The 144,179-nt window shown below is 43.5% G+C and overlaps 3 protein-coding genes across 7 annotated transcripts in view; all 3 read left to right on the top strand.

Annotated features, from left to right (window-relative positions):
- Positions 1-1,315, top strand: part of PNISR (PNN interacting serine and arginine rich protein) — a 22,826-nt gene extending 21,511 nt beyond the window's left edge. For 4 of the 5 annotated variants that reach the window (XM_075862194.1, XM_075862195.1, XM_075862192.1 and 1 more), the window contains 2 exons: positions 1-784; positions 968-1,315. The exon at positions 1-784 is cut by the window's left edge and continues 243 nt beyond it. In XM_075862194.1, coding sequence (XP_075718309.1) covers positions 1-784; positions 968-998 — 815 coding nt within the window. In that variant the 3' untranslated portion in view covers positions 999-1,315. The other variant, XM_075862196.1, reaches the window with a different exon arrangement.
- Positions 1,316-12,793: 11,478 nt separating this feature from the next.
- Positions 12,794-24,341, top strand: COQ3 (coenzyme Q3, methyltransferase). The gene is made up of 7 exons (XM_075862191.1): positions 12,794-13,008; positions 14,916-14,994; positions 17,361-17,510; positions 18,246-18,345; positions 20,119-20,361; positions 21,397-21,556; positions 23,870-24,341. The coding sequence occupies exons 1-7, from the start codon at positions 12,924-12,926 to the stop codon at positions 24,055-24,057; spliced, it is 1,005 nt and encodes a 334-aa protein (XP_075718306.1). The 5' UTR covers positions 12,794-12,923; the 3' UTR covers positions 24,058-24,341.
- Positions 24,342-41,212: 16,871 nt separating this feature from the next.
- Positions 41,213-101,417, top strand: FAXC (failed axon connections homolog, metaxin like GST domain containing). The gene is made up of 6 exons (XM_075862189.1): positions 41,213-41,663; positions 57,141-57,276; positions 91,115-91,311; positions 92,237-92,454; positions 94,192-94,308; positions 100,232-101,417. Exons 1-6 carry the CDS (start codon positions 41,401-41,403, stop codon positions 100,519-100,521), a joined length of 1,221 nt encoding a protein of 406 aa, XP_075718304.1. The 5' UTR covers positions 41,213-41,400; the 3' UTR covers positions 100,522-101,417.
- The last annotated feature ends 42,762 nt before the right edge of the window (positions 101,418-144,179 follow it).

Below are 144,179 nucleotides of genomic sequence, written 5' to 3'. Positions count from 1 at the left end.
AGGAGCATAGCAGCAGCAGTAGTGTGTACAGCTCTAGTTCCTCAAGTAGTCCTAGTTCATCTCCCTCTTTACCCAAGAGGAAAAAGAGACGAAGTCATAGTATGTCACCACCGCGTAAAATGAGACGTAGCAGAAGTAGGAGTACAACACGCAAGAGTCAGAGGGAGAAGAGCAGAAGCAGGGAAAAAATTAGCGAACGGAGAAGGTCTAGTAAGAATAGTGTGGAGAGGGATTGGCGTAAAGATCGGAGCCACAGCAGAGAGAAAAGAGCAAGTTGTTCCAGAGACAGACATGGTCGTAGTAGAAGCAGAGAGAGGCGTAAAAGTGATGCTCATCGTCGGAGCTCTAGCAGGAACAGACCCAAGAATAAGGGCAATAGCCGAGAAAGGGAGAAGGCAAGGAGCAGAAGTGTTGAAGTGGATAGGAAGAGAAGGGAGTCCGAAAAGGACAGGAGAAAAGAAAAGCTAAAGAGGGAAGATAAATCTAAATCTACTATTCAAGAGGAGAAAATTAAAACTAGGAGAGAGAGTGAAAGGACATTCTCCCGCAGTGAGTCTTCCTCCTCAAAGATGTCTCGGCAGGATTCTAGGCAAGATGGTAAAAAGGGCTCGAACAAGGAAAGTAAGAAACGAGCCTATTCTAGTGGAAGAAGCAGTTCAGAATCTCCTGCTTACAAGGATAAAAAAGCTAAGAAATTGAAACGTAGCCGGTCACGCTCTATGGAGAAACCTCAAAGGTCTGGTAAGAAGGCAAGCCGCAAACACAAGTCTAAGACCCGATCAAGGTAGTACACTTTTTCAATCTATTGTTTAATATAATTAATGTGCATTTTCTTTAAAAGGGAGTGGGAAAGGGTATTGCTACATTTTTTATATTTTTTTTACAATTTTTTTTTTTCTATCAGTTTCCAAAAAGCTATCTTTGTAGTGTAATTTAAACTCATACTGTGCTTATTTTTGTTCCGCAGATCGTCGACACCTGTTCGCCGTAAACACTGATGGCTCACTGACCATGACATTCATTTTTTAAAAATTCCATGAGTTTTAAAGGCTTGTCTCATTCTAGAGGCACATTACGGCTACGTAGGTGTGAAAAATGTATTCTTTTTCCCTTTCCATTTCCTTACTTTTAAATATGTATATATCTTTTTTCCATTTTCTTGCTCCTGGAAGTAAAAGAAAATACTAAAACTACTTTGTATGGCATATTTTCAACAAATTAGGAATGGGTATTTTATTTTTAGCTGTAATGTTCTCAAAACAGTTAACTGTCCTGTAATATTAATAAAGCACTGTGCTTATTTTTTTTGTTAAAACCTTTCCATTACCGTTTTGCTCTACATAGAACAGTTTTACGCTTAATTCCTATAGAAGATGGTGATTATACCGCTAAAATGTGCAACTTCACTAAAAAGCTTTGAGGTGTTTTATGCATAGATAATGTAGGTTATTGCTTTAAATTGTGAACCACTGGTAAAAAAAACAAAATCCGTCTTCGGCTGGAATCCCTTATGAAGTTTTTGTGCCAAAGCCGTAAGTGAATAAAGAAAGAAAAAAAAGGTAAAGTACAAAGGAAAGACAGATTTGTCTTCTCTCTTGTATCCACTCCTGTGCTGGCTTAAAAAAACTGCTTCAAAAACTGCATGTGTGATTCCAGCCTTAGGCTGGGTTCACACGAGCACATTAACGTCCGTAATGGACGGACATATTTCAGGCGGAAGTCCCGGACCGAACTCAGTGCAGGGAGCCGGGCTCCTAGCATCATACTTATGTACGATGCTAGGAGTCCCTGCCTCTCCGTGGAACTACTGCCCCGTACTGAAAACATCATTACAGTACGGGACAGTTGTCCTGCAGAGAGGCAGGGACTCCTAACATCGTACATAACTATGATGCTAGGAGCCCGGCTCCCTGCACTAAGTTCGGTCCGGGACTTCCACCCGAAATACGTCCGTCCATTACGGACGTTAATGTGCTCGTGTGAACACGGCCTTAAGCCGGTTTTACATGAATTAGTATGTCCTCCACACGCGGTTCTGTTGAACAGAACTTAGACAACTATAGGACTCCAAGTCCGGTTCATTAGAACCACATACCAAGCCGGCCATATTACCACTGTGTGAAACAGGCCATCTAGTGTTTTATCACTACACTCTTACACCTTTTAGTGAATATGGGAAAAATACTTCAGCAAATTGTGCCCTGGAACCTCAATCGCTAGAATAGGGATCCGTGGCCCTCCTCAGGACGCCATGCCTCTTTGTTTTCTGACTGAGATCTGTCAATGTAATTTCCCATCAAATTTTTCACTTGACTGCAATGGAACTACATGTGCATTACGGTCTTATTGTAGTCATGGGGAAAGTCTGTGGACCTATTGGAGTCTGAAAAAACGGATGGCCCCTGATATGAATGGGGGGGGGGGGTATATGATATCTTTTTTTTTTTGTATATTCGAAGGCGGAACAGAAGATTGTGAAATATCTTGGTCACCGGGGGTGTAAAATGAGCAGACACTAATGGCAGTGAAAAGGTTAAGAATGCTTTGAAGCTCTTCTTAAAGAGGCTCTGTCACCACATTATAAGTGGCCTATATTGTACATGATGTGATCGGCGCTGTAATGTAGATTACAGCAGTGTTTTTTATTTAGAAAAATTATCATTTTTGACGGAGTTATGACCTATTTTAGCTTTATGCTAATGAGTTTCTCAATGGACAACTGGGCATGTTTTACTTTTTGACCAAGTGGGCGTTGTGGAGAGAAGTGTATGACGCTGACCAATCAGTGACCAATCAGCATCATACACTTCTCTCCATTCATTTACTCTGCAGATAGCGATATAGCTATATCGCTATGTGCAGCCACAAACACTAACGTTACTGCAGCGTCCTGACAATGAATACACATCACTACCAGCCAGGACGTGATGTGTATTCAGAATCCTGACCACTTCTGTAGCGTCTCTGTGAGACTACAGCACAGTGAGATCTCGCTGTAAATGACAGTTTACAGTGTAATCTCGCGAGACTACGCCTGCTACGCTGTAACATCACGTCCTGGCTGGTAGTGATGTATATTCATTGTCAGGACACGGCAGTAATGTTATAGTGTGTTTATGTGGCTGCACATAGCGCTCTAACTGTATCGCTATCTGCAGTGTAAATGAATGGAGAGAAGTGTATGACGCTGATTGGTCACTGATTGGTCAGCGTCATACACTCTTCTGTACAACGCCCACTTGGTCAAAAAGTAAAACACGCCCAGTTGTCCATTGAAAAACTCATTAGCATAAAGCTAATATAGGTCATAACTCTGTCAAAAATGATAATTTTTCTAAATAAAAAACACTACTGTAATCTACATTACAGCGCCAATCATATGTACAAGATAGGCCACTTATAATGTGGTGACAGAGCCTCTTTAATGAAAAAGTGAACATGATGGATACTGGCTATATTGCTAAAGCTTTGGGATGATTCATGCCAAACCTGTTCAGTCATAAGTTCCTATTGCCTACATCTATAGCATATGCGCCATAATCCTAAATATTATTCCTAACTGTACGTCAGACTAATACTAGACTATGCAGCTTGCATTCAATAAGTGGCAAAACTCCTGCAGGTACATGCTCTAGGTAAGCCTTTTTTTTTTTCCTGCAACGAAAAACACTACCACAAAACGTATGTAAAATGACTTTTTTTTTACATCTGTTTTAAAACGCTGAAAAGTAGTGTGTGTTAAAGAGGTGCCTAACAGCTAGAGAGAGAACTGATGTGATGTTTGTAAAGAGGGGAGAAATTGGATGATCTTCTGGGACACAAGAATTCCTTGTATATTACAATTTCATTGAGACAGAATAAGATCAAAGGAGATGAGGGTATTGACTGAGGAATTGCTGGAATTTTGTTACATTTTCTTGTATATTTTCTACATTAAGTGTTCTTTAAGTACTTTACTGCATACAAAACATAAATTGTACTGTCCCTTTATGGTTGTTTTAAACCAATAAAGAACTATTGAAAATAAGAATAAATACATTCAGTTCTGCTGCATTTGCAGCATTTTTTTTTTCACTTACTAAAATCTGCTTTTCTAGTTGTGATATATATACTGCAAATCTAGGCAAGAAAATCAAGAAATCAACCCAATGCTCCCTCAATCCTGATATTCCAGCCTAGAACATTGGGTACTCAAGCGGCATCCTGTGACGATGTTGCTATGAAGGTTACTGGAGATGATTTGGCTTCATTCTTTATTGTTATGCACCTGCCAGCAGTGGCCTCAATGGGCAGGACCCACTAATTTAGAGGGGCGTTCACACATTGTTGGCCATGAAATATTCGGGCAAGGCTTTATTTTAGCATTTATATTATAGCTGCACACCTGGACGCCTGTGGTTCAAGTAAACCAAACTTAGATCACCATAGAACACCAACAGTAAAAATGTGTCATTCCAAAAATGTCAATGTTTCCCTATGGAATGAAAAGTTGCAAGTGAGTAACAGTAATGCCTCAATTTTACCTTGACTCACAGGTGCCTCTGTGGAGCCTCAGCCTTTAAAAGGGTACCTATCGTTTCCATAGCGACATTTTGAGCAGTGGAGGAGTCTGTGTATGGAGCACCCCACGGATTGCTGAAACAAGGGGGCATTAGTGTCAACTCAGCATGATCTCCCTTCGGCTGTATACGGACCATACAGCCCTCTAGTCACATCTCGGAGAGCTGATCACAACAGATGGGGCGCAGTGCTCAGCTGCGCTCTTCTGCCATTGTTTTAGCAATTGGTGGGAGGCTCAGGACCTGTACCCTCACTGATCCAAACCTCTGACCTGTTGCTATTGTGTGTCGTGTTTTCTGAAACTATAGGTCCTGTGTTTTATAGGTAGACATTTTTATATAGTTGACTTTGCAAAGGTCCAACTGCTGATGAGTTTGTTTCCTGTAAAAAAACACCATGTAGACAAAAAAAGTCAATAGCTTGGTGAACATCAGCTGGCTCAGGGACTCCAGCACTGCTCCTAACGTCACTGTCCATATATGGACAGTGGAATCGGGAACAGTGCTGGAGTCCCCGGGCAGAGCACTAGCCAGCCCCTTGCAGTAATGCACTTGATAACACCCAGACACGAACGGCAGAGGAAGCAAGCCCTCAGTCACTTGGGGCTTTTTTGTCGCGTCATTTATATTACGAAAACTACAGGACTTCCGGCACCACTTTACCAGGTTTGAACTACACGATTTATGACAGTTAAAAATGAAAGTACATTAGTAAGTGACTCATTTTCACTTAATATAAATCCTAAGCAATTTTTGGTCCCCTGGATAATACCTTTTAAAAGGAAAAAAAAAGTGCCCCCAGGATACCTATGTACAGAAGGAACTCTGCCAAAAGTGCCATTACTAATCTGAGAAGGGCAGAATACAGGACATCTCACAGACCTGCACCTGCCTGCAGTGGAGCCCTAGCTTAAAGAGGCTCTGTCACCAGATTTTGCAACCCCTATCTGCTATTGCAGCAGATCGGCGCTGCAATGTAGATTACAGTAACGTTTTTATTTTTTAAAAACGAGCATTTTTGGCCAAGTTATGACCATTTTTGTAGTTATGCAAATGAGGCTTGCAAAAGTCCAAGTGGGTGTGTTTAAAAGTAAAAGTCCAAGTGGGCGTGTATTATGTGTGTACATCGGGGCGTTTTTAATACTTTTACTAGCTGGGAGTTCTGATGAGAAGTATCATCCACTTCTCTTCATAACGCCCAGCTTCTGGCAGTGCAGACACAGCCGTGTTCTCGAGAGATCACGCTGTGACGTCACTCACAGGTCCTGCATCGTGTCAGACGAGCGAGGACACATCGGCACCAGAGGCTACAGTTGATTCTGCAGCAGCATCGGCGTTAGCAGGTATGTCGATGTAGCTACTTACCTGCAAACGCTGATGCTGCTGCAGAATCAACTGTAGCCTCAGATCTGCACTGCCAGAAGCTGGGCGTTCTGAAGAGAAGTGGATGATACTTCTCATCAGAGCGCCGAGCTAGTAAAAGTATTAAAAACGCCCCGATGTACGCACATAATACACGCCCAGTTGGACTTTTACTTTTAAACACACCCACTTGGACTTTTGCAAGCCTCATTTGCATAACTACAAAAATGGTCATAACTTGGCCAAAAATGCTCGTTTTTTAAAAATAAAAACGTTACTGTAATCTACATTGCAGCGCCTATCTGCTGCAATAGCAGATAGGGGTTGCAAAATCTTGTGACAGAGCCTCTTTAATGGGTTTTTTTGGGTTGAAATTGATGAGTATAGACCGTCAATATCTGATCATTCAGCTCTTGGGAACCCCCCGCCGATCTTCTGTATTGAAGGGGTCGTGGCGTGGGCTGCTTTCCCTTGATTCCTTACGCTGCTTCATACTGTCAAACGCTAACACACTTGTAGCGGTGGTTCACATTATTAAAGCCTCCTCCTATTCACTTGACTGGAAGAAGGCTGTAATACTGTGAACCACTGCCACCAGTGTGTTTTAGTGGCACAAGTGCCGCAGCCCCTTCTCAACTGTCCTTAACGACACGCCAATTTTTATTTTTTCCTCCTAAAAGCTATAACTTTTTTAATTTTTTCGTTGACATAGCTGTATGTGGGCTTGTTTTTTTTGCGGGACATGTCGTTTTTCGTGGCACCATTTAATCTATCATAAAATTGTACTGGGAAGCTAAAAAAATAATAATTTGTTGGGGTAAAAACAGAATGCGCCATCTTTTGGTGTCATTTTTCCAACGTTCATTGTGTGGTAAAAAAAAAAATGTTCACTTTATTCTATGAGTTTATAAGATTATGGTGATACCAATTTATTTTTTTTCATATTTTACCACTTTTATAAATAAACTTTTTTTCGTCTGAGTAATGTGGAGGCTTATTTTTTGGGAGGCAGTCTGTAGTTTTAGTAGTACCATTTTGGGGTGCATATTACTTTTTTTTATCACTTTTTATTCAATTCTTTTTTTTTTTTTTAAACGTAATATATTTTTTCACTACTAAACGTAAATTATTTTTTTTTACACTTTTTATTAGTCTAACGATCGCTGGTACAAAACTGTCGTTTTTACAGGCTTCTGTTAAGCCCTGTCACAGGTAGGGCTTAACAGAGACGTAAACGTCCCGAAAAACGGCTGAAAAGTCGGAAGCAGAACGCCTCCAAACATCTGCCCATTGATTTCAATTGGAAAAACTGCCTTCTGTTCCGGCGGGGCATTTTTTTACGCGGCTTCTTTTCAAAACCACCGCATAAAAAAGCGGCTGCGAAAAAGTGCATGTCACTTCTTGAGCCGTTTTTTTCATAGACTATAGAAAAACGCGACTGATTAAAAAACGGCTGAAAATCAGGAGCTGCTTTCCCTTGAAAAAGGCTCCGTATTTTCGGGCGTTTTTTATTTTGTGTGCGCACATACCCTCACAGTCCGTAATTACTGAGATTTTTTACGCCCGTTTGTATGGGGCCTAACACAATCCCCACTAAAAACATTTATTCTCATTAAAAAAAATGCCACCAAATGGCTCTGCCAAGAGGTAGAAACTAGCCGAAGTATATTGTGTATGTTTTAAAGTATATGGAAACGTCTGATATCGGTTTTTTTATTTAATGTATTTTATTTTGGGAAATACATTAAATAATACACAATACATTTTTATTACAAATGTCGCTTAGTTTTAGAGATGCAGCTTCTGTGTATCCACTATACAAAGAAGCTGCATAACAACGCTGTAAGCCGGATCAGTCAGTGTGCTAGACTGACGGCTCGACTGAGAGTGGCTCTTGTATAGCTGACAGCATATCAGACCCGATGCAGCTTTCCTTTGGCTATGCCATCAATATAAGATTGGTTGGGGGTCCAACACCTGCACCCCCATGATCAGCTGATTGAAGGGACTGCAGCGCTCTGAGAACTGCATCACCATTCGGGTATGTGCACACGATAACTGCAATTACGTCTGAAATTACTGAGCTGTTTTCAGGAGAAAACAGCTCCTGAATTTCAGACTTAATTGCATGTACTTGTATTTTGCGGGGCGTCTTTTACAGATGTAATTTGGAGCTGTTCTTCATTGGAGTCAATGAAAAACTGCTCCAATTACGTCCCAAGAAGTGTCCTGCACTTCTTTTGACGAGGCTGTAATTTTACGCTCCGTCTTTTGGCAGCGACTCGTAAAATGACAGGTCGTCAGCACAGTACATCGTAAAGCCCATTGAAAGTAATGGGCAGATGTTTGTCGGCGTAATGGAGCCATTTTTTCAGACGTAATTTGAGGCGTAAAACGCCTCCATTACGTCTGAATATAGGTTGTGTGAACCCAGCCTTATTGTTTACCAGGTAATGGCTGTGCAAGGTATTGTAGCTCTGTCCCATTCACTTGAATGGGACTGAACTGCAATACCAGGCACAGCCCTACGAAATGTACGGCGCTTTGCCTGGTCAACAAAGGAGATGCAGCGCTTAACGGATAGGTCACCAACATCATAGACCCGGAAAACGCCTTTAATCCGTTAGTGACTGCCCATAGGCGTTTTTACGGCGGTCACTGATGGGCATTATTTTGATGCAGTCGCCTTTCTACGGCGCTTCATCAGAGAATAAAGCCGCGCCGCCAGAAGCAGTAAAAGCAGACCTGCTCTAGCGGGTGGGACCAAAATCAGCGTTGATCATGCCCGTTTTAACCACTCAGATGCGCCGGTCAATAGTGATCACCGCATCTCAGTGGTTTAAGAGGGAGAGCGCGCCCTCTCTCACCTCACCTGCGATGTGATCACGGGTGCGCCCATGGTATTTATGGTAGCCAGGGGCCTAAGAAAGGTTCCAAGCTCTGTCTTTAGAGAACACCTGCTAGCCCAGGCCAGAGGCATGGCCTAACAGATGCCTGTCTGTTTTACACTGGCAGGCAATAATACACTGCAATACAGAAGTATTGCAGTGTATTATAAAAGCAATCAAATGATCATATAATAAAGTCCCCTAAAAAAAAAACGTTTAATAAAGTTTATAATAAATAAAAATCCCAAGTAAAAAAAAAAAACTTAAAAACCCACTTTTTCCCCTTACAAAATGCTTTATTAAAAAACAACAAACAAGGTTACACATATTTGATATCACTGCGTCCGTAACGACCCCATCTTTAAAATGATTACGTGATTTACCCTGCACGGTGAACGCCGTAAAACAGAACATAAAAAACTGCCTGAATTGTTGTTTTCTGTGCATCCTGCCTTCAAAGAAATTTGATAAAAAGAGATCAAAAAGTTGTATCTACTCTAAAGTGGTACCAATAACTACTACAAGTCGTCCCCCAAAAAAAGCCCTCGTACAGCTGCGTCAGCAGAAAAATAAAAAGTTATGACTCTTGACCCCTTAACGCACCTTGACGTAAGTGCACGTCAAGGTGCAGAGGGAGAACGTGCTGAGCGTGTTCCATAAGTTGCGGGTTCTCCGCTGTGTATTACTGCTGACACCTGCCACGAGCAGCGATCACGCTGGTCCTGGCCGGTTAACCACTCAAATGCTGCTGTCAATCGTGACCACAGCATCTGAGGAGTTACAGAGAAGGGCACGGCCCCCTCTGACAGTTCATCGGCACCCTCACAATGCGATTTTGGGGTGCCAATTGTTGTCATGGGAGCCCAGGGGCCTAATGAAAGCCCCCAAGGCTGCCTACACGCTGCCTCTGTTAAGCCCTGCCTGTTGCTTAACAGAACCCTGTAAAAATGATAAAACACTATATACATTAGTATTGTACCAGTGATCCAACGATCGCTGGTTCAAGTCCCCTAGAGGGACAAATAGATTGTGTAAAAAAAAAAATGTTTTAGGCCTCATGCACACAACCGTAAAAACTCCCGTTATTACGGGTCGTAATTACGACCCGTAATAACGGGCTCATAGACTTCTATTGGCGACGGGTGCCTTCCCGTTTTCTCACGGGAAGGTGCCCGTGCCGTTGAAAAAGATAGAACATGTCCTATTTCAGGCCGTAATAACGGCACGGACAGTCCATAGAAGTCTATGGAGCTCTCGTAATGACGGGTGGCTACATGTGTGCACCCGTCATTACGGCAGCGTTGCTAAGCGACGTCAGTAAATAGTCACTGTCCAGGGAGCTGAAAAAGTTAACTGATCGGCAGTAACTCTTTCAGCACCCTGGACAGTGACTACCGATCAGTATAAACCTGTAAATAATAAAAGCCTTTCATACTTACCGACAACTTCCTGCTTCCTCCAGTCCGGTCTCCCGCCCGTTGCCTTGGTGACGCGTCCCTCTCGACATCCGGCCCGACGTCCTGGATGACGTTTCAGGCCATGTGACCGCTGCAGCCAATCACAGGTCAATCACAGGCTGCAGCGGTCACATGGACTGCCGCGTCATCCAGGGATGTCGGGCTGGATGTGAAGAGAGGGACGCGTCACCAAGACAACGGCCGGGTAAGTATGAATTTCTTTAACTTTTATTACAGAAAGGGCTGTCCCTTCTCTCTATCCTGCACTGATAGAGAGAAGGGGCTGCCGATTAGTGCAGTGCTATTTTGCCGCCAAAAACGTGCCCGTAAATATGGGTGGAATACGGGTGACACCGGACCCATATTTACGGGCACGGGTTCGTAAATACTGGTGCAAAACGGGTGGAATACGTGTGACACCGGACCCGTATTTACGGGTGGGAAAAAATACGGTCGTGTGCATGAGGCCTAAGTAGTGGAAAAAAAATTAAAGAAAATGTGATGTTCAAAAAATTCCTTTTCCAATTTTTCCTCTGAAGTAATGTCAAAAATGAAACAAAATTTGTATTGCTGTGTCCGTAAACGTCTGAACTATTACAATATAGCATTATTTAATGTGCACGGTGAATGCCGTAAAAATAAAAAATAAAGAAACCGCCAGCATCGCTCTTTTTTGGTCAACATAGCGGTGACATTTTATTTTTTTTTTTATATAGATCACATGTACCAAAAAAATAAAATGCTACCAATAAAAACCGGAGCTCGTGCCGCAAAAAAAATGAGTGCTCACACCGCTCAATCACATAAAAAAAGTTATGGCTTTCAGAATATGGAGACATTTTTTTTTTTTATATAATATAGTTTTTTTTTTTTTTATTTTTTTTTTCTTCTTTTCATTAAAAACATATTTAAATCTGGTATCGCTGTAATCGTATTGACCAGCAGAATAAAGTCAATTTGAAGTTTTTACTGCACGTGAAAGACGTAAAAACGAAATCCAAAAGAAAATGGAGGAATCAGATTTTCCCAATTCCACCCCACATAGAATTTTTTTTTTTTCATTCTCCCAGTAATTTTATGGTACTTTAAATGGTGCCAATAGAAACTACAACTCCCGCAAAAAAAACAAAACAAGCCCTCACACCGCTCTACTGACGGAAAAATAAAAACCGTTATGGCTCATAGAGTGTAAGGCTGGGTTCACACGACCATGTTACGTCCGTAATGTACAGAACGTATTTCGGCCGGAAGACCCGGACCGAACACAGTGCAGGGAGCCGGGCTCCTAGCATCATAGTTATGTACGACGCTAGGAGTCCCTGCCTCTCCGTGGAACTACTGTCCCATACTGAAAACATGATTACAGTACGGGACAGTTGTCTCGCAGCGAGGCAGGGACTCCTAGCGTCGTACATCACTATGATGCTAGGAGCCCGGCTCTCTGCACTGTGTTCGGTCCGGGTCTTCCGGCCGAAATACGTTCCGTACATTACAGACGTAACATGGTCATGTGAACCCAGCCTGAGGGGTTTAAATATGGCAAGAAAAATAAATCATTTTGAAAAAGTGTTTTTATTATGTAGAAGTTGTAAAACATTAAAAAAAAAAAGCTAAATAAATTTTGGTATCGCTGAAATCGTAATGACCTGCTGTATTTTGGACCATAAAACGAGGCTTTTCTGCTCCAGAATCCGCCTGAAAATAAGCTGTGTGAACATACCCAGAGGAACGTTCTGCCGCTGAAATATTGTTCTATTCATCTGAATTTCTGCAACAAATCTACCTTTTGAGAATATATTGAATCAGTACCACAATGCGCCCACTTTGTCAGAATGAGCTTCTGCAGCAGCTGAGGTATTGCAAGGAATAAGGTTCACCTCACTGTAAGGGTATGTGCACACACACTAATTACGTCCGTAATTGACGGACGTATTTCAGCCGCAAGTACCGGACCGAACACAGTGCAGGGAGCCGGGCTCCTAGCATCATACTTATGTACGATGCTAGGAGTCCCTGCCTCTCCGTGGAACTACTGTCCCGTACTGAAAACATGATTACAGTACGGGACAGTTGTCCTGCAGCGAGGCAGGGACTCCTAGCATCGTACATAAGTATGATGCTAGGAGCCCGGCTCCCTGCACGGTGTTCGGTCCGGGACTTGCGGCCGAAATACGTCCGTCAATTACGGACGTAATTAGTGTGTGTGCACATACCCTAAATTCTCAGTCACAAGGCGTTTCATGCCCACCGGAAAGCACAAGGCTGCAGGGGTACATTATCCTATCTGTTGCAAAACTACAACTCCCAGAATGCCCGGATAGTCCTCGCCGGGAGTTGTAGTTTTGCAACAGCTGGAGAGCTACAGGTTGGAGACCGCTGCCATATATCACCCTGTGGCGGTACATGACGCGTAGCATGGCTGAAAGGGCCTCATCTGGAACAGGAAGTCATCGTAGGAGCCGAGTACACTCCAAGCGGCGCCCATAGGAGCCCGCCCTACACTGGGCTGTGCACCCAGCTGGATGGCTACGATAAGCCCGTCCTGTCAATGGTTCCGGGGGAGTCACATGTTGTCGCGGCTTCCTCTGTCGTGAGGTCGACACTTCCGGAAGTTGTCGCCTACAAGTCCAGGCGGAACAGTCGCTGGAGTGAGCAGCATGTCGTCTGTGTGGAGCCGTGTGGGCGCTCTTCCCTGCCGGGTAGCCGTGCTTCACAGAGCCGGGCACAGGATATGTCGCTCAGGTAATGTCCGCGCTTAGGCTTTCAGTGTAAGTTGTGACCGAGACATTCAGCGACACTTGTCCAGCTGTTGGGACCGACTAGAGACATTTGGCATATTGATGGGATGCACCATAAATGTCTGAATATTGGATCCTGATCTGTTCCCAGAAGAGAGGATTATATGCCGTTTTTTTTTCTCTCAAAGACTGATCGTACCTCATGGACAGCGGATCTGAGCAGCATGTTCTATTCGCAGAGTTAATAGGACAAATGGCACAAATAAATATATGGGGAGGTTTATTAATAATACAAGCAGTGCGCCCGGTTAATGAATCCGGCGTAGGCTAAGATTGAAGTAGAGAAGTGCTGGAAAATGTTCCCGATAACTCAAATGGTATTGTTTGTAAATGTTATTAGACACACGGCACAATCATGTTTTGTGCCAATTGTCCTATGAGATCTCATGCACATGGCACGACTATGACCCCACTGCTAAATACTGTGGAGCTATAGACAATCCATGGAGCAGATCTACTAAGACTGACGGTTCATCTACCGGTTTTAGTCATCCGCCCCGCCGCCGTAAGATGTAACAGATTTATTAAGAGGAGCATGCGGCTTAATGAATCTGTTGCATCTTCCCACTGGCCGTGACCATTTTGTAATGGTGGGGGTAGGGAAACAGACAAGTGAGCCCTAATCTACCCACCACTCAGTCCCTGCCTACTTGCAACGACCCGCCCTAGGCGACGGGGTACAACTGGGCGACGGTCCCTACACTCAATAAGTGAACGACAGACAAACAGACAAGGGAACACAGAACCTAAGGGAAATGGGGCAGTTGCCCACGGCAACACCGTGAGCAACAAGAGTAGTAAACAAGCCGAGTCAAACCAGGAGAGTACGAGGTGCCAAACGCAGAGCAGGAGAGTAGTGAACAAGCCGGGTCAAACCAGGAGTGTACGAGGTACCAAACGCAGAGCAGGAGAGTAGTGAACAAGCCGAGTCAAACCAGGAGTGTACGAGGTACCAAACGCAGAGCAGGAGAGTAGTGAACAAGCCGAGTCAAACCAGGAGTGTACAAGGTACCAAACGCAGAGCAGGAGAGTAGTCAGTAAGCCAGGGTCAGTATGAAGCAGGGACAAATAGTACAAGAAGCTGCAGCAGGGCCAGGAAACCAAACGAGAAGAATCACAAGCAAAGGAGGAACAGGAAAGGCAGGTATAAATAGACATAGGGCGGGAGCTAGCTCCGTCTGGCCAGGCTGTGATAGGCTCTCCCACTCCTAAGCCTGCCATCCTGAGTGGTGGAAGATGGAGTCAGTCTCAGAGACATAGACTCAGGTGCAGACTGATTACCTATGGGCGTAGATACAGAAGCTGTGCCTGGCAGATCCTTTACACATTTTGTTTTTTAACTATCCAAAGGGGGGGATATTGGGGGTAGTCCGATAGGGGAGGCACTGGGCTCTACCTTGCTACGCCATACAGGAACTATGCCAGGAGCTGGCGTAGATTTCCACTATAAATTTGTTGGGCTGTTCCATTTGGGAAGGCACGCCCGGTTCCACAAAAGTGGCAGCGTAAGAAGACCAAAATTGCAACTTTTGGACCCTTTTGCGCCTTTTCTACGCTAGGAAGTTGGCGTGAAAAGGTTAATCAATTCTCCCCTATGTGTTGTCATATGATGCCTACTTGCAGCACTGTATTGCGGAGGTGTTCTTCCCTATACTGGTGGCATGTGTAGATATGTCACCCATTGTAGTATACAGGAGAAGGTGGTTGTCCGTCTTCATAGCTGGATAGTGTGTAATCTGCTAAGGCTTTCTTATGTATGGAGAAGTGGTTAAACATTTGAGACCAGCTTTGCCTGCTGTAAGTTTTCTTCAACATGCTGCTTTGTATTTAATATGTTGTTTTTGTTACTAGCCCTGTGCACGCCACCGACTGTTCATAAGGAATCCGAAACAAATGGCAGTATCAGCGCTGTACCTGGAGCCAGAAGAAAGTACGTTTTTGTTTTTGCTCTTATGTCTGTTGTTTGTGAAGTCCTGTATAAGGCCTGATTTACATGAGCGTGTGCGTTTTGCGCACACAAAAAACGCGGCGTTTTGCGTGCGCAGAAGGCACTTAACAGCTGCGTGTGTTATCAGTGTATGATGCGCGGCTGCGAGATTTTCTCGCAGCCGCCATCATTTTGACACTCCGTTTGGATGTTTGTAAACAGAAAAGCACGTGGTGCTTTTCTGTTTACATTCAGAGTTTGACATCTGTTGCGCGAACCACGCAGTTCGCACGGAAGTGCTTCCGTGCGACCTGCGTGGTTTTCACGCACCCATTGACTACAATGGGTGCGTGATGCGCGAACAGCGCACAAAGAAAGGACATGTCGTGAGTTTTACGCAACGCATTCGCGCTGCGCAAAACTCACGCACAGTCTGCACTGCCCCATAGCCTAAAATAGGTGCGTATGACAGGCGTGAAAAGCATGCGCGTATATTACGCTCGTGTAAATGATGCCTAAGTGTTATCCAGTCTTCGATATCAGGCTCAAACTAGATCCATGTACGAGCTCTTTGTGCCTCCCTTTAGTGTGACACTGCATTAGGCCACATGCACACAATGCGTAGTGTGTTCGGATTTTATACAGTACCAGCAAAGTAAATGATTCCAAGTAATCTCATCTACAAGTTTGTAAATTGACCTGCGGTGAAGATTTTAAAATTCGCAGCATGTCAATTTAGAATTCAGAATATTGTCAATATACAATTCAGAATTGTATCTGACAAGTTTCTAAAAAAGTTTAATAAAAGACGCACCAAAATCTGCTGCATAAAATCTGCACCTGTTTCCGCATCAAAATGTGAAATCCACACCTAAAAAGGGCATCACAAATGCAATGTTAAGTGCGGAGTTTACCTGCGGAATTACCTGCGTTTTTAATGCAGGTTTTCTGAATGTAGCCTTAGGCCTTATTCACACAGACATGTCCGTTTTTCACGCGCAAGAAATGCTGCGTTTTGCGCGCGCAAAAGGTCCGTGTGTCATCAGCATATGGTGCGCGGCTGCGTGATTTTCGCGCAGCCGGCATCATGATGACACTCTGGTTTTACTACTGTTGCGCGAATCATGTGCGGCACCCGGAAGTTCTTCGGTGTGCCGAGCGCGATTTGCACGCACCCATTGACTTCAATGGGTGCGTGCAGCGCGAAACACGGGCAATTATAGGTCATATCATGCGTTTCACGCAGCGCACGTACGCTGCGTGAAATTCACTGACCGTCCGAACGGCCCCATTCATTAACATAGGTCCGTGTGACGCACGTGAAAATCACGCGCGTAGCACGGACGTATAACACGTTTGTGTGAATAAGGTCTTAAGGAGATATACTCTAATTGAAACGATTGCCATCCGATGGAACATTCCCCAATTTTCTTCTCTTGAATTGTATATATATGAATCAAAGAGAATAAAGAATTCTGCATGCCTCCTTAAGAAATCATAGTCATATGGAGGAACAGGAGACTTCTATGGGTGATGTATTACGGCTGTGTACAACTTGGAACGTGTACGCTGTCATAATATGGCCATGTGCATGAGGCCTTGTCTAAATAAACTTATATTGTACCTATGATTCCATTTTTACTTTTTGGCATAAATCAGTAGTACATGTGAATGCATGCAAGTAATACAGTAAATAGAAGATAGGGAGGAGAGGGGATGCAGCTGCAATGTCTTTCCCGCTGTGTCACTGGAACTGCGTGTTGAGAGAGGAAGCAAACATCTGATTGGCTTAGAGTGTTGAGCGCCACACTAGCATCACACCAGCAAGATTCCCCCACTTAGCAGTCATGGAGCGAGAAAATATGCATTGCAAAAGTCCCAAACAGCACAGGTTCGACCCACAGGGGCAAATTTGCAGTTTCATTTTGTTGCTTCTTCAGTTGTCTATGCGCCGCTGAGTGAAATCAGATTTCCGCTATAATGTCTGAAGGTATCTGGCATAAATTATAGTTAATGCGTTGACTGCGGTGGCCCCACCCCCTTCTACTAAGTTCCACCCAATTTTAGAAAAGTGATCAATTCCCCCCATGATTTCTGGCTGCACTACATTTCATATACATCTGCAGCTGCCAGAAAAAGATTTGTGCTTCTCCGTAGCATAACTTTTCAGAAAACCTCTATAAAAACTCAGTGTGCACGTGGGTATACCGTAACAGCAGGTTTGTCACAAAGCATGGGCATGCTGCCGTAGTATTGGTATATATGGAATTAACCCTTTAATCGTTACTGCTTTATTTTCTGGTATTTTAATTGCCTGTCTATCAACATTTTTATCCTTTTAATTAAAAATTGTATTGACATTTGTACAGTTGCTGTTTTAAGCGGCGTTACAGTACCACACATACTGTTGATCCTATGGAGATGAAGAAATTTCAAGCATGGTCCGCAAAATGGTGGGATGAAGAAGGAGTATATTCTGCCCTCCATGCCATGAACGATATACGAGTGCCATTTATAAGGTATAAAATTGTAAACGTATGGGAAAATATCCAGTACTGTAAGTTGTAGTGAATTTGAGTTGTATTCTCGAATTCTGTGCATTAGCGTTTCGCGGATCTGTGTATAAAGAGCTAACACCCTCCAGTGAGAACTGGAAAGCTTTTCCCAAAACCTTCTTTCTTTCCTGGTCTCCTAGGACAATATCTGATCCCATCACAGGATCTAACTATACAGTTCGTATAATATGCTTGTGCGCATGATTTCAAACTTCAGTATATTCAAAAACTGGCATAGTCCTAAGCTGGCAATACACGTAACGTAGTTATTGGCAAAATGCTAGTTCAGCCAACAGCCATTCCCAAAAACCTGTCCAATAACATAGTTAGAATGGTCGAGCCAATGGTGAGAGGGAGACCAGCTAGTCTGACTCCCATGGCAGAACAAAATTGAATATTGAAATCCAACATTCCCGATCCTTGTTTCCTCGTAGAACTAACTTTGGGGGGAAGAGTCGAAATTGTCAGGAGATGCTGCTGTTTTTAGTGGGATGCTCCGATGTTAATCTAATGTGTATGGGCATTTTGAAGGTGACGACAAGGTCCTCTACCAGTCAGCCTGAACAGAGGCTTTCATAAATGATACTGATGTTCTTCATTCCTATCAAAATGACAGAACTATTGTTATTGTTCATAGATCTGATTGGACCATGGAGGTATGCATTACATGTAATTCTTCCCAATATGTTATGCCCGTAGAGACATTCTAATGAGCAAGCACCATGATCACAATGTTGGGAGGCCTCTGTCTGGCATCCGGCTACTCGATGTTGGCTGTGGTGGAGGACTGTTGTCTGAGGTAACCTAAAGCTATCATTGTCAACAACAAATCCGATTTCACTTACTGGTTCGATGATGGGAGCGAATGTTCAGTTGAAATATTAGGGGAAGGGGATATTTCCGATGGCTAATCTTCTGGTCTATCAGAAGTGCCAAGGTAGTTGTTTCTTCTATTCTTGTTAAAGGGGTTTTCTGAGGTTTTATTTTTTTTATCTATCCCTCCCTATCCTATCTATCCTATTTATGAAGAATAAAAGGGCACTCCAATTACAGTACACTGACCTGAACGCCACTGCATGTAAATGTAGCAGTCCTCAGAACCATACATGAATCCCCCCACCCTCCATCTACCTGTCTGCAATATATGGGACACCTATACATCGCACAGAGAGTTTTCCAGATTTACTAAGCAAATGCGCCAAAATTCTGACTAAAATTAAGCCAGAATTCTGGGGCACCTCTATAAACTATTCAACACATCTTTTGCAACTCCCCGGACAAGGGACGTGACTTGGTGGAAAAGGGATTGTGGCTTAAGATGTGCCAAATTGCACCAGAACTATGGCGCAAAAAAAGCCTAAACTAAGCCAACCAAGAGTGAGTATAGAGTTAGGCTGGGTTCACACTACCTATTTTCAGGCGTAAACGAGGCGTATTATGCCTCGATTTACGCCTGAAAATAGGGCTACAATACGTCGGCAAACATCTGCCCATTCATTTGAATGGGTTTGCCGACGTACTGTGCAGACGACCTGTCATTTACGCGTCGTCGTTTGACAGCTGTCAAACGACGACGCGTAAACTGACTGCCTCATCAAAGAGGTGCAGGACACTTCTTTCAGACGTAATTTGAGCCGTTCTTCATTGAACTCAATGAAGAGCAGCTCAAGATATACGAGCGTCACAGACGCCTCGTATACTACGAGGAGGAGCATTTACGTGTGAAACGAGGCAGCTGTTTTCTCATGAAAACAGTCTGTCTTTTCACACGTAAATGCCTGCTATCGTGTGCACATACCCTTAGACAGAAGTGTCTAAAGATGTCTAAATGTATCATTTAGCATGAGCTCCTGTGATAAATTTGGCTCATCTAGTCTAATTCTAACTTTGTGACACTGCCGTGGCGGGGACATCCTTTCTGTGCAAAGTACGAGTGTCCCGTACATTGTATAGACCGTGCGAGAAGGGGGCTGTGTACGGACCTCTATTCAGCTTAGTGGGCGCTGTAGGGATGGAAGGTGGGATGGTGTTTGTTTTTTTTAAAACATTAATAAGAGACCTACATATTAAAAAAAAAAAAAAAAAAAAAGCCCGGAAATCCCCTTTAAGAATAATATTCTGCTTGGGATCATGAGCTTTACCCGCAAGACAAGACTCTCTGTCTCTGGTCAAGCTACATGTCTTTATGTGTATTCTTGCTCCTGGATGGCCATTTCCTTGCAGGTCTAAGCAGTAGTTGCCAGCCCAGAAGGGGGCTATATGAGCAGGGCAAATTGTTCACTTCCAAGATTAGCATGTAGAGCTACACGCCCCATTGACAGTTGAGGGGGGGTATTTAAATATCAGGCGCCAAATATAACGGCACCGATACATAAACAACGGAGGAGGATAGGATAGAAATGTAAAGTGCCCCAGGATTGGTGCAGCCCTGCCTATTACATTCTGCACATGTATGAGCAGGTGAAAAGTTCTCTTTAAACATATTTGTTCTGTCCTATTACTGCCAGTATTTGGTGTTCAATACATTTAGCATTTTTATATGTATCTGTTTTTCCCATACAATCTCTTGAAGCCACTAGGCAGACTTGGTGCCACGGTCACTGGAATAGATCCTCTAGAAGATAACATTAGGACGGGAGAACTGCACAAATCGTTTGATCCTGTTCTAGACAAACGTGTCCAGTACAGAACTTGTTCCCTAGAAGATCTTGTGGAGCACAACATGGAGAGCTTTGATGCAGTTGTGGCCTCAGAAGTCGTAGAACATGTGAATGACGTAGAGGCTTTTATCCAAATCTGCTTTCAAGTACTGAAGGTAGTTGGCTTTATTTTACCATGGTTTGTGATGAAATGTTGTTTAATGTAATATTTGTGTGTGGAAAATGATCACATAAATGTTTGTCATTTACATAAATCTTGTGGGGCTTAGCATATGCCAGGACTCGCCAAATCCGAGGTACTGCATTGGTCGTGCTGTGTCTTTTCTATAATTCAGAAGCGCCGCGCGGGTAGATTTATAACGATAAAGGCGCAGAACATGGACAAGATGTCCATAACAACTAATCAGAATACAGCTTCTATTTTACAACCTGCCTTATAAAGACTCCACACTGAGCATGGTATATATAAACCGCTACCTGTGTTTTAGAACTTTGATCTGACAACCACTAGTGACAGACAGACTCGCTGCTTATGTCCTAGCCATCCCCATGCCCTATATGTACGGCGTTGTGCGGGAGCTACCTCCTACCAGCACCATAAATGCGGTGCACGTAGGGGGTTAAACCACTGCATCTCTCCCCCTTTGACCTCAATAAGGAAAAAACACTGCATAGAAAACTGCATGTAAAAACTGTGATCATGGATTTTAGGGTGTGTTCACGCCAGCGTTCCGTACGTGGGTTCCGTCAGACCTTTCAGTCAGGGGAACCCATAAATGGAAACCACAGCTTTCTGTTTGTATTACCATTGATTGCAATGGTAATGCTTCCGTTGCAAATGGTTTCTGTTTGACTGCGTTCTGTAAGGTTTCCGTTTTTTGGCGGAATCAATAGCACAGTCGACTATGTTTTTATTGAATTAGAACTTCTACAAGGACAATAGGTTTTGACTTCTACTATATCATTTGAGCTTGTTGTAATACTGCAGTCGTGTAGAGTCGGCTTTTACCACTGTATTAACCCTGTCCTTAACTTCTGACCGTCACATACCTGTTACTTTTCTTAGGTTATTACTCTACCTAATTTGAGTTTATGGCATTGAATATAGTCTAAAATATAACCCATAGCAAATGAATATGTTAATAATATTTGATATTGACAAGTCTTTCTTTAATTTTTTTTCCTGGAAGCCGGGTGGTTCACTTTTCATTACGACAATCAACAAAACCAATCTATCTTACCTTCTCGGAATACTGCTGGCTGAGAAGGTGATGTCTATCGTACCAGAAGGCACTCATGACTGGGACAAGTTTATTTCGCCTGTAGAGTTGGAGAGACTTCTTGAATCTAGTAAGTCATTTTGATAAAATGAATGCAGTTTGTGGAGAAGACAAGACTTCTAATACGGTCTAAACATAATGGTTATGGCAGTTTTCTATTGCATTACCTTCGAATTTTAAAGGGAATCTGACACAAAGTTCATTGTGTTCATGGTTTGGGCAGCATGATCTTGGTGCCAGGTTCCCTTTAAAATCATGGATCGCATGACTTAGTGACAGGTCCAATCGTGATCAAATGCTGCTGCATCTTAGAGAACACCTAGTTTTAACACTGACTTGTGACCAGTGTTCTCTGTTGGGCTCAGGAGAAGTGTCTGCTGTACAGCTTCACTTCTGGCTTCCTCTGCCCAGCTCCGTATGGTTGACAGGTCTCACTATACACATAAGGAAAGACTGAGGAGAGCTGTCCCAGCCTGGCACATAAGCCTATCCAGGAGCCCCAGTTTAAACTATATTTTCTTTAAAATGCAGCAGAATTGAACATGTCACTAAGTCATTCTGTGCACGGTTATGACAGTATGATCTAGTGACAGGTTTTCTTTAAAACTATTGTGCATATTTATTGGAGACTTTTTCAGGATTTGGCTTCTTTTAACCCTTAGTTCTTTAGCACCATATTTAGTGTAAATATTGAGATCAGGGGAAAGCAAGGAAACCTTTCCCAGAAAAAAAAGACTTTTTGAGGCTACGTTTTTGGCATATATTAGATGCATACTGTTGCATAAACATAAGCTTGTATTGTGCAAATATATGTTGTGTCCTTTTGTCATGCGTTTAACAAGGTCTTTGTTTTTTTTCTCGGGGCTGGGGTACTGAATGGTGCAGGGCACTACACTTTTCAGAAGTATAATAAAGGGGTGTAGGAATATATGTACCGTATCTTTCAGACTATAAGACGCAGTTTTTTTGCAAGAATAAATCTTGGTAAAATGTCTCCGTGTCTTATAGTCGGCAGTCAAGGGACCCTACAGCGCCAGGCCCCTTGACCTCTTCTTACTTAACCCCTTCCTGACCCATGATGTGCCAGCACATCATGGAGCGGGGAGGGGATGATGTTTGGAGCGGAGCGAGCTCACGCACTGTGCCCGCTCCATACACTGCAGGTGTCGGCTGTGTTTTGCAGCTGACTTGCTGCTCTAACGGCCAGGAACAGCGATGGAGCTGTTCCTGGTCGTTTAACTCATTAAATGCCACGGTCAATAGCGACCGTGGCATTTATAGGGGTCCTTCCATGAAGACATTTTTTGACATATCTACAGGATATGTCATAAATGTTATAAAGATGCGGGTCCCACCTCTGGGACCCGCACCTATCTCCAGAACGGGGCCCCTAAACCCTGTTCTATCTTATTCTGCTCCACTGTCTCTTGGCCACTTCCTGGTTAGGTGGTTGGGAGTTACAGAAACAGCCGAGTGCTCGCTGAGCTACGCTGTTTCTGTAACTACCATAGAAGTGAATGGGAGTTACGGAAACCGCGTAGCTACGCTGTTTCCGGAACTCGGTAGCTACGAAAACAGCATATGTGGTTGAGTTACGGAAACAGCGTAACTTGCTGAGCTACACTGTTTCTGTAACTCCCATAGAACTGAATAGTAGTTGCAGAAACAGCGTAGCATTCTAATGATCGCTGGTTCAAGTCCCCTAGGGGAACTAATAAAATGTGTAAAAAAAATAAATAAATAACACATTAGATACATTTTCAGGAGTGTAAAAAAATATTAAAAGTTAAAAAAAAAAAAACCTTTTCCCATTTTTCCCCAAGTTCAATGTAAAAATAAAAAAATTGGAATCTCTGCGTCTGTAAAAGTCAGAACTATTACAATATAGCTTTATTTGACTCACACGGTGAACGGCGTAAAAAAAGTAAAACCCCAGAATCATTGTTTTTTTGTCACCTTAGCGCTAAAAAGAATGAAATAAAAAGTGATAAAAAAAAATCGTATGTACTAAAAAATGGTGCCAATAAAAACTACAGCTCGTCCCGCAAAAAATAAGCCCCAACACCGCTCAAATGATGAACAAATATGAAAGTTATGGAATGTGGGAAAACAGAACATGTTTTTTTTTTAAACAAATAGTTTTTTCTTTGTAAAATGGGAAATTTTTTCCTATTTTCTGTTGTCTAAAACCTGGGTGCGTCTTATAGTCCGAAAAATACGGTATATAAGGGAAGTCAAAGGCACAAGGATTCAAACATATATGAGTATTAATCTCCACATTGTACATTTAGATCTTTCTGACTATGGAAAAAAAAAAGAAAATCAAAAGCCACTTCTCTTAAATAAATAAATGGATTTGATGGAGGTTTATATTTTTTTACAGATGGATTTGTGGTGGATATGCTGAAAGGCATGCTATACAACCCACTGATGGGCTCCTGGCATTGGTTTGACGACACAAGCATTAACTACGCTATTCATGCTGTCAAGATGGTCGCAAAAGAGCAGTCCACAGACATGGAATTTGAGAGAGACCAGGAGCCGTCCAAGACAGCTGAAGCCTCCATGTAAAAAGTGCACAGTCCGTGAACGGTGTCAACAAAATACATAGACTTCCGAATGTTGTCCTATATGGATTGATCTCTTGCTATCACCATAATGTAGAGGGTACTTCCCGTTCGCATAGGACTGTTCATTTCAGATGACCTTGTTCATTTTTGCAAACACACCTGTCTATTTTTGTCTATGGAATTTTGACATATATCTTTTATTATAAATGTGTGTATATATATCTCTGTATACGTATAGCTATATTTATTTATTTTAAGATAAAAAGAACGTGAGTGTGTCAGAAATTTTTTGATTTTATGTGTATGAAGTTTATTTAAGTAATCCGCATCATCAGGTATTGGTTAGCAAAAGGGTTATTCTCTACAGAAGATATAACGCAGAGCAGAATCTTATCAGACGGCTTCTTTATTTACAATAGATCAAGATGAACTACAGGGAACTGACTGTGGAACGATCACTGTATCTACTCTATGTTTTAAGTTTCTGTAAAAACAAATGTATACAGGCAAAATAGATCTGTAGCATATAAAAAATGTTTCTTGGAAGATATTCTGTATACAAAAAATAAACCAATATATATGGTATATGCAAAATAGATGCCAATATAGATCAATAACAATCTGCTAACATAAGAGTATTAATAGTAGATGTCTAAAGTGCACCAAAATGCAAAAACGTAAAAATAAATAGCGCTTTTGAAATGATATATCTATCCTAGTCCAGGCAATAAAACCATGTTCACCACAGGGCCCTTGTGGTATCCGTGATATCCACTAAATTCTGACTCTCACTAGGTTGATTAGTATTTAGTAGATAACCAAACTATAATTGATATTTCCACAAAATTGGTTAACATAGAATGCTTCCAGGTAACGGCTAGCGCATTCTAGCTTCTCACCCCTGTTTGAGAGCTGAAAAGTGGCCAGATGTGCTCTCGGTGTTTGGCCAACACAGTGCTCGAGGGTTAAATAGAGCAATCTGTATAGGTGCTATAGAGCAGTGTGGCATAGATGCGGCTGTAGCTTACAATCTTTGAAATACTCCCGCTTTGAGTCTCCCGCTCACTTTTGTTGTTAGGGTATGTGCACACGACCTCTTTTCAGGCGTAATGGAGGCGTTTTACGCTTCGAATTACGCCTGAAAAACGGCTCCAATAAGTCGGCAAACATCTGCCCATTGCCTGCAATGGGTCTTACGATGTTCTGTGCAGACGACCTGCCATTTTACGCCTCGCTGTCAAAATACGGCGCGTAAAATTACGGCCGCATCAAAGAAGTGCAGGACACTTCTTGGGACCTAATTGGAGCCGTTTTTCATTGACTCCGATGAAAACCAGCTCCAATTACGTCCATAAAAGACGCCGCGAAAAAAGCGTGCACTTCTAAAAACATCAAATTCAGGATCTGTTTTCTCCTGAAAACAGCTCCGTAATTTCAGACGTATTTGGCGTTGTCGTGTGCACATACCCTTAGATTTTGATTGCTCCACAGGGAAGTTTCGCGATAGAAGTTCCAGGCCGCTAGAACAGCTGAGCATGACGTAATAAAAATCTCATGATCAATGCTATATTTTTTTTATACATTTATTTGTATTTTTGCATGTTTTTTAGATTTTTATTGCTTCTGTGGAATATAGGAAAGTACCAGCGCACTCGTTGCCACAGCCAAGCACATAGTGAACTACCCTCCATCATATCTCTATCAAATTGATTGTCATCACTTTATGTCATCTATAGTATGTTCTTTATAAAGTAATGCAGGGGGTGCTATTGCATCCGCTGAACGGTGGTCAGACCGCATGCTTTGTATTGGAATTTGCGCATCTCACAGTCTCACTGGCTAAGAGCCACCACATAATAGCGCTCATGGTGGCACTTGTCTGCTGAAAGCAGCTGTGACCACAGATTCCAGATGCTATCTATACAAAGTCTATGTCCTACTGACAATCGTAAAATAACCCGTGTGCAAATTTTTTCAAAAACCTAATCAATCAATCAGACTATGCGATTCATTGGGTATGTTTTCTTAAAACCATTTTTGGCAGGTACTGCAGGGGGAGGAATTCTTAATAACTGGGTCACAGATCCACAGCCGCTTTCACCACTTAATATCACACATCGCTAATTGGGGATGAGATAAATGTGACGTTTGTGAATAATGTAGAGGATTCTTAACCATCAGACTGAAAGATGAGCTTCACCTTACACAGGTGGTTTTTGGTTTTTTTAAATATTGAAACATGTATTGCCCTTAAGGCCTGATTTACACGAGCGTGTGCGTTTTGCGCGCGCAAAAGGCACTTGACAGCTCCGTGTGTCATCCGTGTATGATGCGCGGCTGCGTGATTTACGCGCAGCCGCCATCATAGAGATGAGGCCAGTCGACGTCCGTCACTGTCCAGGGTGCTGAAAGAGCTAACTGATCGGCAGTAACTCTTTCAGCACCCTCGACAGTGAATGCCGATCAAAATATACACCAATCTGTGAATAAAAAAAATAGCAATTAGACCTACCGGTAATTGTATTTCCAGGAATCAATCATGACAGCACTACAGGAGGTTGCCCTCTTGACCTCTGTAGGGACAGGAAGACAGAGAGGTTAAAAGGCCCCTCCCACCACCCACTTGCCAGTGTTTTTCAATTACTACACCAGGATGGATGCAACCCTATTTTATTTCTAGGGATAATAACTGACATGTTAAATGCACAAATCAGAATTCAATAAGGGAGGGAATATAATGGTGCTGTCATGATTGATTCCTGGAAATACAATTACCGGTAGGTCTAATTGCTATTTTCCAGTACATCCCTCATGACAGCACTACAGGAGCAATACCAGATTATAATGCTCAGGGCGGGACTATGGATTGGAGGACTTTCCGTCCAAAACTTAAATCCGTATCGGACAGAACATCGAGCCTATAATGTTTGTAAAACGTATGATGGCTTGACCAAGTGGCAGCTTTGCAGATTTGGTCAATAGAGGCTTCTCTTCTTTCTGCCCAGGATGCCGAGACTGCCCTTGTTGAATGGGCTCTGATGCCTTGAGGGGCACATAGTCCTTGGGACTTGTAGGCTTCTTGTATGGTGGTTTTTACCCATCTCGCTAGAGAGCCTTTTGAGGCTTTCTTTCCTCTATTCTTTCCCCCGAATAGGACAAATAGATTTTTATCTTGTCTCCAGGAGGAGGTTCTATCCAGATACTGAAGAATTGTTCGCCTGACATCCAGGCAATGGAATTTTTCTTCTTGTTGGTCTTTTGGATCTGGATAAAAGGAAGGTAGAATTATTTCTTGTTCTCTATGGAAAGCGGTAGATACCTTTGGAATAAATGAGGGATCCAGCTTTAGGATGATCTTATCCTCTTGTACTTTTAGGTACGGTTCTATGATTAACAGAGATTGGATTTCTCCAATCCTTCTTGCTGAAGTAATAGCGACTAAGAATGCAGCTTTTAGAGTTAAAAAATGCATACTAATTTTGTCGAGCGGCTCAAAGGGGGGCTCACAAAGAGTCGTTAACACCACATTCAAATCCCAGGTAGGAACTGATTTCTTTAGGGAAGGTTTCAGTTTAGAGACCGCTTGGGTGAATCTTCTGATCCACCGATGTTCAGCCAGAGGAGTGTTAAAAAAATTACCTAAGGCTGAAATCTGTACCTTTAAGGTACTAGGGCTAAGTCCTTTTTTGAATCCCGATTGTAAAAAATCTAGGATTTTTGCAATGTTGGGAGAAAAGGGATCTGGTCCTGGGATTCCATGCCAGGAACAGAATTTCTTCCAAATCTTTTGATAGATTTTTGAGGTAACTTCTTTATGACTTGATAAGATAGTTGAAATTACCTCGTCTGACAGACCGTGGTTCCTCAAGATCTGCCTTTCAGGATCCAGGCTGACAATTTCAGAGTCTCTATTCCCTGGAAGAATAAGGGACCCTGGGAGAGAAGATTCTCCTTGACTGGGAGCATGATAGGATCTTCCAACGCTAGGTATTGTACGATTGGAAACCAACTTCTTTTCGGCCAATAGGGAAGAATAATGATGAGCTTTGTCAAATCTTCCTGGATTTTTCTTAATACCATTGGTATTAGAGGAAACGGAGGAAAGGCATAGGCCAGATCCATGTCCCAGTGTTGGGACAATGCATCTACTCCCAATGGGTTGTCTCTGAGATTTAGGGAGAAGAATGTCTCTACTTGAGTGTTTTTCCTCGTGGCAAACAGGTCTATTTGTGGATAACCCCAATTTCGGGTTAGGCAACGAAAGACTTCCTTGTTTAGGGACCATTCTCCTGGGTCTACTTTTTCCCGACTCAGGAAATCTGCCGATAGGTTCTCTGAGCCTTTTAGGTGGACTGCCGTGACTGATAGGACGTTTTCTTCTGCCCAACTGAAAATTTGTGCAGAGAGGCCCTGAAGAAGAGTGTGTCTTGTTCCCCCTTGATGGCGAAGAAAGGACACTGCTGTCGTGTTGTCCGATAAAATTCTTATATGCTTCCCTTTTATGGTGGGTGAAGCTCTTATAAGTGTCTCCCATACAGCTCTTAGTTCTTTGAAGTTTGAAGACATCATCTTCATTTGACCAGTCCATGTGCCCTGAAAGTGTTGGTCTTGGATTACTGACCCCCAGCCGTGTTTGCTGGCATCTGTGGTAATCACTACATAAGGAGAAGTTCTCCAGGGGACTCCCTTGTCTATGTTGTTTGTGCAGAGCCACCACAGGAGAGATGATTTCACAGTCTCGGAAATTTGCATTTTTAAATTCAGGGAGTTTTGTTTTCGATCCCACCGGGACAAGATCAGATTCTGTAAGGGTCTGGAGTGAAATTGGCTCCATGGAATAGATTGGATGCAAGATGTCATCATTCCCAACATCCGCATACATTCCCTTATGGAACAGGCGTCTTTCCCCCAAAATTTTCTTACTTCTGCCAGTAGGAGTATTTGTTTCTCTCTTGGGAGGAAGGAATGTTGAAGGGAGGAGTCTAGCAGTACTCCTAAGACCTTCTGTTTCTGGGGAGGAAGACTCGACTTCTGAAAGTTGATTATCCATCCCAATTTTTGTAGTAGGGAAAGAACCTGTGACTGATGACTGACTAAGATAGCAGGAGTATCTGCTGTCAACAAGAAGTCGTCTAGATATGGGATAATTACTATACCTTGACTTCTTATGAATGCCATGATCTCTGCCATAATTTTTGTAAAAATTCTGGGGGCGGAGGAAAGGCCGAAGGGGAGGCAGACAAACTGGAAGTGGAGAATGGAAGGACCGTCCTGAATTGCGAATCTATGGAATCTCTGGTACGCGGGGTGGATAGGAACGTGATAATACGCATCCTTTAAATCGATCGTACACATTGATGCCTCTTCCCTTATTAGAGGAATAGTCGATCTGATAGACTCCATCTTGAATTTCCGATAATTCACCCATTTGTTTAGGAACTTCAGGTTGATTATTGTCCTGTAGGAACCATCTGGTTTTTTGACCAAGAAGATTTTCGAATAGTGGCCCTTGCATATCTCGTTGTGGGGAACTGGGGAAATGGCTCTCAATCTGAGTAATTTCTGGACGTCCTGGATAAGTACCTGATGAAGATCTTTTGCTTGGTACTGGGTTATTAGGAATTTCTCTGGAGGAATGGAGGAAAATTCTATTTTGTATCCTTCTTCTATTATCTTTAGAACCCAGGGGTTCTGGGTTATTCTCGACCATTCGGGATAAAATTGTAGGAGTCTTCCCCCCACACTCTTGGCGTCATTGCTTTGAGGGCTGGAATGAATTATTTGGGTTAAGGAGATATCCTCGACCCCTTTTCCCTTTGGGGTAACTCCAGCGACCGGACTTCCCTTTCCCGCTGTAGTTCTGTGAAGTAGGATCCCTCTGTTGGCGAAATCTTCCAAATTGAGGGGGTTTTTTTGGTTTCTCTTCAGGAAACCCCTTTTTTCTATCTGTTGCACTCTCCAGTATGTTATCAAGGAGAGGACCGAACATCAGAGACCCTGTAAATGGGATAGAACACAACTTGTTTTTGGACTTAGTATCTCCTGACCACATTTTGAGCCATAATGCTCTTCTAGCAGCATTTGAGAGAGCCCCATTCCTGGCAGCAAATCTAATAGATTCTGCTGAAGCGTCTACCAAGAATCCGGTTGCCATTTTTAGTAACGGTAGAGATTCTAGTAGCTCTTGTCGTGATGTCTTCATCATCAGATGGGTCTCTAGCTGGTTTAGCCATATGAACATTGCTCTTGCTACTGATGTGGCCGCGATATTAGTTGAGATCAAGGCAGAGGAAGATTCCCACGCTCTTTTTAGTAGTCCGTCTGCCTTTCGGTCCATGGCGTCCCTCAACTGAGAGGAATCTTCAAAGGGGATTGCGGTTTTTTTAGCAACCCTGGCGACTGGGACATCTACTTTTGGGATTTCATCCCAAGGCTTAGTGTCCTCTGGATCAAAGAGAAGTCTGTTCTTAAAATCTCTTGAAATGAAGAGCCTTTTTTCTGAATCTTCCCATTCAGTTGTCACCATTCTTTTAAGATTTTCGTTTACCGGAAAAACCCTTGTTTTCTTTCCCGTTAGACCTCCAAACATCTCATCCTGGATGGTATGTGGTTGGTCCACTTCGGGAATATCCATAGTTTCCCGTATTGCTTGAATTAGGGTATCAGACATCTCGGAAGAGAAGAAAATTTTTTTCTCTTGAGTGGAAGAAGTTGAAGGTAAGAGTTCGTCTCTTTCTTCTAACTCATCTTCCGATAGGTAATAGCACTCCTGTTCAGAGTCCGACCCCTGAGAAGGAGGCCAATATTTTTGATCCACTTCAATCCGTGGTCTTTTTGCCCGGGAGTGTGAGGGAGTTTCTTGCGGAGGGGCGAGGGAGGCTACTGACTGACCCACTTCCTCACGAATCATAGTCCTAAGTTCGGACATGAACGTTGGTTGTTCCTCCTTTAGTATTTTGGCAATACAATCCTGACACAATTGTTTTTTATGGGACTCTGGCAATTTTTTTGCACAAGTCGCACATTTTTTAACCTTCTTTTTATCAGTTTGTCTCTGAGAGAAATCTTTTTCCTAGAGAAAACAGAAGGTAGGTAAAGTATGGTGTACATACATAAGGGGTCATACCCTTCCCCAAGGGTGAGACTCACGTGACCCTGGGACATATCTGGAGTTCCATCAGGACGAGGAAGTTCCATATCGCGACAGGTAACAGGCAATGCAATATGCAAACCACAAAAAATAAATCCAAGTTAGAGTTATCAGCTCTAACTACATACCTGTGCGTGTCCCTTTAAATGCGGGCGTTTTGAATTTCCCGCCTTCCAAGATGGCCGCGGACCGGAAGTAGCCCGACGTCATATCCGGTCGGCTATTCGTCCAGCGTGTACCTGGAGTGCAGCCGCCATAGCCGGCGCTAAGGCTTGCTATGCGGTGCAGCGAGGATCCCTGCCGGTGCGTCCATGCCTATGGAGCTGCAGGTCCCCGCCTGGTCCGCGGTCCGGCCGAAGCCTGCTTGGGAAACCCCAGCCCCCACACACTACCAGAACCCTGCCTAGGATTCCTCCGGTAGGTGTCTTAGGGAGGGAGCTAAGGGACCCGTCGTATGAGGGGTGTTAGCCTGGGCTTTAGGGGGAAGAGAAGGGGGAGTGCACGGACCCCCCGATCTTGCCCCCTGCCCGAGTTTTTTCCTGCACTAATACAGGAGCGACGCTCTCTGCTCCTGACCCTTGTGGGGACAGGAAGAACACTGGCAAGTGGGTGGTGGGAGGGGCCTTTTAACCTCTCTGTCTTCCTGTCCCTACAGAGGTCAAGAGGGCAACCTCCTGTAGTGCTGTCATGAGGGATGTACTGGAAAAGACGTTCATACTTACCATGAACTTCCTGCTTCCTCCAGTCCGGTCTCCCGGCCGTTGCCTTGGTGACGCGTCCCTCTCTTGTCATCCGGCCCCACCTCCCAGGATGACGCGGCAGTCCAAGTGACCGCTGCAGCCTGTGATTGGCTGCAGCCTGTGCTTGGCCTGTGATTGGCTGCAGCTGTCACTTGGACTGAATTGTAATCCTGGGAGGTCAGACTGGAGGAAGAACCCGGGAGTTCTCGGTAAGTTAGAACTTCTGTTTTTTTTTTTACACGTACATGTATATTGTGATCGGAAGTCACTGTCCATGGTGCTGAACCAGTTTAACTCTTTCAGCACCGTGGACAGTGACTGTCTCCCGACGTCGCGTACCGGAAAATTTTTTGCCGGGTTCGGTCAAAACGAGTTCGGCCGAACCCGGTGAAGTTCGGTGCGCTCATCTCTAATTTGACACTCCGTTTGGATGTTTGTAAACAGAAAAGCACGTGGTGCTTTTCTGTTTACATTCATCCTTTTGACAGCTCTTGCGCGAATCACGCAGTTCGCACGGAAGTGCTTCTGTGCGGCATGCGTGGTTTTCACGCACCCATTGACTTCAATGGGTGCGTGATGCGCGAAAAACGCACGATTATAGAACATGTCGTGAGTTTTACGCAACACACTCACGCTGCGCAAAATTCACGCATCGTCTAAACTGCCCCATAGAGTAATATAGGTGCGTGAAAAGCACGCGCGTCGCACGCGCGTATATTACGCTCGTGTAAATGAGGCCTAAGGGTGAGGGGCCTCTGGCTGTAAGTTGTTTGTGTGTGTGTGTGTATGTGTGTATATATATATATATATATATACACACACACACACACACACACACACACACACACACACACACACACACACACACACACACACACACACAAAGTGGCAGGTTTCCCCAAGCTTATAGGAAAAGCCAGCCTTGATAATGATTGCAATAGACTTTTATCATAGCAGTGTCTTGCCTAAAATTTTGGTAAACAAATATGACATCATATGGCAGTGGCTGAAAATGTACCTTCCGTTCTCACCCTCTGCCCAATTAAACCACATTTCCCCAAAACATTTTTGTTATGTGTTGTAGGGTCTGTAGTACTTTAAATGCTAACCCGCTGTATATTTGGCTACATGCACACATTGCTTAATTTGGTGCAGTAAATCCACATCAAAACCTCAAGTAAAAATTCGGCAACATGTAGTTGAGTTTACTTGAAATCTAATTTATTTTGCTGGTTCTGTATTACGCTGCAGATTTGCCGCAGGAAAATATGCATGGCAAATCCGCACGTAATACGCATCGTATGCTTTTGGCCTTAGGCAGCTGAAATATGGCGGTGTACGGGAACTGCATGTTTAGTGCTAAGAACCTGATCAGATCTCAGTTGGACAAAGGTTTTCTTGCTTTGTCCTAATGGAATCCGATCCTGATCTTAACACTAAGGCCTTATTCACACGAGCGTTAAAACAACGGACGTCACACGGACCTATGCAATTTAATCGGGCCATTCAGACATTCAGTGTTTTTCACGCACCGTGTGTCCGCTGCATGAAACTCCCTACATGTTCTATACTTGTGCATGTCACACAGAACTGCGACGCAGAAAAAACGCTGCATTTTTTACGTGCGCAAAACAGACACGGTCATGTGAATAAGGCCTAAATATGTAGTTCTTGCACACAGCCATATTATGGCGGTGTGAATGCAGCCTTCTAGGTATATGACTGCTTGACTGTATAGATCTACAACCAGTGCCTCTCCAGCTGTCGAACGAAGGACTAGCACAAGGCTGCAGTAGTTTTGATATGTCAGAACAGCTGGTGGCAGATGGCAGATCACTTATATCAATGTATAAGGCACACTCATTCCTATTTATGGGATCTTGTATTGGCACAATCTTTAGGGGTGTTTGCAACACTAAGAAATGGAGGTGCGCAAGACCTTCTGTAATGATTATATACATACCTCAGTCTCCCTCCCGCAATGTTTTCCCCTCTCCTTTGCCACTTTATCCTGTCCTGGGTCAAACACAGGCAAAGGACAAGTCGGTTGCGGGTTTGTAACTTTTCAGCATATGACGCATAGAAAAAACAATGTCCTGTCTGTTTTCTGTCCAGGAATCCTGTTCCTTCTTTTTGGCAAGGCGCCTGACTCATTTTTTTTACTGTTACTTTCTACCTCTTTAGAATTTGCCCTCTTCCTCACTGCCTGTAAGACTATATGCTATGCTACTGGATTTTTCTGCCACGCTCTTTACCTCATTTACAATCTGCCCATCAGAGGACTTACACCCCATGTATCTCTTCAATTGGGAGAGGGATCTGCGAACTCACGTCACTCCTGCCCAACAAACATGATCCATTTCCAGTAGGATTCAGGAAGCAGGATTTATGATACTGACTTGCTGGAACAGCGTCCACTCCATTGTCTTTTTCCACCTGTCTACCCTTTTTGTTGGTGATGTAGGATGTAACCGGGTACTAGCCTAGATGTTTTCTGGGAGTGTCCCAACTTGGCTGGAATCTGGTGCGTCACCTCAACATTTACGCATCACACCCTTCCTATGACACTGGATCGGTTTCTGCTATATCTGTGTGACATTTCCTTATCCTCCTGCAAGAAATCTATCCTACGTTACCAATTCAGCTAGTTCCTGCATGCCAGCCCTATGAAGACGAATGAACCCACCTACTATACATCTAAGCCTCTGCTCTTTCTGAGTATTGTTCATGTTTTTTTTTATTATACTGAAAATGTTTCGTTCTTATATAAAAGAATATATAAATTGTATACCCTAGTAGGGACAGACCATAAAAACAGCTCAAGGAAAAGATTCAATCATATCGCTGCACATTGTGGGGAAGAAGCTATAAATAATGTTTCATTGAAACTAAGATATGATATGACGGGACATTGGATTTTTTTTTCGTGAAATTTAACAGTTTTTTTTTCAAAATTCACTTTTTACAGTTTTAAACCTTTATTCAGCTCCTTACACAAGGATTGCTCACTGAATCTTCTCTTCCACCTTTTTGCTTCTTGGACATGTGGTCCGCTGTCATAGTAAGGTCAGGAAACTAGAACACTGTAGTAAAAAAACAAAGGGCAGCCTGGTTTTAGTGTGTTACAGCTATGGCACAGTGTGTGCCGCCTATTAGTCAGAACTGAATATACCCTTTAATTAATTTGGCAAATATTTTATAACCATTTCAAGACTTATTTTCATAGTAGAAATACATGTTTAGAAATAATATGTTTAGCACACAGAAAGGACATATAAATATAGTAAAGACCACTGAGGTTACACGTGGTTTGTTTAGGTCAATTCAGATCTGTTACATGGCACAGGAATAGATTTATTGACTAGATATTTCTGCTGTAATATGAGCTACATTTATACTGGCAAGGGCAAATAAAGACATATGATGAGCAGGCTGCCAAATATCCCTCATGGCACATTGCACGAGAAAGGAGACATGTAAAAATATATTATGAATGGGCTCTTTCATTGTAGTAACCAGTGAACTGAATGCTACAGCCACATTTAAGGTCGCTACATTAGTAGAGAAAAAGTACAATTTAATTTATTATTCTCAATGTTATTGGTGTGTTTAGTGTGCGGTTTACTGTCCCATGTATTTTGTACATGGTCTTCATCATAGTAGAGACGCAACATGCCAGCAAACGAGAAGCTGCAGGTTTTTATTTGCAGTAATGGTTGAGGGGAAGTCAGATGTAGACATCACTTGGATCATAGTTTTAACTTATTCTAGCGTTCATGTTTATGGAGAGGTCAGGGGAGAACAATTGTTACAGTTATCTTCTGTGTATGGCCAGCTTCATTTATAACTGTGTCTTAATGGAGCAAAAAAAAACAAAAACAGCAAATCACTAAAGAAAATAAATACTAGTATAAGCATTACCCTTTGGCAGTAACGCAAATATAATTTTTAAGCTCCACAGCGTATTGACTGAAACATGACATCACACTGCAAATTGCCCAGTACACATATCCCATTTACTGTAATTAGGCCATGGATCTATTCTCCTAAGTCTTGATGTGATAAAATAGTTTTAAGGCCTGGTTCACACTGCATCAGTATGTATGTAAGACATATGCACTTGGTGCATATGACGATCATGTCCATAGACCCTATGTTCCTAACAGATTCCAAAAGAGCGACCTTTTGGGATGTTGTACAACAGTATACCTTAACATTTCTTTTGTCCTGGATAGAAATATCCTTTCAACCTAAGGCTGGATTCACACGAGCATGTTCGGTCCGTAAAGGACGGAACGTTTTTTGGCCGCAAGTCCCGGACCGAATACACTGCAGGGAGCCGGGCTCCTAGCATCATAATTATGTACGACGCTAGGAGTCCCTGCCTCTCCGTGGAACTACTGTCCCGTACTGAAAACATGATTACAGTACGGGACAGTTGTCCCACAGCGAGGCAGGGACTCCTAGCGTCGTACATAACTATGATGCTAGGAGCCCGGCTCCCTGCAGTGTTCGGTCCGGGACTTGCGGCCGAAATGCTTTCCATCCTTTACGGACCGAACATGCTCGTGTGAATCCAGCCTAAGAGTGACCTTGGAATGGTACGTTAGTATATATTGCTCTCGGTGCATATCCTGAACGTGTCCATAGACCCCTATAAGCACGACAGATGCCAAGGGAGTGATCTTATGGGATGGTATACGTAGTTATACCTTTTCTTTCCCTGTATAGGAAAGCGCAGCCTACTTTGCATTTCTATACTAAAAATGATGAATTATATATTTTCCTAGTAATGAAAATTTTACGGTGGTTCTTTCTCTAAAACTAGTGCTTTTTTAGCACAGTCGTGATCCAGGGATTTATCATGATTGCCATATTTTGAGTCAAGAAGAGATTTCTTTCCACTTGGAAAAAGAGAAAATTTAAGCCTACTGTTTCATTGGGTTGTTTTGCCTTCCTATGTAGGATAATAGGTTGAACTAGATGGGCTTTGTTTTTTTGAGTTTTGAACTAGATGGGTTTCTCCAGGTCTGGAAGCTTAGGTGGTGACTGTGAATACAACCCCTAACCCTAATTCCATAAGGTGAGTGTAAGTGGGTGATGAGTAAGTACTGATTGACAGTCCTCTGTTGTGTTAGCTGTCCCCGCTGCATCTCCCTTCTATTTCTAACGGCTGTCCTCTTTAATTCTTCACCGTTTAGTTGGCAGGGAGGTGTGTGCTCCATATGCCAACCAGTACAGAATGTTCTTGTCGCTAACACCAAGAGGGGTAGGACAGAAAGAGGTTCCCGAGGCACTTGTCCTGTCCGTGTGTTGGGGAGCACACATGTGGCAGAGGCTGTGTGAAGAAGAGATATGCCAGTGACCAGTACCGGGCAGTGTATGCCCACAGTGTGCAAGAGCACTGAGGAATGTGATAAAGAAACATATAGCAATGCTCTGCCTCCAGGCCCCAAAACAAAATGAATCCTGCTGAGTACTGTAGTTCAAGACTTGTCTGTATTACAACTGTGGCTAGGGTGCTGAGGTGTGAAATATTGGGTAAGAGACTCTGTGGGGCAGATTTATTAAAACTGGAATTTCATACACCAGTCTTAACTAATTCACTGGAGCAAGATGCGACACATTTATTAAGAGGTGAACTTAATAAATGAGTTGCATTTTTCCAGCTGGCCGTGCGCCACAATTGTGGCATAACAACTGGACCCCATCCATCCTCCCATCACGTAAAATCAAATACATACTCCTGTGATGCCCCACTTCTCCCCGCCAGGTACCTTCCAGCTCCCTCTTGATGCCACATTTCACTCGGTAATGACGCCAGGCCGCGTGGGTACCTATGCGACGTAGCACTGTATTTTATGCACCACTGATGACGTTGAGTGCTGCGTGGCATAGGAACTGAAGCTTCCCGGCGTCAGTACCTTGAATAAGCCTTGGCATTAAGAGGGAGCTGGAGGGAACACGGTGGGGAGAAGAGAAGTGGTGAGGTATGCATAAATATATATATATTTATTTTTTGTCAAATTTGTCCAAAGGAGTAGGGGCGGTCAGATCGAGGGGGGCAAGCTACGAAACCCGGCATGGGCTTCTACCTTGCTACGCCTCACAGAATAAAATCAACGTCAGCTGGCTTAGGTTTTTGCTATAATCTACTATAGCTGTGTGTCCATCTGAAGTTTGGCCTAGTACACTGTTGCTCCCTACTCCTCTTCACCAAGAGTAAGTGACTATCTTCTGCCTGTATGTAACATCTCTTGGACTTTGTAAGCCAGTAGACTGTATAGGTATTTGAAAGCCTTTTCTTCCAGTTAAGGCTATTTTGTACTTTTAAGGGGCGGTCTATCTGTGAGGGCCGTAAAATTCTATGAATGTTTGAGTGTGGACTGCTGCTCTGTTACCTGTTGAACACCATCTTGAATCTTGATACCGCTCCTCATTACTGCCCCTTATTGCTCACATTTAGTTGACCTGGTCAGCTGCCAGTCATCTCCGATCAGCAGAGCTGGCCGTGAAAGGTAGACTAGTTGCTGCCGCAAGCTCATACAGAGTTGCGATAGTGACAGAGGCGTCCTTTGCACAGTTTGTGGTGCAGTTCGGACAACACTATCAGGTCAGAGTAAGCTGTGTGCTAGAGGGTGGCTCTTCGGTGATCCATGGCGGCACAAGAAAACCGCAGGTTTATATGCTGTGCATCCTCTGGCACAACCAGCTCACAGGGAACTCCCACAGTGGTCAAGATCCCCAAGCCGTAGTTGAAGACAGGTTATCGCATTTGCTGTTCAATACAGCTTTTCTGTGGTTCAAAAGCTGCCCATCCCAAGTTGTCCTTGAGTCTGGCTACCCTACTGTGACACCTCCAATCTTTAATAGAGCATAGAGCCAACTGGGACACTATAAGTGACTAAATATGGAGGTTGCAAGACATAACTACTATGGTAAAGGCAGGAAAGGACAAATTGCACTAGTTCTAAATGTTAGTCTTTTTTATTTATTTTTATTTCATTGGTACAAATTAGGACCCGTTCACGCCACGTTTGGTGTATGCGTCAGGCAAAAATTTATGTAGCCAATGTAATTGGTAAATTAGCATAACATAAATCATGTTAAACTGGTGCAATGCTGAGTGTAGAATGCAGCGGAACGAGCTGCAGTTTTCATTGGTACCATACGACTTTTTGATCACTTTTTCTTAAAAAAAATTTAGCGCTAAGATAACAGCGGTTCAGGTGGTTTAATTTTTTCTTTTGACGGACAGGGCCTTTTCAATTTTGTTTATTTTTACATTAGAGGAAAAATGGGCAAAGTTTATTTTTTTTTACTTTTAATATTTTTTTATTTTTTGTACACTATTGAGTACCTTCTTTAACTTATTTAAAGCATTTTATTAGCCCCCTAGGAGATTTAAACCAGCGATCGTGAGATCACTGGCCCAATGCACTGCAATACTAATGTATCGCAGTGTATTGTCATTTTTACACGCTCCTGTTAAGCCCTGCTAGAGGCAGCGTTTAACCGGCAGAAGAAAGAAGGCAGACCTGGTGGCATTTATTAAGCCCCAGGGCTGCAACGACAACCATCAGCTTACCACATATATACTTATACAGCTCCCATTCATTTAAATAGGAGCTCTATACATCGGTAAGGAGTGAGGTTCCCTTGTAAGTCTATGGCTTTGTAAAGAGAAGCAGGGGATTTGGAGCTCTGTTTCAGAAAAATAAAGATATATTGTAACATACACTGATCAGCCATACTTTTAAAACCACTGACAAATGATGTGAATAATATAGATTATCTAGTTACAATTGCATCTTGAAGGTGTAGGATATATTATACAGCAACTGAGCAGTCAGTTATTGAAGTTGATATGTTGGAAACAGGAAAAATGGGCAAGTGTAAAGATCTGACAGACCTTGACCAGTGCCACAATTTGATGTCTAGACACCTGTGTCATAGCATATCCAAAACGTCAGGTGTTGCAGAGTGTTCCCAGTATACAGTGGTCAGTACTTACCAAAAGTGGTCCAAGGAAGGACAAATGGTGACAAGGTCAAGGGTGCCCATGGCTTATTGATGCATGTGGGGAGAGAAGGCTAGCACATCTGATCCGATCCCTCAAAAGAGCTACTAGATCACAAATTGCTGAAAAAAAGTAAATGCTTGCTTTGATAGAAAGGTGTCAGAACAAACAGGGCATCGCAACTTGATGCCTTTTGGGCTGCATATCTACCGATGGGTCACAGTGCCTATGATGACCCCTTTTCACCTCCAAAAGCACCTACAATGGGCGTGTGACCATCAGAACATGTAGTAATGGAAGAAGGTGGCCTGGTCTGATTAATCACGTTTTCTTTTATATCATGTGGATGGCCGGGTGCCTCACTTACCTGGGAAAGAGATGGACCAGGATGCCCTATGGGAAGAAGGCAAGTCTGAGGAGAAAGTCTGATGCTCTGGGCAATGTTCTGCTGGGAACCTTGGGCCCTGCAATGCATGTGGATGTTAGTTTGACACGTACTACCTACCTTAAAGTGTAGCTAAACGTTTGACAAACTTATGACATGTCATAGTGACATGTCAGAAGTTTGTATTGGTGGGGGTCCGAGCACTGAGACACCCACCAATTGCTAGAACAAAGCAGCTGAAGTGGTCGTGTGAGCGCTCAGCCGTTTCGTGTCTGTTCGGCTTTTTCCGGAAATTAATGTATCGGAGTAGGGGCTCAATAGAAAGTCTATGAGCCCATACACCGATACATCGGCTTTCCGGAGAAAGCTTAAAGCCATACTGACATATAACACGCGAATGTATGCCAAAAGGACACTCTATTGGCATACACCTTATCAATTAAAGCATTTGGAATTATTCCCAGCGCATACACCAAACGTGTACCAACATATCCATTCAGGAGTCTGAGAAAGCTTGGTTGTAGGTGCTGTCATTGCTGCCAATTTTGGAAAACAGGGAAACTGCTAGAGCTGAAATAGATAAAAAGAATTACAGCAAGTTAATATTAAAGAAAACGGAAGGACTTATAATGGTGATTTATGTCTAGTGGGAATGTTTTTTACTATCAGATCAGTTTTACTGTTATCACAGCTTTTACATCAGTCTATGCTGTATATCTATGTGATATAGGAGATGATGCACACACAGCTCAGACTCCACCAGAGCAAGGCATTTTCCCAGAAGCATCATCAGTGAGGATGGAGCATGACATCAGCACCACACAAAGAGGAAGCTAAGATCAGGCACCAGTGAGGAGGAGGAGGAGGAGGAGGAGGAGAGGCACATCCAAGCCTACATGCTGCCTCCTCCCTGCCCATCACCACCACCACCACCACCACCACACACTGCCTGCTCTGCTCCTTCCTTGTCTATGTAGTCTCCTTTGGTCGTGGTGGGCAGCATTTAATGCATCTGTCGGGGTATAGGGGCAGAGGACAGGCCACACAGCATGCACTGGGGTGTTGGTCTAGTCTCCTCCAGGTCTTGTGTGGTTGATCTGAGCAGGAATCAGAGCTTCTCCCTGTGCTGGTGTATAGGATCAGAGGACAACTACTCCTTTTATGGGGACATAGTCGCTTTCCCATTGCAGGATTACGGTGGCGTTATGTCAGGGCTGGGATCTGACTCCTGGTGGAAGAAAACCCTCTACCTGACTGGAGGAGCCCTGCTGGCAGCTGCTGCTTACCTCCTTCATGAGCTGCTGGCTATCAGGTAAGGCTTGCTCTTTTACTGCTGGGGGTAGTGTGTGCATGATTCCTAATGAAATACCTAGGCAGACTTGAAGCTTCATCCATATATATGGCATGTATGTGAGGACCTGAGGATGTCCTGGCCCACCAGCACTGCTGATCTAGGCTGTGGTGACTCTATAGTCCTGGTGCCCTGTCCATCCTGATACATTGTTTATCAGTGTCCTTTACAAGCAGCAACCTCCTGGGATATCTCTTGGTGGCCTCTACATAGAATGAAACACTTTCACTTCATTGGGTTAATCTCTCAGACATTCTGCTCTGAACAGCATGAGGTTAATCTGGATAAGTAAAGGCACACTGAGTAGGTTGTTGCTGGATGTCTGTATATTGCAATCATTATTATTATTTGATAGAAATGGATACTGTCACATTCTCATCTATAGTTCAGATTGTATTTTTCCAACCATGTCCACCAAGTTCGTGTTGTGCTGCTCCTACAGGCTTCACCTTGTGCTGTAAACAACAGTAGGTGGGGACTCCAGTTGTGGTTGGAGTTGGTGGAGCAGCATTGTTTTCATTATGCTCCACTGTATTAGTCAACATGTTCTACAATACAACGTTCTACAAATACATAATAATACAATGTTCTACAAATACATAATAATACAATGTTCTACAGATAAATAACTATAATGTTCTACAAAGAGCATAATAATACAATGTTCTACAAATACATAATAATACAACGATCCACAAAGTACATAACAATACAATGTTCTACAAAGTACATAACAATACAATGTTCTACAAATACATAATAATACAATGTTCTACTTATACATAATACAATGTTCTACAAATACATAATAATTCAATGTTCTACAAATACATAATAATACAATGTTCTACAAATACATAATAATTCAATGTTCTACAAATACATAATAATACAATGTTCTACAAATACATAATAATACAACGATCTACAAAGTACATAACAATACAATGTTCTACAAAGTACATAACAATACAATGTTCTACTTATACATAACAATACAATGTTCTACAAAGTACATAAAAATACAATGTTCTACTTATACATAACAATACAATGTTCTACAAATACATAATAATACAATGTTCTACAGATACATAACAATACAATGTTCTACAAATACATAATAATACAATGTTCTACAAATACATAATAATACAATGTTCTACAGATAAATAACTATACAATATTCTACAAAGTACATAACAATACAATGTTCTACAAATACATAATAATACAATGTTCTACAAATACATAATAATACAATATTCTACAAAGTACATAACAATGCAATGTTCTACAGATACATAACTATAATGTTCTAAAGATACATAACTGTAATGTTCTACAAAGTGCATAATAATACAATGTTCTACAAAGTACATAATAATACAATATTCTACAAATACATAACAATACAATATTCTACAAATACATAACAATACAAGGTTCTACAGATACATAACAATACAATGTTCTACAGATACATAACAATATAATGTTCTACATATGCATAACAATACAATATTCTACAGATACATAACAATACAATGTTCTACAAATACATAACAATACAATGTTCTACAGATACATAACAATACAATATTCTACAAATACATAGCAATACAATGTTCTACAAATGCATAACAATACAATGTTCTACGAAGTATATAATGTAATGGCCGCAGTGGAAGACCGCCACCTCCTCTTGCCTTGCTGACGGCCGTGACCGCTCTCCTCCTGCCAACGTCTCCCTCCCCGGAGACGCCAGCACATCTGGCCGCTCTGCCCTGCAGTGACCATTGGGGTGCGCTCGCGAGTTCCTGGCCTTAAAGGGCCAGCGCGCACATATAAATAATTAATTATCCCCAGATCACCCTGGACTATAAAAAGGGCCCTGCCCTTTCACTCCTTACCTGAGCATTGTTGTGTATTCCCATGTTAGTCTTAGCAAATGGTCGCTTAGTCGTATTTTATTCCCAGTGTTCACGTGCTCTGCTACCTGTATCCTGTATTCCGTGCTGTATTTGTTCCTCTGCCTCTTCTAGTGGTGGAGTTGTGTAGTGCCATCTGTCACGCTTGCTGTCATACACCACGTCTGGTGTCATCTGCCACATCTGATATCATCCGCCACGTGTAGCGTCATCTACCTTCGAGTTGTACCTTCCAAAGTACATAATAATACAATATTCTACAAAGTACATAACAATACAATATTCTACATATACATAGAAATACAATGTTCTACAAATACATAACAATACAAGGTTCTACAGATACATAACAATACAATGTTCTACTGATACATAACAATATAATGTTCTACATATACATAACAATACAATATTCTACAGATACATAACAATACAATGTTCTACAGATACATAACAATACAATGTTCTACAGATACATAACAATATAATGTTCTACATATACATAACAATACAATATTCTACAGATACATAACAATACAATGTTCTACAAATACATAACAATACAATGTTCTATCCGCAGCGGAATTCCAGAGCAATTCCGCTACGTGTGGTCATGCCCTACAATACACTGTTCTACAAAGTACATAACAATACAAATGTTCTACAGATACATAACAATACAATGTTCTACAGATACATAATACAATGTTCTACAAATACATAACACTACAATGTTCTACAGATACATAACAATACAATATTATACAGATGCATAACAATACAATATTATACAGATGCATAACAATACAATGTTTTACAGATACATAACAATACATTGTTCTAAAAATGTATATAACAACACAATGTTCTACAAAGTACATAACAATGCAATGTTCTACAGATACATAACAATACAATGTTCTACAAATACATAACAATTCAATGTTCTACAAATACATAACAATACAATGTTCTACAGATACATAACAATACAATGTTCTACATATACATAACAATACAATATTCTACAGATACATAACAAAACAATATTCTACAAATACATAATAATACAATGTTCTACAGATACATAACAATACAATATTCTACAGATACATAACAATATAATGTTCTACAAAGTATATAATAATACAATGTTCTACAAAGTACATAACAATACAATGTTCTACAGATACATAACAATACAATGTTCTACAGATACATAATAATACAATGTCCTACAGAGATATAATAATACAATATTCTACAATTATATAACAATACAATGTTCTATAAATACATAACAATACAATGTTCTAGAGATACATAACAATACAATGTTCTACAGATACATAACAATACAATGTTCTACAGATACATAACAATACAATGTTCTACAGATACATAACAATACAATGTTCTACAGATACATAACAATACAATATTCTACAAATACATAACAATACAATGTTCTATAAATACATAACAATACAATGTTCTACAAATACATAACAATACAATGTTCTACAGATACATAACAATACAATGTTCTATCCGCAGCGGAATTCCAGAGCAATTCCACTACGTGTGGTCATGCCCTACAATACACTGTTCTACAAAGTACATAACAATACAAATGTTCTACAGATACATAACAATACAATGTTCTACAGATACATAATACAATGTTCTACAAATACATAACACTACAATGTTCTACAGATACATAACAATACAATATTATACAGATGCATAACCATACAATGTTTTACAGATACATAACAATACATTGTTCTAAAAATGTATACAGGGTGGTCCATTTATATGGATACACCTAAATAAAATGGGAATGGTTGGTGATATTAACTTCCTGTTTGTGGCACATTAGTATATGGGAGGGGGGAAACTTTTCAAGCTGGGTGTTGACCATGGCGGCCATTTTTAAGTCGGCCATTTTGTATCCAACTTTAGTTTTTTCAATGGGAAGAGGGTCATGTGGCACATCAAACTTATCGAGAATTTCACAAGAAAAACAATGGTGTGCTTGGTTTTAACGTTACTTTATTCTTTCATGAGTTATTTACAAGTTTCTGACCACTTATAAAATGTGTTCAAAGTGCTGCCCATTGTGTTGGATTGTCAATGCAACCCTCTTCTCCCACTCTTCACACACTGATAGCAACACCGCAGAAGAAATGCTAGCACAGGCTTCCAGTATCCGTAGTTTCAGTTGCTGCACATCTCGTATCTTCACAGCATAGACAATTGCCTTCAGATGACCCCAAAGATAAAAGTCTAAGGGGGTCAGATCGGGAGGCATTTCTTCTGCGGTGTTGCTATCAGTGTGTGAAGAGTGGGAGAAGAGGGTTGCATTGATAATCCAACACAATGGGCAGCACTTTGAACACATTTTATAAGTGGTCAGAAACTTGTAAATAACTCATGAAAGAATAAAGTAACGTTAAAACCAAGCACACCATTGTTTTTCTTGTGAAATTCTCGATAAGTTTAATGTGTCACATGACCCTCTTCCTATTGAAAAAACTAAAGTTGGATACAAAATGGCTGACTTCAAAATGGCCGTCATGGTCAACACCCAGCTTGAAAAGTTTCCCCCCTCCCATATACTAATGTGCCACAAACAGGAAGTTAATATCACCAACCATTCCCATTTTATTTAGGTGTATCCATATAAATGGCCCACCCTGTATAACAACACAATGTTCTACAAAGTACATAACAATGCAATGTTCTACAGATACATAACAATTCAATGTTCTACAAATACATAACAATACAATGTTCTACAGATACATAACAATACAATGTTCTACATATACATAACAATACAATATTCTACAGATACATAACAATACAATATTCTACAAATACATAATAATACAATGTTCTACAGATACATAACAATACAATGTTCTACAAAGTATATAATAATACAATGTTCTACAAAGTAAATAACAATACAATGTTCTACAGATACATAACAATACAATGTTCTACAGATACATAATAATACAATGTTCTACAGAGATATAATAATACAATATTCTACAATTATATAACAATACAATATTCTACAAATACATAACAATACAATGTTCTATAAATACATAACAATACAATGTTCTACAAATACATAACAATACAATGTTCTACAGATACATAACAATACAATGTTCTACAGATACATAACAATACAATGTTCTACAGATACATAACAATACAATGTTCTACAAATACATAACAATATAATGTTCTACAGATACATAACAATACAATGTTCTACAAATACATAACAATGTAATGTTCCACAAAGTACATAACAATACAATATTCTACATATACATAACAATACAATATTCTACAAATACATAATAATACAATGTTCTACAGATACATAACAATACAATGTTCTACAATTATACAACAATACAATGTTCTACAAATACATAACAATACAATGTTCTACAAATACATAACAATACAATATTCTACACATATATAACAATACAATATTCTACAAATACATAACAATACAATATTCTACAGATACATAACAATACATTATTCTACAGATACATAACAATATAATGTTCTACAAATACATAACAATACAATGTTCTACAAATACATAACAATACAATGTTCTACAAAGTACATAACAATATAATGTTCTACAAATACATAATAATACAATGTTCTACAAATACATAACAATGCAATGTTCCACAAAGTACATAACAATACAATATTCTACATATACATAACAATACAATGTATGTACACTACAATGTATTGACACTATTTGTACTTTTCTGCCATAACTTCTCTGATATAACTAAACATAGAAATATATAGGTGGATTAGAATAATGTAGTAAAGATTTCCGTATAGTAAATAAGAGTTGTGTATAAGGGCAGCAGAGTGACTTTTCCTTTTTTATTCTTTTATCAGCTAGGAAAATATTATAATCAGTTGGTAAGCTGACACTTCCATAATGTAATGACACTTCCATAATGTAATGACACTTCCATAATGTAATGACAATTCCATAATGTATTGCCAGATTTGCTAGTGGGGGTATTCTGTTTATCACATTTGCCTCATGAATCTATTGTATTACAGGAGCTTCTGTTTACAGCAGCCTATACTCTGTTAAAAACCCACTACAGGCTATCGTAAAACAGCCTGTAGTCATGGACTGGCAAGACAGCAGTTTAGAATTTGAAGTTAAAAGTTTTCACTGCTTCTGTTTTGCTGGAGTAAAGTATGACATTCTGAAAATAGGCCTATATTAGGAAATTTCTATTTATGAAGTTTCCTATATACATATATATATATATGTTCAGCAAAGGTGATCTGCTCTCAAGGTCACTGGGAGGCATGATATTTGCATTTATGTTTGTGGCTTTCCTCCAGGTACTCTGGCTTCCTCTGATAATTCAAAAACATACTGGTAGGGAAACTAGGCACCAATGTGCTTGTGTGTACATACATGAAATTAGATTGCAAGCCCAAGCGGGGGCAGTGACTGATGTGAGTTATTACAATCTGACATTCTGTGTATACAATCTTTGCATTAAAGAAGCACTCCGGTGTATCCCCCCCCCCCCCGTTTTAATATGTGATGACATGTAATGTAATATTATGTGTCAACTTACCTGGCGCTGTATTTCACGCGTAGCCACGCCGCTCTGGAATTATGTCACGAGATCTTCACTCTGAGTTCTACACAAATACTGTAGGGAAAGGAGGTCAGTGTCTCAATGCAAGTCTATGAGACTCACATTGAGGTTCTTATGGACTTGCATTGAGACACTGACTTTGGGTCCCAACAGCAGACGCCCTAGGATTCAGAGTCAGAGGGAAAATCACGTGACCCAGCGGCAGCCCATTAAATACAGCGCCAGGTAAGTTGATACACAACATTACACTACATGTGTTCACATATTACATTTTAAAATGGGGGGGGGGGGGGTTAATACACCGATGTGTTGCTTTAATGTTTGTTCATAGAGTGGTCTTACATAGTTACATAGTTACATAGTTACATAGTTAGTACGGCTGAAAAAAGACACATGTCCATCAAGTCCAACCAAGGGAAGGGAAAAGGGAAGGAAAAATTTCTACACATAGGAGCTAATATTTTTTTGTTCTAGGAAATTATCTAACCCTTTTTTAAAGCCATCTACTGTCCCTGCTGCGACCAGCTCCTGCGGTAGGCTATTCCATAAATTCACCGTTCTTACTGTAAAGAAGCCTTGTCGCCTCTGCAGCTTGAACCTTTTTTTCTCCAGACGGAGGGAGTGCCCCCTTGTTTTTTGAGGGGGTTTTACAAGGAACAGGATATCACCATATTTTTTGTATGTGCCATTAATATATTTATATAAGTTAATCATGTCCCCCCTTAGTCGTCTTTTATCAAGGCTAAATAGGTTTAATTCTTTCAATCTTTCCTCATAACTTAAATTCTCCATGCCCCTTATTAGCTTCGTTGCTCTTCTTTGTATTTTTTCCAACTCCAGGGCATCCTTTCTATGAACTGGAGCCCAGAACTGAACTGCATATTCTAGATGGGGCCTCACTAATGCTTTGTAAAGTGGCAATATTACATCTCTGTCCCGCGAGTCCATGCCTCTTTTAATACACGACAATATCTTGCTGGCCTTTGAAGCAGCTGATTGACACTGCATGCTGTTATTGAGTTTATGATTTACAAGAACACCCAGATCCTTCTCAACAAGTGAATCCGCCAGTGTAGCTCCCCCTAGGACATATGATGCATGCAGGTTGTTGGTACCCAGATGCATAACTTTACATTTATCTACATTAAACTTCATTTGCCAAGTGGATGCCCAAACACTTAGTTTGTTTAAATCTGCCTGTAATTCATGAACATCTTCCATAGTCTGAACTATATTGCATAGCTTGGTGTCATCTGCAAAAATAGAAATAGTGCTATTAATCCCATCCTCTATATCATTAATAAATAAGTTGAATAGTAGGGGTCCCAGCACTGAACCCTGGGGTACACCACTTATTACCGGGGACCATTCAGAGAAGGAATCATTGACCACAACTCTCTGGATACGGTCCTTGAGCCAATTCTCAATCCAATTACAAACTATATTTTCTAAACCTATAGTCCGTAATTTACCCATTAGGCGTCTATGGGGGACAGTGTCAAATGCCTTTGCAAAGTCCAAAAACACTAAATCCACAGCGGCCCCTCTGTCTAGACTTCTGCTTACCTCTTCATAAAAACAGATTAGGTTAGTTTGACAACTTCTGTCCTTAGTAAAACCGTGCTGGCTGTCACTTATAATGCTATTTATTGTCACATAATCCTGTATATAGTCCCTCAATAGCCCCTCAAACATTTTCCCCACGATGGATGTTAAGCTTACTGGTCTATAATTACCCAGGGAAGACCTAGAGCCCTTTTTGAAAATAGGCACCACATTTGCCCTGCGCCAGTCCCTTGGCACTATACCAGTCACTAGAGATTCTCTGAATATTATGAAAAGGGGGACAGAAATAACTGAACTAAGCTCTTTAAGAATTCTAGGGTGTAACCCATCTGGTCCCGGAGCCTTGTGCACATTTATTTTATTTAATTTAGCTTGGACCATCTCTACATTCATCCAATTCAGTATATCAGCCGATATATTAACAGCACTGGCACCGGCTACATCAGCTGCTCTTTCTTCAGTTGTATATACAGAGCTAAAGAACCCATTTAGTAACTCTGCCTTCTCTTGATCCCCTGTGATCAACTCCCCATTACCATTATCTAGGGGTCCTACATGTTCAGACCTTGGCTTTTTTGCATTGAAGAATTTTTTAGGATTTGTTTTACTATCCTTGGCCACCTGCCTTTCATTTTGTATTTTTGCTAATTTTATTACATTTTTACAGATTTTATTAAGCTCTTTATATTTTACAAAGGCTACAGCTGTACCCTCAGATTTGTATTTTTTAAATGCCCTTTTTTTGTCATGTATTGCCCCTTTCACAGAAGGTGTAAGCCATGTGGGGTTTAATTTGAGTCGTTTATACTTATTACCTGTAGGAATAAATTTTGCACTATAATAACTCAAAGTAGATTTGAAAATCTCCCATTTATCATTTGTTCCATTATTTGACATTAGTTCTTCCCAGTCCATATCCTGAATTGCAGCCCTCATCCTGGGGAAATTGGCTTTCTTAAAATTAAATGTTTTTGCCCTCCCAGCCTGCGTTTGTTTTTTACAGTATAGGTAAAATGTAACTATATTGTGATCACTGTTACCGAGGTTTTCACGAACATTGACATTCCCAACAAGATCTGCATTATTAGAAATGACCAGATCCAACAGAGCTTCACCTCTAGTCGGGTCTTCCACAAACTGGCCCATAAAATTTTCCTGCAACAGGTTGAGGAAATGTCTCCCCTTTGCAGTTGAAGCCGAACCATGACACCAATTAATATCCCGGAAATTAAAATCTCCCATTATCACTACAGTACCCGCCTGTGCAGCCCGCTCCATCTGTTTATATAGCTGAACTTCCATCTCCTCAGTTATATTGGGGGGTCTATAGATTACACCAAAAGTATTTTTTTCAGTGTTTACCTCCCTTTCTAGTTCCACCCACAAGGTTTCAACCTCCTCACAGTCTTCACCCAATATTGTCTCTTTCACACTCGCCTTCATATCATTTCTCACATACAGACATACACCACCACCTTTCCTATTTGTCCTGTCTTTACGAAAAAGTGTAAAACCCTGTAGATTTACAGCCCAGTCATGTGAAGAGTCCAGCCATGTTTCAGCAACACCAACTATATCTATATTTTCTTCCAGTATCAAGGCCTCCAGCTCCCCCATTTTACTTGCTAGACTTCTGGCATTTGTGAACATACACTTTAACTTGCCTGTCAGTTTTTCACTTTTATTATCAGAAATGTGATTTGACATTAATCGGTCCTTTTTATTTACACTGATGTTTTGTAACGAAAGGATCTCCTTATCCTGTTGTCCAGTCCTCTCCCCACATTCTGTTTCTCCCCCCACCAATATAGTCTGACCCCTCTCTAACCTGGCTACCCCTTTTTTTTCTACATTGACCTCCCTCCTCAGCCCTAGTTTAAATACTCCGCCACCCCAGCTAGAATTCTCTCCCCCAGCACAGCGGACCCCCTTCCATTTAGGTGCAAATCATCTGCAGAATACAGTTTGTACCCCAATGAAAAGTCAGCCCAGTGCTCTAGGAACCCAAATCCTTCTCCTCTACACCAAGACTTCAGCCATGCATTTAACTCCCTAAGCTCCCGCTGTCTTTCCTGTGATGCGCATGGCACAGGCAGTATTCCTGAGAATACAACCTTGGAGGTCCTTCCCTTCAGCTTGTAGCCTAGTTCTTTAAAATTATTCTTAAGGCTCCTCCACCTACCATTTATTCTGTCGTTGGTACCGACATGGACCACGACAGCTGGATCATCACCAGCCCCTCCCAGCAATTTGTCCACCCGTTCCACCACATGCCGAACCCTGGCACCAGGGAGACAGCAAACCATTCGGTTGAGGTGGTCTTGGCGACAAATAATTCTATCCGTCTTCCTGATTATAGAATCCCCTACGACTATCAATTGTCTTGGCTTACCTGCATTACCATCCCGCCGACTACTAGCTGGGCTGTTCTCCCGGCTGTTAGGGAGATCAGTATCCACTAGGGCTGCCATTTCTGAGACTGACACCCTCGCATCATCACCCAACTTGGCAATTTTGCCTGGAATGTCAGAAACCGGATCGGCCTTCCTTGTCTTTGACCCCTTTCTACTGCCCCTAACTACATTAACCCAGCTACTTACCTGATCCTGCTCACCCATGTCTTCACCCTCCAGTTGTAACCCACTAACTGCATGCTCTGTGAGCAGCAAGCTCCGTTCAAAATTGTCTATCCTCCTCAGTGTTGCATTCTGCTCCTCCAGATCTCTAATACGAGCTTCCAGGTGAACAATATGCTCACATCTGCCACAGAGATATTCACCCTGGAACTCCGGCTCCAGTCGTGCATACATATGGCAAACTGTGCACTGAAGAAAACCTCCAATCTTGCTGTCCATTATCCCAGTTACAAAAAAACAGCGAACAGGTGTTAACCAAAAAGATAAAGTAGAAGAGCACTTACTTGGGCTTTAACTCCTCTTTTGAACTCCGGTTTTTGGAACTCCACTTAATATACAAACCACTTGCAATTCAAGCCACAGAGCAGGCTCTACAGAGTAGTGAGGCCTGATTTATACCACCTGGTAGCAGCTAAGCCCTCCCCCTTACTCAGCTACTCAGGAAACTGCAAAGGAAAAAAAAGGTTACAAATTATGTCACTTTTGCAAACTTTGTAGCAAGCAAGCAATCAATACATATATCACATACAATGGCCCCCCACTTTGTCACACACAACACAGTAAATCAATCCGGTTTTTGGAACTCCACTTAATATACAAACCACTTGCAATTCAAGCCACAGAGCAGGCTCTACAGAGTAGTGAGGCCTGATTTATACCACCTGGTAGCAGCTAAGCCCTCCCCCTTACTCAGCTACTCAGGAAACTGCAAAGGAAAAAAAAGGTTACAAATTATGTCACTTTTGCAAACTTTGTAGCAAGCAAGCAATCAATACATATATCACATACAATGGCCCCCCACTTTGTCACACACAACACAGTAAATCAATCCGGTTTTTGGAACTCCACTTAATATACAAACCACTTGCAATTCAAGCCACAGAGCAGGCTCTACAGAGTAGTGAGGCCTGATTTATACCACCTGGTAGCAGCTAAGCCCTCCCCCTTACTCAGCTACTCAGGAAACTGCAAAGGAAAAAAAAGGTTACAAATTATGTCACTTTTGCAAACTTTGTAGCAAGCAAGCAATCAATACATATATCACATACAATGGCCCCCCACTTTGTCACACACAACACAGTAAATCAATCCGGTTTTTGGAACTCCACTTAATATACAAACCACTTGCAATTCAAGCCACAGAGCAGGCTCTACAGAGTAGTGAGGCCTGATTTATACCACCTGGTAGCAGCTAAGCCCTCCCCCTTACTCAGCTACTCAGGAAACTGCAAAGGAAAAAAAAGGTTACAAATTATGTCACTTTTGCAAACTTTGTAGCAAGCAAGCAATCAATACATATATCACATACAATGGCCCCCCACTTTGTCACACACAACACAGTAAATCAATCCGGTTTTTGGAACTCCACTTAATATACAAACCACTTGCAATTCAAGCCACAGAGCAGGCTCTACAGAGTAGTGAGGCCTGATTTATACCACCTGGTAGCAGCTAAGCCCTCCCCCTTACTCAGCTACTCAGGAAACTGCAAAGGAAAAAAAAGGTTACAAATTATGTCACTTTTGCAAACTTTGTAGCAAGCAAGCAATCAATACATATATCACATACAATGGCCCCCCACTTTGTCACACACAACACAGTAAATCAATCCGGTTTTTGGAACTCCACTTAATATACAAACCACTTGCAATTCAAGCCACAGAGCAGGCTCTACAGAGTAGTGAGGCCTGATTTATACCACCTGGTAGCAGCTAAGCCCTCCCCCTTACTCAGCTACTCAGGAAACTGCAAAGGAAAAAAAAGGTTACAAATTATGTCACTTTTGCAAACTTTGTAGCAAGCAAGCAATCAATACATATATCACATACAATGGCCCCCCACTTTGTCACACACAACACAGTAAATCAATCCGGTTTTTGGAACTCCACTTAATATACAAACCACTTGCAATTCAAGCCACAGAGCAGGCTCTACAGAGTAGTGAGGCCTGATTTATACCACCTGGTAGCAGCTAAGCCCTCCCCCTTACTCAGCTACTCAGGAAACTGCAAAGGAAAAAAAAGGTTACAAATTATGTCACTTTTGCAAACTTTGTAGCAAGCAAGCAATCAATACATATATCACATACAATGGCCCCCCACTTTGTCACACACAACACAGTAAATCAATCCGGTTTTTGGAACTCCACTTAATATACAAACCACTTGCAATTCAAGCCACAGAGCAGGCTCTACAGAGTAGTGAGGCCTGATTTATACCACCTGGTAGCAGCTAAGCCCTCCCCCTTACTCAGCTACTCAGGAAACTGCAAAGGAAAAAAAAGGTTACAAATTATGTCACTTTTGCAAACTTTGTAGCAAGCAAGCAATCAATACATATATCACATACAATGGCCCCCCACTTTGTCACACACAACACAGTAAATCAATCCGGTTTTTGGAACTCCACTTAATATACAAACCACTTGCAATTCAAGCCACAGAGCAGGCTCTACAGAGTAGTGAGGCCTGATTTATACCACCTGGTAGCAGCTAAGCCCTCCCCCTTACTCAGCTACTCAGGAAACTGCAAAGGAAAAAAAAGGTTACAAATTATGTCACTTTTGCAAACTTTGTAGCAAGCAAGCAATCAATACATATATCACATACAATGGCCCCCCACTTTGTCACACACAACACAGTAAATCAATCCGGTTTTTGGAACTCCACTTAATATACAAACCACTTGCAATTCAAGCCACAGAGCAGGCTCTACAGAGTAGTGAGGCCTGATTTATACCACCTGGTAGCAGCTAAGCCCTCCCCCTTACTCAGCTACTCAGGAAACTGCAAAGGAAAAAAAAAGGTTACAAATTATGTCACTTTTGCAAACTTTGTAGCAAGCAAGCAATCAATACAATACTTATCAATACTTATATCCATATATTTGTCTGCAGGGTGAAAATGGGAAAGACCTTGTTCTATGGTCATTTTCAGCCTTTTCAGCCTTCTAGGGGCAGTTTTACTAGTCCTACTGTCCATTGTTAACACTGGTCGTTAATAGATAGCAGGTAAAAGGGCTTCAGGATATGCCCATTTGTAACCTTGCATTTGTCACTAAATTGTTACAATTGTCCAAAATGTCTTAGTGCGCTGTAGTATTAACATTACCCTTCAATGTAAATAAGGCCAGACCATTGTCTTTCCCCTGCCAAATTTTATAGTAGGCATTCTGCATTCCAGGGTAGCGTTCTACTGGCATCTACCAAACCCAGATTCGCCCATCAGACTGCCAGATAGTGAAATGTGATTCATCACTCCAGAGAAAATGTTACCACTGCTTTAGTGGCAGCGTGCTTTATACCACTCCAGCCGATGCTTGGCATTGTGCATGTTGATTTCAGGCTTGTGTGTAGCTGCTCGACCATGGAAACCCAGTTCATGAATCTCCCGATGCACAGTTCTTCCAGAGACAGTTTGGAAGTCTGTAGTGAGTGATGCAACAGTGGAAAAGCTCATTTTTACAGCCACACGCTTCAGCACTCGGGGCACTGCTATGAGTGTGTGCGTATTCTACCACTTCATGGCTGAGCTGTTGTTCTTTCTGGATGCTTTCACTTCACAATAATAGCACTGACAGTTGACCTGGGTAGATCTAGCAGAGTAGATGCGACTTTTTTATCACTTTTTATCACATTGTTTTTAAGACAGGATTCACAGAAAACAGCAATTTTTCTATTGTTTTTTTATATTATTTTTTAATAGTAAAGCACTTTGTAAGGGGAAAAAGTGTTTTTTAAATTTTTTTTAAATTTTTTTTTATTTTATGAAACATTTTTTTACTAGTCCGACTGGGGGACTTTAATATGCGATCCTCCTATCGCTTTTATAATACACTGCAATACTTTTGTATTGCAGTGTATTACTGCCTGTCCGTTTAAAACTCTGGCATGATCTAGCAGGCATTCACTACAGGCAGACCTGGAGGCCTTTATTAGGCCCCCGGCTGCCATCGGAGACACAGACGCTTGGCGATCTTATCGCCGGGTGTCAGTGGGATGAGAGGGAGCTCCCTCTCTCCAAAACCACTCAGATGCAGCGCTCGCTATTGAGCGCCGCATCTGAGGGTTTAAATGGGTGAGATCGATATTTATATCAATCTCACCCGTTCAAGCAGGGATGCCCCCAGCCCTCAACTACCTCTGGTAGCTGAGAACAGGGAGATTTAACGGCTCCCTGCTGTTTATTTATTCTGATGCAGCGCCGTGAAAAGGCGTATGCATCAGAATAAAGCCCATTAGTGGCCGCTGTGAAAAGGCGTATTGGCGGTCACTAACGGGTTAAAAAGGGCTTAGATCATTTCCTAGAAAAAAAAAATATTAGCTCCTATGTGTAGAAATTTTTCCCTTCCCTTTTCCCATCCCTTGGTTGAACTTGATGGACATGTGTCTTTTTTCAACCGAACTAACTATGTAACTATGTAACTATGTAACTATGTACCTGGCAATGCATGGCAGGATGATGCCGTCAGGCCTGTGCATAGGTGATAAATGTTAATTGTGGGAAAACACCTTAAGAATATTTTATATCTTTTTATATAAGACTGAACTGTTTGTCATTGTGCTGTATTTTTGTGTTTAATATATTTCTATATATATTTTTTTAGGAAAGAGCAAGAAGTTGATTCCAAAGATGCCATTATATTACACCAGTTTTCACGACCAAACAACGGTGTACCGAGTTTATCTCCATTCTGCCTGAAGATGGAAACTTACCTTAGAATGGCTGACTTACCATATCAGGTAAACTGAAGTTCATGTACAATTTAGCTAATTCATACACAGGTCTAATGAATTGTAAACATTTCTGCTTAGGCTGAGTTCACACTACCATCCGATTCTTCCTGTCAAAACAGCAGGTACCATGACAGGACCCAAATGGACCCCATTAGTGCTGTCTGTCCTGTGACGGATCCGGCACCACAAACATGGTTTCCATTATAACAGAAACAGTGATGGCGGAAGGAAAAAATACTTGCTTCACAGTAATGAAGAAGCTAACATTCAGGTTCTGTTTTCAGAAAGTCTAAAAATTAGATGAATGCCACTGAAAATCTATACATAAGAAAAGGAGACCACTGCCACCTACATAGGAAAATAACAGTGTGTCCCTACTTTTTATTAGATTGTGTAAAAGGGACCGTGCTTATGATTTCTGGACATCAAAATTACTGGTCGAACGTCATTCACCGGAGTTATTGAGTGATTTCTGATGATCCAGAGAGGGCTTTCTATTGTGAGGGAAGATTCATTCTGACGTAGGAGTGGATACATACAACTCAGAACCCCTCTGCAAGAACAGCACGGGCCCTCCTTTTCCTTGTTTTACTTGTAAATGGACATAATTTACATATTTGAATATTTAAAATGGATAATGATTATAAGAAAATATTTACAATCTTACATTGCACAGTTCCCTCAAAGTCATGGTTGCATCTGAGCTCGGTGATCCAAAACCGCAACAAATAAATATTTCCTTATACTGTAGTACAATACAACATCCAGATATGTGGGGTCCTGGTGAATAGTTTTATTCAGCGGCCAGTGTTAATTTCTGTCTAGCAGCAGAAAAGGGGCTACTATTAATACCTGGTGACCAAATTTGCCTAATCTGTAACTTGCGTATAGATTTCTTAGGTGGACATTAAGCTGTAAACGCCACTAGTCACAAATGGTTTAAAAAAAATCATATGCAATGAAATTTGTGATGTCCACAATTATTTCTAAATGTTTCCAAGGTAACAGACTACAAACACTCTATGTAATCTGATCTTGCAGTTATATTGTCATCCATTTGTCCTATACTTCTTACTAACCCACCAAATATAGGTTAGTAAGAAGTAGGGGACAGATGGAACAGCGTTTGACTGCTGGATCAAACCTTAAGGCTGTGTTCACACGGGGTGGAAGCGCTGAGTAATAGTACGCAGCGTATACGCCCTGTGGTGCAGTTTTTCACCCAGGATGTCCGTTGTAGAAAAGTGCAGCACTTTCATGACGTTTCATCCCAGGAGATCGCTGCAGTTTGTGATTGGCTGCAGCGGCGGTCACATGGGATGAAGCGTCAACCCAGGAGGCCGGCCCTCTGACGTCATCCAGACCAGCCTCCTGGGATGATGTGACCGTCGCTACAGCCAGAGTGAAACGCCGCTCTGGGGGAGGAACACAGACTTCTGGGTAAGTATGAGATTTAATTTTTTCTGAGTTGCGTTTTTTGCAGCAGGATCACTGCGAACCCGCCGCAAAAATTACAACTGCTATTTGTTGCGGGTTTTACCTCCCCATCGAATTCAATGGGGAAAACCCGCAACAATTAAGCAGCACTTACGCAAATACGATTGATATGCTACAGAATAATATTCTACACCGTAGTTCAATTTCTGAGCGTTTTTTCCGCTCAGTATTTACGCAGCCTGCTACTGTATTTGCTGCAAATTTTCCGTAACTAATTCCTTTGCGGAATTTACTCAACGTGTGAACTGACCCTCAAGGAGTACTAATACAATGCCCTGCGCTTGATGATTTGACAGTGGTGACTGTATCTTCAATAGATTCTATATTACACTGTTATGGAGTCCATTTACAGTAGTGGAACTTCTACGGTTGTTGGATCATATCATGGTGTAGAGTTTGCTTAACGCTATACAATTTTTTTTGTATTGTTTACTATTTTGCTTTTTTTTTTGCATTGCTCCAAGGCTTCGTTCACATCTGCGTTGGGGTCCCGTTCTGACGTTCCGTCTGAGCTTTCGGTCAGAACGTGACCCTGAACAGACACAAACTGACACAAACGGAAACCAGAGGTTTCCGTTTCCATCACCATCGATTTCAATGGCGACGGATCCGGTGCCCATGGTTTCCGTTTGTCTCTGTTGTGCACCGGATCCGTCATTTTGCCGGTAGCATTAGCATAGTCGACTACACTATTGCTTCCGGCAAAAAGACGGGTCTGGTGCACAGCAGAGTCAAACGGAAACCATGGGCACCGGATCCATCACCATTGAAATAAATGGTGATAGAAACGGAAACCTCTGGTTTCCGTTTGTGTCAGTTTGTGTCTGTTCAGGCTCCCATTCTGACGGAAAACTCAGACGGAACGTCAGAACGGGACCCCAACGCAGATGTGAATGGAGCCTTAGCCACAAGAAAACACATCCTGATTCTAATGTGTTCCTAACCATGAAATAGATCAAATTGACCTAACCTTACGGGTATGTTCACACAGGGCGGATACGCTGCGTAAATGTACAGAGCGTATCCGCCCTGGCAGTCATAGGGAATTCCGGATGGCAAACTGCACCAAATTGCTTTTCGTCCGGAATGTACACTGCGGAAAACAGTAGTGAAAAAATAAAACGCCCAATGTTACCCTCTGACATCCTGCGGACCGGTTTCCTGGGATGATGTTTCATCCCATGTGACCGCAGCAGGAGGTCGGCATTCCAGGAGGCCGGCCTGGACAAAGAAGCACAGAATTCTGGGTAAGTATACGATTTTTTTTCTGCGTTGCAGTTTTAGTGGCAGGATCGCTGCTTGTCCTCCGCAAAAACCGCGACAACTTCTATTTTTCAAATTTAATGGGGAAAACCCACAACAAAAAAGCTGCGATTCCACAAATACAATTGACATGTTGCAGATTTTCCACTTATCATTTACGCAGCGTGTGGATGAGATTTATTCAAATCTCATCCACTCTGCTGCTGATGTATCAAATCTCATCCACTCTGCTGCTACTGTATTATGCTGCAGATTTTCCGCAACCAAATACATTGCAGAAAATCGCCTTTTTTGTGATCATTAAGGGATTAACAACATGGAGTCCTAAAGTACAGTAACAGTCGTTTAAACCTGCATCAATGGGACCTACTAGATGCTGGTTTCTCAATTATTCTAAATTATTAGATGGTAATAGAAAAGTATATGGATGCAACTTTTCAGTGTAGAGAACTTTCAGGAAGGCAGCCCAAAAAAAATTAACAGAATCTTCTATTGTAAAATTTTTTTTTTTATCAGATTGAGTTCATAATTTCTTCTCTCTGCTAAATCTTCTGATTTCTGGTTTTGTGAAATTCCACATAATATTATATATTCTATGCTTGAAAATGATGCTGGATTATCAGAATTTGAGTGTTCTGTAAACATTAAATTCGATTTTTAACTGTATTATCACTGAAAAATCTAAAGAGGCCAGGTCCCACAATAAATAAATCCTAAAATAAATCCCAAATATTTAATACCTGAAGTATCTGTCCAGGGCTCAAAATAGTGTGGGAGTTTAAGAGAAGGGTTGTAAAATCTCTGGAGATTACACAAGAAAGAAGGGACGGATTTAGGGCCTGTTGTGTCTACTGGGGTAAAGGTTTGGCTGTGTCGACACTGCTACTGGTGAAATGGGGAGGAGAGTTCCATCTATGACTACTGGTGGAACGGGAGGAGGGCGAGTGGGGCTTTGCTGTAAACACACAGAGTAGGGAATTCCCTGCTGTGTCAACTGTTAAAAAGAGCGGGACTGCTATAACCACAAGGAAAAGGTGTATGCAGGGGCAGATTAAGGGTATCATGGGCCCCGGGCAGTTCACAAAGTGTGGGCCCCCCCGCACTCTGAAGACACTATCGTATATTCGCAGATTTCTGTTTAGGAGGCCACAGATTTGGCACGGTTTTGAATTTGGTATAAAAGCAGAATGAGCCATATAGAAGAATACTTTGAGACCCTAAAAAGGTCATCTTTAAATTGTTTGTGGTTTTCACGGGAAAAAACCTTAACCCCTTCTGACGTATGGGTATGCCATGGAAAGCTAGTGCTTCCCGAATTTTGCCGTATCCATACGCCAAATGCTTGGCACCGGCTCAGAAGCTGAGCCGGTGCCATCATCGCCGATGTCAGCGGTATCTTACAGCTGATATCCAGATGTAGTGGTGGGGACCAAAATTAGCTTCGATCCCCGCCATTAACCCCTTAAATGCAGCGCTCAAACGTGATCGCTGTATTTAAGGTGTTTGCAGCTCATCGGAACCCCAGCAATGAAATTGTCGGGGTTCCGGTGGCTGCAATGGCAACCGGAGGCCTAATACTGGCCTCCTGGTCTGCCTAGCAAGGAAGCCGGTCAGGACCCGCCCGGCGGCGGAGCCTGATCGGCTTCCGTAGCCGCCGGCAAGATGGCGCCGGCTCAGGAGCTGATCTGGCGTCATCAGCGGTGGAAGTCAGCTGTATGTTACAGCTGACATCCACCTGTAATGGCAGGAACCGGAGCTAGCTCCGATCCCTGTCATTAACCCCTTTGATGCAGCGATCGAAAGCGATCGTTGCATCTTAGCGGTTGCTAGCAGATCGCTAGCCCTGACAGGCAATCAGGACTGGCGACGGCTGCTATGGCAACAGGAGACACAATGGCCCCCTGCTCTGCTATTACGGAAGCAGATTAGGCCCCGCCGGGAGGCGAAGCCTAATCGGCTTGCTGGCAGTGAATAACTGACAGTTCTAATACATTGCACTACGTAGGTAGCGCAATGTATTCGAAAAAAAAAAAATCTGACAGTTGGACCTTCAAGTCTTCTAGTGGGACTTGAAAAAAAGTGTTAAAAAAGTGATAAAAATAAAAGTTTGAAAACATCAAAAAATGTTGTCCCCTCAGAAGCTTTGTAAATGTGACAGGGCCTCCGCAAACCATTTCTGCTAAATTTGAACTCCAGAAGCCAAATGGCGCTCCTTCTCTTCTAAGCCCTGCCATGTGTCCAAACAGCCGTTTATGACCACATGTGGGGTATTGTTAACTCAGGAGAAATTTCTCACTTTTCCAACATTTCCGCACCTATAAACGAAGATAAAATTCTCATGGTGCCACACACTACGCCCCTAAATATAATAGTAACACACACTGCGCCCCTAAATACAATAGTACTATACACTGTGCCCCTGAATATAATAGCACCATACTCTATCCCTATGAATTAAATTATGTTAAACACTGTAAAGTAAAACACCACACACACTCACAATGCCCCCTGTAGATAGCGCCAGTAATACTTCCCCCTGTAGATAGCACGAGTCACAATGCCCCCTGTAGATAGCGCCAGTCACACTGTCCCCTGTAGATAGCACCAGTCACAATGCATCTGTAACGCCCACAGCCGCAGACCGTCGTTCTAACTTACCCCTCGGCGGCCATGGATGAGTGAGTGCTGGGCGGCGTCTCCCTCCTGAGAGACGCCGGCTCTCACTTCTGCATCACTGTGCTGGTTCCGTAGGGGGCACGTGCGCACTCGCGCCCTGCCATAAAGGGCCAGTATGCGCACAAGTGTAAAATCTGTAATTAGCCCATGATCCCCCTGGACCATAAAAAGGGCTCTGCCCTTTCACTCATTGCCTAAGCGTTGTTATGTTTACCCATGTTAGTCTTAGCAAATGGTCCCTTAGTGTTATCCTGTTCCCTTTGTTACCGTGCCCTGTTACCTGTATCCTGTATCTCGTTCTATATTTGTTCCTGTGCCTTTGAGTGTTGGAGTCATGTTGTGCCACCTGTCACGCCTGCTGTAAAACACCACGCCTGGTGTCCTCTGCCGGCAAGTTTATCTGTGCCTAGCCTACGCTACTGTCTGGACTATCAAAGGTACCCTTGTACTAGGACTGTTGTTTGACTGGCTGTTACTCCGATAGGCGGTGCAGCCTAGTGGGTCCACATACCCACGGATCGTGACAGCCCCTGTAGATAGCACCAGTCACAATGCTCCCTGTAGATAGCGCCAGTTACAATGCTCCCTGTAGATAGTGCCAGTCATAATGCCCCCTGGAGATAACACCAGTCACAATGCCGCCTTTAGATAGCACCAGTCACAATGCCCTCTGTAGATAATGCCCCCTTTAGATAGCGCCAGTCACAATGCCCCCTGTACATATTGACCAGTATAGACAGCGCTACCTGTAGATATTGACCCCTGTAGATGGCGCCTCCTGTAGATATTGTCCCAACGTTGCTCACAGAACAAAAAAAAACATTCTCACCTGTCCCCAATCCTGCGTCGTCCTCCAGCGATGCAGGACAGGTTAGAGACCAGGCAGCATCATCCAGCGTAATGGCGCAGTCAGCGTGATTGCGTCATTAGTAAAGCACCGAATGGGAGGAAGGGAATAGTTTCCTGTCTCGCCAGCGCTAAATTAAGCAATTGTATCCGTGTCCTAAGGATGCGGATACATTTGGGTGAGAGGTCCACCCTGGTTCTCTGAACCGGGGCAAACTGGGCACCCTTTCAGCCTCGGGCCCTGGGCACTTGCCCAGATTGCCCTCATGATAATCCGCTCTTGTCAATACATATTTACAGTACCAGAACCAAGCTCAATACATATATACAGCACCAGAACAAAGCTTAATAAATATATACAGCACAAGAAATAAGCACAGTACATATATATGTAACGGCCAATGGGGAGGAGGACCCACTGGGCTACTCCGACGTAACAGGGTAGCTGCTAATCAAGCAGGTATAAGACATACTGTAGATAATAAAGTCTGGTGCCGGATAACTGAAAGAAGGCTGGTGCCGGATTACTGGAAGCAGGCTTGCGCTGTATTACTGGAAGCAGTACTGGTCACGGACACTCAAATGAGGATACAGGACTGGACACGGATATAGGACTGCTCATGGAGACTGGACTCAGGATACAGCACTGGACACGGATACAGGTTTCAGGAAACAGGATACGGAACCTTCGCAGACTAACACTGGGTTAGTAACAACATTGCTCAGGCACTGGGGAAGTGGGCAGAGTTCCTTAACTTGTTCAAGGTATGGCGGGATGGGCTGGGGGCAATATTCCTGGTGCGCGCACTGGCACTCTAAGAACTGGGACGAGCGCACGCGCACCCTACGGGCACAGGCCGGGGGAGGAGGAGAGAGCAGAGCACGCGTGTCCCTTTAAAGGGAGACGCCGGCGATGAGGACGCTCAAGCTGGTGGCCACGGCCATCAGCGCTAACATATACAGCACCAGAACCAAGTTCAGTACATAAATACAGCACCAGAACAAATCTCATAACATAAATACAGCACCAGAACAAAGCTCATAACATAAATACAGCACCAGAACAAAGCTCAGTACATATATACAGCACCAGGACAAAGCTGAGTACATAAATACAGCACCAGATCAAAGCTCAGTACATATACACAGCACCAGAGCTAAGCTCAGTAAATAAATACAGCACCAGAACTAAGCTCAGTACATATATATATGTCTATTACTGAAAGTATAATAATTGTATCCAATTAATAATACATTTATCACAGAAAGAACAAGGGATAAGGAAATAAAACTAGAATATAACTTTTAATAGGTATATGTTAAGATAATAGTGGCACCCAGTGTTTAAAATTTGTGACTGATATTCAATCACCGACAGCTTATATATACCAAGAATTCCAAACTAGTGGATATCTGATAGTGGCATAGATAATAAAGGAACATTCTAGTGCCAATCTCACCCTTGAGGTGACTGAAGCCCTTCCACTGAATTGTCTGATGCACTAGAACGATACACTGTTTCCCTAATATCAGCTTGTCTGAGTAGTATGCACAATATTGGCAATAAATTAACCCCTTCCCGACATTTGTCGTAAGTATACGTCATGGAAAGGAGGTGCTTCCCACATTTCGTCGTATACTTGTGACAAATGGACGGCATCGGCTCAGAAGCTGAGTCGGTGCCATCATCCCCAAGTGCCAGCTGTATGTTACAGCTGACACCCTGCTGTAATGGCGGGGACCGAAATTAGCCCCGATCTCCGCTATTAAACCCTTAAATGCAGTGGTCAAAGGTGATCGCTGAATTTAAGGAGTTTGCAGCTAGTATCCCAAATGGAGTCACTTTTGGGTAGTTTCCACTGTACTGGTACCTTAGGGGCTTTGCAAAAGCTACCTGGTGTCAAGAAACAAATCCAGCTAAGTCTGTGCTCCAAAAGCCAAATGGCACTCCTACTCTTCTGATCCTTGCCGTGTGCCTAAACAGCAGTTTATGACCACATATGGGGTATTTCCGTACTACAGAGAAGTTGCTTTACAAATGTTGGGGTTCTTTTTTTCCTTAATTTGTTAAGAAAATTAAAAATTTTGAGCTAAACCTACGTCTTATTGAGGAAAAAGGATTTTTTTTATTTTCACTGCCCAATGCTAATAAAATCTATGAAACACCTGTGAGGGTAAAAATGCTTACTGCACACCTCGATGAATTCCTCAAGGGGTGTAGTTTCAAAAATGGAGTCACCTTTTCGTATTTTCCACTGTACTGGTACCTTAGGGGCTTTGTAAAAGCGACATGGTGCCAAGAAACCAATCCAGCAAAAATTTTACTCCAAAAGCCAAATGGCTCTCCTTTTCTTCTGAGCCCTGCTGTCTGCCCAAACAGCAGTTTATGACCACATATGGGGTATTTGCGTACTCCAGAGAAGTTACTTTACAGATGTTAGGGGGCTTTTTCTTTCTTCTTTATTCCTTGTGGACATTGGTTTTATTTAGCTAAAACTACATCTTATTGGAAAAATTTAAATTTTAAATTTTCATGTCCAAATTCTAATAAAATCTATGAAATACCTGTGAGATCAAAATGCTCACTACACCCCTAGATGATTTCCTTGAGGGTTGTAGTTTCCAAAATGGGGTCTCTTTTTGGGTGTTTCCTTTGTTTTGGCATCACAACACTTCTTCAAACCTGACATGGCGCCTAAAATATATTCTTTAAAAAGGAGGCTCCAAAATCCTCTAGGTGCTACTTTGATTCTGAGGCCTGTGTTTCAGTCCATTAGCACACTAGGGCCACATGTGGAATATTTCTAAAAACTGCAGAATCTGGGCAATAAATATTGAGTTGCGTTTCTCTGGTAAAACTTTCTATGTTACAGAAAAAAATGGATTAACTATGAATTTCTGCAAAGAAATTAAATTTGTAAATTTCACCTCTACATTGCTTTAATTCTTGTGATACGCCTAAAGAGTTAAGAAACTTTCTGAATGCTGTTTTGAATACTTTTATGGGTGCTTTTTTAAAAATGGGATGACTTATGGCGGTTTGTGTTGTATAGGATTCTTAAATCCACTTCACAACTGAACTGGTCCCTGTAAAAATAGCCTTTTGAAATTTTCTTGAAAATGTGAGACATTTCTGCTAAAGTTCTAAGCATTGTAATGTCCTAGAAAAATAAAAGGATGTTCAAAAAACAATGCCAATCTAAAGTAGACATATGTGAAACGTTAATTAGCAACTATTTTGTGTGGTATGACTATCTGTCTTACAAGCAGATACATTAAAATTTAGAAAAATGCTAATTTTTGCAATTTTTCACTAAATGTTGGTGTTTTTCACAATTAAATACTGAATGTATCAACCAAACTTTACCACTAACTTAGAGTACAATGAGTCACAAGAAATCAATCTCAGAATCACTTGGATAGGTAAAAGCATTCCAAAGTTATTACCATATAAAGTGGCACATGTCAGATTTCGAAAATACGGCTCTGTCAGGAAGGTTAAAAGTGGCTGTAGCGAGAAGGAGTTAAGCATTTATTCTCTAAGCGTTTCCCCGTCCCGGTATGTGAGAGGGATCATCAGGAGATTATAATGCACCGATAGGACATTAAAGCAGTTAAAACTGCTGTTTAGCTATTAGATAGAAGAGAAGTAGGACTGCTGAGCAATAGCCCTGATGATGGACTCTTTCTGCTCGTTGTTAAGTCAGTACATACATACAGCAGCAGAACCAAGCTCAGTAAATAAATACAGCACCAGAACTAAGCTCAGTACTTATACATCACCAGACCCAAGCTCAGTACATAAATACAGCACCAGGACAAAGCTCAGTACATAAATACAGCACCAGACCCAAGCTCAGTACTTAAATACAGCCCCAGACCCAAGCTCAGTACTTAAATACAGCCCCAGACCCAAGCTCAGTACATAAATACAACACCAGGACCAAGCTCAGTACATAAATAAAGAACCAGACCCAAGCTCAGTACATAAATACCGCAACAGACCCAAGCTCAGTACATAAATACAGCACCAGGACAAAGTTTAGTACTTAAATACAGCATCAGACCCAAGCTCAGAACATAAATACAGCACCAGGACCAAGCTCAGTACATAAATATAGAACCAGGACCAAGGTCAGTACACAAATACAGCACCAGGACCAAGCTCAGTACATAAATAAAGCACCAGGACCAAGCTCAGTATATAAATACAGCACCAGGACAAAGCTCAGTACATAAATACAACACCAGAACCACACTCAGTGCAAATACACAGCTACAGGACCAATCTCAGTACATAAATACAGAAGCTGAACCAAGATCAGTAAATACAGAACCATAACTAAGCTCAGTATATATATATATATATATATATATATATATACAGCAGCAGAACCAAGCTCAGTACATAAATATAGTACCAGAACCTAATACAGCTTAGTATGGAGATCATTTGCAAATTCAGTGTAACCCCTGTCATATAGGTTTGTGCAACGTAAAACTACAGCACCCAGCATGGCCTGAACATGGATAAGGATATGCTGGGAGTTGCTGTTTCACAAAAAAAATATCATACCACCCATCATCTTGCTGCAGATCATACAGTGACTACAGTAATGATTAGAGGCAGAACATTTACATTGAGTGACTCACAGGTGTCATCTTCTCAGATTCTACTTGTTATTTTACTCTTTTGTTCTCCATCCGGTCCAGACCTCTATAATGACTTCCCAGGCCACGGCCCATTTCTGAAGTTTACTGCTCAGATTTCCTCAGCTTCTCACTTTTCAAAAATTTCCGCACCTATAAACAAAGATAAAATGTCCACAGTGCCACACACTACGTCCCTAAATATAATAGCACCATACACTGCACCTCTAATTTTAATACCACCATACTCTTTGTCCTTGATTATAATAGCACCGTACACCACACACACACACACACACACACACACGCACGCACGCACGCACGCACGCATGCACGCACACACACACACACACACATACACACACACACACACACACACATACATTGCCCCCCTGTAAATAGTGTTCCTGCAGATAGAGCCCCATGTAGATAGTGCCCCTCATAGGTCCCCTTGTAGATAGTGCCCCACATAGAGCCCCCTGTAGACAGTGCTCAACATAAATAGTGCCCCTATAGAGCCATAGAGCCCCCTGTAGATAGTTCCCCTAAATAGCCTTCTGTAGATAGTGCCCCATAGAGCCTCCTGTAGATTCTGCTCCCCATAGAGCCCTCCTGTAGATAGTCCCCCATAGAGCACTCCTGGAGATAGTGCCCCCATAGAGCACTCCTGGAGATAGTACCCTACATAGATCCCCCTGGAGATAGTGCCCTACATAAATCCCCCTGGAGATAGTGGCTATGTAGATTCCCCTGTAGATTATGTCCTATATCGTTTCCCATCTAGATAGTGGCCCCACATACAGCCTCCTGTAGATAGAGCCCCCTGTAGATAGAGCCCCCTGTAGATAGAGCCACTCACTGTTAACTGAATTTTTTTTTTTTACATACTCACCTGATCCCATTCCCATGCCGTCCTCCAGCAACGAAGGCCTGGTCTCTTCTGACAATGTCTGCAGGAGCTGAATTCTGCAGGAGCTGAATTATCTGTAACGTCATTACGCCACTTGCGTCATTGAAAGGCGCTAAATGGCAGGGCAAGGAACTAATGTTCCTTGCTCTGCCAGCACTAGCGATCAGTTTAATTGTATCTGTGTCCTATAGACACAGATACAATTATAGTCCTGTTGTGCCCCCTTTGGCACCTTGGTCCCTGGGCACTTGACCATATTTCCCTTATTTTAATCCGCCCTGGGTGTGTGTCTGCTTTGAGGGCTGATGGGAGAAGGTGTGTGTGTGGCAGTGCTGTAAGAGCAGGGGGACAGGGGAGGTCTACTGTTAAAGGGAAGGCACTGCTGTTATCAACAGAAAAAGGTTTTTTTCACGTCCGAGATAAGCAGCGTTCGTGTGAATCAGGCCTTACAAAATGCTCTATTATTAAAAAAACTAAATAAAGTAAAAAAGTTACACATATTTGGTATTACTGCGTCCGTAATGACCCCAACTATTAATATATTATTTTATATTATTATATTATTTTACCCGCAAAAATGTGATAAAAAGTGATCAAAAAGTCGCATCTACTCCAAAATGGTACCAATAAAAACTACAAGTTGTCCCGCAAAACAAAAGCCCTCATACAGCTGCATCAGCAGAAAAATAAAAAGTTATGGCTCTTCAAATATGAAGATACAAAAACAAATAATTTTGAAAAAAAGTGTTTTTACTGTTTAAAAGTAGTAAAACATAAAAAATCTATATAAATTTGGTATCGTTGCAATCGCATTCACCCGCTGAATAAAGGTGTTGTGTAATTTATATCACACTGTAAACGGTGTAAATTTAGGATGCAAGAAAGTGTGGCAAAATTGCTGTTTTTTTCTATCCCCCCCCTGAAAAAAGTTAATCAAAATTAATCAATAAATTCTATGTACACCAAAATGATGCTATTAAAAATTACAACTTGTCCCGCAAAAAAACAAGGCCTTATACAGCTGTGTCGACGCAAAAATAAAAAAAAGTTATAGCTCTTTGAATCAGATGATGGAATAATTAAAAAAATAGCTTGGTCATTAAAGCCTAAAATAGGCTGGTCATTAAGGGGTGAAGCTTTGTCAGGTTGGATGGAGAATGTCAGTGTACAACGATATTAAGGGTTCAATTCAGTACTCTGGCTGGGCCACTCAAGGACATTCACAGAGTTGTCCCTCAGCCACTTCTGTGTTGTCTGGGCTGTGTGATTAGGGTCATTGTCTTGTTGGAGGGTGAACCTTCGGCCCAGTCTGAGGTCCAGAGCACTTAGTATCAGGTTTTCATTAATAATATCTCTGTACTTTGCTCCATTCATCTTTCCCTCAACCCTGACCAGTCCCCCTGTCCAAGACGCTGAAAAACACCACCATGCTTCACTATAGGGAAGGTATTGGGCAGGTGATGAGCAGTGTCTGGTTTCCTCCAGACATGACGATTAGAATTGAGGCCAAAAAGTTTAATCATGGTTTTATCAGACTACGGAATCTTGTTTCTTACTGTCTGAGAGTCCTTTAGGTGCTCTTTTGCAAACTCCAGGTGGCTTTCAGGTGGCTTTTACTGAGGAGAGGCTTGTTTCTGGTCACTCTGCCATAAAGCCCAGATTGGTGGAGCGCTGCAGTGATGTTTAATTTTAGCACAAGGCTCCAACATAACAAAATGTGAAAAAAAAAGTAAAAGGGTCTGAAGACTGAATAGTTTCCGAATGCACTGTATAACCTCTTAAGGACAGAGTCACTTTTGGCCAAAGGATTTTTTTCCCGTCTTTGCCGCCACAAATTATGCCATAACTATTTTTATGTAGCTGTAGGAGGCTTTGATTTTTGCGTACAAGTTCATGAAATTCATTTTTCATGGCATAAAAAAAAATTAAATTCCACCTTTGTTTATTTTTGTTTTTTTTTACACCATTCACCGATCATTATAAATAACATGCTATTCTTTTGTATGGATTGGTATGCTTTTAAGGACACCAAATATGTAAGTGTTTTTACTGTTTTGTGACTTTTATTTCATAAGAAACTTTATTTTTTTTATTTGTATTTGCTCCAATTACGGAATTTAAAATCTACTCTTCCTTTAATCTTTATTTTTTTAACTATAATCTGCTGCCATATTTCTATATAAATATTTCTAAGCACATTATGCATGTTCACAATAATAATACTAAAGCTTCAGGCTATCACTATTTAAAGGCAAACTCAGACAATTGTATTTCTAAGATTCACAGCGGAGGGATGCACAAAGGGAGTACTTCTTTTGTTGGCACTGCGATCAACACTGTGAATATTTCTATTCTATTAAAGGGTTTTGCTCATTAGAGTCAATCCTTCTCATATTGCTGATCACCGTGTGTCCGGCCTTCCCTGACCAGACATGTCCCTTGAAGCAGACACTGCAAGGGAAATATAGTATTGCATGGCGGCCATTTAGATGAATGGCCGTCCATGTAAGACATGGGCATCTCAACTCTCACAGAGACAGGTCCCGAGCATCAATATGCCCTAATAGGGAGTATTGAAAAGAATTGTCTTTATGAGATAACTTCTTTAATTAACCCTATCTGAATCCTATGTTCTAATTGGAACACTTCTAAAGCATCATTAGCATCACTAGGTTTTGGAGGACACAGTACTGTCTTGAGATAAAAACCAGGTTGAATTTAGATGTATGGGCTGGATAATGAGTGTTCTTCTATGCTTTTGGGGTTTCCCCATTATTACAAGTGTTAGCATATCGCTCGGATCATCACTTTTTAAATGGTGGGGACCTGACTACCAGGACCTCCGCTGCAGCTCCTAAAAATAGTTTTCCAACATTTGAAGTTTTCCCTGCATATTGGAGTGACACTTGAATTGAGCTGTGTAGCAGTTTCCTGCGCAGTAAATGGGCAGGAGAGCTGCTGTGCAGAGAGAAAAAAACCTTAATTCTTAGGCTTGGCAAGGGTCCCAGAGCTCAGACCCGGCCCTACCGATCACAATGTTATGACATATCCTAGCGATATTCCATAACATTATATGATGGGAATACCCTTTTAAGGCTTTGGAACAGCCACTATCCCAAAGGACAGTTAGTCAGCCACCCATTGGCATATACTGACACAGAAGTGTTATAACCTTAGTACTGTATGTTGTGCAGTATTTGATGAGCAGCACACATGAATATCAGGGAGAAACAAAATTGTGATGGGTTGGAGCAATGAGGTAGAACATATATCTAAAAATAGAATTGTTTCCCAATAAAGTACTTAATAAATTAATTTATCCTATACAGACCCAGGAAAACACCAAAAACTGCAGGGAGACACAGACATCTCTAAAATAACACTGGCATCCTGACTGCATTATGTCCTCAGATCAGATAAATCTATGAAAACAGTACAAAGGAGCCGCTAATGGACTTTCCAAATGATCTGTGGCCATGAATAATAGATCAGCAATGTTACAGAGAATGAGATTTTTGTGGTTATGCGAATACATTCTAGCTTTATTTTAGTATTACTGAACACTTAGGCTTTGTTCACATCTGCCATAGGGCTCCGTTCCGACGTTCCATCAGAGTTTTCTGTAGGAACAGATCCCTGACAGACACAAATTTCAATTTCAATTGATTTCAATGCTGACTGATCCGGTGTCAATGGTTTCTATTTGTCTCCATTGTGCAAGGGTTCTGTCATTTTGACGGAATGAATAGCGTAGTCGACAACGGTATTGATTCCTTCAAAACAACGGAACCCTCTCACAACGGAGACAAACGGAAACCATTGGCACCGGATCTGTCACCATTGAATTCACGGTTTCCATTTGTGTCTGTTCGGGCTCCATTCCGACGGAAAGCTCAGACAGAACGTCGGAACAGAGACCTAGCACAGATGTGAACGAAGCCTAAGCTTTTCTTTTACATCATAAATTTGGTACCATATATTGTATGTTATGTCTTAATCACCATATGATCGTATAATGTGGTTTTATCATCTTCTTTTAATATCTGCTGCCTGCAGAGGGTGTTCTAAACACACTTTGTTACCAAGGGATTTGACGTAGGGATAAACCAGGGAGCGGAGTCTAAGGGGACTCCTTGACTTCACCCTTTAACCCCTGTACATGAATCTGTACTTCGCTTCAGGGGAACCCTAAGTCGCTACAACCGGAGTAGTCTACCTTGAGAGACGGCCAATGTAAACCAATAGATAGTATGCGGGGTCAGGTATAGCAAAGATTAGGACAGGCAGCAAACGGACAGCCAAGGTTGGCCGAGCAAAAGGTCAGGGCAGGCAGCAGAGGTTTGTCACAAGTAACTAGCAAAAGGTCAGGGCAGGGGTCAGGCAAGGAGACTTAAAAAGTACAGGTAGAAGTCAATCACAGGAAATCCACGAAAGTAATGTCAGGGAAACTAGACAAGCTAGGAAAAACCTAATAGATCAAAGAAAGGGTATAGGAAATTGAGAAGCCTTTATACCCAGGAAAATCTGGGTAGATAATTTGGCACATGCTGGCCCTTTAACGCAGAGGGAGTCAGCAAACGCACTAGGAACCAGAGCAAAGCATTTGTGGCATTAGAGGCCACCAGAAGCAGAGATCGGGGAGAGGAGCGGCGCTAGAAGCCAGAGCCGGGACCGGAGAAGCATATGACGGTTGTGGGGAGTCTCATTTATAAGGCTCATTTATTAAATGTATAATGTTGAAGTGAGTCTTTCAGCTTAATATTCTGCCCTGTGTAAGGGCAACATACAGATGTAGCAATATTTAACTTGACTTTTATTGAGTTAAATACACAGTGACAAGAAACTTTAATTTGACTTTTTCAATGGTTTTGAATGGCAGGCTCATGACCTGCCTAAGTAGAGTCGTGTGTTAACCTTATACCATACTATCCCCCCACCCCCACTTTAGTAAAGACACATGACACCGAGGTTGGATGTGAAATGGCCACAGCAGCCGTTTATTAATTTCACAGTTTTATAAAAACAATTTAAATCCGAAACATTCGGATAACTAGTTAGGAATCCACCAGAGAATTCCTCCTAATAATTCACATGACCCAACATGGGTCAGAATCGTAAATAACAATTTAACGTTAACATTAACCCGAGCAGAGGAAGTCCTTGAAGCCCCTTCAGATAGTCCTTTTTAAAGAACACACCGAATTAGCCATCTGCAAACCACCAATTACCTCCAGCCGTAAACCAGCTCGGAAGCACCGTTCACCTCTGCAGATGGCTCCAACCACTAGAAGTCCACTTCAAGGGGATAACACCCGATGAAGCCCTCAAGTGATATACCGACCACTAGAAGTCCACTTCAAGGGGATAACACCCGATGAAGCCCTCAAGTGATATACCGACCACTAGAAGTCCACTTCAAAGGGATAACACCCGATGAAGCCTTCAAGTGATATACCTTCTACCAGAAGACCACTTCAAAGGGATAACACCCGATGAAGTCTTCAACCATGTACCTTTTTTGGGGGACGCATACCCCCGATGCGACCCCCCCACCATTTTGTACTGACTGGCCTCAAGGACTCCCCCCGCCAGCTGCCATGACAACAGAACCTACTCCGGAAAAAAGAAAAACATGTTAAATAAGCACACAAATAAAAACCAACGCTCATAGACGGACGTACATAAGACCTAAGGAGTAACAAACCAAGGGCGGGAGGGTGGGAGCTTACTGTTTCTGTGTTACTCCTCCCGTTGCTTCCGGCTCAATGCCGAGAAACAGCGGGAAGCTCAGTAACGGCCCCCCGTCCCCCTTAACTCCTCCCCGTCCCCCCTCCAACTCCCTCCAACTCTCCCTCACCTAATTAACCCTTTCCCTACTAGGACGGTCATGTCGGCTTCCCTTAATCCCTGCAGGCTGCGTCCAGCCTCTTCTTGACCTGCCTAAGTAGAGTCGTGTGTTAACCTTATACCATACTATCCCCCCACCCCCACTTTAGTAAAGACACATGACACCGAGGTTGGATGTGAAATGGCCACAGCAGCCGTTTATTAATTTCACAGTTTTATAAAAACAATTTAAATCCGAAACATTCGGATAACTAGTTAGGAATCCACCAGAGAATTCCTCCTAATAATTCACATGACCCAACATGGGTCAGAATCGTAAATAACAATTTAACGTTAACATTAACCCGAGCAGAGGAAGTCCTTGAAGCCCCTTCAGATAGTCCTTTTTAAAGAACACACCGAATTAGCCATCTGCAAACCACCAATTACCTCCAGCCGTAAACCAGCTCGGAAGCACCGTTCACCTCTGCAGATGGCTCCAACCACTAGAAGTCCACTTCAAGGGGATAACACCCGATGAAGCCCTCAAGTGATATACCGACCACTAGAAGTCCACTTCAAGGGGATAACACCCGATGAAGCCCTCAAGTGATATACCGACCACTAGAAGTCCACTTCAAAGGGATAACACCCGATGAAGCCTTCAAGTGATATACCTTCTACCAGAAAACCACTTCAAAGGGATAACACCCGATGAAGTCTTCAACCATGTACCTTTTTTGGGGGACGCATACCCCCGATGCGACCCCCCCACCATTTTGTACTGACTGGCCTCAAGGACTCCCCCCGCACAGCGAAACAGGCCTTGACCACCTTAAGCCTGTGAGTTCCTCCACACCACCACCGCCCTTTCTATGCCTTCTGCTATCGCCAAGCTCCAAAGATCAATGCCAACCTCGGTCAGATGAACCCCGTCACTCCTCCAAAAATTCCCCACTCCTGACTCCAAATCCCTATGCCTCACGCAAATGCCCCCGTTTCTTGCCACAAAACGGGACACCGCCCGGTTAACTTTAATGCGAGCCTTATTGACTCTCTCCACTGATCTTGCTAACCGCCAATGCTTTCTTGGGACTATGTCCGACCACACTATCACCAACTTGGGATAAGATACCCACAAACACAACATATCATGTTTGATATCCCGCACCAACTCACGAAAGGGGCGGACTCCTAAGTCATTCCCACCCACGTGCAACACTAAGACCTCCGGAACCCTATCAAGCCGCGCATATGTCTGGAATTCCGCCAACACCCTGCTCCATGACATACCTCTAAAACCCAGCCAATGCACAACCGCGTCCTGTCGCGGAATGCGCAACTGGCGACCATCCGGGCGGACGTCCGCCCTCAAAGCCCCCCAGTGCACGTACGAATGACCCATCAACCACACCAAACACGGAGGCGAATCTGAAACGGAAAACACAGTTAGGCACCACCATATAACATTTGTAAAGCGTAAACAACAAAATTATAACATATGGGGGCGGACATAGGACTTAAACCTTTTAGACTCCCAACGACCAATACGCCTCACCCCCTCATCATCCAACCCCCAGCGCCCCGCTTCCGTTGCTGCGCCAATCTTGAAGGAATGAGATGAATATGAGCCTGCCGCAACACCAACCGCCGTCAAACATTTTTTAAATACAGCTCCAAACTGAAACCTGGACAAAAACGACCCGTCCACATGACGTAACAAAGGCAAATCTGGAGACCCCCTGTTTTCCGTAAAACCCCGCATGCACTCTACTGGGCACATGACCGACCCCGGGAGAGCGAACAAAACTATCAGTTTACCCTTCCCTACTTGGTCAGTTTTAGATCGACGCAACCATACCTCCAGCCGGTCTGCGAATAGGCTCACCTCCCCAGATCTCAGCCCCCCTGCCCGTTTGGTACTTGGCGACACCAACTCACCTATTCTAAATGCTCCAAAGAACGCTAACGAAAAAGCCAACCGAAACAAATCCATTTCGTCTGAAGAACGACAGACCGATGCTAATGAACCGCCCAACGAGCTAAGCAAAGCAAACGAAACCGGCCTTCTACTATCCGCCTCCACCCTACCTCGGCGCAACCCCTTCAAAGCCTGCGATACCAGAAATTCCTTCGATACATCCTGAAAGCCCCGCAACTTAAACCCAAACGCCACCGCAGATATGAACCGGTTCACCTTCGCTACTGAAAACCCCGCCTCCCAGGCGTCCCCTAACCAGTACAAAAGTGCCACCAACCTGTCTCTATCCGTATTGACGTCACCCAACTCTCTTACCCACTCCTCCCACTGCCTCCAACAAGCAGCATAAGCACTCCACGTCGTGCGCGCCAAAGACCTTTGTAACAGCTGTTCTATGGGACCGATACCAGATCCCAAAGATGCTCCGGACAAGCCAAACCGAGACGTTCCGCTCCCGGTGCCAATTGCCGCAACCGGTCCCACTGCGAGTGAGAAAGAGCATCAGCGATACAATTCCGTACCCCCGGGACATGCACCGCCACCACCCACGCGTTCAACGACAAACACACCAACACTAAATGTCGCAACAATTGAACTACCGGAGGAGAGGACGCCGTGATATTATTAATGGCAAGCACCACCCCCATGTTGTCGCAGTAAAAACGGACCTTCTTATCCCTGAGCCTGTCCCCCCAAATGGTAGCCGCCACCATGATGGGAAACAGCTCGAGCAGGGCCAGATTCCGCGTGAGTCCACTGGACACCCAGCTAGCCGGCCATTGACCTGCGCACCACGGACCTCCCCCGTAAGCTCCAAAACCACCCGCCCCAGCCGCATCCGTGAAAATATTCACATCACTCGTATCCTGCGCTGGGGCCATCCATAGCGAGCGACCATTGTACTGGCCCAAGAAGTCATCCCAAACCTGAAGATCAGCACGGTGCTCCTCCTTGAGCCGCACAAAATGATGCGGCGCACGCACTCCCGCCGTTGCCGCCGCCAACCTCCTACCAAACACCCTCCCCATCGGCATAATCCGGCAGGCGAAATTCAACTTCCCCAGCAGCGACTGAAGCTCCCTCAGCGTCATTTTCTTCATTCTACAAGCCCGTCGAACCTCCAGCCTCAAAGCACCCAACTTATCCGCCGGGAGACGACACTCCATTGCCACCGAGTCTATTTCGATTCCCAAAAACAAATCGTCGCTACCGGGCCCTCCGTTTTTTCCGGCGCCAAAGGAATCCCAAAATCCCTCGCCACCTTCTGTAGAGCATGAAGCAAATTACCGCAAACCGGCGAACCCCCCGGGCCAACGCACAAAAAATCATCTAAGTAATGGATCAACGAGTCGACCCCGGATACTCCCCTCGTTACCCACTCCACGAAGCTACTAAACGCCTCGAAGTATGCACAAGAAAGGGAACACCCCATCGGAAGGCACCGATCCACGTAAAAAGCCCCATTCCAAAAACAACCCAACAGCCGTTGGCTTTCTGGATGGACCGGCAACAACCTGAACGCCGCCTCGATGTCAGTTTTTGCTAGCAGCGCCCCAGGACCCGCAGCCCGCACTAACCCCACCGCCTTATCGAATGAGGTATAAACTACGGAGCACAACTCGTGATCAATCCCGTCATTTACCGACGAACCCTTGGGATACGATAAATGTTGAATCAAACGAAATTTTCCGGGCTCGCGTTTAGGGACAATACCCAACGGGGACACAACTAAATCTTTTACCGGCGACTCAACAAACGGCCCCGACATGCGGCCCAACGAAACTTCTTTTAACAACTTTTCCGACACGACCTTTTGCATGCAAGTAAGCCGATTTTAAATTCCTCCGCGTAACCGGAACCTCATAAGGAGGCGGAGGAATAACAAAACCAACACGAAACCCTTCATAAAGCAACTTAGCCGCCGCCCTATCCGGATACTCATTTAGATAAGGGGCCATCTTTTCCACCCTCACCGGCGACACCCCCTTGACCAGCCGCGTGCTGGTTACCTGACCTCTTTTTCCGCAGACATTTTGCCGCCCCGTGTGATGCACCATTACACTCGGAACACACGTGCTTGAACTTGCACGTGGCCCCGAACTTGGCCGCCCCTTTAAATGCGCCCCCAACGGACCTTCAAAACAAACGTACACCTCCCCCCGAGCACGATCATCAATACGCACTCGATCGCCATCCTTTTGTGCCTCGGTCTGTACCGACACCGCGACCGCCTCTCTAACCGCCATCACGGGACGCGCCTGTAACGATCCCACGTCCCTGGGGCCTTCCCAAACTACCGCAGGGGACACTTCCGTTACTACCGGCGCCGCGGCCCTATCTAGGCGCCCCACCAGCTCCCGTAAGCAACCCACTAAGTCCGCCAAACCCGCTCCGTCGCGTCCGCCCGCGCCACTACCGGCCACCGATGCAATGCTAGCAGCCCCCCGCCGACACCCGACATAAAAATCGCTGGATAAGACAATGATGGAGTTATACACTCACCGGGCTGCACAGGCGCTGTGTTCCCGTCAGCCGGACCATCCTGACCTCGACGATACACGTCCAGTTCACCTTCCTCCAGCTCTTCTCTCGCCGACGACTGTCCATCCCAACGACATCTGTGGAACGGGGATGAGGACGCGCTGACCGATGGGCCGGCAACCTGCCGCCCGACCGCCGGGACCCTGACTTCCGACCGGACCTGTTGCCTCGACGTCGCTGCACATCTAGGCGTCCGTCTAGACGATCCTGACGAAGCCTGCCCCCTGGCCGGAACATCAGCAGGCGGGGCGGCCGTACCTTGTCCTCCAAATCTTCCATCTGATGGGGGAGGGGTGACAGGGAGCCCAGCCTGCGACTCCCTGCTTACCGCCGGACCCCGTCGCGGCCTGGGATTCCTGCCAGGACGCAGGGCCTGAGAAGGGGCGGTCCTCCCAGATGCCTGGCCTGCAGCGTCCGGGATCGGGCTCCCTCTGCGACGCCGTGTCCGCGGGACTGCCTCCGGACTGAGGCGCTCTGGAGGTCGGGACCGCCGAGAGGGACGGGTCAACCCGGCCTGCGTCGCCGTCACCCCCGGCAACGCTCTCTGCCTGCTCTGCGCAGGAGCGGTTGTTGCCGACTCCCCCCCCGCCGCCATAACCATGCTTGTAAGGGGGCCGGGGGAGGGGAGCCTGTCCTGTGCAACAGACCCCGAACGCCGGGCCCGACGTGGCGAAACGGCGTCCGGGATCTTAGTTATTGCAGCCACGGTCTCCTCTAGCCATCCGGGACCGTGGTGCACAGCAGCGGCACGCAGCCGCTCTAACATTAAAGACTCTGCCATCCTGAGAAGCACGGGCAACGGGGAGCTTACTGTTTCTGTGTTACTCCTCCCGCTGCTTCCGGCTCAATGCCGAGAAACAGCGGGAAGCTCAGTAACGGCCCCCCGTCCCCCTTAACTCCTCCCCGTCCCCCCTCCAACTCCCTCCAACTCTCCCTCACCTAATTAACCCTTTCCCTACTAGGACGGTCATGTCGGCTTCCCTTAATCCCTGCAGGCTGCGTCCAGCCTCTTCTAGATAAAAATTGTTCCATCTGTATTACAGCTACAAGTTCTTAGCACTCCTCTCATGAAATATACCAGACTTATAACTATGATTCCGGTGCATTCTTTTAGTGCTCCAATTAGCCAAATGGTAATATGTAGTTCTACAGGTCTAGAAATATGGACCTGTAGCTATAATATGCTGAGCTTACAAAGCAGTGGTGCACACAGGGGGGTTTCCAGTTGCCAAGAAACTCCCTACCTGTGACCAGGGCTGGAAGTCCCTTACATGCTATTGAACTCAATTGTATCCGAGTCCTTAGGACGCAAATACAATTGACAGCACTGGCGAGGCAAGGAGTCCCTCAATTCAATTCACTGCACCACCGTCCGGCGCTTTAACAGTGATGTGTCATTCCGCTGGAGCAGGCCTGGTCAGAAGAGAACAGGCCTGCATCACTGAAGGAGAGGATGGTCGCGTGAACGAGGACAGCTGAATGAGGCACTACCTTCAGGGGCTTTATCTACAGTGGCCACTGTGGAGCTATGTAAATGGGCACTGTGGCACTACCTAGAGGGGACACTGTGGCACTATCTACAGGGAACACTGTGGCACTACCTACAGGGAACACTGTGGCAATTCCTACAGGGAGCGCTGTGGCACTATCTACAGGGGAAACTGTGGCACTATCTACATGGGCACTGTGGCACTATCTACATAGTCACTGTGGCACTATCTACATGGGCACTGTGTGTGTGGCACCATTTACATCGGTAGTATGTTGCACTATTTACATGGGCAGTGCGTGGCACTATCAACATGGTCAGTGTGTTGCACTATTTACATTGGCAATGTGTGGCACTATTTACATGGACAGTGTATGGCACTATCTACTTGGGCAGTGTGTTGCACTATCTACATGGGCACTGTGGCACTATCTACAGGGTCAGTGCGTAACACTATCTACAGTACGGCATTATCTACAGGGGGCTTTATCTACAGTGGGGACTGTGGCACTATCTACAGTGAGGACTGTGGCACTATCTACAGTGGGGACTGTGGCACTATCTACAGTGGGGACTGTGGCACTATCTACAGTGGGGACTGTGGCACTATCTACAGTGGGGACTGTAGCACTATCTACATGGGGGACTGTGGCACTATCTACAGGGCACACTATAGCTTTATCTGCAGGGGACGCTGTGGCACTATCTACAGGGAACAATGTAACACTATCTGCAGGGGATGCTGTGGCACTATCTGCAGGGCACGCTATGGCACGATCTACACTGGTTTTTACACTACGAGTAGTGGTCACACATATCCACTAGTCTAGCCCTTTATATTAGAGCATGTAATATAGAGGACTCGGCTGGTGGGTAGATTCAGACCAATAATCGTAGCGTAAAAACCAGACGGTAGCGGAAACGTGGTGAAAATAACTTGGTTTAAAAAGTATGCATTTGGACAGCACCCTTTAAAAATCCTGCGTTTGCCCCTGCATGGAGCTTTAGTTTGTTCTCAGCTGAATTGGCTTTATTTGGAATTGGTTTTATTAGAGAAATATGGTCTCCGTCATGTATCAATGAGGTCTAGGAGCTGCTGTGTTTTGTTATCAGAACTTTTAGGCTGGGTTCACACGTGGCGGAATTTCACTTAAATTCCGCTGCGGACACTCCGCAGCCTTAATCCGCAGCGGAGCCGTTTCTCCATTGACTTCCACTTTAATTTAGCAGTGTTCGTTTAGACGATGCGTAAAATTCCGCTGCGGAGCATAGGCTGCGGAGCGGAATTTGGTGTCCGCAGCATGCTCTGTCTGTTGCTGAGCAGTGGCGGACTGGTTGCGGACTCATGGCGGAATTTCTCCATTGACTTCAATGGAGATTCTAAATTCCGCAATGAAGTCCGCAGCTGTCATGCACATGTTATGTGTGCTGCGGATGCGTCTTGCTTTTTTAACTTGACATTTCTTCATTCTGGCTGGACCTATGTATTTCTAGGTCTACAGCCAGACTGAGGAAGTCAATGGGGCTCCCGTAATGACGGGAGCGTTGCTAGGAGACGTCAGTAAATAGTCACTGTCCAGGGTGCTGAAAGAGTTAAGCGATCGGCAGTAACTGTTTCTGCACCCGGGACAGTGACTACCGATCACAATATACAGCTACCTGTAAAAAAAATTGAAGTTCATACTTACCGAGAACTCCCTGCTTCTGTCTCCATTCCGGCCTCCCAGGATGACGTTTCAGTCTAAGTGACGGCTGCAGCCAATCACAGGCCAATAACAGGCTGCAGCGGTCACATGGACTGCCGCGTCATCCAGGGAGGTCGGGCTGGATGCCGAAGGAGGGACGCGTCACCAAGACAATGGCCGGTAAGTATGAATTTCTTTGACTTTCACAAGGGAAAGTGCTGTCCCTTCTCTCTATCCTGCACTGATAGGGAGAAGGGAAGTACTTTTACCGCAGTCCGCAGCAGCTAGTCCGCATCAATTTACTGCACATTTTGGGCAGATCCGCAGCAGAATCTGCAACGCAGATTCTGTGCGGCATTGATGCGGACAGTTGCGGAGGAAATCCGCCACGTGGGGGCATGCCCTTAATAGACATTTGTTTTTTATTTCCAATTTGATCTGTAACATAATTTGTTAATAAGTTTTTCTTAGGACAGGTTATCAATATTTGATCGGTGGTGGTCTGACTCTTAGCACCTAAGGGTGCAGTTACACGCAGCAGAGTTTGTTGCAGAAATGTTCTGCGAATGAAAATTAGTTCAATTCGTATGAATGGAGCTTGCAGAACTCCATGCACCTACTGTTAAAACAACACCATTTAGATGAATGGAACTGCTTTTCAGTCGCAGAACTGCTTGCAACAAAATCTGCAGCATGTGTAGGGGACCTAGGTCTGTTTTGTTCTGCATTGGTATTATCTAGATGTATGAATATGCTATAGAAATCTCTTATGATCACTAACTCTTTATAACAACATTATCTGAGTGTAGGGCTGACATGGTTTTGAACAGTGCGCTATTCTATGTATTTACAACATGAATCTGATATAGACTGTATTTTAAAAGCATGCAAATAGTCACAATTTCAGTTGCATGTGCTACCAATATATTCCCATATAGTAGTCCTCCCGTTTAGGATAAAGACAGCGCTCTCCACCGACCACCACCACCACTTCGGTGCTGACCCTAAACTATTTACTATACATTTAATATAATGCTCACCCATTACAGCCCGTATTCTACTGTCTGTAGGTAAGCAAGAAGAGAGGGCAGAGGGAATGAAGTAACACATGCATAAAAGTGGTGGTATGTCAACATCAGACCCCCCAGACAAAAGCATGGGTCCACTGTGTCACTATTAGATTTGACCTATGGCCTAGAGTCATTAAAAATACAATTATATTCACAGAATTTCAAACTTAAAATCGGGCTCACAATCTAAAGACCTAAACAGGCATAAGCAGATAGGATCAGGAAGGAGATACAGGTTGTCTCTATCTGGTATGTATCCACTTCACATACACACCCAGTCTCTCTTAGGCTGGGTTCACACAACCTATTTTCAGGCGTAAACGAGGCGTATTATGCCTCGATTTACGCCTGAAAATACGGCTACAATACATCGGCAAACATCTGCCCATTCATTTGAATGGGTTTGCTGACGTACTGTGCCGACGACCTGTAATTTACGCGTCGTCGTTTGACAGCTGTCAAACGACGACGCGTAAAATGACTGCCTCATCAAAGAAGTGCAGGACACTTCTTTGGACGTAATTTGAGCCGTTTTTCATTGAATTCAATGAAGAACAGCTCAAATCTACGGCTGTCAAAGACGCCTCACAAAATGCGAGGAGGAGCAATTACGTCTGAAACGACGGAGCTGTTTTCTCCTGAAAACAGTCTGTAATTTCAGACGTAAAAGGCAGCTAGCGTGTGCACATACCCTAAATATGATATATGCTCCTGGTCCACTGCCACTAATATTCGTGTCCCTACGCGTTTCAGCACTCAGTATTTATTAGAGTGCATCTTCAGGGGGTCACACATACAAACATCTATTTGCCGATAAGCACTGTTTCCGTTCTCCTATAATTTCCCTGGCGTGTGTACGACAATAGTTAACTCTGTGTAATTCTTGAATGTAAAACATTTTGACACTAATAAACAGTGATTTAGGGCCTAGAGTAGCTTTAAATGATCATAGATGTTCAACCACAGGCAGAGCAGCAACCAGCTAACGTACTTTTAGACCATTGAGAGCCCAGTGTCAGTGGGACATTGGTTGCCCTGGTGGGCACAGCATCCAACTTCCTGTTATAGGCCAAAGATGTGAATTACCTTTAATAGCTTTATGTGACATATATTTATAAAACAATTTTTATTATTTAATGAATTGAAGTTTGAGGATGAGGCACCTGGGCGTTTTACCCATTATGTAGTTTCCTGCTTTTGATACTGATTGCATGTGGCTGAAACCTGCAATACTATGCCTTTTTTTTTTTAAAGGAAGTTTTATTAAGACCCCATATTGAACAGCAGTACAAAATAGAAAAGTAGAAAACAACTTTGTATACAGGAAATAATACCGCAGTACCAAGTGTATAGTCAGTTAGTAACAAAAACATACGGATATGCAACATCACATATCTTGCGAGGACCAGGCAATATCAGAGTTTTTGGTGGAGGAACGGGGGACCACAGAGACGTCAGCAAATTCCAGGTCTAATCAATCTGAGCAATATCAAGTTAGGAGCTAGTGTCAGGGTTAACTATCCAAGAGCTCCACACTTTCAGAAATTTATCAGGGCACCCATGTGCTTCATAAATGAGCGTAAAAAGTGGGAAGGTAGAATTAACTAGTGCAATCCATGCTGACAATGTAGGAACCTTTGGATGTTTTCAATTTAGGAGTATAGTCTTTTTAGCATACGACAATAAGGCTGTGTTCACACGGAGTTTTTTGCAGGAGGAAAATTCCTCCTGCAAAAACTGCTCCAGTAGGTTTTTGCACAGTGGTTTGACAAAAACTCGTCAAAACACTCGTCGAGGGTTTTTTTTCCTCTTTCTGACTCATTGAAATGGGGTTTTGGAGGAGGAAACCGCCTCAAGATGGGTCATGTTGCTTCTTTTTACCACGACGAGTTTTTTTTACTCGTGGAAAAAAAACTCGTCTGCCTCCCATTGAAATCAATGGGAGGCATTTTCGGGCGGTTTTTGAGGAGTTTTTTGGTGTTGTTTCTGCCCCAAAAAACTCGTCAAAAAACAGGGCCTTAGAGTGTCATGAGAGATCTGATAGCGACAGTAGGCAGAATTTCTTCTACCAATAATAAGAGACAAGTTCTGGGATCTAGTATACAAGGGCATCCTAAGCTCAAGAAATTCCAAAACCTCAGCCCAAAATTTATGAATAATCGGGCATTCCCAGAACATGTGTATGAAGGAGCCCTCAGCTCCGTGGCACCATGGACAGACAGGAGTAGGTGTGCGCCCCATTCTAAGAAATTTGGAATGGGTGTAGTAAATTTGATGGAAAAATTTTAATTGAATGAGTCGGTCCCTTGCAGATATAAAAGGACCTGTTGGGGCGGATAGTATTTCTTTATGATGGTCTGTGGATACTGAGGAAAGAGTCTGAGACCAACAATCCAAGGCCCTATTAAGCTTTGTAGAGGATACAGTTAGCAGCTGTCTGTACAGTGTGGACAATGGTTTAACCAAGGTCTCCTGTGTTACCCAATCCTCCACAGGGGACGTACAAAGTCTAACATTATATCCTGCAAATTGTGACCAGGGGGCATGCCTAAGTTGGAAATAACGGAACCTGAGATGAGTTGGGATCTGATGTTTGGACCGAAGTTGTGCAAAAGTGACCACTTTGTCTTCCACTACCACATCTTCCAAGGTCAATATACCCAGGGTTGCCCACTGACTAGGGTTAGGGATGCCTCTCAACTGCTGCAGAAGCGGGTGACCAGGACACCTTCTCGGAGTCAAAGAGCAATAAAGATCTTTGCCACATCTTCAGAGTAGTTTGCATTGGGACCGTAAGTGCATGTTCCGGAGGGGGGGGGCTGCCTACAAATAGAGTTCACCAGTGCCTTATAGGAACCGAGAAGTGAAGCCTCCAGCTCAGTACAAGGATTAAAGTGTCTATGGGTAAACCACCACCAAACATATACCAACTGGCTGGCAAGGAAGTAGAGGTATAAATTCAGCAAAGCCAGTCCATCCTGCTCAGTGGGCAATTGTAGTGTGCCTAAAGCTATTCTAGGAGTACCTCCTGACCAAATAAAAGATCTAAGCTCTTTGTCAATATTCGAGTACAGGGATAATGGCAACCACACTGGAGAGTTGTGAAAGAGGTACAAAAATCTAGGCAGCGCCTTTAATTCTGCCTGTAACTGTGAGGGGGAGGTGTTTCCGTTTATCAATGTCTACTTAAAGACATTGTACCAAAGGAATGACATTGTCAGGTATAAAAGTACAGATATCTGGGCTGATCACTATACCTAAATAAGTAATTTTGTTGCCCATTGTGATGGAGAAGGGAGTGCAGTGTCTCTAGCCGCATTGTCTATCGCTATTATCAAAGACTTCGTCCAATTCACGCGGAGGCCAGAAAAGGACGTAAATAAGTTAAATAGAAATAACACCGCCTGTAAGGATGGACCTGGATCATTTAGGAAAAGTGTATCATCCGCCTAGAGGGAGATATGTTCCTCCCTCTCACCCATCTCAAAACCCTTTATATCCGGAGATGCTCTTATAGCTAGTGCTAATTTATACCATTCTATAGGCAAACCATCTAGACCCAGAGTTTTCCTATTTGGAAAAGAGCTAGTAGCCTCAGTAACTTCCTCTAGAGTTTGATCAGCCTCCAGCAAAGCGACATCTTCTCTATCCATGGTTGGAAATACAATCGTGTCTAAATATGCCTCTAGATCAGATGGATTATTATTTGAGACCTTAGAGGAGTATAAATCAGAGTAAAATTTAGCAAAGGTGTCATTAATGATCAGGGGTCCGTAACCGACATCCCAGTACAAGAGGTGACCGTCAAAATGGGATTTGGGGTAGTATCCTCTCTAGCCAAGTAAGCCAGCAGAAGACCATTCCTATACCCCTGTCCAAAAACCCCTCTGTTGGGAGTACAACGTTTTCTTCCTGGTGAGCTCGGTCAATAAAAGGGTATATTCATGCTGCTTCACTGAGAATGCAGTAAAGGCCGACATATTCCTCCTCCTCTGCCACAGCCAATTCAACCTCTAAAACTGTACATTGTTCAGCTAGGCTCCTCCTCTGTGAGGATGTCGCCCGTATAACCACTCCTCTAACGTATGTCTTAAAGGCATCCCATACCAGATTTCCGTCAGTTGAACCTGAATTAATATTCCAAAAATCTGTACTTTCTCTTTCTAAGGAGGTAGAAAATTCAGCACAGGAGAGCCATAGGGGACTCAATCTCCAGAATTTATGCTTTGCAAACTCAGGCAATCCCAAAGTGATCATGAGGGGCGACTGGTCTGAAATCCCCCGAGGGAGATATTGATCGTCTATCCCAAATACTAAGGAAGCGTCATTTACGAACGCCAAATCAATTCTGGAAAAGGACCTATAGGCAGGTGAGTGACACGAATAAGCTGTAGAATGAGGGTAGCAAGCCCGCCAAATTTCCCTGAAATGATAAATTGCGGCCCAGTTAGCTAAGGGGGTACCACAGCCTGGGACTCCCCCAGTTTATCTCATTTAGAACACATCAAAAGATTAAAATCCCAGAGAAACAGAAGAGGAGCAGGACCAAACTCCGCTACCAGCAACATTATGTCAGAGAGTAATGGGGCAGTAGCCGAAGGGGGCTTATAGACATTAACTATAATGAAGGATGTGAAATGGATCTGACATGGCAACACAATGAACCTCCCACTAGGATCAGTTTTAACAGCGTTAATATAACATTGCAAAAGAGAACCCGCAGGTGTAATTAGAATAGGAAGCATGATAACCATATCTGACTCATGGTCGTGTAAGAGCCCGCCGTCTGGGACCAAGTAAACGGGTCTCTTACAAACAAAACTGTGGGAGGAATCCTCCAGCTCACCTTTGCTGCAGATTTTCTGCGCTCTGCGCCCGGATCTCCGTGACCATGGCCATGAGGAAGGACGTGGTGTGCGTCTGAAACACTTAGGCACCTTTCTATCTATCTCTAAGTACTACACTCGGGACCGATTTTGTTTTAATACTCCAAATAAAATTGGAACAATGTTCTATTTTAACTAACCGCGCTGGATCCTCTGTTCTTTTGTTTTCCTGTAAACGGGTCTCTTGTAGGAGTATAATCTGTAGGTTGTATGTGGAGACAAATTTAAACACAAGGGACCTTTTAAATTTCTCATTGAGGCCCCGGATATTCCAGGAAATAATTTTAAGATGATGCAACGTCTTCATGGATATAATTTAGATCAAAACATATCCGTGTGGTAACAATACATAGGGGAGGAACATAAAGACCACGTCCCCTTTGGGAATTTCCAACTCCAGTACTACCAGAGATCAGTTCACCAGTCCACATGGTCATAAAATCGACATATACATAAGCAGACAGGTATAAAAGGCATGAACAAATAAACCCAACCAAAACCCATCCTACCCATCCCCGCAAACTCGAGACAGGTTTCCTACCCAAACGCAGCATGTAGAAAAAAACAGGAACAAAACTTCAAGGTATATTTAAACGGTTAGCAAAAAGCGGAGCAAGGATTCTCCAGAAAGTCAAGAGGCTCAATATAGCTATGACATGGAAGAGAGGAAAATTTCGGCAATACATCTAAGTCCTGGTATATCTCCCGACATCCATCATGACTGACGACATCAGCGAGGAGAATCGAAAATCTGCATAGAAGAGCAAATATTAGATCAAGTTTCCGCTGCTATAGTCCTTCATAGCATAGGAAGATACAATAACACAGGAGCGTATAAATCACAGTCCATGGCATTCCAACCAGACAAAGACTTCTTCCGGTTTGTCAAAGAATACTGCAGAGCCATTATGCACCAATCTGAGTTTGGCAGGGTACACCATAGAGTAGGCAATGTTTTTCCTCCTCAAACATTTCTTGGCCTCTGCAAATCACAGCCATTGTTTTTGTACCTCCAACAAATATTCAGGAAAGACTCTCACATCCTTGTTAGTGTGTTTTAGAGACCCCTGCTTTCTTGCAAGTTCCAGCAATTTGTCTCGGTCTTTGAAATTCAGAAACTTGGCGATGAAAGTGCGTGGCGGTACCCCAGTTGGAGGAGCTCTAGTCGGGATCCGACGTGCCCGCTCCACATAGAACATAGGGGAAAAGGCAGTATTTCCAAATAAGGACTTGAGCCAAGTTTCCAAAAATGTAGCAGGATCTGGCTTTTCCACACCTTTAGGGAGGCCAATGAAACGGATGTTAAATCGTCGCAAGCGGTTCTCCATGTCATCAACTTTAGAACGCCATGTGGACCACATCTTCTAAGTCAGAAATGCGTCTCTCAGACTCAGCAGCCCTTTTGCGTAGAATGTGTACATCAGCTCTAAGGAGACCAAAGTCCGTCTGGGGGGCATCAGTTTTCTCAGTCAGAACCTTTCGAGATTCAGTAATGGCCTTCAATACGTCCAACATGGACGGTTAAGGAGGGGAGTCATCTGGAGTGGAGTGAGAGGCGGAGGCCTCAGAAGGCTATGATGCTCGGGGCCCGGACGTAGGACCAGTGGACTTATCCATCTTGTCCGTGATTTTAGGTTGCTTAGAGGGAGCCATTATGGGAGCCTCCCCGAGTAGCAGGATAGTGGAAAAATGGAGAATCACCTCAGACCAGTGCACAGCCAAACATATGTTAAAGGATTATAAGCATAGGGAAGGGGGAAGATCCTCCAAGTGTTTCTTAATATTCCAGATTTCATCCGTACAAAGTATAGATGGGCAGCAGGGAGGTGGTAGCATACCACACGTTTCAAAGTGTAACACTGTCAGATCTTGATGGTGGGGTACACCCAGGGGAGTGAGAGGTTGCAGGATACACTAACCGCTATGTATCCAGTCTCCGGCATGTCTGGCAGGTCTGTAAGGTGATCACTAGGCAGGCAGAACGAATCCAAAATGGCGGCCACGTCTCAGTCCACGGACGCTGGCACCAAAATGAGAGGCGCTCTCAGGACTTCACCAGTAGCAAAGGAAGCAGCATAGGAGCTGGTCAGGAGTCCAGCTGGCAAGCCTACTAGTGACCAGCTGCTTCAGGGGCTCTTATTAGACCTCACCGGGGCTCCGTGCGCCCGACCGGAAGTGATGTCCGTGCACTTCCAGTTAGAAATCTAGGCCAGGGATCCGGCTCTGACACTAGGCCCCTGCTCTGTAGCACCACCGAATGGTGTAAAAAATCCCTCCGGGTTTAGCTGTACCCACGGGGAGCACCACTGTGTACAGTTCCTCGAGGGAACCGACGTTTCTACGGAGGATTGCTGCAGATTATCTCAGGCGCTGACGGAGCTCTCCTATCTCACGTCTGCACCCGCCAGCGTCCAGGCCACGCCCCCATACTATGCCATTTTTATTTTTGTCTCCTGCTATACTACACACAATGTTACTGGATATATGAATTTCATACAGTTACTTTGTTTTGTTTGTATTATAGAACTACTTTGATGGTAAGCTGTCACCTCAGGGGAAAATGCCTTGGATAGAATACAACCATACGAGAGTTTCTGGCACTGAGTTTATTATTGACTTTTTGGAGGAAAAACTTGGAGTCAATTTGAACAAAAACCTCAATCCGCACGAAAGAGCGGTTTCCAGAGCAGTCACCAAAATGGTTGAGGAGCATTTCTACTGGTGAGTCTTTGAGATATACACCCTAACACAGGGGTGTAGCTACAGGTGGTGCAATGGAAGCAGTTGTGTCCTGGCCCTGGTGCCTGAGGGAGCACAAATTACCCTCTGCTGTTTAAAAAAACACCAGTATTATGGATGGCACATGGCAGGGGGACCAGGAGCTTCAATTTACACCAATGTCCTCACATACTAAAACGGAATGTATCATCTATATTTTTTGCATCAATTAAAACCAAATAGGGAAACATGATCTTTTTTTCTAATCTGTTTTTATTTCTTGATTGTAGATTTTTTATTCTATTTTCTGTACATGATTATGGAGGGAGCCATCTTGCCTGAGCTGCTATTAGCAACATTTACAGATATGCTTTACAGCAGCCATATGGACCATAGGAAACAATAGTCTGGAACTGACCCATTGATTTATATGGGAGAATATGAGGCATTCTCTGTGACCTGTGTAGAGGTCATTGTGCATGGAGGGATATGAGGGGTGTCCTTCACCTATTATCAATGGTGGATCCTGTGTTATATATATGTAGGTGTTACCTTCCATTGTAATCCTGCCTGTGGTGATGATAATGAAAAGACTGCTGAGAAGTGATCTCTACAGAACAGGAAGTGGAAGTCTATTATGAGGCTCAGTGGCCAGAGTGAAAACTGCAAGATTTTAGGATTATTTTTTAATATAGGTAATGACATAGAAAATTAAATAAAATCAACAAAAAGTCTTAAAAAATCTGTTTAACATAAAAACTTGATTTAAACAATAGGTCATTTTGTGGTGACACATTCCCTTTAACGGCAACGTACAGTATTATCATACATACTATGCTATCTATTTGTCAGAAATAATTTATACTCAGTGGTGTATTATGAGAATAAGATGACAGCTTGACTTATCTGTTCGTTTTTTTTATTGCAGGACATTGGCCTATTGCCAGTGGGTGGACAATCTACACGAGACTCAGAAAATGATTTCCATTCCTGGACCACTTAGTGACTTGTTGAAGTGGATTTTGTGCCACCTGACAAAGGGCATTGTGAAACGTGAAATGTATGGACAGGGTATTGGACGCTATTCTGAAGAAGAGATTTATAGGTTAATGGAGAAAGACATGAGATCGCTAGCTGGACTTCTGGGTAATATTCTTATAATCGTACATTTCTTTTCCTTTCATGAATTCTTGTCTGGATAAAGATTTCAGAATTTCTAAGGCTACATTCACACGAGCATATCAGATTCACGCGCGCGAAAAACGCGCGTGAATCTGGTTCGTTATGCTTGAGTGTTCTTTGCGAGGGCATGCATTATTCACGCACTCGCAAAGCACATCTTTTTTTTTCAATTAAATTGATGCGTAAATCACGCACAGCACACGGATGTGCATCCGTGTGCTGTGCGTGATTTTCACACACCCATTGACTGGGCGATAGGTGCGTGAAAAAACGCACCAATATAGGACATGCAGTGAGTTTTACGCAACGGACACAGGCTGCGTGAAAACTCCTGCATGTGTGAACGCCCCATTGAAAACAATGGGTCCATGTGCTGCGCGTGATTTTCCTGCGCAGCACACGGAGATCATTCACGTTTGTCTAAATGAGCCCTAAGATCATTAGAAATAGTCTAAAAAGATCTGCATTAAATTATTTTCAGGAACACAGCCTAAAGGGGGTCATCCTACCTAATAATTTTATGGCATATCACTAGGATATGCCATAATATTATGATTGGTAGGGGTCCAACCTCTGGGCATCTTGTGATTCAAAGCCCCTTCTTCTTATTCCCTTCACAGCAGCGCTCCCAGCTATTAACTGTGCAGTGAATTGCAACACAACTGCATTCAAGTGAATGGGGCTGTTTTGTAGTACCCTCAACAGCAGGTGACCGGGAGCTTCGATGTTTTGGGAAAATCTGTGAAGGAGCAGCATTATTTAACTAGTGCTACAACATCTAGTCTCTGAGGATCATGGGGGTCCTGGCAGTCAGACCCCCGCGATCTTAAGGTGATGGCATATCCTAGCGACATACCATCACTTACTTTAGTGGAAAAACCCCGTTACTTTCTATTTCAGTAAGAAAGCACAAAATACAGCACATGTTTAATTGGACCGTATATCAAAGCCACCAAATAATGTAAAAGGTAAGAAAGATGATATGAATTATGCACTCAACTATTCCACCTAATGATCCCTGCTGACACGAGGAGGAGGGAGAACGTCCTGGAGCGCAGAATATGATTTACAGTACCTTGTAGTCATTATCTTCTGTACTGGACTTACAGTCTGTGTGAAGTGAGGAGTTCTAAGTGACCGACTAGTTGGTGATCAGTTTGCTTTTTTTGTCACCAGAGCACGAGACAGCTATTGGTTAGCTAGTTAAAAGATTGTGCTTTTAAAAAAAAATGCAATAAGCATACAAAATATCCTGTTTTATCAGAATGGCTTGGGTGGAATGAACAAGCACCAGGAGGGTCCCATTCAGCTCTTGTTATGGGTCCTAATTAATTTTTTAATTATTTGATAATTTCTTGGATCCTGTGTAATTATAGAGCCCGAATATGGAGCATGCTGTTTTTTTGTTTTTCTTTTATCCTAACAAATGCAGTTTTGTATTAATGATCGTTCGTCCCAAAGCAGTTTGCATCGGCTCGTATAAAAGGGCCCTTTAAACAATCGACTTGTTATATCGCCTATAGGTGCTTGTTTGGGGCAGATATTTGCCTGTGTAAATGATGCTTTACCATAAAGAACCCTTTTCCATATAGATGTCTGACTGAACTATGTTCCACAAAGTAGAAATATGATGCACAAAAATGGTTAAATGACAAATTCCGCCCTTCTTCCTTCATTATAGCAAATCTTTATTTTCTATAGGTGATAAAAAGTACCTCATGGGACCAAAGTTTTCAACTTTAGATGCTACTGTTTTTGGACATTTGGCTCAGGCAATGTGGACCTTACCAGGAACAAGACCAGAGAGACTAATAAAAGGTATACAGTATACATTGGAGAATAACCCAACTGTAATGTTTTATTTTATGAATAAGAAGTAATGTAGTGTATTTCTACTGCAGTGTAAATACATATTATATCTTATCTCATTTCAAGTAAATAGAGCCATTAAGTACATTATAGAAGGTTTTGAGGATTATTGAATTCTTGAAGCAGAAAATGCTTCTAAGTCTGAAATTTGGAGGGTTTTATAGGAAATGATAAAGGAGACTTGTGTCTATCTGTATTTTGTCCCTTTACTCCATTCCTAGTCCGTTACCTCTGTTTCCTATACAGCCCGCTTGCTTTGTATTATTTACAATGCACACACACTCCAGGCCTTCACACACTAAAGGACCAACATACAACCCTAGCAGACACTTAAATATATAAAAATACTTTACTCATAATATAGAAGTGATAAAGCAATATACATTACATCAAGACACAAAACATTACATAGAGAACACAACCAAACACAGCCACCTCTTTTTCCTACCTACCCTCGGTACTAAGCACATGTGGGCTGTAATGTGTATGTATATATAATACATAGCTCAACATTGAAATTGCAACACCAAGAAGAAAACGTTTTGGAATTGTGGAAATCACAGGATCAATTGACATGTTAATAATAAAAAAATATGAAACAAAATATTCCAAACATCTTGATTTATTCAGTATGAGCGCCACGCGCAGAAATATATGCACTTACACGGCTTGGCATGCTGTCAATGAGGTTATTAATGGTTGTCTGAGGAATCTTATCCCACAATGACTGCACTTGGGCACGCAAATCATCAAGATTGACTGCTGGCAGTTCCCTTTGCATTTGCTGACCAGTGACGTCCCAGATATGGGAGACAAGTCCAGAAACGCTGCAGGCCATTGGAGCACGTTTAGGCCACAAAGGTTGCTCACAGTAGCACAAACAACATGCAGCCTGGCATTGTCCTGTTGAAAAATTGTTTCTGGAACACTTTGAAGAGATGGCCATACCACTGGTTCCGCGACCAAATCAATGTAAGGCTGAGCTGTTAGTGTACCTGAAATGAAAACTAGAGGGGTCCAGCTACTGTACATTATGCCACCCCACACCATCATTCCGGGAGTAGGACTTGTGTGACGTTCCTGTGTGAATACCTCTTTACGACATTACCCACATGGTCTCCAGACCAATCTCTGGCTATCATTGCGTCCAAGACAAAAGTGGGACTCATCGCTGAAGAGGATAAACCTCCATTCCAGCCTCCATTGCCATCTTGCTGTGCATCATGATAGCCTTTGAGAGAGGTGGCGTGTGGTCAATGGAACACCTGTAGCTGGACGTCTGGCTCATAGCCTAATGTCATCCAAACGCCTTCTGATTGTTTGTGTCGACACTGGTTGCCGCCCTAGGCTTGGGATGTGACGTCCAATTTCACTTGCAGTACCGAATGGATCACTACGTGCCATTCTTCCATCCTCAGCACATCTCTTCTTTCCACTAAGGAGGAGGTTTCTTTTCTTAGGGTTGGGGATCTTTTACACTCTTTTGATCCCTTTGACCGTTATCCTTATGTATACACAATCCCTCTCTACTTATTATATTGAACTACATGGGGTTGCGCATGGAGCGTGATCTGAATTTCGGGGTCTCCGCTCCGGCTGTCATCTGTGACTCTCTGCACCTGGGCTGTCTCCCTAGTAATGCGTTCTGGAAGTGGCGCATGCGCGGTTGAGTTCTGACGGCCTGGGACGGTGTTCTCACGATCGTTCGGGCCGCGCAGATGCGCTGTAAACCAGGCACTTCATTGGTCCTAACAATACCACCTGACTCATTGTATTTAACTGTGTTATGAACATCCCTGTACTATCCCTAGATAAAGCTAACCACGCGAAACGTGCGTCGGGGCATCTCCTGGGAATACAGGCTACCCCATTACTATGGGTAATACACTTGGTCTTTAATTACCTTTGGGACGCTATCTTTTTGATTGGGGGTAGAAGTTTTTCCTTTTACATGACAGTCCACATCACTAGTCCATGTTATGTTCAATACTTAGGATTTATACCTTCACTCACTCTTCTTCTCCTCTTGTGGCGCCATTAAGAACCTATTTGTACTACTATGTACTGATATATTCATTTATCACTGCACTTCTCTGGTAAATGCATCTTTTGGCAAACACTTTATTTGTGACTCATTGTCTCAGAGGAGGTACTCTATACCCACTATGTTTGTTATTCCACATCATAGTCCTCTTTTTTGTCATGATTATATAATCCTTTACATGTGAGATATTATTGTTACTTGATGTGGATGATTCTATATGTAGCCCATATACAGTTATACTGATTTGAATTCTCTGTATACAGTTTTAAAATCTGTTGTCATTTAATAAAATTAAGATTTTTCTACTTTTTCAATACCAGCAATAGTATATGACGACTTATTTTTGTGAATATATATGATATTGCGGAGTTTCTATTAGTTACTTGGGAGGCGGTAATCCGAATTAGGTATCACCTAGCCCGTTATTTAATTGTCCTGTGAGATGTTTTGTTCATGACGTTCCTGTTCATTGTTGTTCTCCCAACCTCTGAGACACGCAACGTTCAAGAGTGCTGACAATCTCGGCCTAGGCGTGTAGCGATCTACCGGAGTGATAAACCAAGGTCTCTTATTTCAAGGATTCTGTCCCTCTCAGTTTGCGAGAAGTGGCGATAACTGGCATGTCAACGAACAGGAGGCATCACAATGATCCCACACCACTTGATCCGATTTTTGCGGTTTCATGTGGCTGAAAATTTTTCAATCTGGCTTTTATGCCCCTCCCACGTCACAGATTGGAGCGAGGTGCTTGAAAATTTGATAATTTGCAGATTTTAGTGACAACTGCTACTTCCTTGATTTCCATAACCTTGCGGCTTGCCCTTCTTGGTGTTGCAATTTCAATGTTGAGGAGTGTATATATCCAGATCTCAACCCTATATGTTCACCTAGAACTGCACTTACAACCAAAACCACATCCAGCCCCTGACCATTAGTACATGTACTTATAGATACTCAGGCATAAATAGCATATCTATAATCTACTCATCTATAATCCACAGAATAGATTCCTATAATATCTATATGTACACATATAAAGTCTACTGTAATGTTATTATACTTATATTTATATACATACGTAGAAAGCACACATGTAATATAACTTAGTATGTTCCTGTAAGTGCTGTTTATTCAGGTGTGGCAGGAAAAGAATGAGCCCCATAGCTTCACATGGCCTAAATATGCCTATCTCTGAACTTTTTCTGCCCACTCCATGGACTGCGCCCTAAGACCACCCAAATACCTATCAATGTGCATCTGTACAGTGTGGGTAAATCTATTCCCAGTATGCCCAGCTGCCTCCACATCCAGTTTACAATGGCTCGTTCCTGTACAGAGGACCATTGAAATGCTAAGGCCCTATTCACACTGAGTGTTTTTGCAGGCAGAAAAAATCTGCCTCAGAATTCCTTCAGGAATTTTGAGGCAGATTTTGAACCACCTGCACTTATTTTTCCAAATTTTTCTTTTTTGCAGCGTTTTTTGCGCGCAGCCATTGAAGCTAATGCAGTGCACAAAACACTAAGAAACGAGAGCTACCGTTTTTCTTCTGCCTCCCATTGATTTAAATCTGAGATCAGATGTGGAAACAGCAGCAAGAAAGGAAATGCCGCTTTTTTTCCCCACAAGCGACCAAAAGCGGGAAAAAAACGCATCTGCCTCCCAATGGAGGGGCGATTTCGGCCAATTTTTGATGCTTATTCCGATACGGTTTTCGTGTCAAAATCAGCTCCAAAAAACTTAGTGTGAACTGAACCTCATAAGGCGGGAGTTAACAATCTATAACCAAATGGCCTCTGGGCATACCTACACCTCAATGGGTGAACATCACTGAATAATATCAGTATATACTATATCCATTTGCCAGGTATATTTTATATGGCCATAGGAAAAAGTGTGACAACGTATCTCTGAAAATTTCGAGCTCATAATTGGCCATCTAGCTCATATCTATATATCTATCACATATCTATCACTCTATTTTTCTTTATACATATTTCAAACAGAACATGAAATCAAGAAGTTATTTATTTTATGTGATGTTCACTGCCATCTAGTGTCCAATTGTGAAAGTACAATTCATTTAAATTTGTGAAATGAAAAAACGTCCAGTTATACTCTATATGGCAAAAAGTATGTCGCCAACCCTCATTATTGAATACCAGGGTTTCAGCCACACCTATTGCAATCAGGAAAATAAAATCAAGCACACAGCCATGCAAACCCCATAGTCAAACATTGCTAGTAGTACTACCTACTTACCGAAATGCATAGTGAATACTGTCAATTTGGCATACCTCCCGACTTTCAAGTACTGCAAAGAGGGACAACCGCTGTGGCAAATTGTTTCCCTTTTAAGCCACACATCTAATCCTGCCCAATGCCCGCCCATACACACTCGCTTCAGCCCACACTGACTCCCATAGTGCCACCCACACAGTATAATGCCTCTATAGCTGTCCCCATAGATGCCCCATACAGTATAATGCCCCCATAGATGCACTTATATAGTATAATGCCCACACAGATGCCCCCATACAGTATAATTCCCATGTAGATGCCTCCATAAAGTATAGTGCCCCAAAGCTTCCCCCATGCAGCATAATGCCCCCATAGCTGATCCATATTGTATAATGCCACCAAAGCTTCGCCCATACGGCATAATGCCCCCATAGCTGCCCTTTTGTTGCGCATAATGCCCCATATCTGCCCCCATACAGTATAATGCCTCTCTAGCTGCCACCATACAGTATAATGCCCCTTAGCTGCAGTATAATGCCCCATAGCATCCCCCATACAGTTTAATGCCCCCTTAGCTGCCCCTAGTGCCAGTGTCCACATTGCACCACTGTGCCCATGTAGATAGCGCCACAGTGTCCCCTGTAGTTAGTGCCATAATGTCCATGTATGTAGTGCCACACCCCTCTTAAAGATAGTGCCACCCCCCGTAGATAGTCCATTTATGGACAGTGACGTCAGGGATTCCCTCTAGGAGCAGAATCCCCGGCCATAGAATCCTCAACACTCTAGCAGGTGATTCCGCTCCAGGAGGGGCCACTGATGTCACTGTCCATATATGAACAGGGACGTCAAGGGCTTCCCAAAGCTCAGTGCTTAAAGTAGCACTGTGCCTGGAGAGTCCACTGTACTAATGCTGAAGCAGGGACCTGACGGTTCCTTGCTTCTGCATTGGGTTCAACTGTATCTGCGTTCTTAGGATGCAGATACAGTTGGCACCGGGAGTACGGGACATACCACCGGCCGACTGGGACAGCGGAACACCGCCCGAAATCCGGGACTGTCCCGCTGAATCCATCACGGTTGGGAGATGAATTTGGTGATGGTTCAACCAATGGTGGAAGATTCAACCAATTCTCCAGCACAAGAATGGAGTCAGACAAACAAATCCTAAAAGTCAGACATGCAAGAAATAAACATTTGATAAATTTTTTAGCTCATTAGTGCCATGAAATTGGGAAGAATGTCCTAAAACTGCACACTCGCACCAACATATACCAGTCCCACATCACCCGAAGGACTGAGCATCAATAAGATTCAATTTAAGATTAGAACTACTCCAGATAACATGTAGAAGATCAACGTCCAATTGCAGGCAGCACGGACATCCCGAGTTCTCTCGAATTCCAATTCTGCATATAGGCAGGCGTATAATATAGTATATGTATCATATTAAACTAGATTTACATTCCATGAAGCTAACCCTAACATTTTTCAAAATCAAATTCCAAAGTAAATCATTTATTTCTCAAATTGGAGGATGATTTTAGAGATTTGTGCCTTTTTTGACAATGATATTATCTCTTACAGGGGAACTCATCAATCTTGCCATGTACTGTGAAAGAATAAGAAGGAAATTCTGGCCAGAGTGGCACGATGACAATGATAACACATTTTATGAGACTGACGATAGTGGTGAAGACAGCAAGACACAAACCCCCCTGCAGGACTTCAGTTTTTATTCAAGGACAGGGACTTTTGATGATGAGGGGACAGAAAACAGCATTTCTCAAACGCCAGATACTGATTTTACAGGACATTCGCTCTTTGACTCAGACTTGGAAATGGATGAAATTACAGATCATGAGCAATGCAAGTGAAGCACACATCCTCACTTTCTGAGAGTTACTCGGTAGAATCTTGTCATAACATTATAGTAACTGTACAGGTTTTGCACACATATTGATTTATAAAAGCCTTATATCTGTCAGAACAATGCAATTGGATGATACAGTCGGCTTTATTAAACGTCCACAGGTTACTAAGATGTATAATATTGGAATATTACATTATTATGTGTTTTACTCGTCACAAAATGAAAATTATTTTCAATCTGCCTTCAAAACTTGATTATAACTATTCCAATTGTCCTGCTACCAATGGTCCAGGCATTCAAATAAATAAACTTTTGTAGCTGAAGTGTCTATAGCACCGTAGCCAAAAATGTTAAGTGATACAAAGTCCATGAATGTGAGTGCTGTCAGTATGGTGAACCATTGTAAGTGTGTAGCTTGCACTTTTGTTGCTATTACTAGGAAGACAAGTTATACTTACCGTAGGTACCTTGAATCCAAATGCTGGTTTTATGCACATCTATATCAATAGTCGTTATTAATTACTTGTCATTTTTTTTGTTTGTTTTTTTACTTAAAGAGACTTCTACTCCTAAAGTCTACCTGCTTCAGAGTAGAGTTATGAAAGGCCAAATTCACTCAGTGCTGATCTTTGCTGGCTTTGGCACCACACCGGTCTACTTGGCACATAGTAATTTGCATACCTACATTCTCTTCTATGCACCCCCGTCCCCTATAAAATAAATAGTGCTCTTAGGTGTGGAAACAGAAGGATAGGTGTATTGCGCAACACTTCTCAGAAAAGTCTAGATTCACGCTGCATTAAAATTTCTTCTTACAAGTACAATTCACTCTTCCAATTTTCTCAAGACAAGACCAATAGAAGAAACAATGAATGCTGAGAGACAATAGAATAATGAAAAAATACAAAAATACTTTATTGACATGAAATACACTGTATGATGATAAAAGAATCCATAAACCAACAGTAAAAACACGGATACTCGACTGAATATATATTGAACTGCATAGAAAACAGTGTATGAAATATACCCCCAGACGAAGGCATTAGCGCCGAAACGCGCGTTGGGGAGGATCCCGGCTGTACTTACCGTGTTTATTCATAATGGGTATGTGTGACTTTCTACCCCTCTGATGCAAATCCACTGTGTTTCACTTCCATCTTGTACTTGCTTGTTTCACTTGAATGTATAGTGATGTATGGAATGCTGAGGTCAGTGGACCATGACTATTTTTATCAGCATTGTAATTTGGCTTATGTTGTGATCTCTGCTTATAGGTTTATGCAGTTTACATTACCTTGCATATAAACTTTTATATATTTTGCTCACCTGTTTAAGCAGTCTACAGTACCTCATTACTATATACATATATTTGTAAGCATCCAGTGGAATCTTTTCCATCTAGGGAGTTCATATATTTCATACACTGTTTTCTATGCAGTTCAATATATATTCAGTCGAGTATCCGTGTTTTTACTGTTGGTTTATGGATTCTTTTATCATCATACAGTGTATTTCATGTCAATAAAGTATTTTTGTATTTTTTCATTATTCTATTGTCTCTCAGCATTCATTGTTTCTTCTATTGGTCTTGTCTATTCAATTAGTATGCTGTTTGGGTTTAACACCCTGGAATCAACCCTTAGAGTCATATATATATCTCACTTGCGATATGCTCTTTATTGGGGTATGTAGATTCATGTTGCTTTTTCGGATCGGTCAATTTTCTCAAGAGTCCAAGGATTTCAGGATTTCTTAGGCCTCGTGCACACAATTGCATTGGTTTTTGCAGTCCGCAAAACCACGGGTCCGTTACGGTCCACAAAAAACAGGACTCACGAATCCACAACAATTCACTAGTATTGTAAAATAACTTGTCCTGAGTTTTTGCGGTCCAGATTTGCAGCCCCCACACAAATTAGTGTAAACCAGGGTCGTGTGCATGGGTCCATAGAAGTGAATGGGTCCGCAATTTATCTGTAAAAATGTGGATAAATTGCGTCCGCAAAAGCATGGTTGTCTGCATGAGGCCTTAGATATATATGATATGACACATTTGTACGTTGATGCATGTACAAAATGGGTCCCATGTAAAATGAAGGTGCAAGACCTATATGCCACCACATCATAAACAAATGTTTTATGGAGAGTATAAGACTGCAGACCACATAAAGGAACGTCTTCAGAAAGAAATGTCTGTATATTTCATTGAGACATTCTTGCTCCATTAAGGCCTCATGCACACGTCAGTATTCTGGTCAGTATTTCGCTTCCGTATTTGGAAGCCAACACCAGTGGTGGGAACATAAACAGAAAAAAACCTGTAATGGAAAGATCTGCACCTCTTCCGTGTTTTGGACCCACTCCTGGTTTTGGCTTCCAAATACTGAAGCGAAATACTGACCAGAATACTGACGTGTGCATGAGGCCTAAATCTTGATTTTCTTGATTTTCTTCTTTGCTGTGATCATCTTTGGTGAACTTTGTCATTGCTTGATAAGGAAAGCCATATTTCCATTCAGCTATAACATATATCTCTTCATCAACACAAATAATACCATTTTGTTCCACACAAAAGTCCTATGAACGCATCATACGAGAAAAACAGATTTCCTGTTGCTCCTTGCCATTTGCCATTGCATAACTGTGGTTGTTTGTTTTCCTAGAAGAGACACACAATATTGAGGTTCAGCAATGGTGGACTGTGGTGTAGTTTACTACTGAATAGGCAGGTTATTGTCACATATGCGTATCATGTACTGAGAAGGAAGCCTTATAGAGTATTTGGGAGTTTACTTTATATACAGCTCTTTATGCAATGGAAATGAGATTGAAACTGTTTTAATTTACAGATGTTTATTATGCCTGTATCACTTTGTTGGCGTAAAGAAAATGGATAGTCCGATATGAATAAATTATTTATTATTGTTATTCTTGTTATTCAATTATCATTTTGCCACTTAAAAGGGATCCACCTAAAGGTTCTTTTTCATAATACAAATGCAGAAAAACAGTAATAAAAGGTGCAAAAAGCAGTAAACCATAAAAGAAAATAAGGCTTAATATCATAGGAGAAACTTCTTGACTATGCCATGCTTGAACTTTACAGTCATATTGAAGGGGAGGTGGGATGGCTCCCAGATTTCTTATGATCTTCCCAGATACACTTTATGGCCAAAAGTATGTGGGCACCCCTCCTAATTATTATGTTCAGGGGTTTCAGCCACAACCATTTCAAACAGGTACAAAAAATCAAGTACACAATCATGCAATCTCCATAGGCAAACATTGGTAGTAGTATGGGTCATACTGAAGAGCTCTGTGATTTTAAACGTGGCACTGTCTTTGGATGCCACCTTTGCCACAAGTCAGATCTGCTAAATCTGCTCGGACAACTGTAAGTGCTGTTATTGTGAAGTGGAAACATCTAGGATTAATAGCAGCTCAGGCACAAAGTCGTACACCACACAATCTTACAGAGTTGCTGAGTGCTGAAGTGCATGAGAAAAATTGCCTATCCTCTGTGCATCACTCACTACAGAGTTCCTTCCATACTGCCTCAGAAAACGACATCAGCACAGGAACAGTGCGTCGGAAACTTCAATAAATGGGGTTTGAGCTATGCCTAAGCCTAAGATCCCTAGGCGCAATGCAAGTTTAGGCTGGAGTGGTGTAATGCACGACACCAACAGAGTGGTGAATCAAGTTTCATTATCTGGCAGTCTGATGGATGAATCTAGGTTTGGTGGAACACTACCTACTAAAATGCATAGTGCCCACTGTAAAAATTTGTGGATGAGGAATAATAGTCTGGGGCTGTTTTTTGGGGCTTGTGCTAGACCCTTTATTTCCAGTGAAGGGTAATGTTAATGCTACAGCATACAAAGACATTTTAGACAATTGTATGCTTCCAAGTTTGTGGCAACAGTTTAGGGAAGGCCATTACCTTTTCCAGCATGATATTGCCCCAAAATCTTTAGGGGGGTCTTTCTCTCTTCTTTCCGACCCTGTTCCTCAGTGCTCACTCTCTCCCTCTTCCACTGTCCCTGAGTCTCAAGGGTTTCAGTCTACAAGGAATAGTCTTCAAGTCACTTTCCACCTTTTGTAACAGTGCAATGTTCCCCCTTATCACCTCCCTGACTCTCAAGGGTTAAGTACTTCATGGGCACTGTCTCTGATGATTCTTCTACCAGTCACGCCCAACAAGCACTTCCACAAGAAGGTCTCCAGACCCTGTCTCAGGTCTTCTACATTTCAAGCCAACACATGATCAAGGAAGCCTTCTTACTGACCTCAAGGGTTACGAACCGCTGTTTCTTCCAATGACTACTCCAGTAGTCCAGACTTTTACAGGACTGCAATCACTTGGCCATGTCTCAGGCCTCCAGGGCAACAGTTCTCACTATAGAATATTCACAGGCCCACCAATCCAGGGACCCCTCCAGTTCCCTCACTAGGTCCTACTACAGCCTCCCCTTGGATTAAGCTCAGAACTGCTAACCTCCCCACTGGTCCCTACTCTCACGCTGACTATTTCCACAACCCCAGCAGACTCCCCAGAACTACCACTCCAGCTGACAATACTCTGTCACCATTTGTAAAGGATCTGCCAGACACAGCTTCTGTGTCGACGCCCGTGGTTAATCAGTCTGCATCTGTTCCCAGGTCTGATAGAGTAACATCGATCTGCTACCACTCAGGCTGGTAGGCTGAGGAGTGGGAGAACCTATCACAGCCTGGCCAGACGGTTCTAGCTCCCGCACTCGGTCTATTTATACCTTCATTTGCTGCTTGTCCTTTGCCTGTGATTCTCTCTTGTTTCCTGGCTCTGCTGTTCCTGCTATTACTATTGACCTCTGCTTCATATGACCCTGGCTTACTGACTACGCTCCTGCTCTGCGCTTGGTACCTCGTACACTCCTGGTTTTACTCGGCTCGTTCACCACTCTTGTTGCTCAGGGTGTTGCCGTGGGGAACTGCCCCATTTCCCTTAGCTTCTGTGTACCCTTGTCTGTTTGTCTGTCGTGCACACATTGAGTGTAGGGACCATCGCCCAGTTGTACACCGTCGCCTAGGATGGGCCGTGCAAGTAAGCAGGGACTGAGTGGCGGGTAGATTAGGGCTCACCTGTCTGTCTCCCTACCCCGACATTACACCATTATTGCTTCAGCGATGGCCTGTACATAACTTTGACTAGCCACCCTTGTCCACGACCTGCCCTTGTCAGCACCAGATTCTGAAAGTCTTCCAATAGTTCACCATCGTTTCTGGAAAACCGCGGACCCCCGATGAAAAAGCCGATGGAACCCGTTGACTTTAATAGGTTCCATCGGCTGTGCTGTCCGTGGTGAATCGGTATCGTCGCTCCCATTTTTTCCTTTGTTCTGCTCCTCTGACCCAATGCAGGTGTGAACATAGCCTTAGGTCTTCCCTCTGGGTGTCTGGGTGACTGAGTGAGCTCCTGGACCTGTGCACATAAGTGAATGAAGCATTTTGAAGCTGAAACTGAAGCTTCTTTTAATTTGTAGCTTCTTTTGAGGCGTTTTTCTTAGGGTATGTTCACACGACCTATTCTCAGCGTAAATGCCCTGAAAAACGGCTAAAAATACGGGGGCTGAATGCCTCCAAGCATCTGCCCATTGATTTCAAGGGGAAAAACGGTGTTCCGTTCCCATGGGGAATTTTTTAAGCGGACGTTTTTAAAAATGGCCGCGTAAAAAAAAAACACCTTGTAAAAAGAAGTGCATGTCACTTCTTGAGCCATTTTTGGAGCCGTTTTTCATTGACCCCATAGAAAAACAGCTCCAAAAATGGCCGTAAAAAAGCCACAAAAAATGCTAGTTGCTTAAAAAACAGCTGAAAATCAGGGGCTGTTTTCACTTGAATTTACATCCATTTTTGTTAAGCGTGTGAACATAGCCTCAGTGTTCAATGGAAAATAAGCTCCAAAAACACCTCAAGAAGTAACATGCTATTTCTTTTTACGAGGCTTCTTCTTACGAGGCGTTTTTTTAATTCAGCAACGTAAAAATAAGCCTCATGTGAACAGCACAGTGTATTTCCCATTGAAATCAATGGGAAACTGTAGCAAGGCTTATTTCAAGCGTATTTTGATGCGTAAAACGAGGCTTTTGTGCTCCAAAATCAGCCTGAAAATGAGCCGTGTGAACATACTCTAATTACGCGCCAAAATAACGCGCCAAAATCATGCACAAAACATGTAAAAAAGTGAATAAAAATGTGTCAAATACGCCTGTATTTTAAAAAGTGCTTGATTGTAAAGCACTACAAAATATTTTGGCATTATATGGCAAACAAATTTGACAAAATCCCAGTCCAAGAAGGATTATGGACAAGCATATTTCTTTATCCCCCAAACAATTATTTAACATTTTTAATTCTCTATTCTGTCCCCCTGTGCCTGCTCCCACATCTCTCAAATCAGCTGAGGAGTTTGCAACATATTTAGATACAAGATTGACGCTATTACCTTTAGGCCTTATTCACATGAGCGTGTCCGTTTTGTACGCATAAAAAATGCAGCATTTTCTTGCATTGCACTTCCATGTGACATCCGTGTACGGTGCACGTCTGCGATTTTTATGCGCGTATGTCATCCGTATGTCACGCGTTTTTTACGTCAGCAATAAAAACTGAAGGAGGTGTTTTTCTTTTTCTCATCATGTCTATAGCAACTGATGCGTGAATCTCGGACAGCACATGGATGTGCGTCCGTGTGCTGTCCGTGATGTGCAAAAACCGCACAAGTATAGGACATGCAGTGAGTTTCACGCAGCGGACACACGGTGCGTGAAAAACACTGAATGTCTGAATGGCCCCATTGAATTGCATAGGTCCGTGCGACGTACGTTGTTTTAACGTGCGTAACACGGACGTTAAATACGCTTGTGTGAATAAAGCCTTACTGATATCCTTAAGAAGCCATCCCTTGACTGTCCTCTCTTTAACCCCTCGATGACACAGCCTAGCTTGGGCTTTAATGCTCAGGGCCCATTTTTCAAATCTGACATGTCAATTTATGTGATAATAACCCTGAAATGGTTATACTTATCCAAGCAATTCTGAGAACTTTTTCTCATGACACATTGTACTTTATGTTAGTGGTAAAATTTGGTTGATATATTCAGTGTTGATTTGTGAAAAATAGCAAAATTTAGAGAAACTTTGAAAAAATAGATGTCTACTATATGTTGGCATCATTTTTTTGAACATTCTTTAATTTTTCTAGGACGTTACAAGGCTTAGAACATAAGCAGCAATTTTTCATATTTTGAAGTAAATTTCAAAAGCGTTTTTTTTTAGGTACCAATTCAGTTTTAAGGTGGCTTTGAGGGGCCTATATATTACAAACCCCCATAAAACACCCCATTTTAAAAACTAGACCCCTCAAAGTATTCAAAACAGCATTTAGAAAGTTTCTTAACCCTTTACGCGTTTCACAGGAATTTAAAGCAATGTAGAGGTGAAATTTACAAATTTCATTTTTTATGCAGAAAATTCTTTTTATTCCATTTGTTTCTGAAAAACAGAAGGTTTTTACCAGAGAAATACAACTCAATATTTATTGCCCAGATTCTGCAGTTTTTAGAAATATCCCACATGTGGCCCTAGTGTAATAATGGACTGAAACTGTAATGACGGGGTAGGAAGACGGACAAGTGAGCCCTAATCTACCCACAACCCAGTTCCTGCCTACTTGCACGGCCCGTCCTAGGCGACAGCGTATCACTGGGCGACAGTGCCTACACTCAATATGAGCACGACAGACACCACAAGACAGGGTACACAGAAGAGAGGGAAGTGGGGCAGCTGCCCACGGCAACACCGTGGGCAACAGGAATAGAGAACGAGGCGAGTCAAACCAGGAGAGTACGTGGTAACAAAAGCAGAGCAGAAGAATAGTAGTCAATCAAGCCAGGGTCAATATGGAGCAGGTCAATAGAAAAGTAGCAGGAACAGCAGAGCCAGAAACCAGAGAGAATCACAGGCAAAGGACAAGCAGCAAATGAAGGTATACATAGACCAAGGGCGGGAGCTAGAACCGTCTGGCCAGGCTGTGATAGGTTCTCCCACTCCTCAGCCTACCAGCCTGAGAGGTAGCAGATCGAGTCACTCTAACAGACCTAGGCACAGATGCAGGCTGATTAACCACGGGCGTCGACACAGAAGCTGTGTCAGGCAAATCCTTTACAGTACCCCCCCTTTTATGAGGGGCTACTGGACCCTTCCTAGGTGGACCTGGCTTGTTGGGGAACCGAAGATGGAACTTCCTGAGCAATAACCCGGCGTGAACATCCCGGGCGGGTACCCAAGTCCTCTCCGCAGGCCCGTATCCTCTTCAACAGACCAGGTACTGGAGGGAGTCTTGGACCATCCTACTGTCCATAATCTTGGCCACCTCGAATTCTACCCCTTCAGGAGTGAGAACAGGGACTGGAGGTTTCCTCGAGGTAGCCAAGGACGGGGAGCATCTTTTCGGGAGGGAGGCATGGAACACGTTGTGTATCTGAAAGGACGGGGGTAACTCCAGCCGGAAGGAGACAGGGTTAAGGACCTCAATGATCTTGTACGGCCCTATATACCGGGGAGCACATTTTTTGGACGGGACTTTAAGGCGCAAATTTTTTGAGGACAGCCACACCATATCCCCGACCACAAACAAGGGGTTAGTAGAGTCTTTTAGATGCTCTGGGACGCCTCAAGGTTCTTCTGAACCTGGGCCCAGACTGTGCACAGTTCCCGATGAACGACATCTACCTCTGGATTGTTGGAACCACCAGGTGAAACGGAGGAGAACCGTGGATTAAAACCAAAATTACAGAAGAAGGGGGAGACCTCCGACGAGTTACTGACTCAGTTATTAAGGGAAAATTCGGCGAGGGGTATGTAGGAGACCCAATAATTTTGACAGTCAGAGATGAAACACCTTAAATATTGTTCAAGAGACTGATTAGTCCTCTCTGTTTGGCCATTAGTTTCAGGATGGAAGGCCGAGGAGAAGGACAGATCAATCTCCAACTTCTTACAGAAGGCTCTCCAAAACAATGAAACAAATTGTACCCCTCTGTCAGAAACAATATTGACAGGAACCCCATGGAGACGCAGGATGTGTTTGACAAACAAGGTAGCTAACGTCTTGGCATTGGGTAGTTTCTTGAGGGGTACAAAGTGGGACATCTTACTGAAGCGGTCTACTACAACCCACACCACTGACTTGCCTTGGGATGGAGGCAGATCGGTGATAAAATCCATGGAGACATGGGTCCAAGGTCTCTGGGGAATGGGCAAAGAACATAGTAAGCCTGCTGGTCGGGACCTGGGAGTCTTGGATCCTAGCACAAGTTTCACAATCGGCGACGTAGGCCTTAACGTCTTTAAACAACCCAGGCCACCAATAGGTTCTAGAAATGAGGTGCTTGGTACCCAGGATGCCTGGATGGCCAGATAGTGCAGAATCATGATTTTCCCTGAGTACCCTTAGCCGGAATTGCAGGGGAACAAACAGCTTGTTCTCAGGAAGGTTCCGGGAGCTGAACCTTGATCAGCCGCAATTTCGGAGGCTAAGTCAGAATCAACAGAGGATATGATTATACCTGGGGGCAAAACACAAGCAGGATCCTCCTCAGGAGGAGGGCTGGCCATGAAGCTACGTGACAGTGCATCAGCTTTAATGTTCTTAGATCCAGCCCTATAGGTGACCACAAAGTTGAATCTAGTAAAAAACAACGCCCATCGAGCTTGTCTCGGGTTTAGCCTCCGGGCAGATTCTAGGAAAACCAGATTCTTGTGGTCGTTAAGGACCGTTACCTGGTGCCTAGACCCCTCCAGGAAGTGGCGCCACTCTTAAAATGCCCATTTAATGGCTAAGAGTTCGCGGTTGCCAACGTCATAGTTACTCTCAGTGGGGGAGAACTTCCTGGAGAAGTAGGCACAGGGATGGAGATGGGTGAGAGACCCTGGGACAAGACAGCACCCACTCCCACCTCGGAGGAGTCAACCTCCATGATGAATGGTTCCTTTTGGTTAGGCTGAATCAGCACTGGAGCAGAGACAAAGCAACTCTTAAGGACCTCAAAAGCCTGAACCACCTCTGGAGGCCAGTGGAGGAGATCAGCACCTTTGCGAGTAAGGTCCGTAAGAGGCTTAGCGATGACCGAGAAGTTAGCAATAAATCTCCTGTAATAATTAGCGAACCCCAGGAAGCACTGTAAAGCCTTCAGGGAGGCAGGTTGGACCCATTCCGCCACAGCCTGAACCTTGGTAGGGTCCATGCGGAATTTGTTAGGAGTGAGGATTTGACCCAAAAATTGTATCTCCTGCACCCCAAACACACATTTTTCAGTTTTAGCAAGAGTTTGTTTTCCCTAAGGGCCTGGAGCACCTTCCTGACATGCTCAATGTGGGAGGACCAGTCCTTGGAAAACACAAGTATATCATCAAGGTACACTACAAGAAATACCCCCAGGTAGTCTCTTAAAATCTCATTTATAAAATTCTGGAAGACCGCGGGAGCATTACACAACCCAAAGGGCATGACGAGGTATGCGAAATGACCTTTGGGCGTGTTAAACGCAGTCTTCCACTCATCCCCTTCTCTGATTCGGATAAGGTTATAAGCCCCCCGAAGATCAAACTTAGAGAACCATTGGGCCCCCTGAACCTGATTCAAGAGATCAGGAATCAGAGGAAGGGGATATTGGTTCCTTACAGTGACCTTATTCAAGTTTCGGTAATCGATGCACGGCCTAAGACCACCATCCTTCTTCCCTACGAAGAAGAAGCCAGCACCAAACGGAGAAGTGTTCGGGTACTAATCAGTCTCAACCGGCAGGGATAATACGCTGAGTTCGTACGAAAGGAATCACACCACACAGAGTCTGGTACAAAGCTCCTTACCCAGCATCAGGAGAGGCGTCACTGCTTTATTACACACATTTGTTCTATATCTCCTTTCTCCTGGGGGTGGGTACATGTTATCACACTTTTATAAAAGCACGTATCACTGTAAGCCTCTTGTTACTTGTGTCATCCTTGGATAGGTTCACCCTTATCTGGTCCTTTAGATATGTCTTCATAGTTCATAGTTCGTTCATACCAGGAAGTGACTTGTTATTTTATTAGTGCGTAGTCCCTGTTCAGGGGCCATCTTGCCACGTATACTTATCTAATCCTACTATTGCTTCATCACAATTATGTACACAACTCTATAGTCTATATTTTATTAAAGAAAGAAAATTATTATAAACATTAACTTCTGTCCACTCCATCCTTCACAGTCCCCCCTTTTATCATTATTTTCTTCATTTCTTAACCTAAGTGTGTCCGTGCTCTGGGAAAGGGGAGTAAAAGGATTTTTTCACCAGTTTGAGACGAGCCTCCCCTATTAGGAGACCCCCCTTTGTAGCTGGACTTAAAGAGTCGGTGCACACCCTACACTATCTATTCATCTTCAGAACAATAGTCTCGATAAAGGGTGGTTGTTTTCATGGATGGAGTTGGTAAAAGTCCTTCAATTTTTTTGTTTACTTTAGTGGCGGAATATTTCATCCATTCCAACCATAGATTTGTATACCCAAATCCAGTTTCCATAGCCATAGTGTCTTCGAATCCTGGGTTCGCGATTGCAACTATTTGTGAGATGGTTCGGATCCTAGGGGCAACAGGGTTTGGCTGTTCAAGAATCAATTTTTCCCATTCTGTGGAATTTACCATATCCATAATTCTAAATGGACCCTCAGGTCCCACATAGCCGAGATTCCCTGTATAAGATGACAGCCAATACTGTCCATTTTACAAAAGTTGATACATTCTGTAATGTTCTATATTCGGTTAGCATACTTTCATTAAAAACATTTAGAAACAGTTCATCTATAGCTAACCCTTTTTGCTGTAAGTCAAAGGTAGTAGGTAACCATGACGCACCTATCCTTAATGCAGTAGATGTGTCGTCTCCCACTGAGTTTCATTTGTTCATAACTGTTTCTAACTGTATACCATTCAATACTCCTAATCCCGTTCCTACCCCTCCTAATAGCGGGTCATACCATTCTCTTTTTTGTCTATGACAGCTGGGGGATTCAGGGAAGGAAATATTGAAGTGTACATTCTTTTTCTGCTGTTGGGTTACAGCGCTCTTACAAATGTGTGGGATTCTTTCCAGACTTTGTACTGTTATATGTGGCTTAAAACTATCTCTTAAAATTATTATCAAGAATACAAAATATCTTCTATTTCTTATTTGGCTATTATTCATACATAATATTATCCCATCAGTTTCTTTTATTACAATCGTAGAGTTGAGCCTCTCCTTGTTGCATCTTTCATAAGTCTTATTTATCATTTTGTTTCTATTTTTACTGGTTGTATATTTCTGTAGATACTGTAAATCTGATTCATAACAACAAAGCAACAGCCCCGGCGTCTCTTCTTGTATGCTAATGTTGGCTGTTTTGTCTATGTGAAGGTACACAGTCGCTCCATGTGGTCCTTTTTTCCAAGTCCCTTCGGTTGTAGTCACATTTGTAGTATAACACGGGGCATTGGCCTTACAGGTGTAGTTACCCTGCTTTCTATCACTGTGGCATTCGCCCACCCTGTCCTGAACTGTTCCAGTGATTCTGTACTGATTACGTGTACAGGAGTAGCAGTTCTGCCTTTTTGTATAAGAGCACACGCAACAACCGCCGCAACAACCGCAAAGATCTTCATTCTTCTGGCTGAAGAACCTTTTTACAATGACTGGCGTGAATCCAGCTTGCCTTTCCTTCGAGCTTCACTGAGGTGCTTGTAACGAGCAAAACTTGAAAAGGACCATCAAACCGTGGCTCAAGGCTCTTCCTCACGTGTCTTTTGACAATGACCCAATCTCCTGGTTCTAGCTTATACGTCCCTTCAACTGAATCAGGACCTGGAATGGAAGCAAAGACTTGTGCATGCACATTGGTGAATTGTTTGTTCAGCGTTGATACATAATCTGTTAGTCTACCATACTGCATTTGGAGCACCTGTGGAAAATAACATCCTAATCTGGGAGCCGACCCAAATAAGATCTCATATGGGCTGAGACCTGTTCTTTTTGTGGGCGTGTATCTTACTGAGAACAAGGCTAATGGTAGACACTCGGTCCATGGTTTCCCGGTTTCTACCATTGCTTTTTGGATTTTCAATTTGAGAGTCCCATTTAGTCTCTCAACCTTCCCACTGCTTTGTGGATGGTATGGTGTATGTAGGGCTTGACTTATGCCTAGAGCTGACAACACATGGTTCATGATTTCACCCGTAAAATGAGTTCCTCTGTCGCTCTCGATCATCTCTGGAACTCCATATCTGCACACCACCTCGTTGATCAGTTTTCTTTGCTGTGGCTACGGCTGTAGCTTTGGTTACTGGAAAAGCTTCTGGCCATCCTGAAAAGAGATCAATACAAACAAGCACATACTCATAGGTACCGACTTTGGGTAGTTGAATATAGTCTATCTGCAGTCTCTGGAACGGATATATAGGTCTGGGTGTGTGCTTCTGTGGTACTTTTACAGTTCTTCCAATATTATGTGTTGCACAGATCATGCATCCTTGTGTAAAACTGCTGGCCATCACACTAAACCCTGGGGCATACCACACCTTGTTTACCAAGTCCATCATTGCCGTTTTTGATTGGTGAGTCGCTCCATGTGTTATTTGGGCCATCATTGGGAACATTGTCTTTGGCAGGCACAGTTTATTCTGGCATTGCCAGAGGCCATCTTTTCGTAGTGTTGCTCCTTGGGCCGTCCACTTGTCTTTTTCTTCTTTTGTTGCTTGTCCTTGAAGTTTTTGCCGTAGTTCCGGGCTTACAGCTGGTCTTGTTTCCTCTGGATCTTTTATCTGACATACGGCTGCTAACACGGGTAGCTTCTGTGCTGCTTGCTTTTGCGGCTTGGTCTGCCAAAGCATTTCCTTTTGTCTCTGGTGAACTCACCTTGGTGTGAGCTTTTAATGTTTACTACTGCTACTTCGAGAGTCAGTGTATATATTTGCTGTCTTTCCTTCTGCATGTTGGCATGCTGCTGCCAGGGCCTTAAGCTCCGCTTCTTGTGCTGAGCGGGACGCTGGTAAGGAGGCTGCTTCTAGGACTACATCTTCGGTGGTTACTGCATATCCTGTAAGAAAAGATCCTTCTACAAAATACCTTGAACCATCCACAAAGAGTATTTAGGTCTGGGTTTTGGAGTGGGGTATCTTTTACATGTGCGAACCCCACTGTTTCCTGGGCCATAAGGGCCATACAATCATGTTCATCAGTTTCAGACAAAAATTGTGACCATACTTTACCTACGTCTTCTCCCCCTTGCTCCAAAGGCAGTAAGGTAGCTGGGTTCAATGTAGTACAGTGGTGTAAAGTAACCTGCTCAGGGAGAAGAAGCGCACAGATTAATCTCAAATGTCTTGCAGTGGACAAATGCTTCGGTTGTACTTGAGTAAGAATAGCAGTAATATCATGTGGTGCAAAAACTTGGACTGGAAATGCCAGAAACAAATCTGAGGCCTTGTTTAACATTGAATTTACAGCAATGATAGCTCTCACACATGATGGGGAACCTCGGGCCACAGGGTCTAGTCTAGCTGAATAATATGCTACCGGGCGCTGCAGTGGTCCATGACTTTGTGTGAGAACTGCAGTGGCATGTCCATTTTGTTCAGTACAGTACAAAGTATATGCTTGCGTAGAGGTACTCCATGGATTGGTGTCACAAGCCGCTACCAAACACAACTCCTCCTCATTCAGCTGATAATCCAGAATACTTTGAGAATCTCACTTTTATCAGGTTCTGCAAATACTTGATTAATACAAAAACAAATAAAAATAAAACATCCCTAAAAACTTTACATCAAATTAACAATGTCCAGACAAGTTTTGTTTTGCCTTCTCCCTCATCTAAATCCATAAAGACTCGTGTGAGTGATGTCACATCCTCCTGTGTAACTTTGCTGGAGGGGGATGGTCTCTTACACATAAACCAAAATTGTACCTGATCAGTTCCTTCACCCTTCCCCCCTTTGTGGACTCTGCGAGAGTGATGTAGCAGAGTTCAAAACTACATCTCAACATAACACTAATTTAACCCTCTGTAATGTACAACACCCTGAAACAAAAATAACTTTTTCCTGACAAACATTTGATCTTTACAATGACATAATTTCTATGTGAAATCAAAAATAGAACAATTGTAGTTAGTTATTCAATAAAACAGAAAATATTATCTCTGATCTCATTAATTACTGCAAACCAATAAACAGTATATAAAAATAGGGAACGGTGGGGGCACATACATTTTCAAACCCCCGTGTCTCACCGTATCTGTAGTTTAATACGTCTGAATTAACATCAAAACACATGAAATCTGATCACATCATAACACATAAATATCGGAACTTTTATAACCAACAGCGCATGCGCAAAAGAGAAGAAATGTATTTAGGTTTGTAGACATTACTGATATATATATATATATATATCTCAGCAGTGCATATTGAGATCCCTTTGTCTCATCAGCCCTGCAGACTGCACCCAGTCAGCCCCCCCTCCTCCTCCTCCCAAACACAGCACACTTTTGGGGGGAGGGAGGGAGGTCACACACTCATTTCTCACAACTTCTCACAATCTTAACACTTTCAATGCCGGCAAAACAACATACGTATCTGCAATCATTTATCACACCATTGTACAGGAATTATCTACGTTAATGTTTAACAGTACAATCTGACGGCCACCATCTCTATATTATGATTACGTGTTGTTTCATCAGTGAACTAGACTGGAACTTCTGTAAATAGAAAAAACACTACAAATGACAAAATTAACAAGGTGATTATTTCATACTGATTTGGTTGGGCCGGGCGTGGCCACATCCTCCGGAGGGGGCTTATAAAATCCACCTTCTTGTGTGAGTACCGGATATAACGGAACAACAGGTTTAGGTGTACCAAGATGGCCTCCTGGGGCGGGGAGTGGTGCCGAAGGCGTGGCATATATGGGAGGATCGGGGCGTGGAAAGTGACATGATACACAATATTCAACTTGGGGCGGGTTCTGTTGACCACAACTGGGACACTCCCACGCAGTTAGAATTCCACCGTCGCCATTATAGGGCGGTGGCTGGACACGTTCTTTGTAATACACATATTTGATGATTTTACCCTTTCTGTCTCGTATTTCTTGCTCAGTAAACTTGTCTTTAGTTATGGCTATGGCTGTTCTTTGCCAAGCTAATGCTTCATCTAACTTTCCTTCGTCACTTAATCTTCTCTTGTTTTTCCTAAGAGCTGCAGCCCATTCTTCCATCTATAAATATGCCACATATGTGCATAACTTTCTTACTATTTTCTACATTCTTCTTGCCTTCTCTTTTTTCTACTATCTCTTTTGCGGTTAATGAACCACATTCCTTTGCCTGTCTCTTTTTTTTTTTTTTTTTTTTTAAACACATTAAACATACTGTTCTATATTTAACACCGTCCTGAGAATGAAACCTTATTCTCGATGTTTCTGAACACAAAACACAATTATAACTGACTGTCTGTCTCTGTCGTCTTAATGGTATCAAACTATACCCTGCGACCAATTAAATTATTACACTTATACCTGTCGTCTTAATGGTATCAAACTATACCCTGCGACTAATTGAATTATTATACCTGTCGTCTTAATGGTATCAAACTATACCCTGCGACCAATTGAATTATTACACTTATACTTATCACCTATGCCGGCGAGACGCGACTATCTATACTATGATCCTTGGAGCCACACAGCGGGTTAACTCTCTGTCGCTGAGAGTGTGGCCGGGATCGACTCCAAATACCTCGGTATCTTATCACCTGCTCACTCTCCCACACGGATAAGAGCCAATATTCATAAACATGAACTTAACCTTACCGTGTTTTATTTGAAGCTGATCAGACTTCCTGGGAGCGTGGCTGGCGATTCGATGTTGAGGCGTCTGGGGGTCGTCGATCACGGACACGGCTTATCCCTCGAGTGTGGCCCCACGTTGGGCGCCAAATGTTCGGGTACTAATCAGTCTCAACCGGCAGGGATAATACGCTGAGTTCGTACGAAAGGAATCACACCACACAGAGTCTGGTACAAAGCTCCTTACCCAGCATCAGGAGAGGCGTCACTGCTTTATTACACACATTTGTTCTATATCTCCTTTCTCCTGGGGGTGGGTACATGTTATCACACTTTTATAAAAGCACGTATCACTGTAAGCCTCTTGTTACTTGTGTCATCCTTGGATAGGTTCACCCTTATCTGGTCCTTTAGATATGTCTTCATAGTTCATAGTTCGTTCATACCAGGAAGTGACTTGTTATTTTATTAGTGCGTAGTCCCTGTTCAGGGGCCATCTTGCCACGTATACTTATCTAATCCTACTATTGCTTCATCACAATTATGTACACAACTCTATAGTCTATATTTTATTAAAGAAAGAAAATTATTATAAACATTAACTTCTGTCCACTCCATCCTTCACAGAAGTAGAGGGGCGAATGCAACCCTTGGCCAGGCTTTCCTGGATATATTCTCTCATGACTTCACGTTCGGGACAAGAGAGATTAAATATTCTACCTTTTAGGAGCTTAGCTCCTGGTACCAAATCGGTTGCGCAATCGTACTCTATATGAGGAGGTAACTCTTCGGAGGCTTTTTTAGAAAAAACATCAGCAAAGTCCTGAATAAACTCAGGTAGAGTGTTCACGTCCTCAGCAAGAGAAACCAAATTAATAGAAAACAGGACGTCATGCATTCATTACCCCATTTAGTAAGATCCCCAGTATTCCAGTTAAACGTGGGATTATGCATCTGCAACCAAGGAAGGCCTAAAACCAAATCGGACGATAATCCCTGCATCACCAACACAGAACACTGCTCCAAATAAATGGAGCCAACAATGAGTTCAAAAACAGGGGTATGCTGCATAAAATAACCATTAGCAAGTGGAGTGGAGTCAATACCCACTACCGGGACAGGTTTAGGCAAATCAATCAATGGCATAGCTAGAGACATAGCAAATTCCACAGACATAATATTAGCAGAAGACCCTGAATCCACGAAGGCACTGCCGGTGGCAGACCTACCATCAAAAGAGACCTGAAAGGGAAGCAAGATCTTATTAGGTTTCATATTTACGGGAAATACCTGTGCGCCCAAGCGACCTCCCCGATGGTCACTTAGGCGCCAAAGTTTTCCGGCTGCTTATTCTTGCGCCTAGAACAGTCGTTCACTTGATGCTTGTCATCCCCACAGTAGAAACAGAGACTATTCTTCCTGCGGAACTCCTACGTTGTTGGGGAGACACGGAGGCCCCGAGTTGCATTGGTTCATCCGAGTTTTCCATGGAAGAACGAAGCAGCGGAACCTCAGGAGCCATCATAGAGGAGCCAGAGGAGAAGGCACAAAAAAGTTCAAGTCGTCGTTCCCTGAGACGTCGATCAAGACGTACCGCTAAAGCCATAACCTGATCTAGAGAGTCAGAAGAGGGATAGCTAACTTACAGGTCTTTCAGGGCGTTCGACAGACCCAATCTAAACTGGCACCTCAAGGCAGGGTCATTCCACCGAGAAGCTACACACCACTTCCTAAAGTAAGAACAGTACTCCTCAACGGGTCTCTTACCCTGACGTAAAGGTCACCAGCTGACTCTCGGCAAAGGCAGTCTTGTCAGTCTCGTCAGTCTCGTCATAGATGAGCCTGAAAGCAGAAAAAAAGGTCAACAGAAGAACGTTCAGGGGCGTCAGGAGCCAAGGAGAAGGCCCATTCCTGGGGGCAGTCCTGGAGCCGGGACATAATTATACCCACTCGCTGGCTCTCAGAACCTGAGGAGTGGGGCCTTAAACGGAAATAGAGCCTACAACTCTCCCGAAAGGAGAAAAAAGTCTTCCGGTCCCCTGAGAACCGGTCATGCAACTTGAGGTGGGGTTCAAGAGGTGAGGTGGAGGGCACTACCATGGTCGCATCACGCTGGTTGCACCTCTGAGCCAGGTCTTGGACCTGTAGGGAGAGACCCTGCATTTGCTGAGCCAGGGCCTCAAGGGGGTCCATAGTTGTGTCAGGGACCAGGGTAGATAAGGTATGGGGCCTGTGATTATGTAATGTCGGGGTAGGGAGACGGACAGGTGAGCCCTAATTTACCCTGCCTACTTGCACGGCCCGTCCTAGGCGACGGTGTACAACTGGGCGACGGTCCCTACGCTCAATATGTGCACGACAGACAAAACAGACAAGGGTAACACAGAAGCTAAGGAAGTGGGGCAGTTGCCCACGGCAACACCGTGAGCGACAAGAGTAGAGGACGAGCCGAATCAATCCAGGAGAGTACGTGGTAGCAAAAGCAGAGCAGGAGAATAGTCAGTCAAGCCAGGGTCAATATGAATCAGAGGTCAATGGTAATAGCAGGAACAGCAGAGCCAGGAAACAAGAGAATCACAGGCAAAGGACAAGCAGCAAATGAAGGTATAAGTAGACCAAGGGCGGGAGCTAGAACCGTCTGGCCAGACTGTGATAGGTTCTCCCACTCCTCAGCCTACCAGCCTGAGTGGTAGCAGATCGAGTCACTCTATCAGACCTAGGAGCAGATGCAGACTGATTAACCACGGGCGTCGACACAGAAGCTGTGTCTGGCAAATCCTTTACATGATGAGTCTGAAACAGTAAGGCTGGGTTCACATGACCTATTTTCAGACGTAAACGAGGCGTATTATGCCTTGTTTTACGTCTGAAAATATGGGTACAATACGTCGGCAAACATCTGCCCATTCATTTGAATGGGTTTGCCGACGTACTGTGCCGATGACCTGTCATTTACGCGTCGTCGTTTGACAGTTGTCAAGCGACGACGCGGAAATTGACTGCCTCGGCAAAGAAGTGCAGGACACTTCTTTGCAATGTAATATGAGCCGTTCTTCATTGCATTCAATGAAGAGCAGCTCAAGATTACGAGCGTCAAAGACGCCTCGCATAATGCGAGGAGGAGCTTTTACGTCTGAAATGACGCAGCTGTTTTCTCCTGAAAACAGTCTGTCTTTTCAGACGTAAAAGCGAGTTATCGTGTGCACATACCCTAAAACATGAACTCATGAAATCAAATTATCTTGGTGAAGAGGTTGTGCTAGGCCACGATTTTTAATTATTTTGGGAATTGTTGGATTAAAATAATGTTTCTGCTAACCAAACTGTTTATTCTCAGGAGACCACTTTCCCTAAAAATGGTGTTTATTTAACCAAAAAAGGACATGGACTTGTAGTGACTGTCATGTAAAAAAATGTGTGTCATGAAACTGTAAGGCCTGATTCAGACGAACGTGGCGTTTTGCCTGCGCAAAAGCCACTTACCTGCTCCGTGAGGCAGCATCATATGATGCGCGGCTGCGTGCTTTTCGCGCAGCCGCCATCATTATGACACGCCATTTGGATGTTTGTAAACAGAAAAGCACGTGGTGCTTTTCTGTTTACATTTATCCTTTTGACAGCTGTTGTGCGAAACAGGCAGATCGTACGTTAGTGCTTCCGTGCGACCTGCGTGGTTTTCACACACCCATTGACTTCAATGGGTGCGTGATGCGCGAAATATGCCGAGATATTGAACATGTTGCGCTTTTTACGCAGCGGACAAACGAACTGTCTGTACTGCCCCATAGACTTCTATTGGTCCATGCGAGCCGCGTGAAAACCACGCGGCCTGCACGGACGCAATTCACGTTCGTGTGAATCCGCCCTAAGGCTGGGTTCACACGACCTATTTTTAGACGTAAACGAGGCGTTTTATGCCTCGTTTTACGTCTGAAAATACGGCTCCAATACGTCGGCAAACATCTGCCCATTCATTTGAATGGGTTTACCGACGTACTGTGCCGACGACCTGTCATTTACGTGTCGTCGTCGTGTCAGACGAGCGAGGACACCGGCACCAGAGGCTTCAGTTGATTCTGCAGCAGCATCGGCGTTTGCAGGTAAGTAGCTACATCGACTTACCTGCAAACGCCGATGCTGCTGCAGAATCAACTGAAGCCTCTGGTGCCGGTGTCCTCGCTCGTCTGACACGATGCAGGACCAGTGAGTGACGACACAGCGTGATCTCTCGAGAACACGGCTGTGTCTGCACTGCCAGAAGCTGGGCGTTCTGAAGAGAAGTGGATGATACTTCTCATCAGAACGCCCAGCTAGTAAAAGTATTAAAAACGCCCCGATGTACGCACATAATACACGCCCACTTGGACTTTTACTTTTAAACACACCCACTTGGACTTTTGCAAGCCTCATTTGCATAACTACAAAAATGGTCATAACTTGGCCAAAAATGCTAGTTTTTTAAAAATAAAAACGTTACTGTAATCTACATTGCAGCGCCTATCTGCTGCAATAGCAGATAGAGGTTGCAAAATCTGGTGACAGAGCCTCTTTAAGACTGCAAGCTTGGAGTATAAAAGAGAAATGGCAAATAGAGGCTATGCCATGTGTGATGTGAGTAATGCTGAACACTATGAGCCTATGAATGAGATGGCGGATGACACTTCAGAGCTTGAGACAGTGCTGATCATATACTAAATGTGTGAGATGTGGAACCTGGTCAATGTTCATCCCAGGTGATAAGGCAGACCCTCTATATCCCAGGTGACAAAGTTTTACACAAAGAGGACAAAAAATTGACCCTGGGGTTGTAGTCAAGTGATCCCACCCACGGTGGGATCAGGGAAGGAGGATATGTGACTTTTGGATGGAGGAGACAATGTCATGTTTTTCCCTTTACAGCAGCCAGAATGTGTGTTGACCAGGGAACAGGCAATTTCCCCAGTGTTGGTCTTCTGGAAGAACTAGAACAAGGGTCTGGTTGCTGGAGTGAGCAGAGAAGTGTGGGCTCCAGCACTGCCAGTACAGCCTGTTTTTTTTACTATCAGGTGGGTGCAATGAAGCACCAAATTTGTAATCCCTTAAAGAAGATTATAAGGCAGTCAGAAGGTGATCTCAATCTGGGTGAGGGATAGAAGCCTAAACTCCCAGCCTGGAGAAGACAGGCATTGCCAGCCTGGAGAAGTCAAGAACAAAAGCGTGTTTTGAGGTGCTGGGTGGTAGGTCTAGAGACTCATAGCAAGGGACGCTATATGTTTAGTTAGTGGTCAGAATGCCTAGGATTTATTTAACTGTACTATTGATGTGTTTTGTCTTTTCTGCATGAGAAATTAATAAAACCGATTGAGGCTAGTTGTACGAGAGGCTTTGCTTTGGAGTAAACTTCTTTTGTGTGCCAACGATTTTACCCAAGAGAGTGCGATCGCATGAGCTAATTCCACTGAAAAGCTCACACTCACTAAGTTGTGTTTGAATTACACAATTTGTGTGTGGTAGTCATTTTTGTATCCTTTGAGTTTGTCCATAGGTGGTGTACGGTACCACACCATCTTGATATAGGTTTCTGGACACGACAGGTGATAATTGTGGATTGCTTATTTGATTCAACCCTGTCTGTGGCAGTGGTATTTGTGTATCAAAAGAATTACCTAGAGTATTTTATTCTTAGTAATTAATAAAGGTTATGTTTTATGAAGGGTTCCTATTAGTATTTATACAGTACAATCAATCTAAATTTGTCACACCCCGTTAAACTACATCTTGCACCCCATGGGGTCCGGGCACCCCAGGTTGGGAACCCCTGGATTAAAGGTAAGCAAGTCTTTATTGGCATTGTGGATTAAGGCCACTACGTCGCAGTTTTACATATGGCAGGATCCTATCTCTGCTTCAGATCAAGGCTCATTCTACGAAATCTGTGTCAGTTTCCTGGGCTGAATTGCCTCAAGTCTCCTTTGATGAGATCTGTCAAGAAGCATCTTGGTCTTCAGCTAATAGCTCATCAGACATTATAGTATGGATTTTTCTTGTGGTCCTGATCCCGCCGCATCAGAGTGGTTAGTGAAGCTGTGTCCAAAATACCCACCCCTTTTTGTCTGGTTACTTGGTCCCAGCGTGCTTCAAGAGGACTATAAGAAAGAAGTCAATTTTACTCACCGAAAAGCAATATTTTCCTGCCCATGTTTTTCGCAAAAAGAATAATAATGTGTAACGCTGAGGTTGCAGTGGGATCTTATTGAGTGACTGATTGATGCTTAGTTTGTTAATTAATTAAGTGAGTGCTAATTACTTTGATGCTGCTAATTATGACTCTTCTGCTGATTGAAGGGTAGGAGACCTAACCTAGTGTGCTTTCTGCAAAAAAAAAAATATTTTCAGTGTGTTAAATTTATTTTTTCTTCAATCACATCCTAAAAAAAGAACTTAAACAAAATTGAACTCATCATCTGTCTATGTCATTCAACATTCCTACTAGAACTTTTAAAATGAATGGCAACAAATTTTTCCCAGTCTCACAAGCACACTGTCTCGAACTTTTGATTCTGCCTTGTCGTCCAGAACACACTTCCAAGTTCTTAACACCTCCTGCTGCCTCCATCTCAAAAACATTTCTCAAATCCGCATTTTCGTCAACTCTTTGTCAACAAAAAAGCTTGTCCTTATCATGTTCCACCTAGACTTCTGCAACATCCTCCTCTGTGCTCTCCTTTCTAACATTCTTAATGCCATAAAACAAACATAATTGGATCTGTGAGGTTTTATTCCACAGCCCACCTGAAGATGGCAGTATGCTATTGCATTTTAATTTTTTCTTGTCCATATTTCAAAATATATCCCTATTTGCTGTCCTCTGTAAATTATGTCTGCAGATGCTTGTAAAGCCAAAACATATATGTTTTTTTTAAGTCATACTTATGTTTAATGACTTGTATGAATTCAGCTCTGATCTCTGAATATTCAATAGACACATGAAAATAAACTCACATGTATCATTCATTTCAACATGGATTATGCTGGACAAAGAATTTTCAATTCTAAAGGCTCATGCAAAATATATTTAAGGGAAAAATATTCACATATAAAGGACATCAAAGATAAGGATCTGACAGTGGCAACTCATATTTTTGTTTTAGTGTTACATGCAATACATCCCATGGGGTTTTGTAGAATATAGAACATATTTCTTATATGTTTATTTACCCTTATGGAAAAAGTGTAGAAAACATTTCTCTATAGTAAAGTTGATTGTAAAGAGGGCTCAACAAAGCTTATAATAACCCCTATTTCACTTTACTGCAAGTATGAAAATAAAAGTTGTCAGTGGGATTGAAATAACGCGCTATTGATGACATCATCAGACTACGACTGTTTCCACTAAAAAGCAAAACAGCCCGAGGAAGAAAACAGAAGGCTTGTCCACCATGAAACATAGAATTGTTAGTATAATGGATCTCAGCTAATGGAAATGTAAAGTAATCTATGCTAAAGTAGCGGAATTGAAAGATGAAGAACTCCAGAGCTAACCAATCTGCTGCTGCCCCTTCCCTCAGCTTAAACATACTTGGTCCACTGCTTAAAAAAAGGAGTAATTACAATGGAAAGATGTTGTTAACAGTTTCCCCCTTGCTGTATCATTGAAAATTAAGTGCACATTTGGTGAGCCTAAGGCCCAGTTCACAACGTTTTTGGCGCTGATTTTGACACAGAAACAACGTCAAAATCGGTGGCAAAAATCTGACGAAATCGCCCATCATTGATTTTAATGGGAGGCAGAGTGTTTTTTTCCCCGGGTGGCTTATGGCCGCTCACGGGAAAAAAAAAAGCGTCATGTCCTTTCTTGCCACGGTTTTCTCCTCTGACATCCCATTGAATCAATGAGAGGCAGAAAAAAATCTGTGAAAAACGCTAAAAAAAAAGCGCAGGCAGTTCAAAATCTGCCTCAAAATTCCTGAAAGAATTCTGAGGCAGATTTTTTCTGCATGCAAAAAAATTCATTGTGAACAGGGCCTAATAGCAATTCTATATTATAAAGAGAAACATGATAAATGGGCCCCCTATTCATATCCCCATACTCTCAGCCACAGAGCCCCATAACATTGACAATACGAGCACCCCATAATAGTGAAAGTCACAATGTGCTCCCATAACAAAAAAAGTCACAGTGCCCTCCCATTCATAGCAGCTACAGTGCACCCATGACAGTGACTAGCACCGTGCTCCATTGCAATGATAGAAACTTCGCTCTCATAATAGCGACAGCCACAGTGCCTTCTTTCTGTGCCTAATTTGAAGATCCTGGGTCCCAATGCAAAATTTGTAACAGAACCCCCCCTCCTACCTAGTGCCATTTATAATACTGGTATCTTCTTATGTGGCAGAGGGGCCTTTTGGCCCAACAGACTAGCAGGATACACGACTATCATCGAAGTAACAATTTGTGGTGACTGGAATTTTTCCTTTAACCCCTTGGCAACATGCAATGTAACTGTACGTGACAGCAAGGGGGAGTATGGAGCGGGCTCACTGGCTAAGCATACAGCCAACGATTCACTGCCATGCCTGGGATCAGAGACAACTCCAATCCCAGCCATTTAACAACTTAGATGCCGTGGCAGGGGCGTAACTAGGAAAGACTGGGCCCCATAGCAATCTCTTGACCGGGGCCCCCCCCCTGTGTGCCACAAGCAGCCCCCCTTATAAATAGTGCCTCCTGTAGAATGTGCCATACAGCCCCCCTGTAGACAGTGCTATATAGCCCCACCTATAGACAGTGTCACACCCCATTTGTAGATAGCGCCCCCACCTCCCCCTTGTAGATAGTGCCATACAGCCCCCTGTAGATATCGCCATAATGCCCCTACTGAATATAGCGCTATACAGCTCCCACTGTATATAGTGTCACACAGCCCCCTACCTTGTATATAGTGCCACACAGCCCCCCTTAGTAGAAAGTGCAGCACAGCCCCCCCTTAGTAGAAAGTGCCACACACAGACCCCTGTAGATTGCGCCACACTCAGCCCCCTGTAGATAGAGCCACATCCCTCCCCCTTGTAAATAGTGCCATACAGTTCCCCCATGTGTATAGTGCCACACAGCTCCCCCTTGTGTATAGTGCCACACAGCTGTCCCTTGTGTATGGTGCCACACAGCTCCGCCTTGTGCATAGTGCCACACAGCTCCCCCTTGTGTATAGTGCCATACAGCCCCCCTTTGTGTATAGTGCCACACAGCCCCCCTTGTGTATACTGCCACAAGGCAATGGCGCATCTCAGAAAATTGTATCAGCCAGGGAGATGTCACTCAAACATGGAAAGGTGGGTTTGGAGGCAGCACTATTTGACTCTTCAGGATAGCGGCACCGCCCCATGAGCCTCTAATGAGTAATTAGCAGATAGAGTGCGCTGTTTTAAAAGTGGATTTTAAGGATTTTACTGCATCTGAAAAAAACATACAAGGGAATGTTTGGAAATATTGTCAGGTGCTGTATTACCGCATGGTGGCGGTTCAAGGGTTTAAAACTACCTGACAGATTCCCATGAAATATACAATGAATTGAGAACAATTCCATCTGCCCTGCAATTTTGTAATTATAAATATATGCTATATAATTACAGATCCAGATCCAAGCTCATACATATATACAGTACCACAACCAAGCTCAGTACATAAATACAGTACAACAACCAAGATCAGTACATAAATACAGCACTAGAACAAAGCTCAGTACATAAATACAGCACTAGAACCAAACTCAGTACATATATATATATATATATATATATGTATATATATATATATATATATATACACAGCACCAGAACCAAACTCATTACATATATACACAGCACCAAAACCAATATCATACGTATATACAGCACCAGAACCAAGCTCAGTACTTACATACAGCATCAGAACCAAGATCAGTACATATATACAACACCAGAACAAACACCAGCTCAATTTAGTGCAACCCCAGCCGTATAGGTTTGTACGGTGTAAAACTACAGCTCCCAGCATGGCCCGAACAATGGTAAGGATTTGCTGGGAGATGCTGTTTCACAAAAAAAATCATACCACTCATCATCTCGCTGCAGATCATACAGTGACTACAATACTGATTAGAGGCAGAATAAACATTTTCATTAAGTGACTCACCGGTGACATCTCAGATTCTAGTTCTTTTCTTCTCCCTCCTGTCCAGACCTCTATGTTGGATTTCTACTGGCCATGACCCATTTCTGCAGTTTTCCGCTCAGATGTCTTCAGCTTCTCACTTTTAAAACATTTCTGCACCTATAAACGAAGTTAAAATTCTCAAACCCTCTAAATATAATAAAGCACCATACATTGCACCTCTAACTATAAAAGCGCCATAGACTGTGTCCCTGATTATAATAGTACCATACACTGACACACACACTGACACACACACACACACACACACACACACACACACACACACACACACACACACACACACACCGTGCCCCCTGTAGATAATGCCCCCTTAGCCCACTGTAGATAGTGACCTACATAGAAGCCCCTGTAGATAGTGTCCCACATACAACCCTCTGTAGATAGTGCCCACATATGGACTCCAGAGCTGCAAGGCAATAGTGCTAACCACTGAGCCACCGTGCTGCCCTACATATAGCTTCCCCTATAGATAGTGTCCCACATATAGCCCACCCCTATAGAAAGTGCCGTAAAATATAGCTCCCCTATAGATAGTGCTCTACATATAGCCTACCCCTGTATAGTGTCTCACATATAGTTCCATAGTTCCCCCTGTATATAGTGCCCCACATGTAGACCACCCTGTAGATAGTGCCTCACATATAGACCCCCCCTGTAGATAGTGGCCCACATATAGACCCCCCTGTATATAGCGGCCCACATCCCCACATATAGACCACGCCCTGTAGCTAGTGCCCCACATCCCCACATATAGACCCCCCCCTGTATATAGTGGCCCACATAAAGATGACCCCCCTGTAGATAGAGCCCCCACTATATATAATGCCACACAGTTTTATGAGAAAAAAACCCAAAATCTTTACATACTCACATGATCCCGTTCCTGTTTGCTGGAGATGCAGATCTGCTCTCTTCTGAGCGGGTCTGCTGCAGCTGAACGAGCGTCGTCCAATGACGCTGATTGGCGGGGCAGAATGACTTGCCCCGTCAATCAGCACCTTTCAAGCACGGAAGCCAATCAGCATCATTGTAAGGCGCTGAATGGTCGGGCATTCAGCGCTAATGCATGTATTTGGCTGTTGCTAGCACCGGGGCCCCCTCCAGGGCTAGCGACGCCTACAGTCATGAGATGGCCTGTGTCGCCCGGCACATACTTGTTGGAGGCTCGGCGGCGCGGGCCCCATAGTAGCGGCGCTACCGCTGTAGCAGCCATAACGGCTGCTAGCGGCGCCACCGGGCATAAGGGGGGGGGGCATGTCGGCTTGCGGCATGGGCCCCCTCAAGCCGCGGGCCGCTACGGCTGCTACCACGGTAGTTACGCCACTGTGCCGTGGCCAATAGCAACCGCAGCATCTAAGTCATCTAAGGGAGGCAGCAAACTCGGAAGCCTATTCCCCCCCTGCAGCGCAACCTCGGTGAGCTGATGGTTGTTATGGTTGTTATGGCAGCCTGGAGGCATAATGAAGGTCCTCAGGTCTGCCATCTTTGCACTCCTATTAAGCCCTGCCTTTAACAGTATTACAGTATTAACAGTAAGGCTGGGTTCACACAACCTATTTTCAAACGTAAACGAGGCGTATTATGCCTCGTTTTACGTCTGAAAATAGGGCTCCAATACGTCGGCAAACATCTGCCCATTCATTTGAATGGGTTTGCCGACGTACTGTGCAGACGACTTGTCATTTACGCGTCGTCGTTTGACAGCTGTCAAACGACGACGCGTAAAAATACAGCCTCGTCAAAAGAAGTGCAGGACACTTCTTTGGACGTTTTTGGAGCTGTTTTCTCATAGACTCCAATGAAAACAACTCCAAAAACGGACGTAAAAAACGCAGCGAAAACAGCGCGAAAAACGCCGCGAAAAACGCGAGTTGCTCAAAAAACGTCTGAAAATCAGGGGCTGTTTTCCCTTGAAAACAGCTCTGTATTTTCAGACGTTTTTGGTCACTACGTGTGCACATACCCTAAGTATTACAGTCTATTCAATGATCACTCCAGATCCAGAGAAAAAAAAGACAACCATTCTCCTTCACATCAGTTTCAGAGACCCCAAAGCTCTTCCCATTTATGTAATTGATTAATCTTATCTGATCTTACATTTAAATTTTAAGAACAACACTCCTCCTGGAATAAAAAGTAATCAAAAAGTCACATGTACCCCTAAATTATACCGATAAAAACAATTGCACGCCCTGCAAAAAATCTCACACCGCTCAATAGATGGAAAAATAAAATAGTTATGGCTCTCAAAATATAGCAACACAAAACAAATTTTTTTCACCGCACGGTAAACGGCGTAAAAACGAAAAAAACTATGGCGGAATCACTGTTTTTTTTGACAATTACACCCCATAAAGAATATTTTTTGGAAGGTGGGTCAGAAAGATGAGAATGAAAAAAAAATAATTGTCTGAGCCTCCAAGGGGTTAAATCTGAGCTTTCTCAATGTAAGGCCACTGCAGTACACAAGAGGGAGACCTACACCTTTATAGATAAATACAAGAGATCATTAGATCAAAAGCAGTTCATAAATATGTTATATTTTATTCACTATGGTGTGATATAGTGTGATAAAATGTACATACCTGATTATAAGTGTTGTAATCTTTTCCATGAGCAACATAAACGAATGTCATGTAATGAAATAGCAAGGAAATAATGCTAAATATTTGGAAAAGCATTATACAGCAAGGGGAAATAAAGGCCAGTGCTACTAGTAATATATAATAATAGTAATACAATAATATATAATGTCAACATTGGAGAAGATACAGGAAATATAAATATAAAACTAATCAGGCATCATTTTAAAATCTGTATTGTCATTTCTGTGTATAGGCTTTTCTTTATATGTTTCTTCTGCTTATGATTGACTTCTAGTTTTGGCTAGAAAACAAACAAACAAACATCAAAAACTCCATCAAAATTCACAGTATGAACTAGCCAAGGGCTCTGTTTAGAGAGCAATAGTGCCTATCATAGAAGTAGGGCATGCAACTGATACGGGGCCCGTGGTGGGACAGGGCACAGCAATGAACTACTTAACAATGACACAGTAATAGCAACTATCTGCAGCCAGTGGCGTAACTATCGCTGTAACAGCTATATCTGCTGCTACGGGGCCCGCGGCATAACATTATGTGCCGGGCGGCACATGTCCCCTCATTCCCGATGGCATCACTAGCACCGGCCATCCGGTGCCCCAGACGACTGCCACGTTCAATTGTATCTGTATCCTTAGGATGCAGATTCAATTGAATTCTGTCGCAGAGCAGGGAGCTAGCTCTGCTCTGCCGCTTACTAGGCTACAGGCCACGTTAAGCCTGCAGACTGTCACGAAGGGTCTGTGGACCCACTGGGCCGTACCGCCTCGGCGGTAAGGCAGCTGGCCAACAGGGAGCAGGTGAAAGTCTATAGTTCGTATAGGTACCTGTGGCAGCTCAGACAGCAGCAGGGCAGGCTCGGCTGGGACTAGGCAGCAGCAGGTAGACGTCAGGCGAGGTGAAGCAGGTCAGACGTGGATACAACACAACACGACTTTGGCACAGCACAGTGCTAGACCAGGATGATATGGAATGCAAGGAACAGGAACAGGAACTCGAACAGGTAAAGGAACAGGAACTGGAACAGGTACAGGAACAGGAAAAACACTAGGAGGCCATCACATAGACAAACTAGGAAACATCAACAACGCTCAGGCATAGAAGCAGGGGGCTGGACCCCTCTTGTAGTCTAGGGTACTCAGGGTTTCGCTACCTACAGGAGGGGGGTTGACACTATCTTTAAGAGGGTGTGGCGCTATCTTCATGGGCACTGTGGCACTATCTACGTGGGCACTGGCACTAGGGGCAGCTAAGGGGGCATTATACTGTATGGGGGCAGCCAAGGCGGTATTATACTGTATGGTGGCAGCTAAAGGGGCATATACTGTATGGGGCAGATATGGGGGCATTATAATGTATAAGAGCATCTATGGGGCATTATACTGTATGAGAGCAGCAATGGGGCATTATACTGTAGGGGTAAGCTGTGAGAGCATTATGCTGTATGGGGCAGCTATGGGGGAATTATGCTGTATGGGGGCATCTGTGTGGGCATTATACTGTATGGCACTATCTTCATGGGCACTGTGGCACTATCTACATGGGCACTGGCACTAGGGGCAGCTAGGGGGGCATTATACTGTATGGGGGCAGCCAAGGCGGTATTATACTGTATGGTGGCAGCTAAAGGGGCATATACTGTATGGGGCAGATATGGGGGCATTATACTGTATAAGAGCATCTATGGGGGCTTTATACTGTATGGGTGCATCTATGGGGGCATTATAGTATATGGGGCAGCTGTGGTAGCATTATACTGTATGGGGCAGCTAATGGGCATTATACTGTATGGGGGAGCTATTTGGAATTATACTGTGTTCGAGGCACTATGGGAGCATGATACTGTGTGGGCTGAACCGGGGGTGTGTATGTGAGGATTGGGCGGGATTCGAGGCATGGCTTAAAAGGGAAAAAACTTGTCCCTCTTTGGGTTACTTGAAAGTTGAGTGATATGCCTGCAGCCTTTAAGGCGCTGGGACAGGATCGCTACACATGATGGCGCGATGATTTCACTGCCATCCTACGCAAGGGTCCAGTCTCAGGCTGCTAAAGGAGGGTGTGCGGCAGCTCCGTTCATCGCTGGAACAGGGCTAGGTAAGTATACGTTTTTTTTTCATTTGTCTGGGGTGGTACTATGTACAAGGGGTTGTGTGTGGCACTACATGTGGCACTATCTACATGTGGGGGCGTATGTGGCACTATTTACATGTGGAGGGATATGTGGCACTATCTACAAGGGGGGTATGTGGCACTATCTCCAAGAGGGGTTGTGTGTGGCGCTATATACAAAGGGGGTTGTGTGTGGCACTATCTAAAAGGGGGCTGTGTGTGTCACTCTCTACAAGGGGGGTTATGTGTGGCTCTATCTACAAGGGGGTTGTGTGTGGCATTATCTACAAGGGGGTTGTGTGTGGCACTATCTACAAGGGGGGTATGCGGCACTATCTACAAGGGGGGGGGGTGTCCCGGTGCTTTAATTTCGGGTCAGTTTCTTTAATAACTATTGTGATTATGGAACAACATAATTAAGTGGTAACAAATGTTATTATATCCGTGTTTAACTGTTTGTTACAATTTTTGTAACCCTGTAATTAAAGGTTAATTAGAGTACACTGGTGGCCTAGCTGTATTTTTACATTGCACACAGAACTGATAAATGTTCATTGTCGGGAGGGCAGGGGATGTGGGGGCTCGGGGGGTGTTGGTTACAAGGGGGGGGGTCCAGTCAAAAGTTTGCTAAGGGGCCCAGTCTTTCCTAGTTACGCCCCTGCCTGCAGCCATCACTAGGATAAGTTCACTACATACATATTTTTACAGGTTACATTCAGCTTGATATTAGTTGTATAAATCCATATGCTTTTAGCTTCCCCTAGTGGTGGCTGCACACAGCCAGAATTATGTCATTTGTCAGAAAAACATGTATCTGTTTAAACTGAATCTTGTATCTATAAGTGTTACTCTTTTTCTAGTTTTTTTGTAAAAGTCTCACTGCCCCTGTGTAACAGGCAAATCCATTTACTCATTTCTAGTAACCAAGCAATAATCTAATTTCCTTGTTAACTTATTGTGTGTTCCTCTTAAAGGGGTTCTCAAGGGACTTTATATTGATGGCCTATCCTTAGGATACCTCATCAACATCAGATGGGTGGGGGCAGGGCCAACCTTAGCATAGATGGCGCCCCGTGCAAAATGTTCTTTCGGTGCCCCACCCCATTATGAAAAAAATGCCCCATAAAAAAGTATACTGCCCCCCACAGTATAGTGCCCTTTTTAATGGCCCACATAGTATAATGTCCTTTATAGTGCCCCCACACCGTATAATGCCCCCTTTAGTGGCCCCCCACAGTATAATGTCCCCTAAGTGCCTCCACACATTATATTGTCCCCACATAGTATAATGCCCCTTTAGTGCCCCCATACAGTATAATGCCCCCATAGCTGCCCCATACAGTATAATAATAATATTTAACCCCTTCCCGCCGCAGCCCTTTTTCAGATTTTCATTTTCGTTTTTTCCTCCCCACCTTTCAAAAGCCATAACTTCTTTATTTTTCCGTCGATATAGTCCTATGAGGACTTGATTTTTGTGGGACGAGTTGTAGTTTTTGGTAGCACCATTTATTGTGCCATATAATGTAATAGGAAATGGGAAAAAAAAAAATTTGTGGGGTAGAAAATGAAAAAAAACAGCGATTCCTCCATTGTTTTTTGCATGTCATTTTTACGGAATTCACTGTGCGATTAAAACATATTAACTTTATTCTGTGGGTCAATACAATTACGGCGATACCAAATATATATAGTTTTTTTTCTATATTTTACTACTTTTACAAGTAAAAACCTAAGTGTAATACGTGTATAGTTGTATTTTCTTTATTCCTTATTTGTATGGAATTTTATATTGTATTGAACAACAGAAATAAAATTTAAAAAAAACAAAAAAACAAAAAAAAAAACCTAAGTGTGAAAAAGAAAATTCATTTTGTGTCGCCAAATTCCAAGAGCCATAACTTTTTTATTTTTCCGTCGATTAAGTGGTATGAGGGCTTATTTTCTGCGGGATAAGCTGTAGTTTTCAATAATACAATTTTGGTGTAAATGCAACGTTTTGATCACTTTTTATTTCATCTTTTGTAGGAGATGAGGTGACCAAAAAATAGAGATTCTGGCGTTTACAATTTTTTTACGGCGTTTACGGTGTGGGTTAAATAATGATATGTTGTCATAGTTCAGACTTTTACGGACGCGGCAATACCAATTATGTTTATTTTATTTTTTTACTATGATCTAGGGGGGAAATGGGAAAAGGTATTTTTTTTTAACTTTTGATTTTTTTTTACATGAAATTTTTACTTTTTTTATTAGGCCCCTAGGGGACTTCAACCAGCGATCGTTAGATCGTTCGCACGATATACTGTAATACTAATGTATTGCAGTATATCGTGATTTTGACAGGCTTCTATTAAGGAGCACAAATATGGCGGTCCTGGGGGTCTTCATTAGGCCCCCAGGCAGCCATAGCAACCATCGCCTCCCGCGATTGCGTTGCGGGGGACTCGATGAGCTGTTAGAGGGGGCCGTCCCCTCTTTCTAACGATTTAAATGCTGCGGTCGGTATTGACCGCAGCATTTAACAAGTTAAACGAGCGGGATCGCTTACTCTGAAGTCTCGGCTGTAACATACAGCCAACACCGGCATCGTATGGAGCGGGTTTACTCCGTGAGCCCGTTCCATACTTTCCCTACCCGACTTTGGCGTATTGATACGTCAAAAGTCGGGAAGGGGTTAATAATATAATATATTATAACCCCTTTAAGGACACAATGTTTTGTCCTCTAAGTGTGCCCACACAGTATAATGTCCCCTTAGTGGCCCCCACACAGTATAATGCCCCCTTAGTGGCCACAACACAGTATAATGTCCCCTAAGTGCCCCCACATAGTATAATGCCTTCTTTAGTGCCCCACAGTATAATTCCCCCTTTAGCTCCCACACAAAGTATAATGTCCCCAAAGTGCACCTACACAGTATGCACCCTTTAGTGCCTGTCCACAGTGTAATGTCCCCCAAGTGCCCACACACAATATAATGCCACTTTTAGTGTACACAGTATAATTCCACACTTTAGTGCCCCCACAAAGTATAATGTCCCCCTTTAGTTCTCTAACACAGCATAATGCATTTTAGTGACCCCCATACAGTATAATGCCTCCTTGTGACCACCACATAGTGTAAATAATGCACCCTGATGCCACCCCACACACAATATAATGGCCACCTTGTGTCCCCACTGTCACACAGTATAATTATGGCCACTGCACACAGTATACAGCCCCCCAACAGCCCCCTTATATCCCCACTGTGTAATTTAATAGTTCTGTATAAATAATGGCTGCCTTGCAGCCTGGAGACCCGGGCACCGAGTTGTAGTTGATTTTGCTCACCACTCGTCGGGGTGCTCCTGAGTCCTTCTCTGTTCTGGCCCGGCTCTGCACTGACACACACTGTTAGGGATCTGCCAGGTACTTCATCTAGCTACACTCCTGGGATTAATCAATCCACACCTGAGGCCAGACCTGTTCGACTGACACCTTCTCCCACCAACCAGGGTGGCAGGCTCAGGAGTGGGAGAGCCTATCGCGGCCTGGTCTCTCGGAGTTAGCTCCGCCCCCTGCCCTTTATTACCTGCCCTGTGCTCTCCATCAGTGCTTGTAATTCTTTTGGATTCCTGGCCCCACTGCTGCTTGCTCCAGCCTGCTTCTGCCGTGCTTCTGCCTTGCTGCAGTTCTGCTTGACCTGCTTTGCTTGCCCTGGCTTGCTTCTGTCTCCGTGCCCGCTCGGGTGTACTCACTTCGTCCTGGTCCTGACTGTTCGTTCGCCGCCCCGTTTCCTCGTGGCGTTCCGTGGCTACTGCCCCTTCCCTTGCGTGTTCCCTGTTTGTCTTCCTGTGCACTTAGCCAGCGTAGGGACCGCCGCCCAGTTGTACCTCGTCGCCTAGGGCGGGTCGTTGCAAGTAGGCAGGGACAGGGCGGTGGGTAGATTAGGGCTCACTTTCCCTTCACCTCCTTCCTGCCATTACATAATTACAAGCCCTTACCTAGTCTACCATTTCTCCTACGCTGACGCTATCATGGACCCCCTTGAGACCCTGACCCAGCAGATGCAGGGCCTCTCCCTACAGGTCCAGGCCCTGGCCCAAAGGGTCAATCAGGGTGACGCTGCTTTAGTAGTACCCCTCACCTCACCTCTAGAACCCGACCTCAAGTTACCTGACCGGTTTTCAGGGGACCGTAAGACGTTTCTCTCCTTCCGGGAGAGTTGCAGACTGTATTTCCGCCTAAAGCCCCACTCCTCAGGTTCCGAGAACCAGCGGGTGTGTATCATCATATCCCGACTCCAGGAAGGGCCCCAAGAGTGGGCCTTCTCCTTGACTCCTGATGCCCCTGAACTTTCCTCTGTTGATCGTTTTTTCTCTGCCCTCGGACTCATTTACGACGAGACTGACAGGACTGCTTTAGCCGAGAGTCAGCTGGTGACCTTACGTCAGGGTAGAAGACCGGTTGAGGAATACTGTTCTGATTTTAGGAAGTGGTGCGTAGCTTCTCAGTGGAACGATCCGGCCCTAAGGTGCCAGTTTAGGTTAGGATTATCTGACGCCCTGAAGGATCTGCTGGTTAGCTACCCCTCGCCTGACTCCCTTGACCAGGTTATGGCCCTAGCAGTACGACTTGACCGACGTCTCAGGGAACGTCAGCTAGAACGCTTCAGTGTGCTCCCCTCTGACTTTTCTGCGATTCCCCCCGAGGTCCCGTCTCCTCGCCCCTCCACGGAGGACTCGGAGGTACCTATGCAACTCGGGGCCTCCATGTCCCCTCGACAACGTAGGGAGTTTCGCAGAATGAATGGTCTCTGCTTCTACTGTGGGGACGACAAGCATCTACTGAACACCTGTCCCAGGCGCAAGAATAAGAAGCCGGAAAACTTCCGCGCCTAAGTGATCTTCGGGGAGGTCACTTGGGCGCACAGGTATTTCCCGTTAATGTGAAACGCAATAAAATTTTGCTTCCCTTTCAGGTCTCGTTTGCTGGCCGGTCTGCCACGGGCAGTGCTTTCGTGGATTCTGGCTCATCTGCTAATATCATGTCTGTGGAATTTGCTATGTCTCTAAAGATGCCTTGTATTGATTTACCTTATCCTATCCCTGTAGTAGGAATCGACTCAACACCCCTTGCTAATGGTTATTTTACTCAGCATACTCCTGTTTTTGAACTCCTGGTTGGCTCCATGCATTTGGAGCAGTGCTCTGTACTGGTGATGCAGGGATTATCGTCTGATCTGGTATTAGGTCTTCCCTGGTTGCAGTTGCATAATCCCACATTTGATTGGAATACTGGGGATCTCACCAAATGGGGTAATGAATGTCTTATGTCATGTCTTTCTGTTAACTCTATTTCTCCCCGGGAGGAGGTAAACACGCTTCCTGAGTTTGTTCAGGACTTCGCCGATGTGTTTTCTAAGGAGGCCTCCGAGGTGTTGCCCCCCCATAGAGATTACGATTGCGCTATCGATTTGGTGCCTGGTGCCAAGCTTCCTAAGGGGAGGATATTTAATCTTTCATGTCCTGAACGTGAAGCGATGAGGGAGTATATCCAAGAATGCCTGGCCAAGGGTTTCATTCGCCCCTCGACTTCTCCTGTAGGTGCTGGCTTCTTCTTCGTGGGGAAGAAGGATGGTGGTCTTAGGCCGTGCATTGATTATCGTAACCTGAATAAGGTCACCGTAAGGAACCAGTACCCACTTCCTTTGATTCCGGATCTTTTTAATCAGGTTCAGGGAGCCCAATGGTTTTCTAAGTTCGATCTACGGGGGGCATATAACCTTATCCGCATCAAAGAGGGGGATGAGTGGAAAACTGCGTTCAACACACCCGAGGGTCATTTCGAATACCTGGTCATGCCCTTTGGGTTGTGTAATGCCCCTGCTGTCTTCCAGAATTTTATTAATGAAATCCTGAGAGAGTACCTGGGTAATTTTCTTGTTGTGTACCTTGATGACAAACTGGTGTTTTCCAAGGACTGGTCCTCCCACGTGGAGCATGTCAGGAAGGTGCTCCAGGTCCTTCGGGAGAATAATCTGTTTGCTAAGACTGAAAAATGTGTCTTTGGGGTACAGGAGATACCATTTTTAGGGCAAATCCTCACTCCTCATGAATTCCGCATGGACCCTGCCAAGGTTCAAGCTGTGGCGGAATGGGTCCAACCTGCCTCCCTTAAGGCGTTACAGTGTTTTTTAGGGTTCGCCAACTATTACAGGAGATTTATTGCCAACTTCTCGGTCGTCGCTAAGCCTCTTACGGACCTTACCCGCAAGGGTGCCGATGTCCTCCATTGGCCCCCTGAGGCCGTCCAGGCCTTTGAGACTCTCAAGAAGTGCTTTATCTCGGCCCCCGTGCTGATTCAGCCCAACCAAGAGGAGCCATTTATTGTGGAGGTTGACGCTTCCGAGGTGGGAGTGGGGGCCGTCCTGTCCCAGGGTACCAGCTCCCTCACCCATCTCCGCCCCTGTGCTTACTTCTCTAGGAAGTTTTCGCCCACGGAGAGTAACTATGATATTGGCAACCGCGAACTTCTAGCCATTAAATGGGCTTTTGAGGAGTGGCGGCACTTCCTGGAGGGGGCCAGACACCAGGTAACGGTCCTTACGGATCACAAGAATCTGGTTTTCCTAGAATCGGCCCGGAGGCTTAATCCTAGACAAGCTCGGTGGGCACTATTCTTTACCAGATTTAATTTATTGGTTACCTATAGGGCTGGGTCCAAGAATATTAAGGCTGACGCTCTGTCACGTAGTTTCATGGCCAATCCTCCTTCCGAGAAGGATCCCGCTTGTATTTTACCCCCTGGTATAATCGTCTCTGCCACGGATTCTGATTTAGCTTCTGATATCGCGGCTGATCAGGGTGCAGCTCCCGGGAACGTCCCTGGGGACAAACTGTTTGTTCCCCTGCAATACCGGCTGAGGGTACTCCGGGAAAACCATGACTCCGCTCTATCCGGTCATCCTGGCATCTTGGGCACCAAACACCTCATTACCAGAAACTATTGGTGGCCTGGGTTGCCTAAAGATGTTAGGGCTTACGTCGCCGCTTGTGAGGTTTGCGCTAGGTCCAAAACCCCTAGGTCCCGACCTGCGGGCCTACTACGTTCCTTGCCCATTCCCCAGAGACCTTGGACCCATATCTCCATGGATTTTATCACCGATTTGCCTCCATCTCAGGGCAAGTCGGTGGTGTGGGTGGTAGTCGACCGCTTCAGCAAGATGTGCCACTTTGTGCCCCTTAAGAAGCTACCTAACGCCAAGACGTTAGCTTCTTTGTTTGTGAAACACATCCTGCGTCTCCATGGGGCCCCAGTCAATATCGTTTCTGACAGAGGGGTACAATTTGTTTCCTTATTTTGGAGAGCTTTTTGTAAAAAGTTGGAGATTGATCTGTCCTTCTCCTCCGCCTTCCATCCCGAAACCAATGGCCAAACGGAAAGGACCAACCAATCCCTGGAACAATATTTAAGGTGTTTCATCTCTGACTGTCAATTCGATTGGGTCTCATTCCTTCCCCTTGCTGAATTTTCCCTGAATAACCGGGTCAGTAACTCGTCAGGGGTCTCCCCGTTTTTCTGTAATTTCGGGTTTAACCCTAGGTTCTCCTCCGTCTCCCCTGGTTGTTCCAATAATCCTGAGGTAGAGGAGGTTCATCGGGAACTGTGCACTGTCTGGGCCCAGGTTCAGAAGAACCTAGAGGCGTCCCAGAGCGCACAAAAGATTCAGGCGGATAGTAGACGTTCTGCTAACCCCCGGTTTGTCGTCGGGGATTTGGTCTGGTTGTCGTCCAGGAACTTGCGCCTTAAGGTCCCGTCCAGGAAGTTTGCTCCCCGATTTATTGGACCTTATAAGATCATTGAAGTCCTCAACCCTGTATCCTTCCGTCTGGAGCTCCCCCCATCCTTTCGCATACATGACGTCTTCCATGCCTCCCTCCTTAAACGCTGCTCCCCTTCCTGGTCCCCCTCGAGGATACCTCCTGTTCCCGTTCTCACCCCTGAGGGGGTGGAATTCGAGGTGGCCAAGATTATGGACAGTAGGATGGTCCAGGGCTCCCTCCAGTACCTGGTCCATTGGAGAGGATACGGGCCGGAGGAGAGGACTTGGGTACCTGCCCGTGATGTTCACGCTGGGGTATTGATCAGGAGGTTCCACCTCCTCTTCCCCACTAAACCGGGTCCCCTTAGTAAGGGTCCGGTGGCCCCTCATAAAAGGGGGAGTACTGTTAGGGATCTGCCAGGTACTTCATCTAGCTACACTCCTGGGATTAATCAATCCACACCTGAGGCCAGACCTGTTCAACTGACACCTTCTCCCACCAACCAGGGTGGCAGGCTCAGGAGTGGGAGAGCCTATCGCGGCCTGGTCTCTCGGAGTTAGCTCCGCCCCCTGCCCTTTATTACCTGCCCTGTGCTCTCCCTCAGTGCTTGTAATTCTTTTGGATTCCTGGCCCCACTGCTGCTTGCTCCAGCCTGCTTCTGCCGTGCTTCTGCCTTGCTGCAGTTCTGCTTGACCTGCTTTGCTTGCCCTGGCTTGCTTCTGTCTCCGTGCCCGCTCGGGTGTACTCACTTCGTCCTGGTCCTGACTGTTCGTTCGCCGCCCCGTTTCCTCGTGGCGTTCCGTGGCTACTGCCCCTTCCCTTGCGTGTTCCCTGTTTGTCTTCCTGTGCACTTAGCCAGCGTAGGGACCGCCGCCCAGTTGTACCTCGTCGCCTAGGGCGGGTCGTTGCAAGTAGGCAGGGACAGGGCGGTGGGTAGATTAGGGCTCACTTTCCCTTCACCTCCTTCCTGCCATTACACACACGTTGCATTGTCATGTGACACGTCATGTGTCAGTCTCAGGGCATCGTTAGCACGAGAGCTAGGGGCGTAACTAGGAAACACTGGGCCCCATAGCAACTTTTGACTGGGTCCCTGCTCCCCTCCCCTGGGTGCCACACACAGCCCCCCCTTGTAGATAGTGCCCCCCTTTAGATTGTGCCATAAAGCCCCCCTGTATATTCTTCCATACAGCCCTCCTGTAGATAGTGGCATACAGCCCCTCTGTAGATAGTGACATACAGCAGCCCTGTAGATAGTGCCATACTGCCCTCCAGTAGATAATGCCATATAGCCTCCCATAGATAGTGCCATACAGCCCCCTGTAAATTCTGCCATACAGTCCTCCTTGTAGACAGTGCTATACCCCCACACTCCCCCTAGCCATACAGATCCCTACCCCCACCACCCACTTGTAGACAGTGTCCCCCAAACAAATAAAACAAAAATATTATACTCATCGGCTACGAACAGGACTGCTCCACAATGCCGATGGGATCCTTGCATAGGCCGGTGTGATCCAGTGACTTCACCACACCGGTCTGCACAGGGAGCCTGTCACACCACCTCTGTAGATATTGCCACACAGCACCCTTGTAGATAGTGCCCCCACCTCCTCATTGTAGGTAGTGCCACCCACCTCTACCTTGTAGAAAGTGCCATACAGCCCCAACACCTCCCACTTGTAGATCGCGCCATTCAAACCCCACTTCCCCCTTGTAGACAGTGCCATACAGCCCTCCACTTCCTCCTTGTAGACAATGCCCCCCACCTCCCCCTTGTATACAGTGCCATACAGCCCCCCACCTACCCCTTGCCATACAGCCCCCCGCCAGCCACTTGTAGACAGTGCCCACCAAACAAATAAAACCAAAAAATTATACTCACTGGCTACGAACAGGGCTGCTCCACAATGCCGATGGGATCCTTGCGTAGGCCGGCATGATTCAGTGACATCACCACATCGTTCTGCGCAGGGATCATTTCTCTGCGCCTGATAGGCTGCATGTTGAATAGCCAGTAGCCTAGTAAGTGGCAGAGCATGGAGCTACCTCCTAAGGTCGCAGATACTATTGAATGTAGCTTCGCTACCGCTGTAGCAGCCCTAGTGGCTGCCAGCAGCGCCACCGGGCCGTGGGCCCCATAGCAGCCGCTATGGCTGCTATGGCGGTAGTTACGCCACTGGTAAGAGCAGAGAAGGAGCACCCGGGTGGAAAGGCAGCTACAGAGTCACCAGGCCTGAATGCCTCAGCAACACAATCAGGGGAAGTGAACCAGTGCCCCTTCCACCTGCTGGAGTGATGCGCCCTGTGCAATGGCACAGGTCGCACAACCCAAAGGCCGGCCCTGGCTGGGGGTCCAACTCCTGAAACCCCTGCCAATCAACTGACAGAAGAGACGGTGACTGAGAGCTACACACCCCATATTCCAATATATCTATGAATCACTGGAAATAAACTTGAATCTGAATATCTTGTATATGATCGTATCACCATTCATTCAATCAATCAATCAATCAATCAATCAATCAATCAATCAATCAATCAATCAATCAATCAATCAATCAATCCATAACGTTAGGAAAATGGTGGAGTGTTGTGTCTTTTCATAGTGTAATAAGTAGTTTTGTAAACTTGAAACTGAAAATAAATGGTAGCAGTGTTATGTTCCCCTTGTACTTTTGTCATTGGACTGGATTTTTGTATTTCGGTGAGTCTACGTTTCATGTGTACTAAGATCACAAAGGCTTCTGCTTCCTAATGTTTAAATGTCGATAATACTAAAATAAAGATTACAGAGTCCATATACAAGAATCTACATGGTCTCTAAGCAATATTGGCATTACAGCAAATGGAGACTAACCACAGCCAGGGGAATTACGCATCTTTTAATGGGCAAGGCAATAGCTAGATAATTAGGACTATAAATAAAAATAAACAGATCTTCAATGATTAGAATGGTGTCCTCCAATAATGAAATCTGCATACATCTAGTCACATAAATAGCTTTATTGAGGGATGGATAACACTAGTCCAAGTGTCTCTGAATTGTTCTTTTTATTGCGATGTTAGATTGGACATATAATATAGGTGCGTTTCATTTTTTCTTACACATACAATATCCAAACATTAACTTGTCCTTCACTAATATTAATAATAATAATAATAATAATAATAATAATAATAATAATAATAATAATAATAATAATAATTCATAATTAATACCTAGAAACTCACAACCCCCATCTGATATTTAAAGGTAAATTCACCCATGATACATTGTAATTCATATTGGGGCACATTTATCAATGCAACTGCGCTATACTTATGAAGCACCCTCAACCCTTTTCTGGGGTTTTCAGATAAATAGGTATATACAGCCTAACAGTATGCTAGTAATAGTAAATATCATCTTTCTAATTTTTTCCCTGGATTATCCAATCATCTATGGCATATTCTCATGAAGCACCGATGACATCCATAATACTCACAATATATGTGTACAATTTAATTAACAATTTTTCCCATGAAAACTCATGAAAGGTTATCTCAGTCTCAACCCTTTTACTAGCATCATTGAATAGAACCTAAACTGTAACACAATATAAATGTAAAGCATAACTTGATCTAAAATGTCCATTTAAATTTACTTTAACTAAATAATACCTCGGAATGGGGCATTGGGACAAATATAGTAGCCCAACTTTACCCAAAATGTTTATTATTGGTTACAATAGCAACATAACAACTTGATCACCAACCAAAGGAGACAGGGTAGTATCATATCTCACATCTTCTGTGCAAAAGGGAGCTTACAAAGCGGAACTAGACAACAGAAAGTCACTGGGGCACTGGGTCTAGAAAATGACAAAAAACGTGCCAAACTTTGACGTAAATTTTGATGTTTGCACCTCATTAGACACTTTTTAAAAGTGTTCCAAAAAAGGGTGTGGCTTTGCCAGAATGAAGCGTGGATCAAACTGTGCCAATGTGCACCAAATATGCACCAAAAAACGAACACAAAATTTTGGTGCA

This window comes from Rhinoderma darwinii, chromosome 4 (assembly GCF_050947455.1).
Source record: "Rhinoderma darwinii isolate aRhiDar2 chromosome 4, aRhiDar2.hap1, whole genome shotgun sequence".
NCBI classification, from domain to species: domain Eukaryota; kingdom Metazoa; phylum Chordata; class Amphibia; order Anura; family Rhinodermatidae; genus Rhinoderma; species Rhinoderma darwinii.
Note: the sequence above shows the minus strand (reverse complement) of the source record. Positions and strands in the feature narration are given on the sequence as shown.

Coding starts and splice junctions, on each gene's coding strand:
- COQ3 (XM_075862191.1), top strand. CDS start 12,924: ATGTCGTCTGTGTGGAGCCGTGTGGGCGCTCTTCCCTGCCGGGTAGCC. Junction 18,346..20,118: donor GTGGAGGACTGTTGTCTGAG/GTAACCTAAAGC, acceptor AATCTCTTGAAG/CCACTAGGCAGACTTGGTGC. Junction 21,557..23,869: donor GGAGAGACTTCTTGAATCTA/GTAAGTCATTTT, acceptor ATTTTTTTACAG/ATGGATTTGTGGTGGATATG.
- FAXC (XM_075862189.1), top strand. CDS start 41,401: ATGCACTGGGGTGTTGGTCTAGTCTCCTCCAGGTCTTGTGTGGTTGAT. Junction 41,664..57,140: donor CATGAGCTGCTGGCTATCAG/GTAAGGCTTGCT, acceptor ATATTTTTTTAG/GAAAGAGCAAGAAGTTGATT. Junction 91,312..92,236: donor GTTGAGGAGCATTTCTACTG/GTGAGTCTTTGA, acceptor TTTTTATTGCAG/GACATTGGCCTATTGCCAGT.